At 37.9% G+C, this 144,179-nt stretch overlaps 1 protein-coding gene across 2 annotated transcripts; it reads right to left on the bottom strand.

Moving 5' to 3' along the window:
* Positions 1-68,342: 68,342 nt before the first annotated feature.
* On the bottom strand, positions 68,343-119,292 carry C11H14orf39 (chromosome 11 C14orf39 homolog). 2 transcript variants are annotated; one of them, XM_044924898.2, is made up of 18 exons: positions 119,165-119,292; positions 118,257-118,318; positions 118,102-118,158; positions 116,965-117,091; positions 108,373-108,462; positions 102,895-103,082; positions 102,728-102,770; positions 100,847-100,967; positions 98,187-98,278; positions 97,462-97,595; positions 96,585-96,661; positions 90,017-90,102; positions 89,872-89,930; positions 86,611-86,672; positions 85,277-85,473; positions 83,385-83,523; positions 79,122-79,179; positions 68,343-69,251 (listed from the first exon to the last, which is right to left on the bottom strand). In XM_044924898.2, exons 2-18 carry the CDS (start codon positions 118,303-118,305, stop codon positions 69,052-69,054), a joined length of 1,779 nt encoding a protein of 592 aa, XP_044780833.2. In that variant the 5' UTR covers positions 118,306-118,318; positions 119,165-119,292; the 3' UTR covers positions 68,343-69,051. The 2 variants fall into 2 exon arrangements, with proteins under 2 accessions (XP_044780833.2, XP_025151202.2); XM_025295417.3 differs by having other exon boundaries at positions 68,344-69,251; positions 85,277-85,449.
* Between the last annotated feature and the right edge of the window lie 24,887 nt (positions 119,293-144,179).

Raw genomic sequence — 144,179 nt, 5'->3', positions numbered from 1 at the left:
AGATATGCAGTCAGTCACTAAACTGTCAAATATTCACAAAAATTAATTCTTTACATTACATGTGGACAACATGTGATAAGTATTGCAGAGGATTCAACCACACACCACCTCTAATCTCCATGAGTTTATGTGTAGCCATGCTGGCGCTGGCTTCGGGATATAACCCATCTCAGTCTTCCCCAGCTAGTGAGAATGGATGAAAACCCATTTGTACCCACTCTGCAGTGGCTCCAAGTCCCTTTCTCCCTACTTGGCCATAGAAAAACCCTCCTTTACATGATACCCTCCTTTACATAATTCCCTCTAGGAATCTCCAAGGTCTTTACAGGGATCCCAAAGTAGTCCCATTAGTCCCTGCTGCTGCCAACGATCAAATCACAGCTCAGTCTTAGTTCAGTTCAGTTCAATTCAGTCGCTCAGTCGTGTCCAACTCTTTGCGACCCCATGAATCGCAGCATGCCAGGCCTCCCTGTCCATCACCATCTCCCGGAGTTCACTCAAACTCACATCCATCGAGTTGGTGATGCCATCCAGCCATCTCATCCTCCGTCATCCCCTTTTCCTCCTGCCCGCAATCCCTCCCAGCATCAGAGTCTTTTCCAATGAGTCAACTCTTCGCATGAGGTGGTCAAAGTACTGGAGTTTCAGCTTTAGCATCATTCCTTCCAGGGAACACCCAGAGCTGATCTCCTTTAGAATGGACTAGTTGGATCTCCTTGCAGTCCAAGGGACTCTCAAGAGTCTTCTCTAACACCACAGTTCAAAAGCATCAATTCTTCGGTGCTCAGCTTTCTTCACCGTCCAGCTCTCACATCCATACGCGACTACTGGAAAAACCACAGCCTTAGACTAGACGGACCTTTGTTGGCAAAGTAATGTCTCTGCTTTTCAATATGCTATCTAGGTTGGTCATAACTTTCCTTCCAAGGAGTAAGCGTCTTTTAATTTCATGGCTGCAATCACCATCTGCAGTGATTTTGGCCCAAAAAAATAAAGTCTGACACTGCTTCCACTCTTTCCCCATCTATTTCCTATGAAGTGATGGGACCAGATGCCATGATCTTCGTTTTCTGAATGTTGAGCTTTAAGCCAACTTTTTAACTCTTCTCTTTCACTTCTATCAAGAGGCTTTTTAGTTCCTCTTCACTTTCTGCCCTAAGGGTGGTGTCATCTGCATATCTGAGGTTACTGATATTACTCCTGGCAATCTTGATTCCAGCTTGTGCTTCATTCAGTCCAGCATTTCTCATGATGTACTCTGCATAGAAGTTAAATAAGCAGGGTGACAATATACAGCCTTGACGTACTCCTTTTCCTATTTGGAACCAGTCTGTTGTTCCATGTCCAGTTCTAACTGTTGCTTCCTGACCTGCATACAGGTTTCTCAAGAGGCAGGTCAGGTGGTCTGGTATTCCCATCTCTTTCAGAATTTTACACAGTTTATTGTGATCCACATAGTCAAAGGCTTTGGCATAGTCAATAAAGCAGAAATAGATGTTTTTCTGGAACTCTCTTGCTTTTTCCATGATCCAGCGGATGTTGGCAATTTGATCTCTGGTTCCTCTTCCTTTTCTAAAACCAGCTTGAACATCTGGAAGTTCACAGTTCATTTATTGCTGAAGCCTGGCTTGGAGAATTTTAAGCATCACTTTACTAGCGTGTGAGATGAGCGCAATTGTGCAGTAGTTTGAGCATTCTTTGGCATTGCCTTTCTTTGGGATTGGAATGAAAACTGACCTTTTCCAGTCCTGTGGCCACTGCTGACTTTTCCAAATTTGCTGTCATATTGAGTGCAGCACTTTCACAGCATCATCTTTCAGGATTTGAAAGAGCTCAACTGGAATTCCATCACCTCCACTAGCTTTGTTCATAGTGATGCTTTCTAAGGCCCACCTGACTTCACATTCCAGGATGTCTGGCTCTAGGTGAGAGATCATACCATTGTGATTATCTTGGTCATGAAGATCTTTGTTGTACAGTTCTTCTGTGTATTCTTGCCACCTCGTCTTAATATCTTCTGCTTCTGTTAGGTCCATACCATGTCTGTCCTTTATCGAGCCCATCACAGCTCAGTCTTAGGAGCCAGCAAATCCAGGGAGACTTCCCTTTAGGCTGGCATTGCCCATGGTGCCACTGCTAGCAGCCGGTGCCAGCAGGACTGAAGATGTGCTATGCCCCCATTCCATTGTTCTCGTAAAGAGAGGAGAATCTACTTTTACTTTTGCCCATGTGGGGCTGTCTGACAGCCAGCTGGCCTGAGCTCCTGGATACCATGAAGCGAGGGGTACCCTCTTTCTTTTGCCACCTAGCCAGGACTCTGCTGCCCCCAGCTTCTAGATTTCTACAGAGGTGCTGCCAGAGGCTCACCTTATTCTCACTCCAGTCACTGCTGTCAGTACTGTTTCAGATATGGGCAGAGCAGGAAACCCTCCTTGGCAGGCAGAAGGGGCCGTAGCCATCCTGAGACCGACAGAACCTTAAGGTGGGATCTGCTCCCTAAGGCCAGAGATCCAAGTCATCACTCAAGGAAAGTGAGAAGAATGCGTCTAAGTTGTGCTCAGCTTGAGGGGGAAGGGGAAGGCATTCATTCCACAGGCTGCTTGAGCCTTAAAGTGCCTTCCTGTGTGCAGAGCCACACGTCTCTTAGCACGAGCTACAAACAGAGTTGACTCCTACCACATTTCCTGCGAGCATTTCCTGTGACTTGGTTTTGATTACAGCTGTATATTTCCAAATGCAGTTGGACAAAGACACAATCTTCTTCACATAAATCTGAAAACAAATAGCTGATCTGTGGAGACTCCTGGTTCCATGGATGTTCTGTGCTCTCTCACACCTCAGAACCTTTCCCATGCTGGAGAGAACCATTCCCTCCAGCTGTCTTGCCCTTTTCTCTTTCCTTCCTCAGACCATTCACTCTGAGTAATTCTTGTGTGTGTGTGTGTGTGTGTGTGTGTGTGTTAGTTGCTCAGCCGTGTCTGACTCTTTGTGACCCCATGGACTGCAGCCCACCAGGCTTTTCTGTCCGTGGAATTCTCCAGGCAAGAATACTGGAGTGGGTAGCCATTCCCTTCTCTTATTCTTCTTTTTATTCTGAATTGGGTGCCCTTCTTCTGTTCTCACATAAACCCTTCAACTTTCCTTTCTTATGATTATGCTTTATAGTATTGCTGCTTTGCTTGTCTCTCTCCCCTGGAAGATTTCATTTTGTGAAAGTGGACATTATAACTATAAAAGCCCAGTACCTGCCTGATGCTCAACAGAGAGGTCATCAGCACTTGCTGACTGAACACAGGAATGAAGGGTGGTGTAGCTCCACGCTCCAGACACTCGCTGTGTCATGACATAAAGAGGAGAGAAACAGCTATTGGGCGCGATGTTTTCTTTTGGTCTAAGCCATGTTCAGATGAACAAAATGACTAAATTGTGGTCCAGCCAATCAGATGTTTTAGACCATTTTAGGCAATGATTTGACTCACTTCAATATCAAGGACAGAGAAACTGATGATGTAATCTTATTCCCCAAAATAGAAGATCTATCAGTCATTCAGACATGATGATGATCTGCTGTGATATCCAACGTCTGACATAGGGGACTTGAACTTGGGAAACTCCTAGTTTGCAGCTTTGAATTAACAGTAAAGCTCCCCTTCCATTGGGTTTCCCTGGGGGCTCCATTGGTAAGGAATCCGCCTGCAGTGTGGGAGACCTGGGTTTGATCCTTGGACTGGAAAGATCCCCTGGAGAAGAGCATGGCAACCCACTCCAGTATTCTGGCCTGAAGAATCTCATGGACTGTATAGTCCATGGAGTCGAAAAGAGTTGGACATGACTGAGTGACTTTCACTTCACTTTCCCTTCCAATAACTTTGCCAATAGCCAAGCTGTTCGAGCAGAGGCCAATAAAACCGGTACATTTGTAAAAAAGCAGGGTAGACCAAAGGGCGGCAGCGAGAAGAGCAGGAGGTGGAGCCACAGCTCCTTCATTCCACCTACCTGAGTCTCAAGTCTCTAGAAAGGTCTCTAGAAAAAGCAGATGGAGTGAGCTCTTCCTGCTCTGCCAGCACTGACATCCATCACCACTCTGTGCAAAGTCCACTCCAGGCCAGCATTTGGCAGCATTGGTCATTGTACCTGAGCTTTCTGGGACATGGGGCTGCACAGTGGTGAACAGTTTGTATCTCAGAGAACTGTGATCTGGGACCATTCTCTTGGATACATCTCAGTTTCCTCATTTGTAAAATGGACATGATGACAATAGTATCAACTTTATCAGGTTGCTATGATTAAATGAGAGAAGTGTTTACACATGAAGTACCCGGGCACATGGCGCGCTCTCAGTAAATGTTCCTCATTGTTGCTTAGTGACTGTGCATGGTTAAACACTTATGTATTCTTGCACTGTGAGTACTTGTGTGTTTAAGTTAAAGCAACAAATAGGGCTTCTATCATTAACAGATCATTGGGAATTCTTCTTCAGTAGGAAGTGTGATCAACTCCCATTATTTCTGTTTCAAGGGAGCATTTGTGGAGGTCATATAATTGCACTGCATTCTGAACTATCTCATAAGCTGTGGTGTTTGATGGTGGAAACTCAAATACCTATACATTATTTCTTTTAAAGAAAGGAAACCATGGTGATTATTTATTTGTAGCATTACAATGCCTTATAAAAGTAAGAAATCTTTTTGAAACTCATTTTTAAGAAGGAATGTTTTTCTTTGTCAATATACCTAGACATCTTATATGAGTGCAAACTTCCTGGCATATTTTCTAGCATTTACTGCTACTGCTGCTAAGTCACTTCAGTCATGTCCGACTCTGTGCAACCTCATAGATGGCAGCCCACTAGGCTCCCCCGTCCTTGGGATTCTCCAGGCAAGAACACTGGAGTGGGTTGCCATTTCCTTCTCCAATGCATGAAAGTGAAAAGTGAAAGCGAAGTCGTTCAGTCGTGTCCGACTCTTAGCGACCCCATGGACTGCAGGCTACCAGGCTCCTCCGTCCATAGGATTCTTCAGGCACTGGAGTGGGGTGCCACTGCCTTCTCCAAGCATGTACTGGTAGGTTACAAATATTTCTTTGCACATTCTCTGGGTAACACCCAGGAAATGGAAATAAGCAACATCTGTACTTAGCAAAACTCAGTCTTTCAGATTTTCAAAACAAATTTATTAGCAAAATTCAGTCTTTCAGATTTTCAAAACAAATCTATAGTTGAGTCAAATAAGCAGATTTACTTTTAGTAGTTCACAGAAGTAGAATGCAAGAAAACACTGGCTTTCTTATAGGAAGATTTACTCTCTTAGAATTAATTTATAAGTAGATTATATCATAGTGAACAATTCAATCATTTTCTAGGTTTATTGACTTGTGAATTCAGTGAGACTTAATCATCATCTTGAGAATTCTTCGGAGGAAAAGTCAGGTATTTAGAAAAGGGGAGAAAAGGTTTTTCATTTCTTAGTTATGAAAGAGAGAAATCTTCCTTCTTTGTTGTCCACATTCTTGCTTTGTTGTCTGTATCTGTTAGTCACAGAAGCTGCCACCCATCTCATCTAAACTCTAGAGGGCTCCATGTTAATTGCCAGGAAAATCACAAAGAGAACAAACTTCATAATATTTATTCCTAATTATGTTTATTTTTGGCAGGGTCACAAAGAGACTCAAAGGCCCAGAATAAACTATATGTAATGGGAAAAGATCCTTTTTCTACTTCTTCAGTTGATAAAGCTAAGAGGCTCTTTCAGAGGTTTTCTAGTCCAGCATAGGCACCAAAGTGGATTGGGCAAATATTACAGTTTTTAAAGACGTTGCAAAGACTATGAAGCAAGTCAATTTGCCTGTTTTCTGTTGTTGTTAGATGAAAACTGTGATTTTTTTATAGTTTAGGTTTGACAAACCTATTTGCCATATAATTTTAAAATAAAACCAAGAAAGCATTTTCTAAGTCAAAACAGCATGGCAAGTCCCGGTTTTAAGCTTCCCCCAGCCCCCTGCCTTCCTCCCAGGATACAGAAGATCAGGGAAATGCTAACCAGCTCTATCACTGATAGCACTGGGTCACTCTCACAGATTCCGACCTGATGAGATTTTCTAATATTAGTATTTGCTATTCAGTTTTAGCAATAAAAATTATTATCAACAACATTATTGGAAATTTTGACTACTAATGAAATTGCAGTTAAAGCTATCGAGTAGAAGTCTATGTCAATTTTTATTTATTTTTGTTTCCATAAAAGCAAAATATAAACATACTATTATTACAATTTCCAACGATTAATGGCATTATTATTTTTGTATTACAGCCAAAACAGTACAATTTTCAGTGGTTTTAATCAGTTACCCTGCTTCTACTCTCTTTCCATAGGGACATAGGGACTCCTTAGAGACAAGCACGGTCCAGTTGGCCACCCGAGGAAGCACACACTTAATTCAGATGCAGCCTTTGTCTCCAAGGCAGATCCAGCCACTCACCTTACCCTTCTCCTCTTGCCTCAACTCTGCGCTCCAGCACACTCGACTATTCAAGAGAGGCAACTTTTCCTGCCCACACCATCTCCGCGTGTTGAAATCCTAGCCATCTGCACTGTTAATAGGCACACAGTAAGCATTGGTTTCCCCCTGTGCCTGCTATGTGCCAGGCAGTGCCCTCAGCACGCCATCCTGCATCATCTGATGTAGTCCGCCCCACGACCCAGGAAGTGGGTGGGACCACTGTGCCTTTACAGATGGAAATCTAAAGCACAGAAAAGTAAAATGACTTGGCCCAGGTCACACCGCTGGTGTGTGGGATGGCACCAGGACCACGTCCAAACCGCTTGACCACCTGGCGCTTTACGCCTTTTTGGAGAGCAGCTTCAGCCACAAAGCTTTGCCTAATTTCCCAGGCATTTTGATAGCTTACTCTTTAGAACTGGCGACTGGGGACTATTTTATGTGCATCTCTGCACCCTTGCAGCACCTCCCACAGGCTCGATCACTTAAGGGGAGCTCACTCACTTAAGGGGAGCTCACTATGTATTGATACTTGCTGGAGGAAATTTACGTGGAGAAGGATGGATCACAAAACGTCACGTCCTGACAGTAAATTCAATGGAAGTTCAGAGAAGAAACGTGGAGCAGCTGCCCACAGCTTCCGGTAGGGGGCGGGCTCCGGCGGGGCTCGGGAGAGGAGGGTTGGTTTGGATTCATCTGTGACGTTGTGTTCCTGCCATTCATCTATATTGTTGTGTGTTGCTTCAGTCCATTCATTTTCAGTATTGTATAATATTCTGTGGTATGACTAGTATTGGGCTTCCCTGATAGCTCAGTTGGTAAAGTATCCACCTGCAATGCCGGAGACCTGGGTTCGATCTCTGGGTTGGGAACATCCCCTGCAGAAGGGAAAGGCTACCGACTCCAGTATTCTGGCCTGGAGAATCTCATGGACTGTATAATCCATGGGGTTGCAAAGAGTCGACACAACTGAGCAGCTTTCACTTTCATGACTACTATCACAGTTTGTTTTTCTATGGATTAACATTTGGTTGTTTCCAGGTTTGTTTGTTTGTTTTAACCATTATGGATTTTGCTGCTATGAATTTTCTCCTACATGTTTCCTGGTGCATATATATCATTTTCTTTTGTGCATATATCTAATGGCCAGGTGATATAGCATGAATATCTTAAATTTTTTAAGATAAGGCCAAATTATTTTCCCAATGGCCAGGTGATATAGCATGAATATCTTAAATTTTTTAAGATAAGGCCAAATTATTTTCCCAAATTATTTTCCATTATGAAAATCTACACTCCCACCAGCAGCGTATTGAAGTTCCATTCCTCCACATATTTGCAAACACTTGCTTTGATAGTACTTTTAAATTTTTTGCCAACTCGGGGAGTATAAAATATTACCTCCAGGTTTCTCCTTGTGGTGTTCTGACTTTTCCGCCCATCTTTGCCTTCACGGTTTGTGCAGTTAGTGAGTTGTTTAAAAAATCCATCTTCATCTTCTAAGAGCTTTCTACATTGGCCTTTCACCCTGAAGTCTCTAATCCAGCTGGAATTTCCATTTAGATATGTGTTTGGGCGTGTTCTCCCTCTCTCTCTTTTTTTATGCGCCTTTCATGTTTGCTAAACTGTTAGGAGTTGTGTTCAAACTCTGAGGAATTTTTTATTCAATTTCGTTTATGCTGGTAGAACCATTCAGGTTTTCCATTTTTTCTTGAGTCAGTTTTATGATTTATACTCCTTTTAAAGAATTCTTCCATTTCTCCTGTTTTCAAATGTATTTGCGACAGTTCCTATAGCCTCATAACTAAAAAAAATCTCTGCAGCCTCAGTAGCTGTGCTTCCTTTTCAGTTCTGGTTTTGCTTCTGTGAGCCCACTATCTTTCACTTGATCAGTCCTTACTGAAGTTCATAATGTACGTCTTTTCAAATAGCCGATTTAAGACTTTGTTGATTCTCCTTGTTTTCTATTTCAGTAATTTATACTCTTTATTATTATTTTCTTTCTCTTCTTTCTCAATTTATCTTGTTATTCTTTTTCTAACTTCTAACTTCATCCTTCCCTCATTTCTAATGTTGAGTACTAGAAACTATGCATATTTCTATAACTATCAATTTAACTTTATCCTGCAAGTTTTTATATGTAATATTTTTTTGTCATTCCATTCTCAATATTTTCCCATTTTCATTATAATTTGTGTTTGATTTACAAACTACTTGTTTCTTTGTCTAATTCTTTGATTAATATTTAATTAATTTAAATTTAAAAAATCAGATTCCTTTGGGACATACTAGGTCTTAAGGCAGAAGGTTATGATACAGATTAAATGAGAAATTTCAGAGGAAGCCCTATGTTGCAAAGAAGGGAAGCTTATGTGATTGGTTGTATCTTAGGTGAAGGGCAGGTATGTAAAGAGCTGGTGCATAACAAAATTTGAGCATAGGAAGATCATAAGAAAAAAGAGAACACTCCCAAACACATTACCTAAAGATCAAATTCCCCTAAAGTTTTATGCCACTGTATACAGTTATTCAAATTCCCTTTGCTTTTTCAAACTACAGTTATAACTTCAGCATATCTGATTCTCTTAAACCCTTCAAACATCTAAAATGCAGACTTATACATCACAGTCAACAAGAACTTTATAAACTTGTGAGTTAGACTTAGCAATTTTTTGGTTCACATTCCTTCAACTAGTTCAAATATCTGAAAAATGTAAGCCAAGCCACACAATGTTAGCAGAATACTTGCAAAAGTGCAATGAATATTTTAAAAAATCCTCCCCTAAGACTTTACGTTTTTTCATTCACTATTATTCAGTAGTATAGAACTGTCTTAAATAATCAGCTGAATTTACTGCATCTCTTTGCTACTCAAAGTAGGATCAACAGACCAGAAGCATCAACATCACCTAAGAATTGGTTAGAAATGCAGACTCTCAGGCCCAGCTGGAACATCCTACATCAGAATCTTTAATAAGATCCCCAGATGACTGATGTGTGTGTCTGAAGTTTAAGAAGCACTGCTGTTCAATACTTAGTATTATATATAATACAAGTGTGGGCAAAGGTAATTAGTGATCACTCTGTATTGTGGTAAGGACTATTGATCTGAGAAACTCAAAACACCTGGATGGACCTTCTAAGACTAACCCAGGAGCTGCTAGAATGAGCTCTCTCTATGCTCAAATTTTGTTATGCACCAACTTTCTCTATACCTGCCCTTCACCTGAGATATAACCAATCACACAAGCTTCCTTTCCTTGCAACATTGGGCTTCTTCTGAAATTCGTCATTTAATCTGTATCATAACCTCCTGCCTTAAGACCTAGTGTGTCCCAAAGGAATCTTGGACACGTTACTCAGGCTGCAATTGTGCAGCCATCCCTTTTCATGATTTTAAAATATCTTAACTGACCTCCATTCCAAGGCAACTTATTGTCATAAAGGAGACAGGGAACAGGCCGTAAGGAGGAAATGGTGGTGGAGCCAGGCCAAATGGAGAGCTGGGGTCTGCCAGGAGACAGAGGGAAGTTCCAGGTGGCCTCCAGTGGGGAATCCCCCCTTTCCTGTTTCCATACCTCCACAGCCTGAAAATACAGGTGAAAATGGGCAGGCAGAAAGGAAAGCGGAAGCAAGAACTAAGGCTCCTTTGTTTGAGGTCAGAATGTTTACTTGCCAGAGTCAGCCGGTGTTGACACCTGATTTTCTGTGTCAAGCGAGCACATTGAGCTGCTGCCTGATGAGAACCATTAAGTCAGTAACAGATTGTATTTCCATTCCAGTGCCCTTTTCAGCAGTACACAAGAAGTCAGTCACATGGCAAGGTCATTAAATTGTTGGTCCAATTGATTGGTCTAATTATGCTCACCTAAGGAAGAAAAATCGGTCACTGGGAATGAAAAGGCACTGGCTGTGAAACAGTATTTCTGGATTATAATCTTGCACTGGACTCTGACCCCACTGTGAAGGTTGGACCAAACTTCTCGTAATTTCTCTGGACCACAGATTACTTATTCATTGAGCAGGGGGATTCGTTCCAAAATGATTAGTTTTCCAAGTCAGAATTGCAATCAAGATTTCTTGGCTCCAAGGCCTGGTACATCCTGGAGTGCTGTGCTTCTTCTAGAATCTTTCCATATTATTTGTTAAAGAGTACTTATGTGTGACCCAGGGCTGTTCTCACAACTCTGGACTAGAAAACAGGACTCTTGGATCTTTTGGCTCAGCACTGAAGTTCTAATCCCTGTCTTACCACTACCACCCTTAGAAATCAACAGGAAGTGTTCCTGGAGAACCCACCATTCAATGTAGGGAGACTGACTTTTAGTGAATGAATGATAGGAATGGGAGCCATAGACCTTGCTGCCTGTGTAGGAATCTCTATTAACCACTGGCCTTGGAGAAATTAATTAGTCTCCTTATGCCTCAGCTTCTGCATCTCTAAAATGAGGCTCACAATAGAAAATATCTCACAGGGTTGGTGGTGAGGATTAAATGAGACAATATATATAAGGATTGCCTGGCACAAAGTAAGCACTCAATTATTATAAACTATAGGTGGCACTAGTGATAAAGACCTTGCCTGCCAATGCAGGAGACATGAGTCGCAGGTTAGATCCCTGGGTCAGAAAGATCCCCAGGAGGAGGGCATGGCAACCCACTCCAGGATCCTTGACTGGAGAATTCCATGGACAGAGGAGCCTTGTGGGCTACAGTCCGTAGGGTCGCAGAGTCAGACGACTGAAGGGACATGCACACGTGCATGTTTAAGGAGCTGAAAATAAAATTTCATGTGAAATATTCATTTTGGTACATAGGTTACCTTAACATCTTTTCAAAGCATGTTTTCTATGCATTCAGTTGAAGAAAAAAATTACTTTTTGGAATTGTGGTATATATGTCACACAACATGAAGACTTCCAAAATCATTGATCTGGGTTTTCTTTACCTGAACTCATTGGCGTGAGAAGAAAACAACTAGAACGTGGTTGACAACTGACTGCCTTTTTCTTTTAACAACAGTAGGAATTTGAATCCTGGCTTTCAGGGTAATACCTGCCAATCACCTTTTTCCTAATTAAATTTACCTGGACTTTACTTTAAAGAAAATAATTTGTTCAGCCAAAAGTGGTTGCATATTTATGCTACAATTAGTCAAGAACTCCACAAATGAATCCTTCCCCTGAGCCTCTGTAAAGAAAGGAGAACGCAGTTGAGACCCTACAAGATTTCAGAGCAATTAAGCCTAGAAATGCAGGTGTTTGAAACACCTGTTCCCCCTTCCGCCCACGTCGACTGCCCCGGCCAGCCCTCATCAGTAGGTTAAAATAATTAACTTACCCTATTGGGAGAAAAGCCCAAGAACTGCTAAGGGCATGAAGTCGCCTTTTCTCCCCTGTCTCAGTTTAAAAGAGAAAAACAAAAAAGTTCTTGGGTGGTCTGCAAGTAGGAGAGGAAAAAAACTTTCCTCTTCTAAAAAAGAAAAGGCAAAATCAAGTGACAAGGAAGACATTGTCTCCCTGAAGCTGACTTAGTGGCTTGCTTACATTCAGAATTCTGTGTTTGTTTTGTGAGAGTGACTGCAGAGCCACTCAGGAGCACAAAAAAGCCAATTTTAAGGGATATTTATGTGAAGAAATAAAGCAACTGGCGAGAATGTGATTTTGCCTAACCTGCCTTTTGTGAATACCTGCAAATTTATATTAAATTTCAACAAGAGTCCCTCACAAGGATAAATTGTGGAAATTTTACTGGGGTTTTTAAAACCAGAATAATAGTCCATAGCTAGGAAATCAAGAAATTGGTAGGAAAAAAGAAAAGAGTTCAATGTGGTAATTTTAATCATTTCCATTTTGGCCTTTATGCTTTGTATATTTCCATTTTTTCCCCTTGAGGGCCATGAAGACTAATTTTGAATAACTATAATTCAGCATAACTAGAAGAGATCGCGAAGGTAATTTTGTTGTTATGATTACTGGTACTTTCTCTGTTCAAAGCACAAATTTTGGAACTTTTCAGGATTTTATTGGAATAGGTTTTTTTGAAAGATGGAAGGATGATACAGGTTGGGGGGGTCTTCTGAAGTTGGAAACTGGATCAGTATACCTGCAAATATATTAAGGCATTTATATATTTACATTTTTCTTGAGATGACTTAAGGTGACTGCAGTTAGATTTTGGACTTTAAAAGCTTTGTGACGATGCCCACATGAAATACAGATTGCAGGCAGTATGATGTTATTTCAACCCCTAATTCTGACCAATATATTTCTTTATATAATTCCTTACAGTTTTAAAAGCATATTCCCATTTGAGATACGTAAAGCAGGTCTCATAACACCTGTCAGAGAGGAGGAAATTAACGGGTTGGATATAACCAACCGTTACATTGAAAGGAAAGGAGAGCTGCTCTGGTTACGGAGGGAACCTTAGGCAGCTGGCCAAGAAGAAACGATAAAACTGTGGCGGCTGCCTCAGGCTTTCTGACGGCAAATCCAACGCTGTTTCCACCACCACCCAGGCCTGGTGATTTCTTCTCCCTTATAGCAAGGTGCTTTCACCAACCAGGGCTGAGGCTGTTTTTTGTGGCGAGCTCCGGAGAGCAGCAGTATGTTCAAATGACCAGCAGGTGGCGGAGTATACCCTGTTCGAAACTATTCCAGTGATGTTTACGTTATTTGAAAATTAACGACTGAAAAAAATGATCAGTATCAGTTCAAATAACTTCAGTATTCAAGGTTTCATTCCAATAGCAGCAACAATTGTATTTAATATAAAGATTTGAGTCCACTGTCAAGCTAAATTCGGCTATGATGCGTGTTGGGTTTTTTTGTTTGTTTAAGAAAGCTGGATTCCAAACCTTTTTTATTTATTTGGTGGCACCGTGCAGCATGTGGGATGTTAGTGCCCCGACAGGGATAGAACCGGAGCTCCTTTGGCCTTTTTTTTTTTTTTTTTTCCACTTAGCAGTGTAACACAATTAATTGCAAAGCCACTTTTTAAAATTCCAATTCCCTCTTTTTCTCTCACTGTGCTACTGAATTGCAGAGAAGTGCAGGAAATCTTTGTAAAACCGCACAGCTCTGCCCAGGTCCACGAGTGTCTTCCTTTAGTGCTCCCTGTGGAGCCCTGGCTCCCCAGCTTCTAGCCTGGCGCCCTGGGAGGCTAGCCCAGGGCAGCCACTCACAGGGTTTACCTGACACTCCCGGCTGTATCCTGAGCTGCTCCACGGGGAGGTGACTGACGAAGCCTCTCCCCTCCCAAAGCCCTTTTCTCCTTCACAGTGTCTTACTTCATAATGCTATGATTTAAAGGATTTGTAAACCTCAAGTCCCCAGACTCCTTTATTAAATACTCTTCAGATGTTTTCACACATGCTTGACAGGTACCAATAATGATTAAAAGGCATTTCTACCCAAACATTCTCATCCATTTTTACTTAAACAAAGTCATGTGTAAGTATTGTACCCATACACATTTTCCTTTTCATACATACATGCATCTGTCTTTGCATCTGTGTATACATTTTTGCTAGAGAAGGAAATGGCAACCCACTCCAGTATTCTTACCTGGGAAATCCCGTGGACAGAGAAGCCTGGTGGGCTACAATCCATAGGGAGGCAAAAGAGTCAGGCAAGAAGACTTAGCAACTAAACAACAATAACAACATACATTTTTGCATACCTTTGTATAAGCATCAAATCTCATTACAGTGAGTTTCACTGGATTATCTAACTCCCCATATTGTCTTGGATTTTGATACTTCAAATATGTTTTAGCTAAACGAAAGAAATGAGGTTATAAATAATAGGAACTAAGTGATACCATCTAGTTCCTATCACTTATAACATAGAAATGTGATGATATTTTATCTGCAGTTTAATTTTTGATATGAGATTTCCCATATGTACATAGGTATCAATTAGTGAATTAATTAAAGGAAAACACTGAGGATATATGTATTAATATCTATTTATATGTTGTCTTTTTTCCAGAAAAAGATTTCAAAAGACAAGAGAGTTTGTATAGAATCACTAGGGGTTTTAAATATTTTATTTAAGGATGAAAAGACATGAGGCCAAGAATGGTTAAGGGCTTTGCTCAAAGGCATAAAGCTAACTGGAGATTGAATTGGGACTGAAACAGGAGGTGTTCACCAAATGTTTGTGAATTAAATAAGATGGAGAATAATTCAGTGAAACTTTTGTTGTTGTTCAGTCGCCCAGTCGTGTCTGACTCTTTGAGACCCCCATAGACTACAGCACACCAGGCTTCTCAGTCCTTCACAATCTCCTGGAGTTTGCTCAAACTCATGTCCATTGAGTCTGTAATACTATCTAACCATCTTATCCTCTGCTGCCCTCTTTTCCTTTTGCCATTAATCATGCCTAGCATCAGGGGCTTTTCCATAGAGTAGGCTCTTTGCATCAGGTGGCCAAAGTATTGGAACTCCAGCTTTAGTGCCAGTCCTTCCAATGAATATTCAAGGTTGATTTCCTTTAGGATTGACTGGTTTGATCTCTTTGCAGTCCAAGGGACTCTCAAGAGTCTTCTCTAGCACCACAGTTCCAAAGCATCTGTTATTTGGCATTCATCCTTCTTTGTGGCCCAACTCTCATATCCATACATGACTACTGGAAAAACCATAGTTTTGATTATAAGGATGCTTTTTTTTTGTCATAGCTTTCCTTCCAAGGTGCAAGAGACTTTTAATTTCATGGCTGCAGTCACCAACTGCAGTGATTTTGGAGCCCCCAAAAAGATAATTTGTCACTGCTTCCATTTTTTTCCCCTTCTATTTGCCACGAAGTAATGGGACCAGACGCCAAGATCTTCGTTTTTTAAATGTTGCGTTTCAAGCCACTTTTTCATTCTCCTCTTTCACTTTCATCAAGAGGTTTTTTAGTTGCTTTTCGTTTTCTGCCATTAGAGTGGTGTTGTCTACATAGCTGAGGTTGATATTTCTTCCAGCAATCTGGATTCCAGCTTGTGATTCGTCCATCCCAGCATTTTGCATGATGTACTCTGCATAGAAGTTAAATAAGCAGAGTGACACTATACAGCCTTATTGTACTATTTTGAACCAGTCCATTGTTCCATGTCTGATTCTAACTGTTGCATCTTGACCTGCATACAGGTTTGTCAGGAGATAGGTAGGGTGGTCTGTTATTCCCATCTCTTTAAGATTTTTTCCACGATTTGTTGTGGTCCATACAATCAAAAGCTTTAGTGGAGTCAATGAAGCAGAAACAGATTTTTTTTCTGAAATTTCCTTGTTCTCCATAATCCAATGAGTGTCGGCAATTTGATCTCTGTTTCCTCTGCTTTTTCTAAACCGAGCTTGTATATCTGGAAGTTTTCAGTTCATGTACTTTAACAAGCCTAGCTTGAAGTATTTTGAGCATAATCTTGCTAGTATGTGAAGTGAGCACAATTGTATGGTAATTTGAACACTTTTTGGCATTGCCCTTCTTTAGGATTGGAATGAAAACTCACCTTTTCCTGTCCTGTGGCCACTGCTGAATTTTCCAAATTTGCTAACATATTGAGTGCAGCACTTTAACAGCTCATCTTTTAAGATTTTAAATAGCTGATTGAATAATCTATTAAATGATAAAAATTAAATATATAATATAAATATTAAATATAAAATAATAATCATTAAATAATATGGATAATAATTCAGTGAAACGTTTAAGTTGTGTTAATGAATAGGCAGACAGCTGTTAAAGGGGTCAAGAAAGTAGAATGGTTATGGAGAATGGTGGAAATGTGTATGTTTATGGGACATGGCATTCTACAGCTGGCATGCATAGTCACTGAGGGTGGCAGTGGTTTCTGGATGTTTTAAAGCATTCTCCTTGGGAACCTGAGAGCAATGCCTTCTTCCCAAATCCAGGGCATTTAGAAGAGTGGAATAGGGAGGGTTCAATGAGAGCTGGGGAAAGAACCCCTGCATTTCATCTCCTTTGTGTACCAAAGAGACAATTCTAGAGGAGGACTAAAATCCAATAATTATTTCATTTCTAATACACATATTTTTAACACATTTAACTGCTAAGATTTAATAAAATGTATTAATAACTGACCCTTCTAGAATTAATACCTTTTGTGCATTGATACATATTTCAGCTGACCAAAAAAAGAGTAAATGCCCGTAGTGTGTATTAGATGTCTGTTTGCTCTCTAGTCATCCTAGTCTTTCATTCCCGAGTGAAGAATGAGACCAACTTAACATATCCCCAATCCTGTCATAACACTGTTTCTTTTTAAATGAATTCAAGGGAATCAGGCAGTACAAAAGAATCCACCAGGAATGGAACAAGTGTGTTGATGGTGATTTCAGAAGTCATTTTACTGTACCCTGAAATTGAAAATTCCATTTCATAGCCATGTTAAACTCCTCCTGAGCCCAGTTCCCCACTGACAAGTATATACATAAACACACATACGCGTGCACACACACACTCATTTTACAAGGACCCTGAGCTGTCCTCTCCAGGATTTTTAAAATTTCATAACAACATTAAACTTACATAAAATCTGCTTTAAGAAGTGCACTTTTTGTTTGCTTTTCCAACATGATGTGTTTCTTTATTTTATAGATTGGGTAGAGAGCTGGAAGATTTTTTCCCCCTGCCTCATCCTAAAAGCCTAAGGATCAATGCCAATTGCATACTTATATATCAAGGCAACTTTTCCAGCTGTGCTCCCACTGTTTTCTATTGTGCTCACTACCATGTCCTTGGTGTCATTTTTCTGATTTGAGTGAAACCTATGCAAGACATTAATTGTGTCTCATGACTGGTCTTTGCTCTTCTTTTCAATCCTGCTATGTATGAATGCTCCAAGAGAAATACAACTGATAAACAAAACAGCGGTGTATTGCTCTGTACACTGTTCAGAAGGCAAAGTATATGAAAAATTTCTATCTGCCAGTGTATTTCATGGCAGAAAGACACTCTTTTAAAAAGCCTATTGTGGGCTCTTTTTAAAAAGTCTATTGCTCTATTTCTACCACGATACACTTCAGGCCTGAATATTGGAATATTTTAGCCAGAAGGGTAATAATTATGATTTCTTTCCATTAAATTATTGCAGGATTTTGTGCAGCACTGTCCAATACTAACAATAAAAAGTACTGCTACTGCAGAACTGGGGAAAATGTAAAACAGAAACATACAAATGTTGCTAGGATTGTTTCTAAATAATTTACTAAACAATATTTTGGCCCATGTTACTTACAATCTGGATTCAAAATGATCAAAGGAGCAAGTAGTAGAATTTAAATTGCACTGAAAGTATTTTCTATCTCATGGCATTAAAATACTATTTTTGAAATTTGATAAGTGGCACTTTAATATGGAGATCATAAGAGAGAAACTACTAAATAATGTAAATATAATTTATTCAGAGAATCCTTATAATCTTCAGAGACAAACCATGAATATTAGGACCAAACCCTTCAATCATTCATTATATAGAAATACTTTAAAAGTTACTTTTTTTTGGTTCAGCCAGAGGATATCAAAGATTATTAGAAATAAGTCCATCAGCTATCAATGTCAGGTCTGACTAAATAAGAGCTAATATAATTAGAACACTTTTATCAGAGGGCTATTTTTGGGATAAAATACATATTATATAGCAGAGCAAAGTTTTAAGAATTACAGAAAACATTAAATCAAAGAGAAAATTTGGGGGTTTCAATATAACCTTTTAAAATGTACATGTTTCCATATGTCCACATGATTGCTAATCTCATGATATTGATTATTGAAAGTATAATACTTATTTTTGTGCACCAACATGAATTTATTTTGACAGTATATTTCTTGAGGTTTAAGCGTGTTTTCTGCAGTTTTGCTCACTGGGAAAATCAAAAATTTGGAGTGGAAATAAAAATTCATTCTCAAAGATTATGTCGTTAAGGGGGAAAAATATCTCTTGACAATTACTAATAATAAATTCTAGTAACACATTTATAGTACAAGAAAAAGTGAATATTTTGGGAGGCCAATGGCCTGAAATTATACTTTCTTGTATTGAAAAAGGTTAATTAGGAATTGAGCTCAAAGTTAATTTTTTGAAGGTCAGCTGCTATGCCATTGGGTCCTGTGACCTTGTCTCAAGTAATCACAGCATTAACATACAAGTTATAGCTTTCCTTTCACTTGGTGACATAATCTCTTTAATTGGTGTCGGGAAGCCTACATGTGAAAGAACCGTGGAAAACACCTAGAGACTATAATTTTACTCTTTCCATTCACAGGGCAAAGAAACAAGCCTTAAGAATGTACTGGAGACTCATTACAATCCCTCGGCTGTCAACACAAAGCCCTCACATTTCAACCAAAAGTTTTAGGAATGATCAATTCTGTTTAGTTCTAACTTCAGCTGGTGAACTATTAACCTTTTCAGAAAAACTGGTGAATGCTAAATGTCAGATAATCTTCTATGAGAAAGCTAAGAGAGAGGATAATGTGGTTTAACTGATTAGACACAAATGTGAGAAGGTAATATTTGCAAAGTTATTAAGCATACTCTCTGAAAGAAACTATTGGAGTAAGACTTCCTAATTCTTACATTTTCACAGACCCTGACATGATTGTATTTCATAAATTCTCTGTGGTTCATCATGTAGACTCGATATGGCCCATTTTCATTTGAGACTTTAAATTCACCTTTTATAGGGAACTGATGGGCATTGTTGTGATGCTATTTTCCCCAGTGGATTCTGCCTGGTAAAGAATAAAGCTACGGTGGAGTGGCCCTTGAAATGCCCACTAAGAAACTTTTGCAAGGATATGTTTTGGATAAAGGAAGAAGGGAATGCTGAAGTTTGCTAAGCCCATCAGCATTGGTTTGGCCACTGCTCACTGTAGCAAAGGGTAAAAATTAACTCTTTCCATTCAAGAAACTAGTCCTGGTTTGGATGAGTGAGGAGATATTCAAAACTACTTATTTCCACTGGAAAAATGGAACATAGTACCATGGGAAAGCTATTTAATCTTAGAAGCCTCTCTGCTGAAATGTCATGATGGAAGGGCTGATTCCAAAGCCTGAGCCAGTTCTACCACTGCTGCTGCTGCTGCTGCTAAGTCGCTTCAGTCGTGTCCGACTCTGTGCGACCCCATAGACGGCAGCCCACCAGGCTCCCCCGTCCCTGGGATTCTCCAGGCAAGAATACTGGAGTGGGTTGCCATTTCCTTCTCCAATGCATGAAAGTGAAAAGGGAAAGTGACGTCGCTCAGTTGTGTCCGACTCTTGGCGACCCCATGGACTGCAGCCTAGCAGGCTCCTCTGCCCATGGGATTTTCCAGGCAAGAGTACTGGAGTGGGGTGCCATTGCCTTCTCTAATTCTACCACAGAATATACCAAATACCCTATCAAGGAAAAGTTTCAACTTTGCTTATGGAGGGGTATGGGGTTTGCTGTTAATGTGACTTGTCCTTACAGCACTGTTTCAATTTTGTCACCCTTCATGATCTTTTTACCTCTCGAGTTCTCACATGCTTTTTAAAATTTAGTTAACCATCCAAGCAAGAAATGCTGTGCCTGGACTGATCTGTGCTCGGCTTTGGGTGTCATCAGCAACGTGGCATATACGGGGATGTGACATCCAGCAGAGATACGAAATCATTGTTTAGAATTGGTTCATCTTTGGTTTTGATACGGACACTGGATTTGCCCTCTTGTGCCTTGCTTAGATAAAACTGAATCCTGACAGTGTGGGAAGAGAAAATGGGGGGTGGCCGGGTAAAAAGTGCAGAGAGGTGCTCGTGTCTACAGGCACCACAGTACTGCCTTCCGACAACTCACCTCTAGACAGTCGCTATACTGTGCAGTCACGTGTCTTTAATCGTGTCTCTGTGCAGTTAATAAACTGGTCTCTTTGGATTCGTTTTGTGTTGTACATTATCTTCCATTTTTCAGCCCAGATGCACAGTGTACATACCCCATCAATTCAGTCCGTTTACTAAGGCAGTAAAAAAAATACCAGTGGGTTGTTTTTTTTTAATATATCATAGGGCACAGCAACTTTCACTTTCAAGGATGGAAAGTCGGAAAAATAACCTATTTTGTTACTCTGATCTAGTCACTGATGCAGTTGTATTAATCAGTATAATAATGATGCCCAAATGTCAAGTATTTTCTGCTTTGTGTTACTCTGTGCCAACCTGTGCAGCCTCAGTAGTATCAAGGACTCACAACCTCACTCTTCCCTGAAAACTGAACTATTATTTTTCTCCTTCAACCATTCAATAAAACCAACAATCCTCTTTTCCCATCAGAGTTTTCAGCAAAATTTGGACTCTGTCATCTAACTTAAATAGTAACTTAAAATTCCTTTATTACCCGAGAGCTTGCCTTAGGAAGAGGAAATAAAAATCATCTGTATAAAAATAAACTATACTGGAAAAGAATATATATATGTATATATATATTCATACACACATATCCAAATCACTTTGCGGTATACCTGAAACTAATACAATATTGTAAATCAATTATACGTCAAAAAAAAAGTTACCTGTGAGTGTCACTGAGAATCTAATTATCCCTGAGCAAGATCTAACAGTCTTTCCTCACTGCTCTCAAGAGAAGCCCTTAGCCTGGCACACAGGCTGCATGTGGTCTGGTCCTTGCATACTGTTCCACTTCCAGCCTCCTCCATAGTGAACTCCTTTCAGTCGCTCAGAGCACCATGCTCTTTTCACAGGTTTCTCTCTGCCAAGAACTTCTCTTTCACTTGGGCCGTACATCTAACCAAACATCCTCTGACATTTCACTTCCCTACGTTCTGGGCTGCATAACGCTCTAAGTGCTCCCTCACACCCTGTGCCAGACCTCATCCCATTGCCCTTCCCACCATGCTGTAGTTTTGTGATAGTCCATTTCTGTTGAGTGCTGGGATTCTGTAGGTTTCATCTTTGGATTCCCAGCATCTAGAACAGCGCCTAGCACAGGTAGGTGCCTGATAAATGTTTGTTAAATGCATTTTGCAGTACCAGAATTTTGTTAATGTGTAGGGAAATCATTTAATTGTTGTGAAAGTCATTTATTTTGTATCGGGTTGTCACTTTTTCCATATATTGGCCAACACGATATAATAAAAAGTCTTTGAATCCAGACATATTATATTAATGCTTGCTAATAATTTGAAAATAATTTCAGTATTATTTCAAAATTAATAAATTTAATGCTTGAGTTTTAAAACAATTGTGACTATGCTGGATCAGTCTTCACAAAGATCCCAACATAATCTTTTTATAGGAAATCAACTTAAACCACACACAGGTCACTTTAATGGTGTCCTCTAGATTAAGGAAATGAGCTGTTCTCTCCTCTCCTTGTCTCTGAGCCAAGTTAAGATTTTAATAGGTGTTTCAACCCACATATTTGAAATGGTGACCGAGTTTTGACCAGCAGTGTACGATCTTTTTCCAGAGGGCACAATCAAGAAATCAGAATCCTCTCTACCATTTTTGTCTAGTCGCGCAAACGAATGCACATGCAAAGCCTCTGTGCCTTCCGCAAAGGGAGCATTTGTGACAGCAACTCTGAATAGAAGTTTTCCTGTTTACCTTCTTATCACTTGTTTAAGTTCTAAGGAGGAGGACCTGGCCATTTTGTTATAGAATGGGTGTTTTCAATGCAAAGAAAAAGAAATCACAGTTTTGAGTTTTTACAATGTTTGCCCCTTTTCCCAGCAGGGATGTGTTTTGAGTGCCAGGAGACAAAAAGTGTGGCCTCAACAAGCAGAATTTTAAAAAGAACATCATTTTCATTATGTAGTCAATCTCAATTACAAGCAAATGTTTTCTCTGTGGAGACTCTTCTCCTTTCAGGGCATTATGTGAGCCTCTTTTGTGGATTGAGAGAAAGGATCAGTGGTCAATAGGGAGCAGAGTGCTGTGTACAGTGGATTTTTGTATCCCTCCGTCTCCTACATAATGCGTTTTGTCAGGAGAACAGCCTGCCATCCTGAGCAGATTTGCTGAATTAAAGAGCACAGCGGGGATAGGAAACTTGTTGCTAGGTGACTGACCGCCGCTGCTTGGCGGGTCTGGGCCGAAGGTGACTCTCTGCTTTTCTTCCACTACTTAATCTTGCCTTTTAATCTGCATCTATAATTAACTCTGTTAATGCCACACATCCATTTGTTTCTTTTTTTACTGCACTTCAGGCAACCAATTTATCATTATTTAGTCTTTACACTCAAACAACAAACTATTTTTTCTCCATTAGCGTCATATGAAGGGAAGCATAGTGCAAAGAAAGATGTAGACTCAGTAGATATTGCCTGTGATTACTCACTTCCTCTGAGGATTTTCAGAGATATTTTTTGCTAATCTGAATGGAAAATATATCCTTGAAGAAACACTCCTGTTTTCCATTATCTCTACAGCTTGATTGTGCCTAATTAATGGAGATGTTCTTGGTGACTTTAAGTTCCTCTCAGGGGTGACACATAATCAACCATCAAAAATTGCTTTCCTTCTCAGAGATTTACATGATTATTTCACCTGAAACAAACGTGCTGCCTGTAATGTCTTTGCAGGATGTGTTCTCTGTGCTCATTATCAGCCACAAAGGCTAGACTTGGATGCAGACTAGGCATGCAAAGAAGTAGGGACTTGGCAGACTCAATTCTGGTGAGGTGACGGCTATGTCCAGTGTCTTGGGGGGTGCCATAGTAGATTCTAGCAGCAGCATCCAGAACTCAGCTTGGCTGATGTCAGTAGTCCAAGAATGATGTTCTGTCCAGAGGGAGAACAAGGTGGCTTTAAGGAACCAGGTCTGTGGCATGATATTCAATGTTGTTCCAGACCAGATGGCCCCACGCCTGGTTCTTTGACCCTCATGAACGTTCTGTGGGCTAAGAAACAGTCTAAGAACACTCGCTCATACAATAGACCTTGACTTGCATTTCTACACCTGTAGAAACAGTTGGTATAGTAGTTAAAACATCTGACCTAGAGACAGACTGCTTCGATTCAAATCCCAGGTTTACCATTTACTTGTTATATGGCCTGAGACAACTTACTCAGTATGCTTTGGTTTCATCTCTAAAATAGTGATAATAATAGTACTTTCTGATTAGAGTTCTTATAGGATTAAACCAGTTAACTCAGGTAAAGCAGTTAGTGCTTATTGCCTATTTTTATTATTATACTGATGATATACTGAAACAACTATCTAATTTTTTCCATGTCTTAATAAGATAAAAATGCATGCCTACAGTGAATAAAAAATTAAGACATGAAATTAATAATATCTTTTACTTAGAGTTTTCATAGCAGTTTAATCATGTTTTCTCATTAATTTTCAAACTCCTCTAGTTTCACAAATTCTGATTTGTATACAGAGATAGGTTACCATACTAAAGACAGTTTAAATGCACATTTTCCATAAAAATATATATTTGTGTGTACTATAAGGTTACACTATAGTTCAGATTTTTAAGTGTTCAATCTAACCCATGAAAATTAAAGAAATGCAGGTTATGCAGGCTTTTATGCCAGACATATTTGGAGAGCATTAGGCTGTAATTAGACTAGCTGGGGCTAGTTGAAGGTCGTGCTGGCTGTACTTCAGTGGGGCATAAAAGCATCGCGTGCACAGAGAATTAGGAAGCCAGAATGAGGACCATTAGGCTGTCATTTACTACATTTTCATTTGATCAATTTATGCTCTTTAATGTGATGGCCTGGTTTGCATCCTTTATGCAGGTGTTAATTCTCTGCCTTTGACTCTTTCTAAAACCTGTCTATGAAACACAGCTGCCTGCATGTGTGATAATAGATATGTGATTCTATGGTTGGGGGAAGTGGGCTCAGATCAGTGCTCCCTATCACCACCATATACAATGGGGCAGCGAGAAAACTTTTATTTCTGATATTCTGTTGTTAAGTTGTTCAGTCATGTCTGACTCTTTGCAGCTGCACGGACTTCTGGGACTTTGCAGTCCCAGAAGCATGCCGGGCTTCTGACAAAGGCCTGTATAGTCAAAGCTATGGTTTTTTAGTAATCAAGTACGGATGTGACACCTGGACCAGAAAGAAGGCTGAGCACCAAAGAATTGATGCTTTTGAACTGTGGTGTGCTGGGGAAGACTCTTGAGAGCCCCTTGGATAGCAAGGAGATCAAACTAGTCAATCCTAATAGAAATCAACCATGAATATTCATTGGAAGGGCTGATGGTGAAGTTGAAGCTCCAATACTTTGGCCACCTGATGCAAAGAGCCAACTCTATGGAAAAGACCCTGATGCTGGGAAAGACTGAGGGCAGGAGGAAGAAGTGGGTAACAGAGGCTGGGACGGTTGGATAGCGTCATCAACTGAATGGACATGAGTTTGAGTGGGAGTGAGCTAAAAGTCTCAGTCTCTTATGAAGAACACCTGAACCTACATAACACATTGAACTTGACTTTATTTCAGGATATTGTTTCCTTATCTTTTCTATTGACCATCAATGATAAACTAATGTACAATAATAGTGTGAAGTAAGTGACTCCTCTGAGCACTCCTATTATGATCTCACATATCTTAAAATTCTTCATAGATAATCCCATTTTATAAGTGAGAAAATGTAAGCCTGGTTGTTGACTTAGCTGTTCAAGATGATTCAGTGAGTCTATAGCAGGAATGAAATGAAGCACAGACATATTTTCCTGTAGGCCCTGCTCCATGCTACCTGTCTGCTGGTTATTACTGATTCAAGTTTGGTGCAGATAGAACAATAAGTTGGTTTTCTTTTTGTTTTTCAGAAAGGCTAAGTGATGATCTTAATTGAACTTATTTCACATTTTGACACTGTTTTAAGATTATTCCTCTAAAAACAAATAATAAAATGCTCTTTAAAATTGCTATCAATTTGTGAGGCTCCATTGAAAAGCCAACTCATTAGAAAAGACCCTGATGCTGGAAAAGACGAGGGAAAGAGGAGAAGGGGACAACAGAGGATGAGATGGTTGGATGGCATCACCAACTCAATGGACAGGAGCTTGAGCAAACTCTGGGAGATAGTGAAGGACAGGGAAGTCTGGCATGCTGCCGTCCATGGGATCACAGAGTTGGAAACGACTTACCAACTGAACCAAAAATTGCATTTCTTAGTTTGCCAGATAAAGCATCCTTGGAGGCTAAAGCTCCATGAGGGCAGGGGTCATATCTTCTTGGTTCACCACTATATCCAGCATTTAGCACAGTGCTCAGTACACAGTATGTCTTCATATTGTATGTGTTGAACAATAGCTTGGTGAGCAAATGAATTAATAAAATAATATACTTAAAAGGAGAAGCTGATGTCTACCATTAGTTCCCTAGAAGTCATTCTTTCCTAGTAGTTTTCTTAAAGTGATTAAAATCTAACTCTTTAAAGTGAATTTGAAGGATTAACTTTAAACTTGCCTTTTAATTTTCCCATTTTCATCCCTTTTCTTCTCCTTTTAATAAATCCTTGGCTTTTCAGTGAACTGTGTAAAGATTTGATTGGTCCTTGGTTTATAATCATGGAGTAAAGTGAATCCAGCAATGATAACCTGTCCATTTTTCTGTATCCATAATGAGATGGAACAAAATAAAAATATTTTTAGAATCTTCCTATCCACTGCTTTTTCCTTAAGAGAACTGGCTAAAAGTTTGAAATGTTTAAAACAGAAAAATTTACTCTTGGACTTTCCTGGTGGTCCAGTAGTTAAGAATCCACCTGCCAATGCAGTGGACTCGAGTTCGATTCCTGGTTGGGGAAGATCCCACGTGCTGCAGAGCAACTAAACCTGTGGAACACAACTACTGATCTAGTGCTCTGGAGCCCTTAAGTCACAACTACTGAGCCTTCTTGCCACAACTATGGAAGCCCGGGCACCCTAGAATATGTGCTCTGCAACAAGAAGCCACTTCAAAAAAGAAGTTGGTGCAGCACAATGAAGACTAGCCCCCACTCACTGCAATAGAGAAAGCCTGTGCAAAATGAGGAAAATCCAGCACGGCCACATATAGATAAATAAATTTTAAAAAAGTATTCAGTCTTACTCTTTAATATTTAGGTGGCTGTGACAATTAAAAATGGATAAAAAGCTCAAATTTAAAATTTTTAAATGTAATAAACATTACTATTTATGTATGGGGAGCCATTATTAAATTAGTTTTTTGTGCTTATATAATTAGAGAAAATTATCAACAAATGAAGTTCATTCATAAACTCTGATATTTGGTGGCTGATTATCTGATTTTTCAGCAGAGAGTCTGCTTTTCATTTGGTTCCAAAAATTTGCCTTTCAGTTAATAAGTTCTGCTAATTGATATAAGTATGCATAATGAAAGCATGCACTAAAATAGGATCATATTAATATTCCCTTTGCATCTGTTAAAAACCTAACACTAAATATTAATCATTTTTATGCAATAATCCTCTGCAGTTTCCCCCCCAGAAATTTGTAGATATTTATTTAATAAAATATCCCTATTTTGAAATTTTCTCCATATTTTGTGTCTGATCTGATTTAATAAAATATCCCTATTTTGATATTTTCTCCATATTTTGTGTCTGTTTTGTGTTAACTTTATTACATTCAGTATGAATCCATGTCTAACAGGTAAGGATTATTTAGATACAAAAACTGGAAACAACAGGGAAGATGTTTTATCATTGTTTTCACTTCAGAAAGGAATACATCTTACAATTTGATTCATCTCATCTTATAGTATGAACTTCAGTTATTAGGATCTTGGTAAAAATCAATATAATTCTCAAATTACTTGGAAATTATGTTTATCACTGAACAAATTGGATTAAGCAAGTGGTATACCAACTCAAAAGAATATCTGCAGCATTAAGGGGCCTCATGCAGCTTTATCACAAACAGAATGATATTCCTATTTGTTCTACAGCCTTTAGGCATCTAATTAAATTAAAAGTTCAATTACTCTTGCTACATATGTCTCCTTGGGAAAGCATTTTTTGTCTTGTTTTGTTTGGGGTGGTAGTGGGCCCCACACCATGTGGCATGAGGAATCTTAGTTTCCCAACCGGGGTTTGAACCTGTGCCCGCTGCAGTGGAAACATGGAGACTTAACCGTGGACCACCAGGGAAGTCAGGAAAAGTTATTTTTAAGAGAGATAATTCTACTTGCTTTCATTATGTTTGTGTGATGCTGTATGATAGCTAAGAGACTATACTAACTTTTAAAAAATTACTTCTAAGTCTTAGAAAACCCTGCATGTTGATCATTAGAGTCAAATAAAGTTGTACCTTTTAAATTTAAGTTTCTATTTTTTAATTATTCCTCAGAGTGCTGTGTTAAATGTTTTAGACAAAGTATAGTTCTAATGAGACATCTATCATAATGTAGAGCAGATTGTGGTCCTGTGTAGACTCTGTATCATTCATTCATCCCTTCCCTACCTCTCTCACAAATATTTACTGAGACTCTTCTATGTACTAGGCATACTAAATGCTGAGATCTGCAATCTCACTATATATAGAAAAAGGGCCTCTTTAGTCATATTTTCCCCTGAGCATCTTATTTATCTTTTTTAATAACATATCTTCCAAAACATTTAAAACACTTAAAAAGTGATAATTCCATTATTGAACATAATACATTGAGTAATGAAATTTCTTGGGAGAGTGTCAAGTTTCAGGGTTTTTTTTTTAAGTTAGAAAATGAATATTTATTTAAAATGAGGAAATAAGTAACAGTAACATATAAGATACAGACATATACTACAAACATCACTAAGTCTAGAAAATGTAAATTTTTGATTAATTGTCTGAAATATCTCTGGAATACATTTCCCCTGTATTTTTATAGGAAAATTGTAGGAAACTCCCATCAAATTTCTCCAATATCAGCTATAAAAGATGTTTTTGCTGTTTGTAAGTTTCTTATAGGTTGATGGTTACAAATAGAAATCTGATTAATTCTATTTCAAGTGGTTACTCTTAATAAATGTTCCTTTCCACTTGTGCCTCTACACTAAGCATCTCGCAACATGGCAGCTGCCTTTGTGCAGGAGGAAGTGTGTGCAAGCAAGAATATGAGAGGGAAAGCAGCTAGAGAGAATGCGCTCACAAGAGGAAGCCACAGTCTCTTTTGCAACTTAATCACAGAAGTGACATCCCATCACTATTCAGTTGGAAGGAGTCCCTAGGCTCTGCCTACACTCAGGGGAAAGCAATTACACAGGACATGAATACCAGGAGGCAGCATCCTTGCAAGCTGCCGGTTACAGTGCCCAGGATGCCTTCATTTGGTGCTGTAGACTCTGGACTTACACTTGGCTGTCACATTGCTGGCTGAGCAGGCACAGTGGGCCATGGGAGCATATTGAAAGCCTTTCTAACACCATTCTGACATCTAGCAACGCCTTGCTTGCTACTGCTGCTAAGTCGCTTCAGTCGTGTCCGACTCTGTGCGACCCCATAGACGGCAGCCCACCACACTCCCCTGTCCCTGGGATTCTCCAGGCAAGAACACTGGAGTGGGTTGCCATTGCCTTCTCCGAACAATGCCTTAGATAGACACATAAGTAACTGCAAGCTACGTAAATATATGCCATTAAACTCAAAGAAAATGTGCCCCCAACTCACTTTTCCCTTTTCTGGGTCTAAAATGTGCTACCAGCTACTCCAAAGTACCTCACAAAAGTGGCCTTAGCTGATTACAGTCAACATGCCTCAGTTTTACAAATTTCACAAAAGCGTAACTGTGTGGCCACTGTGTGAGCACCAGAGGTACAGTCTTTAGCAGGCATCCTTTCCTGAGCATGGAATGTCCTCAGAGTGTCTAGCAGAGGACCAACCTTGCAGAGTTAGTATAAATACTTGTAAATGAGTGAACTACATGAGTCAGTAAGAAACAAATTTTAATCTTCAAATATTTCACCATGTCAGTCATTAAGAACTTGGAAACCTAAATATTTCTTTAGATGTATCTCAAAGAAGTTACAACTTTGCTTTCTAAATTTCAGAATTTACCTATCTAGTTCAAATGTGAGACTTGAAAATTATATAGTGGCCTGTGGTCATCATCAAAAGCATGCACTACAGAGGCTGCACTACTGAACCCTTACATTTTGTCTTACACAAGCAGACTAACTTTTTCAAAACATTAATCAGTTTACGTCACTCTGATAATCGCCATTCCAGTCCCTCAGTTCAAAAGTCTAATGACATAGTATTGTATTCTCAGAAAAATCCAAACACCTTCCCTAGGCCTCTGAGGGTCTACATGATACAGTCTTGGCTTACTTTACTGACTTCATTGCCTATCTTTTCTTTCTTACTCATCCTTCTTGCTGTTCCTTGAACGCACCAAACACTTTTCTGATTCAGACCTTTGCCTTCTCTAGCTTCTTCCTCTAATTCCTCAGTTTTCTTCATACAACTTCTTACTTCCTGACATATTTTTACTGACTTTTTCTCGCCCGCTGAACGTAAGATGTATAGCAGAGGAGCACTGCTTTGTTATCTCCAATATTTCATGTCTAGAACTCAGGCATAGGGAATGCTCAAAAAGTTTTCTTGAAACAATAGAATATGACACTTTCCAATGTCAATACTAAATGAGTGAAATATAAGTAGCTTGTAGCTTTTTAACTTTATCCCTTACAACACTAATGGACATTCAATGATATATTTGTTTATTTTGTTGTGCTGTGTTGTGCTTAGTCACTCAGTCACTTCCGACTCTTTTCAAGCTCATGGACTGTAGCTCGCCAGGCTTCTCTGTACATGGGGATTCTCCAGGCAAGAATACTGGAGTGGATTGCCATGCCCACCTCCAGGGATCTTCCTAACCCTAGGGATCAAACTCAGGTGTCCCGCATTGCAGGCAGATTTTTTTTTAATTAATTAATTTATTTTAATTGGAGGCTAATTACTTTACAGTATTGTAGTGGTTTTTGCCATACATTGACATGAATCAGCCATGGGTGTACATGTGTTCCCCATCCTGAACCCCCTTCCCACCTCCCTCCCCATCCCATCCCCCAGGGTCATCCAAGTGCACCAACCCTGAGCATCCTGTCTCATGCATCAAACCTGGACTGGCGATCTATTTCACATATGGTAATATACATGTTTCAATGCTGTTCTCTCAAATCATCCCATCCTTGCCTTCTCCCATAGAGTCCAAAAGACTGTTCTTTACATCTGTGTCTCTTTTGCTGTCTCACATATAGGGTCATCATCACCATCTTTCTAAATTCCATATATATGTGTTAATATACTGTATTGGTGTTTTTCTTTCTGACTTACTTCACTCTGTATAATAGGCTCCAGTTTCAAACACCTCATTAGAACTGATTCAAATGCATTCTTTTTAATGGCTGAGTAATAGTCTATTGTGTATATGTACCAACAGCTTTCTTATCCATTCACCTGCCAGTGGGTGTCTAGGTTGCTTCCATGTCCTGGCTATTGTAAACAGTGCTGCAATGAACATTAGGGCACATGTGTCTCTTTCGATTCTGGTTTCCTCGGTGTGTATGCCCAGCAGTGGGATTGCTGGGCCGTATGGCAGTTCTATTTCCAATTTTTTAAGGAATCTCCACACTGTTCTCCATAATGGCTGTACTAGTTTGCATTCCCACCAACAATGTAAGAGGGTTCCCTTTTCTCCGAACCCTCTCCAACATTTATTGTTTGTAGACTCTTTGATAGCAGCCATTCTGACTGGCATGAGATGGTACCTCATTGTGGTTTTGATTTGCATTTCTTGGATAATGAGTGATGTTTAGCATCTTTTCATGTGTTTGTTAGCCATCTGTATGTCTTCTTTGGAGAAATGTCTGTTTAGTTCTTTGGCCCATTTTTTGATTGGATCGTTTATTTTTCTGAAATTGAGCTGCATGAGCTGCTTGTATATTTTTGAGATTAATTCTTTGTCAGTTGCTTCGTCTGCTATTATTTTCTCCCATTCTGAAGGCTGTCTTTTCACCTTGCTTATAGTTACCTTCATTGCGCAAAAGATTTTAAGTTTAATTAGGTCCCATTTGTTTATTTTTGCTTTTATTTCCATTATTCTGGGAGGTGGGTCATAGAGGATCCTGCAGGTAGATTCTTTACCATCTGAGTCACCAGGGAAGCCCAAGAATATTGGAGTGGGTAGCCTATCCTTTCTCCAGGGGATCTTCCCAACACAAGAATTGAACCAGGGTCTCCTACATTGCGGGTGGATTCTTTACCAGCTGAGCTACCAGGGAAGTCCTTATTTTGTTGGGGGGGGGATCTTATTTTTGTCACTAGTCAAAAGTCAGTCAACACGTAGAGAATGGACATGTGGACTCAGCAGGGGAAGGAGAGGGTAGGATGAATTGTGAGAGTAGCATTGGCATACATACATTATCATGTGTGAAATAGAGAACTAATGGGCGAGCAGCTACAGAACACAGGGAGCCCAGCCTGGCGCCCTGTGACAACCTAGAGGGGTTGGATGGTAGGAGGGGGAGGTCTAAAGGGAGGGGAGATATATATATATATATATATATATATAATTATGACTGATTCACATTGTTGTATGGCAGAAACCAACACAACATTGTAAAGCAATTATCCTCCAATTAAAAAATAAAGTCAGTCAACAAATATTTATTGAAAACCTACTGAGTCAGCCACTATTCCAGTAACCATGCTTAAGAAAAAATTATGGCTTAGGAAAAAAATCAGTGATTAACCTTAGAATCTGCATGCAATGCAGGATACCTGGGTTCAATCCCTGGGTTGGGAAGATCTCCTGGAGAAAGGAATGGCTACCCACTCCAGGATTCTTGGATGGAGAATTCCATGGACAGAGGAGCCTGGCACATGGGGTCACAAAGAGTCGGACACGACTGTATGACTAACACTTTCATTTTTAACCTTAGGATATGTGTTATAAATTGGATTAGATTTTAGGTATAACTCTACTCTGACAGTTTAAAAAATATACAAAAGATGACTGACAGGAGAGAATGATTAGTTTTCCATTCTTTTTTCATAATTCTTCAAAGTATAATAGGAATCTAACTAGCAAATAATGAACCGGAAACAATATTTAAGTGGTTATTGGTCCTGAAGTGAAAGTGAAAAGAAAGTGAAGAGTCACTCAGTAGTGTCCAATTCTTTGTGACCCTATGGTATGTAGCCTGCCAGGGATAAAATACCATCCATGGGATGGTATTTTTCTAGGCAAGAATACTGGAGTGAGTTGCCATTTCCTTCTCCAGGAGATCTTCCCGACCCAGGGATCAAACCAGGGTAAGGAAATATTAATTAGTTAATTATATTATGAAGAAATTAAAAAAAACACCTATTTCTCCAATTCTTTTATGTTGTTGGTCCTTCTGGATTAAAAATCATTTTTGTGGCCTTCCTTGGTGGCTCAGTGATGAAGAATCTGTCCACCAATGCAAAAAACATGAGTCCAATCTCTCATCTGGGAAGATCCCACATTCCAGGGAACAACTACGCCATGTACCACAACTATTGAGCTTGTGTTCTAGAGACCAGGAACTGCAATGACTGAGCCCACGTGCGCTCTAAAGCCCATGCTCCGAAACAAGAGAAGTCAAGCAATGAGAAGCCCATGTGCCGAAACTAGACAGTAGGCCCTGCTCTCTTCAACTAGAGAAAAGCCCGCACAGCAATGAAGATCCAGCACAGCCAAAAATAAAGAAATAAAATTGTTTTTTATAGCAAGAAAAAAGATTGGGGTACAACAGTATGTGAACCATGAACTGCCAGATGTTCAAGCTGGATTTAGAAAAGGAAGAAGAACCAGAGATCAAATTGCCAACATCTGTTGGATCATAGAAAATGCAAGAGAGTTCCAGAAAAACATCTACTTCTGCTTTATTAACTATGCCAAAGCCTTTGACTGTGTGGATCACAACAAACTGGAAAATTCTTCAAGGTGGGAGAGATGGGAATACCAGACCACCTTACCTGCCTCTTGAGAAATTTGTATGCAGGTCAATAAGCAACAGTTAGAACTGGACATGGAACAACAGACTGGTTCTAAATCAGGAAAGGGGTATGTCAAGGCTATATATTGTCACCCTGCTTATTTAACTTATATGCAGAGTACATCATGCTAAATGCTGGGCTGGATGAAGCACAGCTGGAATCAAGATTGCTGAGAGAAGTATCAATAACTTCAGATATGCAGATGACACAACCCTTATGGTAGAAAGTGAAGAGGAACTAAAGAGCCTCTTGATGAAAGTGAAAGAGGAGAGTGAAAAAGCTGGCTTAAAGCTCAACATTCAGAAAACTAAGATCATGGCATCTGGTCCCATCACTCCATGGCAAATAGATGGGGAAACAATGAAAACAGTGACAGACTTTATTTAGGGGGGCTCCCAAATCACTGCAGATGGTGACTGCAGCCATGATATTAAAAGATGCTTGCTGCTTGGAAGAAAAGCTATGACCAACCTAGACAGCATATCAAAAAGCAGAGACATTACTTTACCAACAAAGGTCTGTCTAGTCAAAGCTATGGTTTTTCCAGTAGTCATGTATGGATGTGAGAGTTGGACTATAAAGAAAGCTGAGTGCTGAAGAATTAATGCTTTTGAACTATGGTGTTGGAGAAGATTCTTGAGAGGCCCTTGGACTGCAAGGAGGTCAAACCAATTAATACTGACTCATTTGAAAAGACCCTGATGCTGGGAAAGATTGAAGGCAGGAGGAGAAGGAGATGACAGAGAATTAGATGCTTGGATGGCATCACTGACTCGATGGACATGAGTTTGGGCAAGCTCCAGGAGTTGGTGATGGATAGGGAAGCCTGGCATGCTGTGGTCCATAGGGTTGAAAAGAGTCAGACATGACTAAGCAACTGAACTGAACTGATATAGTGAAACGGGCTTCCCTGGTGGCTCAGACAGTAAAAGAATTGCCTGCAATGTGCGAGACTGGGGTTTGATCCCTGGGTTGGGAAGATCCCCTGGAGAAGTGAATAGCAACCCACTCCAGTATTCTTGCCTGGAGAATCCCCATAGACAGAGGACCCAGGCAAGCTACAGTCAATAGCATCACGACTGAGTGACTAACACACACATACAGTGAAAGGCACCAATCCTAAAGTTAATTTTGTAAACTAATAAATGTATACATCCAGGTAACCACCACCCTAATCTAGATAAAGAACATTTTCATTACTTCACAGAGTTCCCTTATGTTCCTTTCCCAGTTAATTCCCACCCACCATATAAACACTTAACTTTTATCCTCATAGATTGAATTTCTTTGTTCTTAAGCATTATATAAACAGAATTATACAGTATATACTCTTTTGTGTAAGGCTTCTTTCACTAAAATAACGTTTTTGAGATTTGTCATGTTGTTGAGTTCATTCTTTTGCATTGCTGAGTAGTGGTCAACTATATGGCACATTATAATTTGTTTATCCATTCACATTTGAGTTCCTTCTAGTTTGGGGCTTTTATGAATAACACTGCTATGAACATTAATGTTCAAATCTTTCTTTAGAGATGTTTTTGTCTCCCTTGGACAAATAGCTATGAGTGGAACTGAGTGGAACTGTTGAGTCATAGAGTAGACATATGCTTAATTAACATTATGGGAAGCCGCTAAACTGTTTTCCAAAGTGACTCATCATTTTGCACTCCTACCATCAATGTATGAGAACTCTTGTTTCTCTACATTCTCACCAACATTTGGTGTTGTCAATCCAATAAATCTTTGTCTCTCATAAGCTCTCAATGATGTTCTCATATGGTTCTCCTAGAAGTTTATTGCTTAAGTTTTTATATTTAGGTTTCTATAATTAATTTTGTGAAGTGGGGGTTGAGGTTCATTTTTTTCATGTATTTACCCCCTTGCTGTAGTACCATTTGTTGAAAAGACTTTTCCCTGTTGCAAGCCTTGCCGTCATTGAAAAACCAAGAGACTTACACGTGAGGGTCTATTTCTGGACCTTCTGTTCTGGTCTATTGAAATCCCATGGACAGAGAGCCTGGAAGGCTACAGTCCGTAGCATCACAAAGCGTCAGACATGACTGAAGCAACTAGCATGCACACATTATATATCTCTCTCTACTTATTCTGGTCTTTTAAAATTTCCCTGTAAAACATTTCTTAGTTTTCACTGTTTAGGTCTTATAGTAAATACTATAGTAATTTTTATTGAATTAAAGTCTCATCTTTCATTTACTACCAAAATGTGTTCTAAACTCTTTGAGCATTCCTCAGCACCTAGCCATAATCTTGTAATTCCACCTCCATTACCCTGTTGAAGCCACATATCCACAGCCATCAGTGGTCTCCTTACTATTTCTAAGTCCTTATTTTCTCTCAATAGATGTTGAAGCCATCTACAACCACCCCTTTGAAACTCCCTATGCACGTGACTTTTATTCTGCTTTAACATCTCTTACTACCTAGTCTGACTCCTCTTTGCTTGTTTACTCCCTAACCATGAGTATGCCATAAGAGTCAGCACTCAACTCTGACTTCTGCTTGCAGCTACTACCTCATAGAACCAGTGATTTATAATCTAAATATAAATTGAACCATCTTCCCAGTATAGGATATATATATATATATATCCTATTCATGAGTGAGAAATTTTAAAATATTCTCAGCCCTATCCCTTTCTCTAAGCATAAGTCATATATCTCCAAATGCCTTCTCCACTCATGAGTCATCGATCACCATCTCAAGGTTAATATATGAAAATCTAAACTTACTATCTTTTCTCCTCTCTGTTATCTTCAGCTCCTCCTCCTAAACTGACCATTCTTTTTGGTAAAACTGATTTAAAACCTAGAAATCATAATTGAGGCCTCTCAACTCTATTAGAGTCAATTAGTGAGAAGGTTTTTTCCAGTGCTTTCCTTTTAATAGTCTTCATCTGTCCTTTTTTCCCATCTCCAGTCATCCCATTGGACTTCGCATAGAAACACATCAAAAATTACCTCAGACATCTTTTCTGACCATGACAGCATGAAACTAGGAATCAACCAGAGAAAAAGAAATGAGAAAAAGAACTATTACATGAAGACTAAACAACATGCTACTAAAAAAAATTTAAAAACCAGTGGGTCAATGAGAAAATCAAAAAGGAAAATACCCTGAGACAAATGACAATGAAAACACAGTCAGACTTAATCTATGGGATTAGTAAAAGTAGTCCTTAGAGGGACGTTCACAGTGATATAAACCTTCCTCAAAAAAATAAGAAAATTTCAAAATAAACAACCTACAACCTAAAAGCTCAACATTCGGAAAACAAAGATCATGGCATCCGGTCCCATCACTTCATGGGAAATAGATAGGGAAACAGTGTTAGACTTTATTTTTGGGGGCTCCAAAATCACTGCAGATGGTGACTGCAGCCATGAAATTAAAAGACGCTTACTCCTTGGAAGGAAAGTTATGACCAACCTAGATAGCATATTCAAAAGCAGAGACATTACTTTGCCAACAAAGGTTCGTCTAGTCAAGGCTATGGTTTTTCCAGTGGTCATGTATGGATGTGAGAGTTGGACTGTGAAGAAAGCTGAGCGCCAAAGAATTGATGCTTTTGAACTGTGGTGTTGGAGAAGACTCTTGAGAGTCCCTTGGACTGCAAGGAGATCCAACCAGTCCATTCTAAAGGAGATCATCCCTGGGATTTCTTTGGAAGGAATGATGCTAAAGCTGAAACTCCAGTACTTTGGCCACCTCATGCAAAGAGTTGACTCCTTGGAAAAGACTCTGATGCTGGGGGGATTGGGGGCAGGAGGAGAAGGGGACGACAGAGGATGAGATGGCTGGATGGCATCACTGACTCGATGGACGTGAGTCTGAGTGAACTCCAGGAGATGGTGATGGACAGGGAGGCCTGGAGTGCTGCGATTCATGGGGTCACAAAAAGTTGGACACGACTGAGCGACTGAACTGAACTGAACAACCTAAAAGAATTTTAAAAAGAAGAACAAACAAAACTTAAAGTCAACAGAGGGAAGGGAATAATAAAGATCAGAGAGGAAATAAATAAAATAGAGATTAAAAAGCACTAGAGAAAAATCAATAAAAACAAGAGCTGGTTCTTTGAAAGGGTAAATAAAATTGACAAACCTCTGGCCAGATTTACTAAGAAGAAAAGAGAGAACCCAAATAAAATAAGAAATATAAAAGGAGAAATACCAACCAGTAATGCAGAAAAAAACTAAAAGAAAATACTGTGAACAATTATATGTCAACAAATCCAACAACCTAGAAGAAATGGATAAATTTCTGGAAATAATACAGCCCACCAAAATTGAATCAAGAATAAATAGATAATTTGAACAGACCAATCATTAGAAGTGAAGTAGAATCTGTTAAAAAAAAAAAATTCCCAACAAGCAAATGTCCAGGGTCTTCACAGGAGAGGGCTTCACAGGAGAATTCTACCAAACAGAAAAAGAAGAATTTTTACTGATCCTTCTCAAATTCTTCCAAAAGATTGAAGAGGAAGGGACACTCACAATGACATTCTATGAAGCTACCATCATGCTGATACCAAAACCAGACAAAGACATCATCAAAAAAGAAAATTACAGGCCAATATCTTTGATGAATATAGATACAAATATTCTCAACAAAATAGCAAACCAAATCTGCAACACATAAAAAAGATCATACACCATGACTAAGTTAGATTCATCCCAGAGGGTGGTTCAACATATGCAAATCAGTGTGATATACCACATCAACAAAAGAAAAGACAAAAACCACATGATCAGCTCAATAGATGCAGAAAAAGCATTTGACAAAATGCAACATCCATTCATGATAAAAACTCTTACCAAAATGAGAGAGAACGTATGTGAACATAATAAAAACTATTATGACCAATCCACCAAAGGCATCCCTCTCTGCTCTAGGTGGGGATGGAGACAGACTCTCCACAAAGCTATCCATCCTTGGTCAGTCTTAGTCTGTCCCTTAACAACGCAGGTGCCTTCAGCCTTCCTCACTCCACCATTAAGGCAGGGTGGAGATGCACCAGGGGCAGACCTGATAGCATCCCAAATTGATTTAGTTCCATACCACCAAGACCTTTGTTTGATTTGTCCTTTCCTCTGACACCATCCAGAGTGTAACAGAGTAGCTTTCTGGAACGTTTCCCGAGCTAGGACTACTAGCGGACGCATCCATGTTGCATGTGCCTGAGCACATTTCTGAGTAAAGTCCTGACTGCAGTAGAAGCGGTGAGTTATAAAGGGAGGAACAAAAAACCCAAGATGTCCCTTCTGAGTGTCACCATGCCAATATATGTAATAGCAAAAGAGGCAGTGGAAGATTGGCCAGTGAGGAAAAAGTGATTTTTGTTCTCGAGCTATGAGGGCCATCTTCCAGTTCATTCCCTCAGATTCCACAGAAAGAATATCTAAGGAGTTGAGACAGAAGCCACTGGAGAGCTTTCTCCGTCTGCTAAGAGCTAGCACTACCAAAGGAAGAAGCCCATCGTACTTCCAATCTAGGATTCCCACCTATATTCTTAGAAACCTCATGCTCGCTAGCAGCACTTCCATGCATATTGTTTGGAGGCACAGCTAGGACACAGACTCACTTTTAAAACTCTAGCCCCATATGGAAGCAGTCACCTCATATGGAAGCAGCCACCTCATATGGAAGCAGCCAAGAGAAAGACACTGCTGGAAATAGAGTTCCACCTTGTTCCTGAACATGCTGCTGGAGCTAGAGTTTCACCTCGTTCCCGAATGTGCTCCTAGCAAGGATGGGTGTTTGATGACTATTCCAAGTTTGGAGTCTAAGTAAAAGTACACAATAATGGCATGGATCACAAGTACCTTGATAGTCTATGATCTGAGAGATTAGGTTAGTAGTTCTAATTCTCCACAAAGTTACGAAATGGCCAAAGAAATCAACCCTTGAGAGTCTCTTGGACTGCAAGGAGATCAAACCAGTCACTCCTAAAGGAAATGAGTCCTGAATATTCATTGGAGGGACTTATGCTGAGACTGAAGCTCCAATACTTTGGCCACCTGATGCAAAGAACCGACTCATTAGAAAAGATGCTGATGCTGGGAAAGATTGAAGGCAGGAGGAAAAGGGGATGACAGAGGATGAGGTGGTTGGATGGCATCACTGACTCGATGGACATGAGTTTGAGCAAGCTCCAGGAGTTGGTGATGGACAAGGAAGCCTGGCATGCTGCAGTCCATAGGGTTGCAAGGAGTCAAATACAACTTAGCAGCTGAACAACAATAGATCATTTATTAGTCAGACATGACTGAGTGACTGAACTGAATGACAAACCCACAGCAATACAATGCTCAACAGTGAAAAGCTGAAAGCCTTTCTGCTAAAACATGGAACAAGACAAGAATGCCCATTTTCACCACTTCTATTCAACATAGTATTGGAAGTACTGGCCACAGAAACCAGAAAAGAAAAAGAAATAAAATGTATCCAATTGGAAGAGAAGAGGTAAAATTTAATTATATGCAGATGACACAATACTCTACGTAGAAAACATTAAAGACTCCACACAAAAACTACTAGAACTGATAAATGAATTCAGCAAGGTAACAGGATATAAGATTAACATAAAGAAATTGGTTGCATTTCTTTACACTAACAATTAAATATCAGAAAGAAAATATTTTTAAAAACCTGTTAAAATCACACCAAAAAAATACTTAGGAATAAGCTTGACCAAAGAAATGAAAAACATAAATTGAGAACTATAAAACAGGAAAGAGATGGAAATACCAGACCACCTTACTTGTCTCCTGAGAAACCTGTATGCAAGTCAAGAAGTATCAGTTAGAATTGGACATGGAACAACAGACTGGTTCAAAATTGGAAAAGTTCATCAGGCTGTATATTGTCACCCTGCTTATTTAACATTTAAATAGAGTACATCATGTGAGATACCATCCTGGATGAATCACAAGCTGGAATCAAGACTGCCAAGAGAAATATCAACCTCAGCTATACAGATGACATCACTCTAATGGCAGAAAGTGAAAAGGAACTAAATAGTCTCTTGATGAGGGTGAAAGAGGAGAGTGAAAAAACTCGCTTGAAACTCAACATTCAAAAAACTAAAATCACAGCATCCTGTCCCATCAAATAGATGGGGGAAAAGTGGAAACAGTAACAGATTTTCTTTTTTCGGGCTGCAAAATCACTGCAGATGATGACTGCAACCGTGAAATTAAAAGATGCTTGCTCCTTGAAAGAAAGGCTATGACAAACCTAAACAAGATATTAAAAAGCAGAGACATTACTTTGCCAACAAAAGTCCAAAGAGTCAAAGCTATGGTTTTTCCAGTAGTCATGTATGGGTGTGAGAGTTGGACAATAAAGAAGGCAGTGGGCCAAAGAATTGATGCTTTTGAATTGTGGTGCTGGAGAAAACGCTTAAGAGTCCCTTAGACAGCAAAGAGATCAAACCAGTCAATCCTCAAAGAAATCAACCCTGAAATTTATTGGAAGGACTGATGGCTGAAGCTGAAGCTCCAATACTTTGGCCATCTGATGCAAAGAGCTGACTCTATGGAAACGACCATGATGCTGGGAAAGACTGAGGGCCGGAGGAGAAGGAGGGGACAGAAGATGAGCTGGCTGGATGACATCATCAACTCAATGGGTATGAGTTTGAACAAACTCTGGGAGATGGTGAAGGACAAGGAAGCCTAGTGTGCTGCAGTCCATAAGGTCGCAAAGAATCAGACATAATTTAGTGACTTAACAACAATAAAACAGGAAATTAAAGATGATTCAAAGAAATGAAAGGATATCCCATGCTCTTGGATTAGAAGAATTGATATTGTTAAAATGGCCATACTACCCAAAGCAATTTACAGATTTAATGCTATCCTTATCAAATTACCCATGACATTTTTCACAGAACTAGGACAAATAATTCTAAAATTTATATGGAACCATAAAAGACCCAGAATTGCCAAGACAATCCTGAAGAAAAAGAATGAAGCAGGAGGCATAACCTTTCCAGACTTCAAAAAACACTCAAAGCTACAGTAATCACAACAGTGTAGTTTTGGCACAAAAATAGATCAACAGAACAGAATAGAGAGCCCAGAAAAATACCCACACACCTACGGTCAATTAATCTTTGTCAAAGAAAGCAAGAATATACAATAGGAAAAAGACAGTCTTTTTAGCAAGTGGTGCTGGGAAAGATAGACAACTGCATGTAAATCAATAAGGTTAGACCACAAAAATAAACCCAAAATGGCTTAAAGATAAGACATGACACCATAAAACTCCCAGAAGAGATTGTAGGCAAAATATTCTCTAACATAAATCATACCAATTTTTTTTTAGGTCAGTTTCCCAAAGCAATAGAAGTAAAAGCAAAAATAAACAAATTGGAGCTAATCAAACTTACAAGCTTTTGCACAGCAAAGAAAACCCTAAACAAAATGAAAACACAGTCTACAGGCTGGGAGAAAATATCTGCAAATATGTGACCAAGAAGGGTTTAATTTCCAAAACATACAAACAGCTCATACAACTCAAAAACAAAACCACCCCAAACAAAAAATGTACAGAAGACATAAATAGACATTTCTCCAGAGAAGAAATACAGACGGCCAAAAGGAACATGAAAAGATGTTCAACATCACTAATTATTAGAGAAATGCAAATCAAAACTACAATGAGGCATCACCTCATACCAGCCAGAATGGCCATGATTAAAATGTCTATAAATAATAAATGCTGGAGACGGTGTGGAGAAAAAGGAACACTCCTACAATGTTGGTGGGAATGTTAAGTTGGTGTAGCTACTATGGAAAACAGTATGGAGGTTCCTCAAAACACTAAAAATAGAATTGCCATACGATCCAACAATGCCACTCCTGGACATATATCTGGACAAAACTTTAATTCAAATAGATACATGCATCCCTATGTTCACAGCAGCACTATTCACAATAGCCAAGACATGGAAACAATCTAAATGTCCATTGACAGACGAATGGATAAAGAAGATGTGGTACATATATACAATGGAATACTGCTACTGCTGCTGCTAAGTCGCTTCAGTCGTGTCCTACTCTGTGCGACGCCATAGACAGCAGCCCACCAGGCTCCCCCGTCCCTGGGATTCTCCAGGCAAGAACACTGGAGTGGGCTGCCATTTCCTTCTCCAATGCATGAAAGTGGAAAGTGAAAGTGAAGTTGCTTAGTCGTGTCCGACACTTCACAACCCCATGGACTGTATGTAGCCTACCAGGCTCCTCCGTCCATGGGGTTTTCCAGGCAAGAGTACTGGAGTGGGTTGCCATTTCCTTCTCCAACAATGGGATACTACTCAGTCATAAAAAAGAATGAAATAATGACATTTGCAGCCACATGGATGCAACTAGAGATTATCATACTAAGTGAAATAAGTCAGAAAGAGAAAAAACAAATACCTTATATCATTTACATGTGGAATCTAAAATATGAAACAAATGAACCTATCTATGAAATAGAAATGGAATCAGTGACATGGAGAATAAACTGGTTGTTGCTAAGAGGAAAAGGAGTGAGAGAAGTTTGAATTGGGAATTTGGGATTAGCAGATGAAAACTGGTATATATAGAATAGATGAACAAGGTCCCACTATATAGCACATGGAACTATATTCAATATCCTGTGATAAACCAGAATGGAAAAGAATATGAAAAAGAATACAGATATATATATATATATATATATATACACACACACATACATACACATGTACATATAGCCTATATACATATATATATATAGGCTTCCCAGGTGGAGCTAGTGGTAAAGGACCTGCATGCCAATGCAGGAGACATAAGAGACACGGGTTCAATATCTGGAATGGGAAGATTCCCTGGAAAAGGGCATGGCAACCCACTCCAGTGTCCTTGCCTGGAGAATCTCATGGACAGAGGAGCCTGGTAGGCTACAGTTCAAGGTGCTGCAAAGAGTTGGACATGACTGAAGCAACTTAGCACAGCATGCATGCATATATATATATATATATATATATAAAATAAACTGAATAACTGAATCACTTTGTTGTACAGCAGAAATTAACAAAATGTTGTAAGTTAACTATACTTCAATTAAAAAGAAGAAATATCAATTATTGCAGTAGTTTCCTAACTTACTTTCCTATTTCTCATCTTTAATATCACTTTAAATTCAACCTTTACACCACTGATTAATCTTTTAAGATCATTGACATTATCACATCACTTGCCTACTCAAATAGGAATCTTCAGTGATCACTTGCTTTTGAATTTAACACTTTCCTTCCACCTATATCAAAACCTTTGCCCAGGGATTTTTAGGTGTATTATTTTAATGATAATTCTACTATGTCTCCCAGATTTATTTCCATAACACTACAAAATTATTTTAACTCTATTCTTTTAGTAAGTTTTCTCCTTTTTTTCAGAAGCATCTATTTTCTCACCCATTAATTTTTTCAAATTAGCTTTAAAATGTTCAGTTCAGTTCAGTTCAGTCGCTCAGTCACGTCCAGCTCTTTGCGACCCCATGAATCGCAGCATGCCAGACCTCCCTGTCCATCACCATCTCCCGGAGTTCACTCAGACTCACGTCCATCGAGTCAGTTATGCCATCCAGCCATCTCATCCTCTGTCGTCCCCTTCTCCTCCTGCCCCCAATCCCTCCCAGCATCAGAGTCTTTTCCAATGAGTCAACTCTTCGCATGAGGTGGCCAAAGTACTGGAGTTTCAGCTTTAGCATCATTCCTTCCAAAGAAATTCCAGGGCTGATCTCCTTCAGAATGGACTGGTTGGATCTCCTTGCAGTCCAAGGGACTCTCAAGAATCTTCTCCAACACCACAGTTCAAAACCATCAATTCTTCAGCGCTCAGCCTTCTTCACAGTCCAACTCTCACATCCATACATGACCACAGGAAAAACCATAGCCTTCACTAGACGGACCTTTGTTGGCAAAGTAATGTCTCTGTTTTTCAATACGCTATCTAGGTTGGTCATAACTTTCCTTCCAAGGAGTAAGCGTCTTTTAATTTCATGGCTGCAGTCACCATCTGCAGTGATTTTGGAGTCCCCAAAAATAAAGTCTGACACTGTTTCCACTGTTTCCCCATCTATTTCCCATGAAGTGATGGGACCAGATGCCATGATCTTCGTTTTCTGAATGTTGAGCTTTAAGCCAACTTTTTCACTCTCCTTTTTCACTTTCATCAAGAGGCTTTTTAGTTCCTCTTCACTTTCTGCCATAAGGGTGGTATAATCTGCATATCTGAGGTTATTGATATTTCTCCCGGCAATCTTGATTCCAGCTTGTGTTTGTTCCAGTCCAGCGTTTCTCATGATGTACTCTGCATATAAGTTAAATAAGCAGGGTGACAATATACAGCCTTGACGTACTCCTTTTCCTATTTGGAACCAGTCTGTTGTTCCATGTCCAGTTCTAACTGTTGCTTCCTGACCTGCATACAGATTTCTCAAGAGGCAGGTCACGTGGTCTGGTATTCCCATCTCTTGAAGAATTTTACACAGTTTATTGTGATCCACACAGTCAAAAGCTTTGGCATAGACAATAAAGCAGAAATAGATGTTTTTCTGGAACTCTCTTGCTTTTTCCATGATCCAGCGGATGTTGGCAATTTGATCTCTGGTTCCTCTTGCCTTTTCTAAAACCAGCTTGAACACCAGGAAGTTCACAGTTCACATATTGCTGAAGCCTGGCTTGGAAAATTTTGAGCATTACTTTACTAGCATGTGAGATGAGTGCAATTGTGCAGTAGTTTGAGCAATCTTTGGCATTGCCTTTCTTTGGGATCAGAATGAAAACTGACCTTTTCCAGTCCTGTGGCCACTGCTGAGTTTTCCAAATTTGCTGGCATATTGAGTGCAGCACTTTCACAGCATCATCTTTCAGGATTTGAAATAGCTCCACTGGAATTCCATCACCTCCACTAGCTTTGTTCGTAGTGATGCTTTCTAAGGCCCACTTGACTTCACATTCCAGGATGTCTGGCTCTAGGTCAGTGATCACACCATTGTGATTATCTGGATCGTGAAGATCTTTTTTGTACAGTTCTTCTGTGTATTCTTGCCACCTCTTCTTGATATCTTCTGCTTCTGTTAGGTCCATATCATTTCTGTCCTTTATCGAGCCCATCTTTGCATGAAATGTTTCCTTGGTATCTCTGATTTTCTTGAAGAGATCCCTAGTCATTCCCATTCTGTTGTTTTCCTCTGTTTCTTTGCATTGATTGCTGAGGAAGGCTTTCTTATCTCTTCTTGCTATTCTTTGGAACTCTGCATTCAGATGCTTATATCTTTCCTTTTCTCCTTTGCTTTTCACTTCTCTTCTTTTCACAGCTATTTGTAAGGCCTCCCTAGACAGCCATTTTGCTTTTTTGCATTTCTTTTCCATGGGGATGGTCTTGATCCCTGTCTCCTGTACAATGTCACGAACCTCATTCCATAGTTCATCAGGCACTCTATCTATCAGATCTAGGCCCTTAAACCTATTTCTCACTTCCACTGTATAATCATAAGGGATTTGATTTAGGTCATACCTGAATGGTCTAGTGGTTTTCCCTACTTTCTTCAATTTAAGTCTGAATTTGGTAATAAGGAGTTCATGATCTGAGCCACAGTCAGCTCCTGGTCTTGTTTTTGTTGACTGTATAGAGCTTCTCCATCTTTGGCTGCAAAGAATATAATCAGTCTGATTTTGGTGTTGACCATCTGGTGATGTCCATGTGTAGAGTCTTCTCTTGTGTTGTTGGAAGAGGGTGTTTGCTATGACCAGTGCATTTTCTTGGCAAAACTCTATTAGTCTTTGCCCTGCTTCATTCCATATTCCAAGGCCAAATTTGCCTGTTACTCCAGGTGTTTCTTGACTTCCTACTTTTGCATTCCAGTCCCCTATAACGAAAAGGACATCTTTTTTGGGTGTTAGTTCTAAAAGGTCTTGTAGGTCTTCATAGAACCATTCAACTTCAGCTTCTTCAGTGTTACTGGTTGGGGCATAGACTTGGATTACTGTGATATTGAGCGTTTGCCTTGCAAACGAACAGAGATCATTCTGTCGTTTTTGAGATTGCATCCAAGTACTGCATTTCGGACTCTTTTGTTGACCATGATGGCTACTCCATTTCTTTGAGGGATTCCTACCCGCAGTAATAGATGTAATGGTCATCTGAGTTAAATTCACCCGTTCCAGTCCATTTCAGTTTGCTGATTCCTAGAATGTCGACATTCACTCTTGCCATCTCTTGTTTGACCACTTCCAATTTGCCTTGATTCATGGACCTGACATTCTAGGTTCCTATGCAATATTGCTCTTTACAGCATCGGACCTTGCTTCTATCACCAGTCACATCCACAGCTGGGTATTGTTTTTGCTTTGGCTCCATCCCTTCATTCTTTCTGGAGTTATTTCTCCACTGATCTCCAGTAGCATATCGGGCACCTACTGACCTGGGGAGTTCCTCTTTCAGTATCCTATCATTTTGCCTTTTCATACTGTTCATGAGGTTCTCAAGGCAAGAATACTGAAGTGGTTTGCCATTCCCTTCTCCAGTGGACCACATTCTGTCAGACCTCTCCACCATGACCCGCCTGTCTTGGGTTACCCCACGGGCATGGCTTAGTTTCATTGAGTTAGACAAGGCTGTGGTCCTAGTGTGATTAGATTGACTAGTTTTCTGTGAGTATGGTTTCAGTGTGTATGCCCTCTGATGCCCTCTTGCAACACCTACCGTCTTACTTGGGTTTCTCTTACCTTAGGCGTGGGGTATCTCTTCAAGGCTGCTCCAGCAAAGCGCAGCCGTTGCTCCTTACCTTGGATGAGGGGTATCTCTTCACCGCCGCCCTTCCTGACCTTCAACGTGGGATAGCTCCTCAAGGCCCTCCTGAGCCTGCGCAACCACCACTCCTTGGACGTGGTGTTGGTCCTCCTGGCCGCACCCCTGGCCTCGGGCATGGGGGCGTGGGGTAGCTCCTCCTGGCCTTTTAACATTAAAATATTAGTTTGAAGAAAAATTTGTTGGAATTTTAGAATTCCATCCATTTATAGATTTATTAGGGTGAATTGAGATCTTTATAGTATTTATTATTCTAGATTTCTATGTCTCTATTAAGTTTTATGCTTTTCTTCATGTTAGCCCACACATTTTTTGCTTCTATTCCTAAATATTTAATGGATTTTGTAATCATTATGATCAAATTATTTCTTTCTTCCTCCCTCCCTCCTCTTTCTCTCTTTCTCTATTCTTCTTCTTCTTCCTTCTTTCCTTTCTCTTCCTATATTTCCTTTTTAACTTATTTAATTCAACTTACTGGATTTAATTATAGATAGATATAGAAACAAAGATATATAGATATGTGTATGCAGTTTGTTTTATTTCTCAAAATGAGTGGAAATTCACAAAAAGTAAAGGTGTGATTTATAAAATTCAAGTGCTCCTTTCTTCCATATATAACCTAATCACATTTCACATAAAACTACCACTAATATGATATTCATATATCAAATAGATGATTATATGACAGATATTAATAAATTTATATTACATATAACATTGATATAATTATGAAATTATATATTAAAATAAATATTGTTGTTGTTGCCTAGTCGTTAAATTGTGTCTGACTCTTTTGGGAGTCGGACTGTAGCCCACCAGTCTCCTCTGTCCATGGGATTTTCCAGGCATTTTCCAGTATTCCAAGAATACTGGAGTGAGTTGCCATTTCCTTCTCCAGAGGATATTCCTGACTCAGGGATCAAACCTGTGTCTCCTGCATTGGCAGGTGGATTCTTTACCACTGAGCCACCTTGGGAGCCCCTAATAAATATTGAAAGTGAAAGTGAAGTCGCTCAGTCATGTCCAACTGTTTGCGACCCCATGGACTGTAGCTACTAGGCTCCTCCCTCCATGGGATTCTCCAGGCAAGAGTACTGGAGTGGGTTGCCATTTCCTTCTCCAGGGGATCTTCCTGACCCAGGGATCAAACCAGGCTCTCCCAGATTCAAGGCAGATGCTTTAACCTCTGTGCCACCAGATTAAATTTAGCAACTATGTATATCTCAATAGAATAGTGAGATGTGATATAGCAAAGGATACAACATTGTCTATTTTTTCATGAAAAAAGTTAAATAGCTCATTTTGGTAAACAATGATCAGACAGTTCTCAAGTTGCTAGGTTAATATTTACCAAATTTAATATTTATTAAATATATACTGTGTTAATATGAAAAAAGCATTATAAAAAATTTTATCTCTACTTTCTTGGTAATAGCTGATCCACTATTTTATAAAATAACCTACTCTGCAGCAGCTCTCATAGTTGACTCATAATAGAAAAAATTAACACATTTAAACTAAAATACTTGCTTATAAGAATAAGTGTAAGCACATTTTGCATTATTTTTCTTATGTGTTTATGGTATAGAATGTCTTATTAGTTTTTTATAAATCCATACTTATTAGCATTATTATAAAAATACATGCATTTGATCCAGTTTCATATCTTAACTTACAAAGATGTGGTAAGCATTGACCATCAGATGTCATCTCTCATATATTGATAGCCTAGAGAAAAGGTAACTCTATTTGAAATCCTGGAAAAAATTGCTAAGCCTTCAGCATTCTCTTGTCAAAGTAATCATCATGACTAACAAGAAGCAATAAATGATAAACTAGGAATACAAATAGTGGTTTTGCATTATGGCAGTACTTACAATTGATCTAGCTGCTCTGCTTATTCTTTGATCTTAATTCTAAAGTATCTATCATGAAACAATATAATTTCCTTTAAGAACTAAAGCAAAATATATATAAAGTCGTATGAAATCCCGAACAGTTGGCTTGGTCCTGGTTTGACAATCAGGAAGAAACTGAGCACGAAGCATGTTCAGTTATGTAAATTAAAGAATTGTTTCTCTTGTACAGCTTTTTTTTTTTTTTTTTGGGTATTCCTCCTTATTCTTTAAACCAAAGAATACTCAGCTATGTTTATGGACAGGTGAAAATTCTTAAGAAGTAAAATAGCATTAGTGTATATCAAGAGAGCTAGCGCATCGGGGTAAAATTTTGTAATTGTTTCAGGCCACCTGTGCCTTCCAGAAATATCTTTTCTCCTAATATAAAGAAAAGACTTGTTGCATAATCACAGTTTTTTGTTTTTATTTGGGGCAGAAGAGGCTGGTTCATTAATCAATAAAAAATATAATGACAATGTCTGGGGTTTATTTCCCCAGGTTTTATGGACCAATAAATTTTGGTTGTTTTCAAAAAGAATTTTAATTATTTAATCAAAACAAAAACTCATGGAGTATTATGTAAAAAGTCCTGTCCTGGAGACAGCATGTAACAAGACAGACTTCATCCATCGCCTTTTGGAACCTATAGTCTAGTGGCACATATTGACCAAATATTGAACATTATATAAAGTATATAATTCTTTATATAATTAAAATTGTGATATTATATGAAGGATGTATGCAAGATGTTATGAGAGGTATCCTAATAGTTTACAGGAAGGAGAGAAAGCATCTTTGAGGAGGAGACATGAATCAATGAGAATACTAGTAAGAAAGTCTGCTGTTCTAATCAAATCTGAAGCCAAATCTATGGTTTATTTTGTGTTTAAGTTAGTGTGACTTGGGTGTCTGTTGCTTACATCTGAGAATTCCAAGATGCTGTTTAAATACCAAATAAGATGTAAAATCAGTTTTGTTCAAGATACTTAGAGAAAAGGCCATAGCTATTAGAGTTTAGGCTGCTATTCTAAGTTAATTTCAGATTGCAATTCATTTCTCTCAGGTAATTTGTTTCAAGTTCATTCCCTAAAGAAAATGTAATAATTCAATGGTGATATATATCAGAGCTACACATTTTTTTGCTTAAAAAACAAAACAGAAAAAGTGAAAAAGTATACTTAAGATATAGCTAATTATCCATTGACATAAATACTTCAATTTTAAGTATTTATAAATAGCTTTAAAGAACACCTAGGAATACTTGTCAAATTATCATCTTCATGTACAGTTACCAAATGTATATACTACATGCTACAAAGCAATTTAGTAAACATTTATAGATTATAATCAATCCTAAAGGAAATCAACCCTGAAAATTCACCAGAAGGACTGATGCTGACGCTCCAATACTTTGGCCACCTGATGTGAAGAGTCAACTCATTGTAAAAGACTCTGATGCTGGGAAAGACTGAGGGCAGCAGGAGAAGGAGGCAACAGAGGATGAGATGGTTGGATGGCATCACCAACTCAGTGGACATGTGTGTGTTAAGTTGCTTCAGGCATGTCTGACTCTTTGCAACCCTATAGACTGTAGCTTGCCAGGCTTCTCTGTCCATGGGGTCCTCCAGACAAGAATACAGAAGTGGATTGCCAGGCTCTCCTCTTGAGGATCTTCTCAACCCAAGGATCGAACCTGTGCCTCCTATGTCTCCTGCATTGGCTGGTAGAGGAGTTCGAGCAAACTCCAGAAGATAGTGAAGGACAGGGAAGCCTAGCATGCTGCAGTCCATGGGGTTACAAGGAGTCAAACACAACTTAGCAACTGAACAACAATAGATCATTTATTAAGAACCAGGCCTTAGGGCTATAAAGATTAAAGACCAAGTCCTGCTCTCAAGGAGCTCATATCTAGGATTATGAGAAAAGTTCTTAGGAAAAATTAAATTCTATAAAACAGTAGTGCTAGACACTGGTGATTGACTAGCATACTGGCAGAGTTGGCTTATGCCATTCACCTTTCTGCAACAAATATTTATTGAGCACCTACAAGGGAAACAAACCATGCTAGATTATATCTGAGGTAGCAGTGGCAAACAAATTAGATATAGTCAAGTGAGGGGAATAGGAAGCACTCAAGAATTACAAAAATAATTAAAGCATTACTGTGTTTAGGGATTCTTGCTGCTGCTGCTAAGTCGCGTCAGTCGTGTCCGACTCTGTGCGACCCCATAGACAGCAGCCCACCAGGTTCCCCCGTCCCTGGGATTCTCCAGGCAAGAACACCGGAGTGGGTTGCCATTTCCTTCTCCAATGCATGAAAGTGAAAGGTGAAAGTGAAGTCGCTCAGTCGTGTCTGACTCTTAGCGACCCCATGGACTGCAGCCTACCAGGCTCCTCCGTCCATGGGATTTTCCAGGCAAGAGTACTGGAGTGGGGTGCCACTGCCTTAGATACCCAAATAATCCTTGTCCTTGTGGAACATAGAGCATAATCCTTGTCCTTGTGGAACTCAAGTCCTAAATTTACAAATAAATAAATGATAAGTGAATATTTTAATAGTTATTTTAACAGTATGAACAAAATATTTTTGGAGCCTACAAGCTGAGATATGCATACTGAAATTAGAGAATGTTTTGCAGAGATGTCTTTGAGCTAAGTTGTAGAGAATAAGTAGGAGTAAGTAGCATGCGTTGGTGCTAAGTTGCTTCAGTCATGCCTGACTCTTTGTGACCCTATGGACTGTAGCCTGCCAGGCTCCTCTGTCCATGGGATTCTCCAGGCAACAATACTGGAGTGGGTTGCCATGCCCTCTTCCAGGGGATCTTCCTGACCCTGGGGTTGAACCCATGTCTCCTGCAGCTCCTGCATTGCAGGTGGATGCTTTACTGCTGAGTCATCGTGGAAGTCCAAGTAGCATTCAGGTGCTATTTTAATCGATGGAAACAAATAAGAAAATTTCCCCCATAAATTTCTGATCAAAAAGAAGAAGATATACACTATTGTATTGATTTTGTTTTTGTAGACATGGAATATTAATTACATTTCTGTTTTAAGCTATCACTTAGTAATGACTTGTGTAATGTTGAAATAAAAGAACATTCGTATTACAGTCTTAACTATGCTTTTAATATGAGGTTGGTTTTGTGTACTCAGGTTCTTAAAGAGGTGCTACTATAGCTGTGGAGGATAATTTTTTGTTTCACTTGGATATAATACACTACTCTTTTCCCTCTCTTCTCTTCCTCTCATTCACCTAGCTCTGGCCAGACTGAATTCTACCTCCTAGAAATGCCAAGTCTCTACCTCAGGACCTATGCCCTATAAGTCATTACCTAGAATATTTAGAATATTTATGCAAGTTTTGTGTACTGGCTATCACTCCCACTCAGTTCAGTTCAGTTCAGTTCAGTCGCTCAGTCATGTCCGATTCTTTGCAACCCCATGAATCGCAGCACGCCAGGCCTCCCTGTCCATCACCAACTCCCAGAGTTCACTCAAACTCATGTCCATTGAGTCGGTGATGCCATCCAACCATCTCATCCTCTGTCATCCCCTTTTCCTCCTGCCCCCAATCCCTCCCAGGATCAGAGTCTTTTCCAATGTGTCAGCTCTTCACATGAGGTGGCCAAAGTACTGGAGTTTCAGCTTTAGCATCATTCTTTCCAAGGAACACCCAGGGCTGATCTCCTTTAGAATGGACTGGTTGGATCTCCTTGCAGTCCAAGGGACTCTCAAGAGTCTTCTCCAACACCACAGTTCAAAACCATCAATTCTTTGGCGCTCAGCTTTCTTCACAGTCCAACTCTCACATCATACGTGACCACTGGAAAAACCATAGCTTTGACTAGAGGAACCTTTGTTGGCAAAGTAATGTCTCTGCTTTTCAATATGCTATCTAGGTTGGTCATAACATTCCTTCCAAGGAGTAAGCGTCTTTTAATTTCACGGCTGCAATCACCATCTGCAGTGATTTTGGAGCCCAAAAAAATAAAGTGTGACACTGTTTCCACTGTTTCCCCATCTATTTGCCATGAAGTGATGGGACCAGATGCCATGATCTTCATTTTCCGAATGTTGAGCTTTAAGCCAACTTTTTCACTCTCCTCTTTCATTTCATCAAGAGGCTTTTTAGTTCCTCTTCACTTTCTGCCATAAGGATGGTGTCATCTGCATATCTGAGGTTATTGATATCCCACTGCATATCTGAGGTTATTGATATCCCACTCAGTAGACCATAACAAACATTTCTTCAATTAATTATTATTAGGTTTTCACATTTTCACTATTGAAATCTTTTTATTTTCTACCCAGCAAGTACATAGATTAAGCAAGAGACAAATTCAAAAGATGTATACTATTATTAATTATAAAAAGCCAATATATAATTCAAATATTTTAAAATTAGAATTATTTATGAAGGGCAAAAGAATACAATGAGATTAGGGAGTAAATGTTTTAATGTCACCCTTTTATTACATGTTAGAGGACAGAATTATCACTTCCTTGGCAGGAAAAACATGTATGACTTTTGCAAGTTGTTATTTTTCACATCCACTTGGACCATGTTATAACTGAACTAATATGAATACTTGCCTTACTTAGACAGACTCTAAAACACAGACTGGTTCCAAATAGGAAAAGGCTGTATATTGTCACCCTGCTTATTTAACTTATATGCAGAGTACATCATCAGAAATGCTGGGCTGGAAGAAACACAAGCTGGAATCAAGATTGCCGGGAGAAATATCAATAACCTCAGATATGCAGATGACACCATCCTTATGGCAGAAAGTGAGGAGGAACTAAAAAGCCTCTTGATGAAAGTGAAAGAGGAGAGTGAAAAAGTTGGCTTAAAGCTCAACATTCAGAAAACGAAGATCATGGCATCTGGTCCCATCACTTCATGGCAAATAGATGGGGAAACAGTGGAAACAGTGTCACACTTTATTTTTCTGGGCTCCAAAATCACTGCAGATGGTGATTGCAGCCGTGAAATTAAAAGACGCTTACTCCTTGGAAGAAAAGTTATGACCAACCTAGATAGCATATTCAAAAGCAGAGACATTACTTTGCCAACAAAGGTCCATCTAGTCAAGGCTATGGTTTTTCCAGTGGTCATGTATGGATGTGAGAGTTGGACTGTGAAGAAAGCTGAGCGCCAAAGAATTGATGCTTTTGAACTGTGGTGTTGGAGAAGATTCTTGAGAGTCCGTTGGACTGCAAGGAGATCCAACCAGTCCATTCTAAAGGAGATCAGCCCTGGGTGTTCCTTGGAAAGAATGATGCTAAAGCTGAAACTCCAGTACTTTGGCCACCTCATGTGAAGAGTTGACTCATTGGAAAAGACTCTGATGCTGGGAGGGATTGGGGGCAGGAGGAGAAGGGGACGACAGAGGGTGAGACGGCTGGATGACATCACCGACTCGATGGATGTGAGTTTGAGTGAATTCCGGAGTTGGTGATGGACAGGGAGGCCTGGCGTGCTACGATTCATGTGTTCGCAAAGAATTGGACATGACTGAGTGACTGAACTGAACTGAAAAGTTAATTTAAAATATCTCTTGTCTCTATCATTTTATGTGTTTAGCATTTCTTAGTACATGTTTTTAAAACCTGAACATCAAATTTTCTTATCACATTTTGCATGAAAATCTCTTATCTTCTACATCTAAACAAATTAGACCACCATTCTTCAAGCACTTACCATGAGCTAAGCGCCAACCCAAACACTTTAATATTCCCAACTCTATTTGAGTAGGATCATCAGCCCCATTTTAAAAATGAGGAAACTGAAGCAAACATGACAAATGGTTGCTCTGAGTCACACTTTGGCATGAATCTTTCAGTGTTTAAATCCAGAGAGGAACTCCAGGGTCCACACTCTCAGCCATAATGCAATACTGCATCCATAATTCCTCTGCAATACTCTCTGTGATTCATCAATCTGGAGCTACAAATACATTGTGAGAAAACACTTTGCAAAACACCCCCCCCCAAAAAAACTTAAAACATGAACTGATACTTTGGCAAAATAACCAAAGTAGTTTAAAGTTCTAAAAAGAGTATCATATTCATATTAAGTCAAAAAGGTACACTATTAAATAATGTTTTAAGAGACAAATTCTCAGAAGGATATTAACATCAGAATACAAAGTAATGTATCTAGAAGAACTGCTGAGCTGCAAACAACCTGGGTGTGAGTCAGAGAATATTAGGACAGGCCTGTCCACCAGGGATATAGATTTGATTGCATGTGACTTGTGTCAGCTTTGGAGAAATCAAGAGTAAAATATAAAAGCAAGGCAATGGGAATGTTTCTAAATGAGCCATTCAGCCTCTAAGGCAAGTTATATGGCAGCAGTTGCAATTCAAAGGGAAAGCATCAACATGCAAGCCAGGTTTATACATTGCTTGTTCATTCATTCCTTCAAATATCAGAAAAAAAAATTTTTAAACAGTAATAATACCACTTCAAAATTATTAACAATCTCTTCTCAGCTAGCAGTTATTAAAGCTCTAGTCAGTGACCTATTTAGATTCCTGAAATTATAGTACCTATTCGGTCACAATGAATAAAAAATTAATATTTAAATTTTCCATTACCCCCAAAGGATTATATAATCCTGCAATCAGTAATAGAAAGCTTAAAGCTGTGTCTGTGTGCACATGCACATGTATATGTTGTTTAAATTTTCTATTGATTTTTTAAGACATTTTTAGAGCACTTTTAGGTTCATGGCAAAACTGAGCAGAAGGCAGAAAGATTTCCATACACTCCCTACCCCAACACATGCATGACCTCTCCCATTATCAACATCCACCACTACAGTGGCACATTTATTTTAATCAATGAACCTACATTAATACATCTTTATCACCCAAAGTCCATAACTTAGATTAGGGTTCGCTTTTTGTGTTGTACATTCTACTTATTTGAGCAAAGTCATAATGGCGTGTGTCCATCATTATATTATCATACAGAGTCTTTTCACTGTCCTAAAAATCCTGTGCTCTGCCTATTCATCCTTCCCTACCTCCAGACCCCACAGAACCACTAAGGTTACTATCTCCACAGTTTTGCTTTTTCCAGAATGTATTATAGTTGGAATTGTATAGTACATAGTCTTTTCAGACTGACTTCTTTCACTTAGTAATATGCATTTAAGTTTCCTCCATATCTTTTCATAGCTTTTTAACACTGAATGATCTTCCATTGTCCTGATATACCACAATTTACTTATCCATTCACCTACTCCTTAAAGGACATCTTGGTTGCTTCCAAGTTTTGGCAATTACAAATAATCCAAGAACAGGTTTTTGTGTGGACAGAATTTGTACTTTCTTGGGTAACTACCAAGAAACACTACTGCTGGATCATATGGTAAGCGTTTGCTTAGCTTTATAAGAAACTGCTAAACTAGCTTCCTAAATGGCTATCCGAGTTGGCATTCCCACCGCAATGAAAGAGCGCTCCTGTTGCTTCACATCTTGGTCAGTTGTCAATATTCTGGATTTTGGCAATTTTGATAGGTGTACAGTGATATCATATTGTTTTAACTTGCATTGCTCTGATGACATACATTGTGGAGCATTTTTTTATATGCTATTTGCCAGCTGTACATCTTCTTGGTTAGGTGTCTGTTCAGATATTTTCAACTGAGTGGTTTGTTCTCTTTTTGTGCAGTTTTAAGAGTTCTTTGTATGTTTTGGATAATAGTATATCTTTCACAAATATTTTCTTGCAGTTTGTGGCTTGTCTTATTCTCTTGACAGTGTCTTTTGCAAAGCAGGAAGTTTTTACTTTAATGAAGTTCAGCATATCAATTATTTCTTTCATGGATTTCTTTCATGTCTTCAGTATTGCATCTAAAAAGTCATCATCAAGAAATGGAGAAGATGGCAGAACAGGAAAGCCCTGAATACACTTTCTCTCACAAGCACAGGAAAATTGCAATTACTTACACAGAAATTATCGATAAAACAACCTGAAGACTAGGAGAAAAGATTTCCCACAACTAAAGATAAAAGAAGGAACCACATGATAAATGAAACTAAGTTAGATCTTTGAAAAGATAAACAAAATTGATAAAACTTTATCCAGATTCATCAAATAAAGAGAGAGAGCCCAAATAAAATCAGAAAAGAAAGAGAGGTTACAAACAACACCACAGAAATTGAAAGAATCATAGGAGATTACTACATATAATTAAAAGCCAAGAAAATAGACAACCAAGATGAAATGGTTAAGTTCCTAGAAATGTACAATTTTCTAAGACTAAGTCAGGAAAAAATAGAAAATATGAACAGACAAATTACCAGCAATGAAACTGAATCAATAACCAAAAATTCCCACCAAAGATCCAGGACCAGACAGCTTCAAAGGTAAATTTTACCAAACAGTAAAAGAATAGTTACCTCCTGTCCTTCTCATGCAATTTAAAAAAACTGAAGAGGAAGGAACTTATTCTATAAGGCCAGCATCAAACTGACACCAAAATCAGACAGAGACACCACAAAAAGAGAAAACTGCAGGCAAACATTACTTATGAACATTGATACAAAATTACTCACAAAATATTAGCAAATTAAATTAAATAATACATTAAAGATTATATACCATGATGAAGCAGGATTTATCCCCAAAATCATATAATCATCTCAGTAGATACAGAAAAAAATTTTAATCAGAATTCAACATCCATTTACAATTTTTAAAAACTCTCAAGAAAATGGGTATACAGGGAATCATACCTCAACATTAAAGCCATACATGACAAGCTTACAGCCAACATCATCAGTTCGGTTCAGTCAGTTCAGTCGCTCAGTCGTGTCCAACTCTTTGAGACCCCATGAATCGCAGCACACCAGGCCTCCCTGTCCATCACCAACTCCTGGAGTTCACCCAAACTCATGTCCATCGAGTCAGTGATGCCATCCAGCCATCTCATCCTCTGTCGTCCCCTTCTCCTCCTGCCCCCAATCCCTCCCAGCATCAGAGTTTTTTCCAATGAGTCAACTCTTCGCATGAGGTGGCCAAAGTATTGGAGTTTCAGCTTTAGCATCATTCCTTCCAAAGAAATCCCAGGGCTGATCTCCTTCAGAATGGACTGGTTGGATCTCCTTGTAGTCCAAGGGACTCTCAAGAGTCTTCTCCAACACCACAGTTCAAAAGCATCAATTCTTTGGTGCTCAGCTTTCTTCACAGTCCCAACTTTCACATCCATACATGCATGATCACTGGAAAAACCATAGCCTTGACTAGATGGACCTTTGTTGGCAAAGTAATGTCTCTGTTTTTGAATATGCTATCTAGGTTGGTCATAACATTCCTTCCAAGGAGTAAGCGTCTTTTAATTGCATGCTGCAATCACCATCTACAGTGATTTTGGAGCCCAGAAAATAAAGTCTGACACTGTTTCCCCACCTATTTCCCATGAAGTAATGGGACCAGGTGCCATGATCTTCGTTTTCTGAATGTTGAGCTTTAAGCCAACTTTTTCACTCTCCTCTTTCATTTTCATCAAGAGGCTTTTTAGTTCCTCTTCACTTTCTGCCATAAGGGTGGTGTCATCTGCATATCTGAGGTTATTGATATTTCTCCTGGCAATCTTGATTCCAGCTTCTGCTTCTTCCAGCCCAGCATTTCTCATGATGTACTCTGCATGTAAGTTAAATAAGCATGGTGACAATATACAGCCTTGATGTACTCCTTTTCCTATTTGGAACCAGTCTGTTGTTCCATGTCCAGTTCTAGCTGTTGCTTCCTGACCTGCATACAGATTTCTCAAGAGGCAGGTCAGATGGTCTAGTATTCCCATCTCTTGAAGAATTTTCCACAGTTTATTGTGATCCACACAGTCAAAGGCTTTGGCATAGTCAATAAAGCAGAAATAGATGTTTTTCTGGAACTCTCTTACTTTTTCTATGATCCAGCTGATATTGGCCAACATCATACTCAATGGTAAAAAGCTGAAAGCATTTCCTCTAAGATCAGAAACAAAACAAAATGTCCCCTTTCACCACTTTTATTCAACATAGCATTGGAAGTTCTAGCCACAGAATTAGACAAGAAAAATAGTGATGAAAATTGGAAAAGAAGAAGTAAAGCTGTTACTATGTGTGATGACATGATACCGTACATAGAATATCCTAAATACACCACCAAAAAACTCAAAGAACTCATCAATGAAGTCAGTAAAGTTGAAGGATACAAAATTAATATATAGAAATCTGTTGCTCAATATCACCAAAATCATTTCTATACACTAACAACAAACTATCAGAAAGAGAAATTAAGAAAATAATTCTATTTGGAAGAATAGAATTGGAAGAAACATGGATTGGAAGAAACCATACTGTAATGACCATACTTTCCAAGGCAATCCACAAAATCAGTGCAATATCTATAAAAATTCCACTGGCATTTTTCACAGAACTAGAATAAATAATTTCAAAATTTGCATGGAAACACAAAAAACCCCAAATAGCCAAAATAATCTTGAGAAAGAACAAAGCTATAGGTATCATGTTCCCTGTTTCAAACTATACTACAGAGTTGCAGTAATAAAGACAATTCAATACTGGCACAAAAACAGTCACATAAATAAATGGAACTTAATAGAGAGGCCAGGAATAAACACATACTGGTCAAATTAATCTACAACAAAGGAGGCAAGAAGACACAATAGGAGAAAATATATTCAATACCATTCAATAAATGGTATTGGGAAGACAGGACAGCTACATGTAAAAGAATCAGCTTATACATTACATCATACACAAAAATAAACTCATAATGAATTAAAGACTTAAATATGAGACCTGAAACCATAAAACTTCCAGAAAAAAAACATAGGCAGAACTCTTTTTGATACCAGACTAGCAATACTTAGGATCTCTCAGGCAAGATAAACAAAAGCAATAATAAACAAATGGAACTACTAAAGAACTTTGCACAATGAAGAAAACCATAAACAAAGCAAAAAAGGCAACCTATAAAATTGATATTTGCAATGATACATCAGTAAGCTTCCACAAGCTTCTTATCCTTATCCATCAGAGGATAGACAGAATGAAAATCATAATCACAGAAAACTAACCAAGATCACATGGATCACAGCCTTGTCTAACTCAATGAAACTATGAGCCATGCCATGTAGAGCCACTGAAGACCGACGGGTCATGGTGGCGAGTTCTGACAAAACGTGGTCCACTGGAGAGGGGAAAGGCAAACCACTTCAGTATTCTTGCCTTGAGAATACCATGAACACTATAAAAAGGCAAAAAGATATGACACTGAAAGTGAACTCCCCAGGTTGGTAGGTGCCCAATACACTACTGGAGAAGAATGGGGATATAGCTCCAGAAAGAAGAGGCTAAGCCAAAGCAAAAGTTGTGCATGTGACTGGTGATGGAAATAAAGTTCAAAGCTGTAAAGAACAACATTGCAAAGGAACCTGGAATGTTAGGGCCATGAATCAAGGTAAATTGGAAATAGTCAAACAGGTGATGGCAAGAGTGAACATCGACATTTTAGGAATCAGTGAATTAAAATGGACAGGAATGGGCAAATTTAATTCAGATGACCATTACATCTACTACTGTGGGCAAGAATCCATTAAAAGAAATGGAGTAGCCCTCATGGTCAACAAAAGAGTCCAAAGCACTGTACTTGGGTGCAGTCTCAAAAATGACAGAATTATTTCTGTTCATTTCCAAGGCAAACTATTCAGGATCACAGTAATCCAAGTCTATGCCCCAACCACTAATGCCGAAGAACTGAAGTTGAACAATTCTATGATGACTTACAAGACCTTCTAGAACTAACACCTAAAAAAGATGTCCTTTTCATTATACAGGACTGGAATGCAAAAGTAGGAAGTCAAGAGATACCTACAGTAACAGGCAAGTTTGGCCTTGGAGTACAAAATGAAGCAGAGCAAAGGCTAACAGTTTTGCCAAGAGAACACACTGGTCATAGCAAACACCCTCTTTGAACAACATAAGAGACAACTCCATACATGAACATCACCAGATGGTCAATACCAAAATCAGATTGATTATATTCTTTGTGGCTGAAGATGGAGCAGCTCTATACAGTTAGCAAAAACAAGACTGGGAGCTGACTGTGGCTCAGATCATGAACTTATTGCCAATTCAGACTTAAATTGAAGAAAGTAGGGAAAATCACTAGACCATTTAGGTATGATCTAAGTTGAATCCCTTACGATTATACAGTGAATGTGACAAATAGATTCAAGGGATTAGATCTGATAGATAGAGTGCCTGAAAAACTATGGACAGAGGTTCATAATATTGTACAGGAGGCCATGATCAAAATTATCCCCAAGAAAAAGAAATGCAAAAAGGTAAAATAGTTGTCTGAGGAGGCTTTACAAATAGCTGAGAAAAGAAGAGACGTGAAAGGCAAATGAGAAAGGAAAAGATATATCCATCTGAATGCAGAGTTCCAAAGAATAGCAAGGAGAGATAAGAAAGTTTTCCTAAGTGATCAATGCAAAGAAATAGAGGAAAACGATAGAATGGGAAAGACCAGAGATCTCTTCAAGAAAATTATACCAAGGAAACACTTCATGCAAAGATGGGCACAATAAAGGACAGAAATGGTATGGACCTAACAGAAGCAGAAAATATTAAGAAGAGGTGGCAAGAATACACAGAAGAACTATTCAAAAAAGATCTTCATGACCCCGATAACCACGATGGTGTGATCACTCACCTAGAGCCAGACATCCTGGAGTATGAAGTCAAATAGGCCTTAGGAAGTATCACTACAAAGGAAGTTAATGGAGGTGATGGAATTCCAGCTGAGTTATCCCAAGTCCTAAAAGATAATGCTGTGAATGTGCTGCACTTAATATGCCAGCAAATTGGGAAAACCCAGCAGTGATCACAAGACTGGACAAGATGTTTTCATTCCAATCCCAAAGTAAGGCAATGACAAAGAATGTTCAAACTATCGTACAATTGCACCATTTGGATGCTAAGAGAGTAACGCTCAAAATTCTCCAAGCTACACTTCAACAGTATGTGAACCGAGAACTTCCAGATGTTCAAGTTAGATTTAGAAAAGACAGAGGAGCCAGAGATCAAATTGCCAACATTCATTGGAAAATGGAAAAAACAAGAGAATTCCAGAAAAACATCTATTTCTGCTTCATTGACTACGCTAAAGCCCTTGACTGTGTGGTTCACAACAAACTGGGGAAAATTCTTCAAGAAATGGGAATATCACAATAACCCTGTGTATGAGACAGCAAAAGAGACACTGATGTATAGAACAGTCTTATGGACTCTGCTGGAGAGGGAGAGGGTGGGAAGATTTGGGAGAATGGCATTGAAACATGTATAATAACATGTATGAAACGAGTTGCCAGTCCAGGTTCGATGCACGATACTGGATGCTTGGGGCTAGTGCACTGGGACGACCCAGAAGGATGGTATGGGGAGGGAGGAGGGAGGAGGGTTCAGGATAGGGAACACATGTATACCTGTGGAGGATTCATTTTGATATTTGGCAAAACTAATACAATTTTGTAAAGTTTAAAAATAAAATAAAATTTAAAATAAAATTAAAAAAATTAAAAAAAAAGAAATGGGAATACCAAACCACTGTACCCGCCTCTTGAGAAATTTGTATGCAGGTCAAGAAGCAACATTTAAAACTGGCCATGGAACAACAGACTGGTTCCAAATTGGGAAAGGAAAACATCAAGGCTGTATACTGTCACTCTGCTTATTTAACTTTTAAGCAGATTACATCATGTGAAATGCCAGGCTGGATGAAGCACAAGCTGGAATCAAGATTGCCAGGAGAAATATCAATAAGATATGCAGATGACACCACCCTTATGGCAGAAAACAAAGAGGAACTACAGAACCTCTTGATGAACGTGAAAGAGGAGAGTGAAAAAGTTGGCTTAAAATGCAACATTCATAAAACTAAGACCATGGCATCTGGTCCCATCACTTCATGGCAAATAGATGGAGAAACAATGGAAACAGTGACAGATTTTATTTTCTTGGGCTCCAAAATCACTGTGGACAATTACTGCAGCCATGAAATTAAAAGACACTTGCTCTTTTTAAGAAAAGCTATGACCAACCTGAGTTGAGTTAGTTGCACAGTCTCCTAACTGTGCAATTCCTAACAGTCCAATTCTTTGCAATCCCATGGACTGTAGCTTGTCTGTCCATGGGATTCCCCAGGCAAGAATACTGGAGTGGGTTGCCATTTCCTTTTCCAGGAGATCTTCCTGTTCCAGGAATTGAACCTGGGCCTCCTGCGTTACGGGCAGATTCTTTACCTGAGCTACAAGGGAAGCCCAACCTAGACAGCATATTAAAAGGTGGAGACACTACTCTGTGGACAAAGGTCCATCTAGTCAAAGCTATGGCTTTTCCAGTAGTCATGTATGGATGTGAGAGTTGGACCATAAAGAAAGCTGAGTGCTGAAGAATTGATGCTTTTGAACTGTGGTGTTGGAGAAGACTCTTGAGAGTCCCTTGGACTGCAAGGAGATTAAACCAGTCAGTCCTAAAGGAAATCAACACTGAATATTTATTGGAAGGACTGATGCTGAAGCTCCAATACTTTGGCCACCTGATGCAATGAACTGATTCATTGGAAAAGACCCTGATGCTGGGAAAGATTGAAGGCTAGAGGAGAACAGGATGACAGAGGACGAGATGGTTGAATGGCATCACCAACATGATGGATAAGAGTTCGAGCAAGCTCCAGAAGTTCGTAATGGACAGGGAAGCCTGATGTGCTGCAGTCCATGGGGTCACAAAGAGTCAGACACAACTGAGCGATTGAACTGAACTGAACAGAATGATACATCTGACCTGGGGTTAGTATCAAATATATATAAAGAACTCATACATCTCAATATAAAAAAATCCGATTTAAAAATGGACTACTACTACTACTACTACTAAGTCGCTTCAGTCATGTCCGACTCGGTGCAACCCCATAGATGGCAGCCCACCAGGCTCCGCCATCCCTGGGATTCTCCAGGCAAGAACACTGGAGTGGGTTGCCATTTCCTTCTCCAATGCATGAAAGTGGAAAGTGAAAGTGAAGTTGCTCAGTCCTGTCCGACTCTTTGTGACCCCGTGGACTGCAGCCTACCAGGCTCCTCTGTCCATGGGATTTTCCAGGCAAGAGTACTGGAGTGGGGTGCTACTGCCTTCTCCATTAAAATGGACAGAGGATCTTTTTTCCCCAAGGAAGATATAAAGATTGTCAAGAGACACATGAAAATATGCTCAATATCATTAAAGTCATCACAGAAATGCAAATCAAAACCACAATGAGACAATACATTACAAACTTTGCAATGGGTATTATCAGAAAGACAAGAAATAACAAGTGTTAGCAAGGATGTGGAGAGAAAGGAACTCTTGTGTATTGTTGGTGAAACTGCACATTCGTATAGCCTCCATGGAAAACAAGAAGGTTACTGAAAAGATTAAAATAGAACTACCATATAATCCAGCAATTCCACCTTTAGGTATACATCCAAAGATAATGAAAACACCCCAATATTCATTGCAGCACCATTTGTAATAGTTAAGATATGGAAGCAACCTAAGGTACCCCTGATAAACAGATAAGAAAGATGTGGAACACACAATGTTCCCTTGTGTGTGTGTGTGTGTATACATACACAATGGAACATAACTCCAGAGAATTAAATCTCGCCCTTTGCAACAACATGAGTGAACCTAGGGGGCAATATGTTAAGTGAAAGAAGTCAAACATAGAATGACAATACTGTATGATTTCACTTGTATGTGGAATCTAAAAAACAAAACAATATAGAAACAGATATAGATAAAGAAAACAAACTGGTGATTGCCAGAAAGGAGAATGAGTGGGCAAAATGGGTGAGGGGGATCAAAGGGTACAAATTTACAGTTATAAAATAAGTCACAGAGATGAGATATAATATACAACATAGGAATATAGTTAATAATACTGTAAAATAACTTTGTATGATGACTAGTGGTTACTAGACTTATCATGGTGATCAATTCATAATGTACATAGACATCAAAACTATGTTGTATACTTGATATGCATATAATATTGTAGGTCAATTATACTTCAATTTTTTTAATTGAGTTTTAAAAATTAATAAAAGAGAAAAATAAAGATGTTCCCAGACATAAAAGGCCTCAGAGGGTTTACTATTCAAGAATCATCTTAGGAAACACTCTTGGAAGACATACTTGAAAATAAAAATAAACGTACCCAGGAATATACTATGAATATGGTAAGGAGAATACATGTCATCAAGTCCTAAAATTTGCTACTATATAAATAAAGAAGCAAAACAAAAACCATATAATATGGGACTAATTACTTCTCAATATCTAGTTTCCTCTTCTTTCTTAGTAATAAAACCCCAGGTAATGTGCTCACCTGAAAGCACACATTTCTCAACTTCATTCTGGCCAAAGAGACAAAAGTCACAATATCATATGAGACTATTAGAGGGAGTATGTGCAGAGATTGAATTTGTTACAACATTGCTTCTGTTTTATGTTTTGGATTTTTATGGCCACGAGGCATGTGAGATCTTCGTTCCCAACCAGGGATTGAACTCTCACCCCTTGCACTGGAAGACGAAGTCTTAACAACTGGACTTCCAGGGCAGACCCAGTCATAGTTTTTACTAGCCTTTTCTTAGCAATTAAGAGCAAATATAAAGATGATCTGAACAACACCAGAACACCTTGACCTAACTAATAAGACTACTACATTACACCCAACAACTGCCAAATATACACTTTTTTCAAATACACATAATTTGTTTACAAAGAAACTATATGATGGCTTAGATGGTAAAGAATCCACCTGCAATGCAGGAGACCTGAGTTTGATCCCTGAGTTGGGGAGATCCCCTGGAGGAGGGCATGGCAACTCACACCATTATTCTTGCCTGGAGAATCCCCATGGATAGAGGAGCCTGGCGGGCTACAGTCCATGGGGCTGCAAAGAGTCAGACAGTCTGAGCAACTAAGCACATATACATGGGGCTACAGAAGACTCAGATTTAAAAGAATAGAAATCATATGTTAAATAATCCCAATGCAATCATATTAAGTACCAGTAAAAATAAAATATTTACATAACTTTAAATATTTTGAAATTAAATGCACTTCTTAATAATTCATAGGTCAAAGAAGTTGAAAGATATATTTAACAAATAGTTTGGAAAAATGATTATACTACCCACAGCAATCTACAGATTCGATGCAATCCCTATCAAATTACCAATGGCATTTTTCACATAACCAAATTTTTACAATTTGTATACACTTACTCTTTAATTTCCTCCACACAATTTAATTTATGATTGCATTTTTCTTTTGTTTTTAGACTCCAAGAAATTTTTTATTCTTATTTTTTTAAGGGTTTGAACATTTTATTTTTATTTTTTTATGCATCTGGATTTTAAAAAGTGATTACAGGTTTTTCTATTAAGTGGTAGTTTTATTTTTTTGCTTTGTTTTTAATTTATTTAATTGGAGGCTAATTACTTTACAATATTGTATTGGTTTTGCCATACATCGACATGAATCCACCACAAGTGTACACATGTTCCCCATCCTGAACCCCGCTCCCACCTCCCTCCCTATGCCATCCCTCTGGATAGAAAGTCCTCACTGCCTCCTTTACAAATTCAGATCAATCCTATAAATCCAACAAGCCTTTAATGAAATTGTACTAAACACTAGTCAGTAAAATTATGCAATAAAAAATGTAAAACTAAAAATAGGCAACCTTCTATGAAAGAATTTTATAATCTACATACCTTTAAAATCCTAATTCACGTCCTACCTCTTCAGTGAATTCTTCCCAGGCTTTCCAGTCCATGATGACAGAATTAGAAAAGAAAGGTTTCTCAATCTCTTCCCTTGCAGAGACCAAGTTATAAGCTATAGAATATGATTATTAACTATTTTATTTTAATATGCTATATTGATTCCTACACTTGTCTCCTCAACTAAATTTTAAGTTCCTTAAGTATAAAGACTTAGGAACTTCCCTGGTGGTCCAGTGGTTAAGAATCTGCTTTCCAATGCAGGGGACACAGTTCGATCCCTGGTCAGGGAACTACGATCCCACATACAGCAGGGAGACAGCCTGTGCACTCTGGAGTCCGAGCAGCAGAACTAGAGTGAAGTACAAGAGCTGTAACAAAGATCCCACATGCTCAACTAAGCCAAATAAATAAATATTTTTAAAAATTTAAATACTATATCCCTAGCAATTTTATGTGTCCTCAAAATGTCACACACAGTGTAGATACTTTAAAAACATTTATTTTACCTTTGCATGGTAAATCTAACCATACTTGTTTGCTAGACATTTCTCTATTTAAGAGTAAAAATAAACCATGCCATCAGTGTGTTGCTCAAAGCTAAAACCAGTTTTGAACCTCTAAGTAACAAGGCAGTTACAACATTTTTATCCTTCCTCATATATAGTTAGTGTCCTTATTATGTCAAAACCACCAATTAATTAAATCATACACAATAAAATAGTTGATATAAAAAGAAAAATTCCAGCTTTTTAACTGAAACTGTCATCATTCAACCAGCTGTTGAAGATTTTTAAAACAGTCCAAAGTTTCCTTAAATTCTTTCTACCCTTAGTAATACCATCCTTTTGACTTCTAAAAAGATTGGGAAGGTTTAGTTACTACAATTGTGATATATATAGACATCCTGAAGAAGTGAGATTGATTTTCACCCAAAATTTGGTTTGGATATTGAGACTGGTGACACCACACACTCCAAAAAGGTATGACAAGGCTTATTACTTACAGAATAACATTTTATGGGGAGAACAGACCCGATCTGAAAACCTAGTCTGAAAATGGCAGAGAAAGGAGATACTAGCTTTGGGTTTTTACAGCAGTTAGGGATAGGCCATGACAAAAGTTCCTGTACATGGTTTTGAACATTCCAATGATGCCAAAGGAGGAAACTCCTGGGCTTTCTTACCAGTTTGACCAGATGTGGGGCAGGAGGGGAAGAAAACAGGTGAGGCTCAAAATCTTTCAGCAGTCACAGATCAAATTATGAAGTCAGACTCTTTATTACTTCATAACTCAATACAATTAATTTTAAAAAGCACAGGTACAAAGATATTGAGTAATTATATTTATACAATTTCATAAAAATTTAATTATTAATTTAAGCTGTATAAATGATTGACAAGCAAATACTATTAATATATATAAAACATAAAGGTGAATTTTTTGTTTGAAAACAGGAATCGAGGTTCTAAATGTTCTTCGAAAAGGTTTAAGCAAAAATAAACATTAACAGTATCACCATTAATGCAACCATTCAACTTTCATAAATTAGCCATTCATATTTAATTTTCTTCTATTAAAGATACCATCTTAAAATAATGAGTAATATTTAAATTTTTGTTGTATTATAAAAAATAACATTTTATTCAATATCAATAGTATAAATTCTTCAAGATCATTATAAAGTATCACTCTCTTTACTGTAGCAGTGAAGCATAGGTTCTCAAAGAATATAGCTTGCAAAATCAAAACCAAAATAAATAATGATAGCTAATGCTGCAAATAAAAATAAATGTAGATGACCCAGGCTTAATTTCCTTCAATATTAAATCAATATAATCAAATAATGTTACTATGGTAACCCATTATTTCTTTAATCAACAAAAGAAAGTGGTCTTCATAGTTTAAGTAACAACATAAATTTATGCCCTAGATAATTACAGAGCAGTAAAATAATTCAATAAATCAGTAACTAGTTCAAAAAAAAGTAAATTGTGTGGTATTTTGTGAGGAAGATGAAAACCCTTTTACAGAAGAAAGTGCTGAGTTTTGATCCTGTTCAAATGAAAACGGAAAACTAAAAGCATCTCTTTCAGCTCCAAATGTATGAGTTGAAGAGTCTGATGGAAAAGAAAAAGTAAAGGCATCTTCTCTTTCTGGTTTCCCAAATAAGTTTCCTGAGGAAGATAAATATTACAATGTCATGCAATTTATGTTACATAACTGCACAACCTACCAAATTACAGTGCACAGCATACAATAAATAGGGTAACATTAAATCAGATATTTAATTGTTTTCCTCTTATGTGCAAAGCTTTGTCTTTTGTACTATGGAAGGTTAAACAGCTTCAAACTTAAACCCTACTTTGATGTAATTTTAATTCAAGTATATAAAGAGTGTTGTGTTAGTCACTCAGTTGTGTCTGACTCTTTGCGACCCCATGGACTGCAGGCCACCAGGTTCCTCTGTCCCTGGGATTCTCCAGGCAAGAATACTGGAGTGGGTTGCCATTTCCTTCTCTAGGGGAATCTTCCCAATCCAAGGATTGAACTTGGGTCTCCTGAATTAAATTCTTTCCCATCTGAGTCACCATGAAAGCTAGTGTATAAGGTAGAAAAAGGAATAAAAAATCTCAGATGGAGAGAATAGCACGGAGGAACAGAAACAGATGTGCATAAGAAATATAAGGGAAACAGAAATCAATTCAACTTATCAGAAGCATTGAGAAATAACAGAGAGTTATTAAAGTGGAATTAACAAAGATGAGCTTGAAAATGAATGAATATCCAACTACAGAATCTGTACTTTATTTGGTAGATAAGATGAAACATTAAAAGTTTTCAAGCAAAGATATGAAACAATTTGAACTGCTTTATAAGAATTTCTCAAGAGATAATAAGAAAGACTGGAATAGGAAAATGTTTAGAAATGGGGCTAAACAGGAAAGAGATGATAAATGCTTGGCATTACCTAAAATCATAGAAAAAGAATGGAGGAAGATCCAGTGATCTGAAACATACTATATAAGTCAGGTTTATTCAACTATTATTTATTGAGTAACTACAATATACTTTTCATGGCATTGTTTAAGGAAATTGACAGAACAATGAAAAGAGTTTTATAGTTTTAAAAGGAACTTTTGAAATCAACTTCATAAAGAATTATTTAGTTAATGATTCCAAGAACTGCCATTAAAGAAAAATATTGTTTTTAATTCATTATATTAAGACTATAATTGTAAAATAAAATTTCAATACCTTAATTATAATTTTAATTACTATTTAACAATTTAAAATGTATAGCAATCCAAAGACTCATTTGAAATAAGTCTTTTAAAGGATCTTTATTTTTTCCACAGAGAACCAATTCAATTAATACATTAAGCAAAACAATTCACTTTGTGCCATTTTGAAATTTCATATATTTTCAAATATCTTGGTTACTTTACCCTGAGTAAAGCTGATCTAACCAGCAATAGGTTGGGTGGGTGGATGGATGAACAGAGGGATGGACAGATGGATAGACTGATCTTGAGTTCTTCCTCTTTCCCTTTCTTCATTTTTCCACTGACTTTAGTATACATATGTAAGACTTAAACAAAAGAAAATAGATATAACATAGCTAAAGATCCAGGAAGAACTAAAAATCTTAAATCTCCCTTTGAAAAAAATGAGTCTGACATTATTTTAATTTCAGAAGAAAAGAAGTTCATATGAAGTATTCATAAAACTATGATCACTATAAATAAAATAATGGATTACTATTCAAGATTACTGTGTAGTCCAGGTGCTGGGGAGAATTCAAAGGTGAATAAAACAGAGTCCTGTCCTCAAAGAACCTATGATTAGAAAAGATTTTGTATATATTCATAAGTAATTACAGCATAATAATAGTACAGGTACGAAAATGTATTTAAAAAAGAGAATCAGAAAAGTAAAGGGGAGAGCTTTTTCAAAATAGAAAATAACTTTTATTTCTATATAACAACTAAAAATTGAGAAAATGTCTTAAATATTTATAATTTGTAATAGGATGCACAGCAGTCTCATATCTAGAAATAATCTAATTAAATATGGCTACTTTGCTTTTCTCTGAAGAAGGAAATGGCAACCCACTCCAGTATTCTTGCCTGAGAAATCTCATGGGCAGAGGCACCTGGCGGGCAACAGTCCATGGGTTGCAAAAAAGTTGGACATGACTTGGCAACTAACAACAAAACTCTGCTTTTACCATGTTTTAAAAATGACTAATGGAAAGTCAATTCCAACTGCTGCCCGTCTTGTCGATCTGGGAAGTTTTCATAAACTAAGTAACTCAGTCTTCAGATTATATCTTCTTTACTTACTGTTAGACAACCAGGGGAGAAAGCAATGGCATCCCACTCCAGTACTCTTGCCTGGAAAATCCCATGGATGGAGGAGCCTGATAGGCTGCAGTCCATGGGGTCGCTAAGAGTCGGAGAGGACTGAGCGACTTCACTTTCACTTTTCACTTTCATGCATTTGAGAAGGAAATGGCAACCCACTCCAGTGTTCTTGCCTGGAGAATCCCAGGGACAGGGGAGCCTGGTGGGCTGCCATCTATGGGGTCACACAGAGTCGGACACGACTGAAGCGACTTAGCAGCAGCGGCAGCAGCAGCAGCCAACCAGGGCCCCAAATTTTATAGTTTAGAGAATATTCTTCATCTAGTTCCTTTCAGGGAGACACTTTTTTTGGAATGGAATGTCAAAAGGGAAAATAAAAGGTTTTATGGAAGAGCCTTGGTCTTGAAAAGATGGTTAGAAAGAGATGGAAGTTGAGGATTTCAGGAAGAAAAAGTAGGTAAGAAAGTGTGGGCAGATTAGGGATGCAGTGAGTTCTTCAGTATAGCCAAAGCATAAATTATTTTAATAGGAGAAAAGGCTTAGGTTAGAAAACTGGGAGCATAATTTTCTACTCTAGGGGATACATTAAAGGTATTTAACCAGGGCAATGAGATGGTCAATACTGTGCATAAGGAAGAGTAACTGGGGTATGATCTATAAGTAACTTAAAAGGATAAAAAGACCAATTACAATGTTACTGAAATAGCCCAAGTGAATGATAATAAGAGTCCTAAATTTAATTATTTCCATATAATGAAAATAGAAAAGAAAAGTATTTCAAAGAGAGAACTGACACAACTTGATGACTTGTTGAATGTAGTCACAGGCACAGAAAAAAGTTACAATTATGACTGATGTTCTGAGTCTTAGCAACTAGAAAATGGAGATACCATCAGGTACATCAGAAAGAGAACCAGTTTGATTTCAGATATGCTGAGTTTTAAATGTCAACAGACGTTTTAGATATAAAGAGATATCGATTATATTACAAATAAAGTCCTATCAGATAACTTCACTTGTGAATTTTACCAAATACTTAAAGAAGTATTTATCAATCTTTATCAAGCTCTTCAAAAAAAAAATCAGAGAAGATGGAACATTTCAAACACATTTTACGAAGCTAGCTTACCTTCATACCGAAGCCAGAAAAGGATACTACCATAAAAAAAAAACTTCAGACTAATACCTCTGATGAATACAGATGCAAAAATTCTCACCAAAATACTTGCAAATCAAATTAACCAAATACTTGCAAAACAAAGGATCACTCATCATGCTCAAGTGGGATTTATACCTAGGATGCAAGGATGGTTTGATGTATGCAAATCAATCATTGTGATATATCACATTAATAGAATGAAAGGAAAAATTAAATGATCATCTCAGTAGTTGCACAGATAACATTTGACAAATTCAACCTATTCATGATAAAATTCTTAAAACATTAGGTATAGAAGAAATGCACCTTAACATAATAAACATAATAAAGGACATTATACAATAAATCCACTGCTAACATCATACACAATAATAAAAGATTGAAAGCTTTTCCTCTACAATCAGGAACAAGACAAGGGTGTTTACTCTCAACACTCCCATTCAACATGTATTAAGAGTCCTTGTCAGAGCATTCAGGCAAGAAAAAGAAATAAAGGCCTCGAAACTGGAAATGAAGAGACAAAACTGTCTCAATGGAACAGAACTGAGAGCCCAGAAATAAACCTAAGCATATAAAACTAATATTTGATAAAGAAGCCAGGAATACTCAATGGAGAAAAGATAGCCTCTTCAATAAGCAGTGCTGGGAAAATAGGATATTCATATGAAAAAGAATTAAAGTAGACCTCTTATACTACTCACAAATATTAACTCAAAACATAGTAAAGACTTAAAATTTAAAACTGGATTCTATGAAACTCCTAGAAGAAAACATGAAAAAAGATCCCTGACTTGAGTCTTGGCAATAATATTTTGGATATAACACCTAAAAGCACAAGCAAAAGAAAAAACTTCTGCACAACAAAAGAAACAATCAACAATGTCAAGAGACAACTTACAAAATTGTAAAATATATTTGTAAACTACATAGCCAATAAAGGGTTAACATCCAAAATATATAAAGAACTCATACAACTCAACAGCAAACAAACAAGTAATTCAATTAAAAATGGACAAACAGTCTGAATGGGTATTTTTCCTAAGAAGATATACAAATGGCCAGCAAGAACATGAAAAGATGTTCAATGTCACTAGTCACTAGGAAAATGCAAGTTAAAAATGCAATGAAATATCATCTCATACCTGTTAGAATGGCCAAGAAATAACAAATGTTGGTGAGGATGTACAGAAAAGGGAACCCTTGTGCACTGTTGTTGGGTTTATATACTGCTAAAGCTACTATGGAAAACAGTACAGAAGTTCCTAAAAAAAAATTAAAAATAGAACTACTATATGATCCAGCAATTCTACTTCTGGGAATATATCCAAAAGAAATAAGCACTAACTTGGAAAAATTTCTGCACCTCCATGTTCATAGCAGCATTATTTACAATAGCTAGGACATGGAAATAACCTAAGTGTACACTGATGAATGAATGGATAAAGAAGTCGTCAGATATCTAAAAATGCATATAGACATATCAGCCATAAAAAAGGAAAAAATCCTGTTATTTACAACAACATGGATGGACCTTGAGGGCATTTTGCTAAGTGAAATAAGTCAGACACTATATAATTTCATTTATAAGTGGAATCTAAAAAATCGGAAAAGAAAGAAAACCAGACTCACAGAAAAAGAGATCAGATTACCAGAGGTGATGATGTCAAAAAGTACAAACTTCCAGTTATAAGATAAATAAGTACTAGGGATAGAATGACGTGATGCCATAGTTAACATTATCGTGCTATATATATGAAAATGCTTAAGGGATTAAATCCTAAAAGTTCTCATGATGAAGAAAAAAATTTTATTTTTATTGTATCTAATTTGATGATGGATGCTAACTAAACTTACTGTGGGATACCATTTCATAATATACGTACATCAAATCATTATGTCACACATCTTAAATTTTTATTTAAGTGGTATATGACAATTTTATCTCAATAAAACTTAGGGAGAGGCTAAAAAAGTAAGGTATGGGAGTTAAAGAGAATTGGAAGAAGTCAGGAGGGAAGATATGAATTTGGTCATCACCTGTATTAAAATATTTGAAAATGCTAAAGTGAATGAGTGTCAAATGAATGAAAAAGTCAAAGGGGAGAATGTAAATAGATTTAATATTTTAGATAGTAGGCATTTAAAGCATGTCTACAATTGGTAGATTCATTCTGGTATTGTGGTATTTAATAACTATTTATGACAATTCCAAAACATACGTCTCACCTCACTGAATTTCAGATTCAAATATAAAATTTCCCATTTACTTTCACTTAATATCTACTATAGACTTTTCAATGATAACACTTCTAAAATTAAACTCCTGTCAATCTCAAGGGCTTCCCTAGTGGCTCAGACAGTAAAGAGTCTGCCTGCAACGCCGGAGACCTGGGTTTGATCCCTCCGTTGGGAAGATCCCCTGGAGAAGAAAACGGCAACCCACTCCAGTATTCTTACCTGGAGAATTCCATGAATGGAGGAGCCTGGGGGGCTATAGTCCACAGGGTCACAAAGAGTTGGACATGACTGAGCACCTAACACTGTATAAGACAGTGGCAATCTCAAATTAACTTTTATAGCCTTCCATATTTCAATAGATGTTAATTCTATTCTTATAATTATTCATATCAAAATCTTGGCATCATCCATCTTCCTCTTAATTTTTACATCCAGTCCATAAGTAAATCCTTAACAACTCTTATCTTCAGAAAACTATATAACTAAAATCACTATAACTATATAACTAAACTAAAACTAAACTAAAAACTAAATAACTATAAAATTTTAATAACTAAAATCTGTCCTCTTCTCATCACTTCCACTGACTTCAATCTTACCATTATCAGCTTTCACCTGTATTATTTCAATAGCTTCCTAATAAATCTCCCTGATTTCCCCCAAGCTTCCATAAGGTCTGTTTCTCCATAAAGCAGCCAAGTAATTATTTAAGACCTAATTAAACTTAAAAGCTTTTGCACAGTGAAGGAAACTATAAGCAAGGTGAGAGACAGCCTTCAGAATGAGAGAAAATAATAGCAAACAAAGCAACTGACAAAGAATTAATCTCAAAATATACAAGCAACTCTTGCAACTCAATTCCAGAAAAAGAAGCGACCCAATCAAAAAATGGGCCAAAGAACTAAACCGACATTTCTCCAAAGAAGACATACAGATGGCTAACAAACACATGAAAAGATGCTTAACGTCACTCATTATCAGAGAAATGCAAATCAAAGCCACAATGAGGTAACATCTCACGCCGGTCAGAATGGTTGCTGTCAAAATGTCTACAAACAATAAATGCTGGAGAGAGTATGGAGAAAAAGGAACCCTCTTACACTGTTGGTGGGAATGCAAACTAGTATAGCCACTATGGAGAACAGTGTGGAGATTCCTTAAAAAACTGGAAATAGAACTGCCATACGCCCCAGCAATCCCACTGCTGGGCATATACATCGAAAGAGACACAAGTAACCCAATTTCACTGCAGCACTGTTTACAATAGCCGGGACATGGAAGCAATCTAGATGTCCATTGGCAGACGAATGGATAAGAAAGCTGTGGTACATATACACAATGGAATATCACTCAGCTCTTAAAAAGAATGCATTTGAATCAGTTCTAAAGAGGTGGATGAAACTGGAGCCTATTATACAGAGCGAAGTAAGTCAGAAAGAAAAACACCAATACAGTATATTAACGCATATATATGGAATTTAGAAACATGGTAACGATGACCCTATATGTGAGACAGCAAAAGAGACAAAGATGTAAAGAACAGACTTTTGGACTCTATGGGAGAAGGAGAGGGTGGGATGATTTGAGAGAACAGTATTGAAACATGTATATTATCATATGTAAAAATGAAACCTGCCAGTCCAGGTTTGATGCATGAGACAGGGTGCTCAGGGCTGGTGTACTGGGATGTCCCTGGGGGATGGGATGGGGAGGGAAGTGGGAGGGAGGGTCAGGATGGGGAACACCTGTACACCTATGGCTGATTCATGGGTGAATGGCAAAAACCACCACAATATTGTAAAGTAATTAGCCTCCAATTAAAAGAAAAAAAAACCTGTCAGATCATTTTAGTCCTTGCTGAACTCTTTAATAGCTTCCCATCTCAAACAGAAACCCCACCCCCCAAAGTCCTTAAATGGTCTAAGGGGCTAGTATGGTGTGTTCTCCCTCCAACCTCTCTGATTCAATTTCCTACTGGTTTTTCCTTATTTTATCCTAACCATATAAATTTAGCTGCTGTTCAATGAACATGCTGAGCACAGTCCTATCGCAAGATCTCTGCACCCTGTGCCTAGAACCTGCACCTCCTTCAAGTCTCTGCTCAAATGTTGCCTTTTATGATGCCTTCTCTGATTCTCTCATAACACAGCAACTATCTTCCCAATCCAAATTCTCCCTATTTCCCTTACTCTGCTTAACTTTTCTTCATAATACTTATCCCTACAAGTGATTAGAGTTAACATCAAGCTCATGCTGATCTAGGCCCACCTGGAAGAATGAATTTGGAGTCTGACTCCTCATAGCACTGTTTTGTTAGAAAATACAGAATTATGGTAAATGTAGAATGATGTGTCTGCCTAGTCTACTGGATAGGATGATACTTGAATTAGAGGAGCTGTGAGTTGATACAAAGTCTTTGGGCCTCATGACTGCTGCTGCTGCTGCTAAGTCACTTCAGTCATGTTCAACTCTGTGCAACCCCACAGACGGCAGCCTACCAGGCTCCCCCGTCCCTGGGATTCTTCAGGCAAGAACACTGGAGTGGGTTGCCATTTCCTTCTCCAATGCATGAAAGTGAAAAGTGAAAATGAAGTCGCTCAGTCGTGACTGACTCTTAATGACCCCGTGGACTGTAGCCTACCAGGCTCCGCCGTCCATGGGATTTTCCAGGCAAGAGTACTGGAGTGGGGTGCCATTGCCTTCTCGGGGTCTCATGACTAGAATAGTATTAAAAGACCAGTGGGAAACTGAGCCTGCTGCTTCTGTGTGTCAAGATGACTTACCTGTGCCATTCCTCTTATTCATAGTGGCTTTACATGTCCCTTGGGGATGAGGTAGCAAAAGAAAGTTTATTATTATTTTGGTAGCTAGTGAGTCTCTTAATGAGACAAAGGTGCTGTACATGCTGTTATCATCTATCCCATATCTTTCTATAAAGCTAATTAAACCTAAGACTAAAATTTGTGACACATGAGTCTGGCTGCCAATTTAAACCCATATCAACTGTTTTTAGTGCATTACATGACATATAAAGGTTGTCTATTTTCAGCTTCTCCCACTAGAACATAAATAAACCCTATGAGAACTTTGCATTTTTGTCCACTATTCTATACAACCAGAAGCAGTATCTTATATCAAGTATGCTGCTGTGCTGTGCTATGCTTAGTCACTCAGTCATGTCCAACTCCTTGGACTGTATGGACTGTAGCCCTCCAGGCTCCTTTGTCCATGGGAACTCTCCAGGCAATAATACTGGAGTGGGTTGCCATGCTCTCTTCCAGGGATATCAACTATACTATATATGTAATATACATATATATTTATATGTTGAATAAATGAATTAATAAAGAGATAAAAGAAGAAAGAAAATGCAATAAAAAGTAAGCTCCAGCAAGATAAGAAGAAATCCATGGACTTCCCCAGCAATCCAGTGGTTAAGACTCTGTCTTCCAATGCAGGGAGCTTGGGTTTGATCTCTGCTGGGGGAACTAAGGTCCCACATGCTTCAGGCTATAGCCAAAAGTGTTTTTAAAAAGAAGAAATACAGAAACTCCAGAAGGAAGACAAGAATATTCAACTATATCAAATGCTGTGAAGAGACTCAAATGATAATAAATATAAAATACTCATAATGTTTGATAATTGGTAGGTTATTAATACCTTAATTAATGTGAGAGTTGGACCATAAAGAAAGCTGAGCACCAAAGAATTGATGCTTTTACATGTGGTGTTAGAGAAGATGCTTGAGAGGCCCCTGGACTGCAAGGAGATCAACCCAGTCACTCCTAAAGGAAATCAGTCCTGAATATTCATTGGAAGGACTAATGCTAAAGCTGAAGCTCCAATACTTTGGCCACCTGATGTGAAGAACTGACTCATTGGAAAAGACCCTGATGCTGGGAAAGATTGAAGGCAGGAGAAGGAGGAGACGACGGAGGATGAGATGGTTGGATGGCATCACCAACTCGATGGACATGAGTTTGAGCAAGCTCTGGGAGTTGGTGATGGACAGGGAAGCCTGGTGTGCTGCAGTCCATGGGGTCACAAAGAGTTGGACATGACTGAGCGACTGAGCTGACTAAACTGAAGTTATTAATAAATATTGGAAAAAGCAAGTTTGGGTAGGTGAGAGAAGAAGATAAATTGCTAAAAATAATAATTAGTGAATGGTGCAGAAGTACCATTAGTTTTTAAAGAATATTAACTAAGTGCCTAAGAAAATCAGAGACAAGCTAAACACAAATGGTTAAAGTTTTATATATAGCAAACTTCAAATCACTTACCAATTTCTTGTTGGGATGAGGGAGGATTTAAATTTCCTGAAGAATAATGTTCACCAAACTGAAAAATAATTTCCATTAATATTACTCATGAAATCAGTAGAACAGTAGGCATAGCATTTATATTAGACTCTGAAGCCTAGTTCTTCTTATAAGCATAATTAGAGTAGACAAAATGGCAACATTCTATATAGAATATGATTGCAATTAAAAAGAGGTCTATCTTTAAAACTATCATTGACATATTAAAATAAGGCTTATTGATTTGACTCTGGCAATATATAAAATATTAATAGGCAATACATATTGTACCAAGGATAGTTCCTACTTTGGAATGTTAATATAACCTAAAATTCTAATTAACTTTGTTTTATTCTAAAGGCCTTTTACAAATCAGGTTGTATTATATAATAAAATAATACAGTTTGATAGCTTCATGTCAGTTCAAATAAACTTTTGCTGCCAAAAGAATCTGTTTTCTTTATAAAATGGGCTTTTCAAAAACTATGATCATTAAATATAGTTTTCTGTTCTCTTTTTTCCCCTCTTAACATTACATTATGAGCATTTTTCCATGTAACTATTCTTATAAAACTTTATTCCTTTTATGTCATTTTAATATTCCTCTATATGGACATAACATATAGTTTCAATCATTCTTCTGTTTAAACATTTAGATTGTTCCTATTTCTTTTTCTAATATAAATAACACTTGAATAAATATTATTATGCACAATTTATATACTTTGACAATTAATAAGGAAAGCAGTTTTTCCCAGAGATTTTTTTTTAAGTCACTTGAATTTCTTTGTCAGTGAATTACCTAGTCACCAAATGGACTTTGTCCATATCTCTATTGAAGCAGTAATTTTCTTGCTGGTACATATAAGCTCTTTACATAATAAAGATCTTAATTCTTTGTCATATTATTGCAAATATTTTATATCACATTATTGCTTTGCTTTTAAAACTTTTTGACATATAAAAATTTTGTATGTAACCAAACCAAAACCATTTTTATTTTCTTTTGCCTCTTCTACTGTTTCATGTTTAGAGAATCCTTCTTCTTCCTAAGCTCTGATAAATATTCACCTATATTTCTTCTGAAATATTTTATAGTTAACATTTTAAAATGTAATGCATCTATAGCATCTTGGAGAAGGAAATGGCAACCCACTCCAGTATTCTTGCCTGGAGAATCCCATGGACAGAGGAGCCTTGAGGGCTACAGTCCATGGGGTTGCCAAGAGTCGGACACGACTGAGTGACTAAGCACATAGAATCTACTTGTGCACGTGTACAACAAACACCTAATTTATCCCTCCTAATTTGTGGCCCTATTCATACCACAGTCAAAATTCTTTTGTTTCAAGACACTGTCCATGCCATGGATCAATCAATCAATCAATCCTTGTACCATTATCACACTATTTTGATTGCTCAAAGGTTTATGGGATATTTTAATATGTAGAAACTGAAGTTTCCCCTTACCAATCTTCTATTTCAGAATACTGTCTTATCATTAAAATAAGTAGGAGCTATAATAATATTCTCTCTTTCATTCCTCCTGCTGCTGCTGCTGCTGCTGCGTCGCTTCAGTTGTGTCCGACTCTGTGCGACCCCACAGACGGAAGCCCACCAGTCTCCCCCGTCCATGGGATTCTCCAGGCAAGAACACTGGAGTGGGTTGCCATTTCCTTCTCAAATGCATGAAAGTGAAAAGTGAAAGGGAAGTTGCTCAGTCATGTCCGACTTTTAGCGACCCCATGGACTATAGCCTACCAGGCTCCTCCATCCATGGGATTTTCCAGGCAAGAGTACTGGAGTGGGGTGCCATTGCTTTTATTCCTAATATAGGTAAATTGTCTAATCTTTTTCTTTATCAATCTAGGAAGTTTATAAATTCTGTTAGTGTTTTTCAAAGAACCAACTTTAGCTTTGCTAATATTCTCTATTGTTTTCTATTTCAGTGACTTCTTATCTTTCTTATTTTAATTGTACTTACTTTGGGTTTACCTTCTTTTTTTAGCTTTTCAAGGTAGAACTTTAGGTCATTGATGACAGACCTTTCTTCTTTTCTATTAATTATTTAAAGTTATTTTGTTCTGGTTTTGGCAGGAACCCACAGATTTTTATATGCTGAATGTTCATAATTCATTTAAAAATCTTTTCTAATTTATTCTTCGATCCATGGCATAAATATTCAGGAATTTCCTAATATCTTATTGATTTCTAATTTAATTTCACTGAGATCAGAGAAAATATTCTACATGATTTATACCCTTTTCAATTTATTAAGAACCATTTAATAGCCCAGAATATGATCCATCTATCATGGTGAATGTACCATCACCACTTGAAAAGAATAAATATGTTGCAGTTGTTGGATGTAGAGTTCTACAAATGTCAATTAGGTCAAGGGGGCTGATGGGGTTGTTTGGATTTTATGTAAGATATTTCTTGATTGTGTCGTCTAATTCTATCGATTGCTTAGAAAGGGGTGTTAAAAATCTCTAACTAAACTTGTTTTCATCTATTTCTTTAATTCTGTCAGTTTTTGTTTCTACATACACATGGAGAGGAAAAGACCAACTAATTACCTGAAAATTTTTCCACATTGAGAATATGTGAAGCTTGTTTAGAGCTATAAAGTCAAACTAATTTTTAAACTGCCTTTAACTGCACTTCAAATCCTGAGATTCTGTTTTTACAAATAGAATCAATGTGAGACACTTGAAGTTAAAAGCATAAAGACAATGGGGGAACTTTTTTAAACTACCAATACTCAGAATCTTTTAAAAACCACCTCTGCAAGTGGTGGTGGAAAAGTTGGACAGCTGCAAAGATCAACAAACTTAGAACACATCTTCACACCATACACAAAAATAAACTCAAAATGACTTAAAGACTTAAATATAAAACAAAACATCATAAAACTCCCAGAAGAGAACACAGGCAAAACAGTCTCTGACATAAATTGCACCTATGTTTTCTTGTCTCCCAAGGCAAAGGAAATAAAAACAAAAATAAACAAATGGGAGCTAATCAAACTTACAAGGTTTTGCACAGCAAAGAAAACCATAAACAAAATGAAAAGACAGCCTACATACTGGGAGAAAATATGTGCAAATGATACAACCAACAAAGCTTTACTTCTAAAACATACAGCTCACATAGCTCAACAACAAAAAAACAAACAACCCAACCAAAAAAATGGGCAGAAGACCTAAACAGACATTTCTCCTAAGAAGACACACAGTTGGCCAACAGGCACATGCAAAAAGATGCTTAATATCATTAATTATTAGGGAAATGCAAGTCAAAACCATAACGAGCAATTATCTCACACCAGTCAGAAGGGTCATCATTAAAAAGTCTACAAATAACAAATGCTAGAGAGGCTGTGGAGAAAAGGGAACCTCTTACACTGCTGGTGGGACTGTAAACTGATGTAGCCACAATGGAAAACAGTACAAAGGTTTCACAAAAAACTAAATATAAAGTTGCCATACAATCTAGCAGTCTCACTCCTGGGCATATACCCAGACAAAACTGTAATTCAAAAATATATATATGCCCCTGTGTTCATAGTAGCACAACTTCCAATAGTCAAGATATGAAAATAGCCTAAATTTCCATTCACAGATGAATTGATAAAGGTGTGTTATATATTATATATACAATGGAATATTACTCAGCCATTAAAAAGAATGAAACGATGCCATCTGCAGCAACATGAATGGACCTAGAGATTATCATACTAAGTGAAATAAGTCAGAAAGAGAAATATAAATACCATATGGTATCACTTATATGTGGAATCTAAAAATACAATATAAATCAATATATCTACAAAATAAAAACAGACACAGATATAGAGAACAGACTTGCAGTTGCCAAGGGTAGACTGGAAGGGGAGGGAAGGATTGGGAGTTTGGGATTAGCAGAGGCAAACTTTTATATATAGTATGGATAAACAAGGTCTGACTGTATAGCATAGGGAACTATATTCAATATCCTGGGACAAAACATAATGGAAAAGAATATGAAAAAGAATATATATGTATAACTGAATCACTTCGTATAGCAAAAATTAACAGCAGAAATTATATAACACTGTAAATCAGTTATACTTCAATAAAATTTTTTAAAAATAAATTGTCTCTGTTTTGTACTCTGCTTCAAGAAAGTTTGATATTAAAGAATTAAACTTTTTGAGGTCCTAGTGAACAATTTTTTAGAAATAAAATGAGCTTCTCATATTACCTGATGTGATGAGATTTCTGAATCAAATACAGAAGAATCAAATAAATTCAATCCAGGGGATCGAGAAGTATAACTCATTAAAAAAGAAAATCCAGGGGAGTCCTTTTGTGTTTGACTCTCAGTAGCTGTATTTCTATTTCTGATACAGAGAAATAAGAAAATCATCAAATTGCTAAATACATATTATCAAATATTGCAGACTGGTAAGCACCATAGGCACTATGTCATAAAGGGAAGAATTAGCATAGCAGGAAAAAGGAGGAAGTAGTTATTGAAGTGTCAAACCTATGGAGAAGAAAACCTATGGTTTGGGTGGTGAATAATATTAAATAAAGTATAATAATCAATTATGAAATGATAATAAAGAATTCTTTCTAAGCATATACTGTCAGGCTCTATTCTATGTATTTCCATCATCATTAATTTACTTATTCCTTAAACAACCCTTTGAGATAGCTACCATCACTATCACCTCCATTTCATAGAAGAGGATTTTGCAGCATAGAAAGATTAAATGATTTGCTTGAAAGAATGTAAGTGCCAGAGTAGGGATCTGAATGTAGCAACACAGATTCAAAGTCCAAGTTCTTAAACTTGATGCTAAACTGTCTCCAAGATCTTGAAAGCAGTCACAAAATTTTAGTCTTAATGAAAAGCCAGCCATGACAGATTGTTTCATAAGGGAGTTAAGTTATAAAATGATTTTGGGAAAAAAGTTAGACAAGTCAGTATACAACACAGTGGTTAAAACCATGAATTCTGGAGGCAGAACTGCCTGGGTTTAAATCTCAACTCTATCACTGATGAGTTGCAGCATCTGTGATTCTGTTTCTTCATCTATAAAATAAGAATAATAATGTACTTACATCTCACAAAGCTGTTGTGAATATGAAAGGAGCAATACTTATAAAATGCTTACACTCAAATTCACTTAATAGTGCTGCTGCTTCTGCTGCTAAGCCACTTCAATTGTGTCCGACTCGGTGCGACCCCATAGACAGCAGCCCACCAGTGCTATTAAGTGTTAAATAATAGAGGTCTGAAGATACCTCCATAACTATCTCCATGACTGTTAATGAGTCATTTTACAGATTGGTTTTCTCATCCATAAAGAGAGGTTTTAGTATACGATCGCAACACCCTTTAACAGTTCCCAGATTTGAAGATAAATTCCATTTTGAACATCCTGTTTTTGAGTCAACAGCATGACATTTATACATAAAAATCTTACTAGCAATTTAAAATACAGAGTAGAACACAAGAGAGAGATTCCTGATGAAGTGAAATCTATTTGACACATATTTTAGAAGAATCCCAGGATTCAGCAGCAAAGAAAAGACTGAACTAAACAAAAAGCTTAAATATAGCATTAGTTTTTTGGCTGTAAACTACAAATCTGTGGTTTCCAAAGTTAAATAATGATGTTAGAGATATTTATGTCAACCAAAGTTACTTAAATAATGGCAGTTTTTGTTTAAGACACTACAACATTAAGGCAAAATGACTGCTGGAATATTATTCAGTGGTGTCCACAATCTACCAAATGTGATAGTAACTTTTTAGCTTGACAATTTAATATTTTCCATACATCTTTATTCTTCTGAAAATCGTAAATATTATAATATTAAACTTGATAGGTACTCAGGATCCATGTTACCTTCAGCTAAACATTTCAGGGAAAAATGGGGAAAAGTGTCTATGAAATGAGATGGCAGAGTGGTAGGTATATGAGAGTTCATTATACTAATCTCGCTCCTTTGTATATTTGAAATATTCCATAATAGAAAACTTTTTAAAGTTACAGGCATTAAGCATTTTACTATTCCTATCAATTATTTACATAATTCAAAATATATAGATTCTTTCATTATAATAATTAATTAAAATCTTACATTTCAATTGAGGGGGTTTTAGGTAATTTCTCCACAGAATCAGGTGCTTTCACATCTTCAGGAGTGCTTAAAAATAAAGGAATTTCAGGAGTTCGTGGAAAAATCCCAGCCCTTTCTTCTACTTCATCACTATTACTTTCTATTGGCTTCCCAAAATGTTCTGCATATGTAATCTGCAAATTCAAAGTAACAGAAAGCTATAAAAAGGAATATTATTGCATTAATAAACTCACATATGTAAAAATATGTGGTTAAAAACATCAGTATTAACATATGATGTTATCAATTCATAAACAAAATAAGTGAAATAAGAATAATTAGTGAAAGTGATACCAAAATATATCTGTCAGCAAACAGGAGAATAATTATTTTCAATTTTCTAATTTTTTTCTTCCCAGCTCTATCTCACCTATCTCTACCTGAAAAATTAACTCACAACCAGGATATACTCAGATTGATGAAGAAAAATGGTTAGAAATAATTTTCCTTTCAAAATTTCCACATTGTGCTCTGGGTCAAGATTTGTATACCCCTTTGAAAGAAAATGGCAGTCTTTTTTCTCATTGGTTATGTTCTTTACATTTTTTGCCCTTATAAATTCATTATACTAGCTTCCCTACAAAATTGAGAACTTGAATACTAACTCCCCTTTATATCATTTGGTAAGCTAGGAATATGATTTCTCAAATGTTTGTTACCAAATCCCATTTGGAAACAATTTATTTGGGTCCCTCCAGCAAAAAAATATAAGTGTGCTTTTTACCTGTATTTCTTTATAGTAGAATACTACTGTTGTTTCTCTTGTTTTATCCCTTAATGGCAAGCCACTCCAGTGTTCTTGTCTGGAGAATCCCAGGGACGGGGGAGCCTGGTGGGCTGCCGTCTCTGGGGTCGCACAGAGTCGGACACGACTGAAGTGACTTAGCAGCAGCAGCAGCTATAGTACATTGCCTACACCTATAATCACTAAAGCTATCTACTATTAAAAAATACTTTGAAGATATTTTTGTGGCAGCCTTGACTAATAATTCAATCTTACCAAACAAAATTTCTTTATTCAGCTATAATTTAGTTGTGGTGGTATCAATGGATATAGTCAATTATTAATGACAATTTTTAAAATATTTCATGTAAACTTTTTGTGGTTTCACTTTTAAATCTATAACTCCTCCAAGGAATAGAATCTGTAACATCACAGCAACTTGATTTCTAAGTTAATAACATCCAGACCTCACATAAATAAACTTTGTTAGCCCAAATCTGAAATTAAAATGAAAACAATATTTAAATTAGAATATTCTACTTAGAAATTAAAAACAAAACATTTGACTTACTTGTGAAGCACATTTTGATTCTGGCAATTGTCTTATTGTCCCTTTATCTCCACACTCAGCATCTGTTTGTTATATGAGAACAAACTACTTTTTCTTTTTGAAATTTAATTGTAAATAAAACAAATTAAACCATATGAAACTGCCAATATTTAACTGTTCTTGGTCAATAAAAATGGAAATTTTAGATACTTCAATCTAATACATAAAAATAATAGAATAAAACCTACACGACCAGTTTAACAAACAAAATTATAAAGAGAACACCCCATGTAACTGCCACCTTGATAAAGAAATAGAACATTATGAGTTCTCCAAAAGGCCCCATATTCCCCATAGCCTCCTTCTCAGTGGTAAATACTATTCTGACTTCTGTGATAATCATTACCCTGATTTTCTTTATCAGTTTATCACTTAAGCAATATACTTTTTCCTGTTTTAAATGTTATATGATGAAATAATAATGTATGTGCTCTTTGTCATGCTTTTTTGGTTTAGTACACTCTCATGAGATTCATCTATATTGTTGCATATAGACATAGTTTGCTTACTTTTATAGGTGTAAAGTATTCTAATATACAAACACAAAACAATGTAACACAGTACTATCCATTCAACTACAGATGGACATTTGGGGAGTTTCTGTTTTGAGGCTATTACAAACAATGATTTTAACACTCTTCTACATTTATACTTGTATGTATGTACTTGTATTTCTCTAGGTACATACCTAGGAGTGGAATTACAAAATACAGGGTATGTGTATCTTCCATTTTACCAGATGTTAAAGTATTCTCCAATTTTAGTTTTGAAACTATTCACCAATTTTTGTTGTGGCAACTGGCCATCCTGAGCTACCCTAGGGAATTATTCAATTTCACAGGAAAAAATTATGACCTCCAATTATAACTTTGTTATATGTCAATAAGTTATTTATAAATGACATATTAAAAGTTTCTACCAATAATTATGAGTTTTAATTGTCCTACATTCTCATCAATATTGAACATTGTCAGATCTTCCAAATTTTGCTAATCTGATGGGGGTATAATGATATCTCATTGTGGGTTTATTTTTCAGTTTCCTGATTTGCTGAACATTTTTTTTAATATGTTTATCTGCCACAAAAGTTTTTCTATTTGAAGTGTCTATTCGTAATTATTTTGCACGTTTCTAACTGGGTTGTCTGTAGTTTTCTTCTTGGTTTGTAGAAGGTTTTACACATTTTTGGAAACTAGTCCTTTGACAGTTTTATTAAAAATATATTCTCGTCTCCCATTCTTTTTACAGTGTTTTTTGATGAATGGAAATTCTTAATTTTAATATAACCAAATTTATCAATACTTCTTTTATGATTGGGTTTTTTCATTTTTTTAAGGAAATTCTTTCCTATCTTGAACAGAAGTTTCCCTATTTGGTCATCTGAAAGCTTTATAGGTTTGCCTCTTGCATTAATCATACTACTACTTTCACCATATATTAACTTCTTCAAAAGATAGGCTTGGAGATTGTTGAAGAGAATCTTTCTTCTTCTTACCTTCTTGAGTGTGGAGCCTCACCATATAGGCTCAATGGCAGCTAGGACTATGCCAGATACATACATTTCCCCATGTATCTGTATTAGGGGGTATATTGTTCCTAGAGATTATCCATTCTTCCCAGTCTAACACTGTCAGCTTAGCACATACAGAGGATTATGCTGCTGTTGCTGCTAAGTCGCTTCAGTCGTGTCCAACTCTGTGCAACCCCATAGACAGCAGCCCACCAGGCTCCCCCGTCCCTGGGATTTCCAGGCAAGAACACTGGAATGGGTTGCCATTTCCTTCTCCAATGCATGAAAGTGAAAAGTGAAGTCGCTCAGTCGTGTCCAACTCTTAGCGACCTCATGGACTGTAGCCCACCAGGCTCCTCCATCCATGGGATTTTCCAGGAAAGAGTACTGGAGTGGGGTGCCATTGCCTTCTCTGACAGAGGATTATAAACAGGTGAAATATATCACCTGGATAGATAAGTCATAATCCTTTTTTCCAGAAGAAAGTATAAGGAATACCCATCTAAGTATATTGTCTTGGTTGAATCCTATCTTGAGAGTGAGAGGAACAGGCTTATAGCATATTATATGACCATTCAGAATATGCATATATTTACCATCCAAATGAGTCATTTTTTAAAATTTCAAAATAAGTCAAGAAGAGAGAAAGACTTTTATATAACCTAATTGCTACTTATTACTGGGCAACTATCAGTCAGTCAGTTCAGTTGCTAAGTTGTGTCTGACTCTTTACGACTCCATGGACTGCAGCATGCCAGGCTTCCCTGTCCATCACCAACTCCCGAAGCTTGCTCAGACTCATGTCCGTCAAGTTGGTGATGCCATCCAACCAGCTAATCCTCTGTTGTCTCCTTCTTCTCCTGCCTTCAATCTTTCCCAGAATCAGGGTCTTTTCCAATGAGTCAGTTCTTCGCATCAGGGGCAACTATATATATATTTGTATGTGTGTGTCTCTATGATATATTATATATTTTATATATACATATATATGTATGCATACAGTATATATATATAGACAGATAGATAATAGATAGATAGATACACACACATAGAGAATGAGTCTGTGTCAAAGGTGCATCAAAGTTCTAACAGCTACTTGATTCTAGGATAATAAATTTATACATATATATCCTGTGACCTTTCTATGATTTATTCAAAGAAAATAATCTAAGATAGCAAAATATTTATATAAAAGAATATAGTAGCATCATTTATAACAGCAAAAAAATCTGGAAATAACATAATATTCAGTGTGAGCTAAATAAACTAAATAAATTAAAGCATACCCATGCAAAGACATATTATAAGTCATCTCAAAATATATTTAATGGCATGGAAAAATACCTTCAAGGGCATATCAAGTGGAAAGAAAAAGACCCAAAGTAATATACATAGTATGCTTCAAATTTGAAGGAACAAACAAAAAGAAATAAAAACACATATGCATAGAGGAAAAAAAATACAATAGTGTATGTAGTATCAGTTATATCTGGGTGGTTGGTATTTTTGCTTCTTTTATATTTTTCTCCATTTTCCAAATTTTCTACAATAAGTGTATTTGTTTTATATTTAATAAAAACATATTTTAAAACCAGGCATGCACAGTGAGTTAGCCAGAAATGCAAATAATCCAAATAATTTATTTGACTAGTATAAAAATCTGATATAACTTGTTACTCCTATTTCTTAGGAATAATATAAATGGCAAATACCTGTATCTCTCTTTTCCAACCATTGATTGCAATTTGATTGTTTCTGTGGGGTTACTAATCTAAAATACAATAAACAACATTTTTATATTATTTACTGAGTTGAGCATTTCAGAAAATAAGTCAATTTCTTATTTTTAAAGGTTACCTGAACTGCATAACATTTTGTGAATTTTTAAAAGCCGTAACATGTGTACATTTTGGATGGTTATTCACAGCAGAGTCATTCAATACCTGAACAAAAGAAATTAAGCATTAGAATTGACTATACAAAACAATAAAATGTTTTGCTTGCCATGGCTACTCAGGGCTCTCAGAGAACATTGTCATCCACCTCATCATCACTATTATTATCAACACTGACGAGTACAAACATTAAATGAAACCACTGCATACAAAACACTAAGTCAAACACTGGGAAACAGAAAGGCTTAAGAGTCTCAAGGAATTCGATATTTTTGAAAAGTATAATTACTATGCCTGATAGTATACACACATTTAAGGTAAACTTAAAATTTTGTCTTCCTTATTCTTGATTAATAAAGGGAATCTTAATTCTTAATCTAATTAATTTATGTTCAGTTCAGTTCAGTCGCTTAGTCGTGTCTGACTCCTTGCAACCCCATGGACTGCAGCACACCAGGCCTCAATGTCCATAATCAACTCCTGGAGTTTACTCAAACTCATGTCCATTGAGTCGGTGATGCCATCCAACCATCTCATCCTCTGTCGTCCCCTTCTACTCCTGCCTTCAATCTTTCCCAGCATCAGGGTCTTTTCCAATGAGTCAGTTCTTCGCATCAGGTGGTCAAAGTATTGGAGTTTCAGCTTCAGCATCAGTCCGTCCAATGAATATTCAGGACTGATCTCCTTTAGGATGGACTGGTTTGATCTCTTTGCAGTCCAAGAGATTCTCAAGAGTCTTCTCCAACACCACAGTTCAAAAGCATCAATTCTTCTGCACTCAGCCCTCTTTATAGTCCAACTCTCACATCCATACACGACTACTGGAAAAACCATAGCTTTGACTAGATGGACCTTTGTTGGCTAAGTAATATCTCTGCTTTTTAATATGCTGGCTAGATTGGTCATAAATTTTCTTCCAAGGAGCAAGCGTCCTTTAATTTCACAGCTGCAGTCACCATCTGCAGTGATTTTGGAGCCCCCCAAAATAAAGTCTGTCACTGTTTCCACTGTTTCCCCATCTATTTCCTATGAAGTGATGGGACCAGATGCCATGATCTTAGTTTTCTGAATGTTGAGTTGTAAGCCAACTTTTTCACTTTCCTCTTTCACTTTCATCATGAGGTTCTTTAGTTCTTCTTCACTTTCTGTCATAAGGGTGGCGTCTTCTGTATATCTGAGGTTATTGATATTTCTCCCAGTAATCTTGATTCCAGCTTGTGCTTCATCCAGCCCATCGTTTCTCATGATGTATTCTACATAGAAGTTAAATAAGCAGGGTGACAATATACAGCCTTGATGTACTCCTTTCCCTATTTGGAACCAGTCTGTTGTTCCATGTCCAGCTCTAACTGTTGCTTCCTGACCTGCATATAGATGTCTCAAGAGGCAGGTCAGGTGGTCTAGTATTCCCATCTCTTTAAGAATTTTCCACCATTTGTGGTGATCCACATAGTCAAAGGCTTTGGCATAGTCAATAAAGAGAATATTTTTCTGGAACTCTCTTGCTTTTTCAATAATCCAATGGATGTTGGCAATTTGATCTCTGGTTCCTCTGCCTTTTCTAAATCCAGCTTGAGCATCTGGAAGTTCATGGTTCACGTGCTATTGAAGCATGGCTTGGAGAATTTTGAGCATTACTTCACTAGCGTGTGAGGTGAGTGCAATTGTGCGGTAGTTTGAGCATTCTTTGGCATTGCCTTTCTTTGGGATTGGAATGAAAACTGACCTTTTCCAGTCCTGTGGCCACTGCTGAGTTTTCCCAATTCGATGGCATATTGAGTGCAGCACTTTCACAGCATCATCTTTCAGGATTTGAAATAGCTCAACTAGAATTCCATCACTTCCACTAGCTTTGTTTGTAGTGATGCTTCCTAAGGCCCATTTGACTTCGCATTCCAGGATGTCTGGCTCTAGGTGAGTGATCATACCATCACGATTATCTGGGTCGTGAAGATCTTTTCTGAATAGTTTCTGTGTATTCTTGGCAAGCCTTCTTAATACCTTCTGCTTCTGTTAGGTCCATACCATTTCTATCCTTTATTGTGCCCATCTTTGCATGAAATGTTCCTTTGGTATCTCTAATTTTCTTGAAGAGATCTCTAGTCTTTCCCAGTCTATTGTTTTCCTCTATTTCTTTGCACTGATCACTGAGGAAGGCTTTCTTATCTCTCCTTGCTATTCTTTGGAACTCTGCATTCAAATGGGTATAGTTCTAGAAGGTCTTGTAAGTCTTCATAGAACTGTTCAACTTCAGCTTCTTCAGTGTTACTGATCGGGGCTTAGGCTTGGATTACCATGATATTGAATGGTTTGCCTTGTAAATGAAGAGAGATCATTCTGTCATTTTTTTAGATTGCATCTAAGTACTGTTGTAGTACTTGGATGCAGTATTTGGATGCAGTTAATTGATGCTTTTGAACTGTGGTGTTTGAGAAGACTCTTGAGTCCCTTGGACTGCAAGGAGATCCAACCAGTCCATTCTAAAGGAGATCAGTCCCGGGTGTTCTTTGGAAGGACTGATGCTAAAGCTGAAACTCCAATACTTTGGCCACCTCATGCGAAGAGTTGCCTCACTGGAAAAGACTCTGATACTGGGAGGGATTGGGGGCAGGAGGAGAAGGGGACAACAGAAGATGAGATGGCTGGATGGCATAACCAACTTGATGGACATGAGTTTGGGTGAACTCCGTGAGTTGGTGATGGACAGGGAGACCTGGCGTGCTGCAATTCATGGGGTCACAAAGAGTCGGACACGACTGAGCAACTGAACTGAACTGAACTGATGTCTGTGTCTCTAAATCCCCTATACCCTCTAAAATTGAATACAGGAAAGGAAAACAAGTTAAAAGAGTAAATCCTGAACCCTTCTTTTAAAACATGTATGACACATATGGCAGAACTAATATATTGTTTTTAACTTTAAATTTTATGTAATGCTTAAATCACTGCTTTACTAATGTTTATACTGTTTGTTTCAAGTCTTTCAGTCTCCCCGAGTCACTCATTTTGAAGAGTTACTGATTTTTCTTATTTTACCTGTAATTACAATATCTTTAATAGAAAAGTTTATCCATTTATTTTTGTTATAACAGCCATTGGTCTTAATTCTGTCATTTTTATTTTGCTTTTGTTGTTGTTGTTCAGTTGCTCAGTCATGTCCAACTCTTTGCGACTCCATGAACTGCAGCAGGCCAGGCTTCTCTGTCCTTCACCATCTCCCAGAGCTTGCTCAGACTCATGCCCATTGAGTCAGTGATGTCATCCAACCATCTCATCTTCTGTCATCCCCTTCTCCTCCTGCCTTCTATCTTTCCCAGGATCAGGGTCTGATTTACAATGAGTTGGCTCTTCATATCAGGTAGTCAAAGTATTGGAGCTTCAGCTTCAGCATCAGTCCTTCTGATGAATATTCAGAGTTGATACCCTGTAGGACTGACTGGTTTGATCTCCTTACTGTTCAAGGGACTCTCAAAGAGTCTTCTCCAACACCACAGTTCAAAAGCACCAATTCTTTGGCGTTCAGCCTTCTTTATGGTCCAACTCTCACATCCATGACTACTGGAAAAACCATAGCTTTGACTACACGGACCTCTGTAGGCAAAGTAATGTCTCTGCTTTTTAATACACTGTCTAGGTTTGTCATAGCTTTTATTCTAAGAAGCAAGTGTCTTTTAATTTTGTGCATGCAGTCACCATCTGCAGTGATTTTGGAGCCCAAGAAAATAAAGTCTGTCACTGTTTCCACTGTTTCCCCAACTATTTGCCATGAATTGATGGGACCAGATGCCATGATCTTTGTTTGCCTCTCAGACGACATTTGACAATATCTGGAGATACTTTTGATTGTCATAAATTGCAGATGAGGTGCTATTGGACTCTAGTGGATCACTAGAGTAATTAATTTTTCCTGTGGACAACCCCACAATAAAGAACTAATTATCTGATCTAAATGTCAACAGTGTCACTACTGAGAAACTCTGATCTAATGTTTGACAGAATTCACCTGAAAAATTGAGTCTGAAGTGTTCTGAAGGGCATGTGTGGTAGAGGGAAAAGGGAGGGAAATAAGGGAGAAAAGAAGCAAATAGGCATTTATTTACATTTCAGTTTCATTTACATTTCTGTTTCTTATAAGTTATTGATCTATTCATGTTTTTCTTTTTCAGTCTAGCAATTTATTTTGTCCAAAAAATTTTCCATCTCACCTAAATTTTCAAGTTTGTTGGTATATAATTTTACATAGTATCATCTTAGGACTTTGAAAAGATTTCTTTCATAAGTGTATTGATACACACTTTTCTCCCACTTTATACTTTTTTTTTTGACGGGGGACTTCTTTTTTCTGTACACTTGCTGAAACTTATTAGCATTTGGCTATATTAATTAACCTAATTTTTAAATTCCATAAATTTCTGCTTTTCTCTGTTAATTCCTACTTTTTTGCATTTATTATTTTATTTTTATATTTTAAGTTAAGTTTTTCATACTTTAAGTTCAACATTTCAGATTAATACTTAATGTTTGGCTGATTTTAATCTTCCTTATTTTCTAATATGCTTGTTTTCAAACATAAACTTCTCTCTGATTTCACAGGTTTGGGATTATAGTATGCTTTTAAATAGTTTTTAAATTCTATTTTGATTTCTTCTATAACCCAAAAGTAATTTGAAAGCATGTGAATTATGGCAGAATAATTCACATGTGAAGAAGAACTAAAGAGTCTCTTGATGAAAGTGAAAAGAGGAGAGTGAAAAAGTTGGCTTAAAACTCAACATTCAGAAAACTAAGACCATGGCATCTGGTCCCATCACTTCATGGCAAATAGATGGGGAAACAGTGGAAACAGTGGCTGATTTTATTTTGGGGGGCTCCAAAATCACTGCAGATGGTGATTGCAGCCATGAAACTGAAAGATGCTTACTCCTTGGAAGGAAAGTTATGACCAACCTAGATAGCATATTGAAAAGCAGAGACATTACTTTGTCAACAAAGGTCCATCTAGTCAAGGCTATGGTTTTTCCAGTGGTCATGTATGGATATGAGAGTTGGACTATAAAGAAGGCTGAGTGCAGAAGAATTGATGCTTTTGAACTGTGGTGTTGGAGAAGACTCTTGAGAGTCCCTTGGACTGCAAGGAGATCCAACCAGTCCATCCTAAAGGAGATCAGTCCTGGGTGTTCATTGTAAGGAATGATGCTGAAGCTGAAACTCCAATACTTTGGCCACCTGATGCAAAGAGCTGACTCACTGGAAAAGACCCTGATGCTGGGAGAGATTGAGGGCAGGAGGAGAAGGGGACGACAGAGGATGAGATGGTTGGATGGTTTGGGTGGATTTCGGGAGTTGGTGATGGACACAAAGAGTCGGACATGACTGAGCGACTGAACTGAATTTCTTTTTACTCAACCAAATAGTTTTTTTAGGAGAATGCTATGTTTTTGTTTAACTTGTTTAACTTTTTTGATGTTGTGGTTAGTAAAGATAGCAGCTTTTTAGAATGGAGGACATATCCTTTTTGTTTTTAAAAATAGTCAATTTTGGTGAATACTGCAAACAAAATTTAACTGAATTATGTGTATGTTGGGCACAAAGCTTACTATTTGTGTTAGATCCTCTACATCCTTACTTATTTTTCATCTACTTGATTCATTCTTGTTGGCAGAAACTGCTAGTTTTTCTATCTTCTTCAAAATCGACATTTCCTTTATGTTCTGATTTAAAAAGTAAACAAACAAAAAGCCCATCATGTTTGTCAACCTCTCTGCAGATAGAGGTAACCATGTTATAAAGTTCTTGTCAATGAAACATTAACATAAATTGTTTAAGGAGCTTCCATGAAATATCCTTAAAAATGAGGCTGACTCAACAAGACTTTTTTCCCCTTTTTCTTTCCTCCCTAGAAGGAAGATATGATAGCAAGTTGTAATGGTTATTCTGACCATGAAATAACCTTGAGGTAAAAGCTTAGCATAAAGATAGCAGGAAAAGAAAACACCAGTGGAACTCAAGAAATGATGACATTATGGAGATGGTGCCACAATTTCCCTCTTCAATCTAATTCCTTGAGAAATGTCTTTTAGATTTTGGTCTATTGGGTACAGTGATTGATATTTTCAAATGGTTCGATGCACGATACTGGATGCTTGGGGCTGGTGCACTGGGACTACCCAGAGGGATGGAATGGGGAGGGAGGAGGGAGGAGGGTTCAGGATGGGGAACACATGTATACCTGTGGTGGATTCATTTTGATATTTGGCAAAACTAATACAATTATGTAAAGTTTAAAAATAAAATAAAATTGAAGAACAAAAAAAAAAAAAAAGAAGAAGTAAAGGAGATGGCTACAGTATATGCTCAGGCTACCATACAAAACTCTTTAAGTTTTTCATATCCTGAGATTGTACTAATGGCTAGTTTAATATATTTACAACACACACACACACACAAACACACACATCCTAAATGCAGTATATTCACTATATCATTTAATGCAAGCATTTAATTTATACTATTAAAAAAGAAATACCTACATGTGCATCATTTTCTTTTTGCTTGAAGTCAATATTGGCAAGCTTTGACTGACTCACAGAACTGTCTTCTTTTTTATCTAGATTATTAAATTGTACAACTTCAAATAAATTCCAGAAATAGAATCAAATGTCATGTCCAACATTTAACCTTACCTTGTAATTTAAAAAATCAAGTTACAAAATATTTAATTTAAAGTAAAGAATTATGAAATTATTATATAATCTTAATTCTTCAATATATAGTAGCTATTATAATAACCATGTATATAAAATGAAAAACAGCTGATTAAAAAGAAATAAGTAAATTTTTAAAATTAAATTTTAAAAAGTAGCTGACAAAACTACATCTTTATAATGTGGAACCAAAGAACAAAGAGTGGTGATGTAAATGACTGGGGAATAAAACAGCTAGTGTAGTTAACCTAGCACAATGTAGTTAATCTATCCATCAAATAAAACATGATTTAAATGTCTCAGTGACTAAGTCACAGTATCATTACCACAAGTCTCACCACCATGGGGTCGCAAAGAGTCAGACACAACTGAGTGACTTTAATCATACATACTGATAATACAACTTCTCAAATGAAAAATATACAATTATTCATCCTCTTCTGATAGCTGGAAACCAGACTAAAACTCTTTTTAAAAAAAAAATCATGAGTAATTTCTCTCTCAAAAAGAAAAATATTATGTATAGAAGGCATATCTTGCTTGCTCTCAGAAAGAACCAAAGTGGCACTTTATGAGTCTACAAGTCTCCAGTATTGTTAGCTCTTGCTTACACTAAGTGATAACTAAAATTGCTCCTTTCTATTTCTTCTTTTATATGTTCTCAAACAAAACTAAGTTTTTGAATAATAAACAGATACTGTACCTATAATTCTTGGTTCTGAAGAATGCATCTTTATTGGTTTTACTAATTTCTGAGATTCATATGGAAGAAATAGTTGACTGTTTTGAAGAGTTTTGTTCAACATAAGTACAGGTTGTGGATCTTTTTCAAAAATTCTAAAGATAAGAGTGAATGATATTAAATATTAGCTAAGTAAAAATTAGCATATTTTAAAGTTAGAAGAGATATTTTGATATTATATAGCTAAAACTCCTCAAATTGTATAGAATATGTCATCAATTTTAAATGTAGAATATCTGTTCATATAAAGAAAGGGAGGGATTGGGGGTAAGAGGAGAAGGGGACGACAGAGGATGAGATGGCTGGATGGCATCACTGACTCAATGGACGTGAGTCTGAGTGAACTCCGGGAGTTGGTGATGGACAGGGAGGCCTGGTGTGCTGTGATTCATGGAGTTGCAAAGAGTCGGACACGACTGAGCAACTGATCTGATCTGATCTGAAAGAAAGTCCCATTTTAAAGTTTACCTATACCATTCTCTCGGGGCATCCCTGGTGGCTAAAATGGTAAAGAATCTGCCTGCAATGCAGGACACCCTGCTTGGGAAGATTCACTGGAGAAAGGAATGGCTACTCTCTCCAGTATTCTTGCCTAGAGAATCCCATAGACAAAAGAGCCTGGCGGGCTCCAGTCCATGGTGTCACAAAGAGTCCGACATAACTTAGTGGCTAAACCCCCACCATACCTTTCTTTCGATTCCTTTCTCTTTTCTACATTTTTACTTTTTTCTTCTAGAGTTTCTGGAAGATTCTTCATTTCATAATGTCTTGCAATCTGCTAAAAAGAAAAATGACAAAGTAAAACAAAATAAATACCTGCAAAGCATTAAGAAGCATTTGGTTATCTTAACTAATGAATATGATTTTTTTCTACATAATCACAAGATTTATATTTTTGGTAGTACTAACAATCTTTTAGTGAAAGTTACTAAAACAGTCAAAATTAACAATAAATCATACTCCTTTTATTTTTCCTTACAACTCCATTAGGAAACCTAGATTTCAATCAACTTTCATTCTTTTTATTTTTTTTTAATTTTATTTTTAAACTTTACATAATTGTATTAGTTTTGCCAAATATCAAAATGAATACGCCACAGGTATACATGTGTTCCCCATCCTGAACCCTCCTCCCTCCTCCCTCCCCATTCCATCCCTCTGGGTAGTCCCAGTGCACCAGCCCCAAGCATCCAGTATCGTGCATTGAACCTGGACTGGCAACTCGTTTCATACATGATATTTTACATGTTTCAATGCCATTCTCCCAAATCTTCCCACCCTCTCCCTCTCTCTCAGAGTCCAAAAGACTGTTCCATACATCAGTGTCTCTTTTGCTGTCTCGTACGCAGGGTTATTGTTACCATCTTTCTAAATTCCATATATATGCGTTAGTATACTGTATTGGTGTTTTTCTTTCTGGCTTACTTCACTCTGTATAATAGGCTCCAGTTTCATCCACCTCATTAGAACTGATTCAAATGTATTCTTTTTAATGGCTGAGTAATACTCCATTGTGTATATGTACCACAGCTTTCTTATCCATTCATCTGCTGATGGACATCTAGGTTGCTTCCATGTCCTGGCTATTATAAACAGTGCTGCGATGAACATTGGGGTACACGTGTCTCTTTCCCTTCTGGTTTCCTCAGTGTGTATGCCCAGCAGTGGGATTGCTGGATCATAAGGCAGTTCTATTTCTAGTTTTTTAAGGAATCTCCACACTGTTCTCCATAGTGGCTGTACTAGTTTGCATTCCCACCAACAGTGTAAGAGGGTTCCCTTTTCTCCACACCCTCTCCAGCATTTATTACTTGTAGACTTTTGGATCGCAGCCATTCTGACTGGTGTGAAATGGTACCTCATAGTGGTTTTGATTTGCATTTCTCTGATAATGAGTGATGTTGAGCATCTTTTCATGTTTGTTAGCCATCTGTATGTCTTCTTTGGAGAAATGTCTATTTAGTTCTTTGGCCCATTTTTTGATTGGGTCATTTATTTTTCTGGAGTTGAGCTGTAGGAGTTGCTTGTATATTCTCGAGATTAGTTGTTTGTCAGTTGCTTCATTTGCTATTATCTTCTCCCATTCTGAAGGCTGTCTTTTCACCTTGCTAATAGTTTCCTTTGATGTGCAGAAGCTTTTAAGGTTAATTAGGTCCCATTTGTTTATTTTTGCTTTTATTTCCAATATTCTGGGAGGTGGAACAAAATAGAAAGCCCAGAGATAAATCCACGCACATATGGACACCTTATCTTTGACAAAGGAGGCAAGAATATACAATGGATTAAAGACAATCTCTTTAACAAGTGGTGCTGGGAAATCTGGTCAACCACTTGTAAAAGAATGAAACTAGAACACTTTCTAACACCACACACAAAAATAAACTCAAAATGGATTAAAGATCTAAACATAAGGCCAGAAACTATAAAACTCCTAGAGGAGAACATAGGCAAAACACTCTCTGACATACATCACAGCAGGATCCTCTATGACCCACCTCCCAGAATATTGGAAATAAAAGCAAAAATAAACAAATGGGACCTAATTAACCTTAAAAGGACAATCAGAAGCAATGTAAACATTGATTCCCTACATAGAGACGTCCAATAGTTACTATATATTTTAAAGAAAGTGACACCCACTTTCTTCTTACTAAAATGATATTACTGTTATGTGGACCTCATGCTTACAGATGATAAATATATCATCTTTAACATAATTTTCATAAAATATAAAAATTAGCCATTCAACTTTTTCTCAAAATTTGGAAGTGACTTTGGTAGCTCTCATACTCATCAATTAAAGCCACATTTCAATAGATAACACTAAAAATATATTCAAGAAAATATCATGTATCATCAGTCTTAAAGGCTAAAAACTAGTTCTGGCCTAGCTTTATAAAGACTTTAGTCATAAATTTTCTAGGTTAAGTTTTTTAAATCATTTAATAACTTGTTTTCCTTTATGACAGCACTGCTGTAAGCTCTGTTAATGCCTTTAAATACCTATTATTAAGCTCCAACTTGCTCTTTATCTTCTTTCCTTAGCACTCAAAGAAAGTTAAACTATTTCCCAAAACTCAGAGTTGAATATCAGTTCAGTTCAGTTCAGTTGCTGAGTTGGTGATGCCATCCAGCCATCTCATCCTCTGTCGTCCCCTTTTCCTCCTGCCCCCTATCCGTCCCAGCAAATATACTCAATACCTAAAAACATTTTGGCTCCAAAGGTAATCTGAGGCAAATAAATTATTGAGTTGCTTTAGAAATAGCTCTTCTTAGGCTGTCATCTAACATACCATTACACTTATACATTAACACACATATTAGAAACATATAACAAAATTAATACCTGGTTTAAATAATTAATTTCTATTTCCATGTCATCTACTTCTTTCTTCAAGTCACATGATCTTTTGGAAAACTGGTTAGCATGTTTAAGAATATCTTGTGTTTTATATCTCAAATTAACCCTTTTATGTTAAGGAACTATGTAATATAAATAACTTTCACATTTATAATATAAGTACTATATAAAAATAATTAGTATTATGTAAAATTAATTATATATGTATCATATACACAATATGAATAACAGTATCTGAAAACAGCAGAAAGACTAGTACAAATATCTGGCAAACTGTCAATTTACTGTTTGTCTACATTATATACTTAGCTTAAAAATAACATTTCATCAAAATACATGTTAGGATTTTTTCTTTCAGTTAAATTTTTTCACAGGGCAATTTTTTACTTTTATTTTTAACCCAAGTTTATCATGTCATTTGGCATGATGAACATAATCAAGTCCAAACTTAACTGCTTCAGTTTCTGTAATTTATTTGTTCCAAGATCAACATTATAAATCCACTCAATCTTCCTTTTCTTGCTCTTTATGGTCCATCTGTGCACCAAGAGAACTCAAAAGAGAGCTATATCTTCTGTTTGAACTTTCTGCTTGAAGTAGATTTACACTCAATTTGAAGTAGAGAATCTCTCAACTGCTAACAAACATTCTGCATAAGTACTAGTTTCTACAATTTCCTAAGTTACTCTGTAATCCATTAGGAAAAATTTTAAATGTTTAATGCTAATGAACAAGAACTCCAGAGAAAATCTTTGCCAGACCTTTCCTATTTCACTAAAATTTAGGATTTATATGCTAGAGTATAAAATTTCAAATGAACATTATTTATAACACTATGCTATTATCATAATATCAATTTAAATTTTTTAGATACAGACATTTAACTCCTAATCTTCAACTCTCCCCACCTTCATCACCTCTTCATGTCTATCAAACAATATCTCATTCATTTCTACAGTCCAAGTCCCTATACCCCTGCTGTGCCTTCTGCATCTACCACCAACCTCTGCCTCTTCCCACTGAAAGTTAAAACACTCACAGTTTAGTAGAGGAAATGGACATGCAAACAAGGAATTCTAATGCAGTGGCAATGTATTAGATCAGCAGCAAATGAACAACTAAGTACAGAATAAGCTAAAACCCAAACATGAAGACAGCAAACAGCAAACAGCAAAGGAGTTACAAGGATGATTTAGGATGAAGCAGAATGAAGCAAGGTAGAATGCAGGGATAAAGAAGACTTAGTACAAACAGTGGAGTTATAATCTGATAGGAAAGCATATGAAGGATTGTGGAGGTTGGAAGAGGATTAAAGTTCCAAGTTCATCATGGGAGATCTCCTTGACAAAGAGATGAGACTTAGACCAATTAAAAATTACTTAAGCATCTAATACAATGCCACTGCATTAGAATTACTTGTTTACATGTTTGTTTCCTTACCAAACTGTGAGCTCATTATAAGAAAGCTCTGTATATTCTTGAGTACTTCCTGGCACAAAGTAGATACCCAATGAATTGTGACTCACCTCCTTACCACCTTCCATCCTAATAGAAATAATCAACTAATTTAATTGAAACTCTTTGGTAAAACAAAGCAAAATAACTTTTTCATTGGTTTGGTTGCTAAGTTAAGCCACTTAAAGACAAGTACATATACCACTTCATTTGCATTAAAATTTCTTGCTTCTGATGACATGCACATATATGAAAACTAATTCCAGATGACCTTTAAAGTAATCTCTTAATTTTTTAATTAAACAAAAAACCAAATCAATGTAATAGTCACAGGGAAACACAGTAACAGCTAGAATACAGAAATAATACTTATCAAATAAAAATTCTAAGTAGAAATACTACTGTGGATACATATGTAATGTCCAACTGGTAAGTGATGGAAAGGGAGCAGGCACTGCAAAACAAAACCATATTTTAGATTGATTTATTATATTATTTTCACTACAAGGGTAATGTTATTAAAACAGTATGTATCAAAAATATGTATGTATCAAATAGTATGTATAAAAAATTAATACCTAAAAATTCCATAAAAATAGTTTCATTCACTTTCAGTTGTTCAGTACTTGCCAACACTCTGTTTTGAATTTCTTCATATTCTCTTTTCTTCTCATAATATTCATGTGAGAGGGGTGTTTCTGAGTATTTTAGTTGGTATTGCTTTAAAACATCTTTATACTGACATATATAACCATGGTACATTTTTCTGTTAAAATTAAAAGAAATGATATCAATATAACAAAAGTGCATCTAAAAACTTTCTAAAATCACTTGTTAAAAACTACTAAATTAAGCATAAAAGACAAGTTAAAAATCTACTTATTTTTGCTTCACTCAATACTGTCTGCCCTTTAAACTTTTCTTAACTCTATTAAACTTTACAATTCTCTACTCTTTTTCTTCACTACCTGAGTTACTCACTCCTTAATCCTCTTCAATTAAAATTCTACTTCCACCATTCTAATGAATCCACCCTTCCCAAGGTTACCAATGATCTAATTTGTCCAACTTATTGATCTCTTTTCACTTCTCATCCTACATGACAATGCAGAACCTGGTTCTTTTGATTACTTCTTGAATCTCTATCCTCCCTGAGTTCTAAATCTCTATTATTCCCAGTTCAGCTACCTTTATAACCATGCCTTTAAATATCCTTAAGTTTTCTAAGCTAAAATTATCACTTTCTATGTGACAGAACTTTGGGTTCACAATCATTCTTGCATACTCCACAACTGTATTATAAGAAAATTTCAGCACTGTTTGGAGGAACTCCTCCAGTACAGTTCAGGTAGAGGTGAATGATCATCTCTTCAAGAACCAGTCTTGAGTGAGACGGTCAATTCTTGCAAAAAAGGTATTAACTCTTCCTTCTTACCTGAACTTTGCTTCATCTACAAGACAAGTCAATTACTATGATCTATGGGCCAAATCTAACCTGCTACCTGTTTTTGTACAGTTTATGAGCTAAGAACAATTTTTACATTTTAAAATTTTTAAAAATCAAAATACTAATAATAATACTTCATGAAAGTTAAAGTGAAGTCACTCAGTTGTGTCCGACTCTTTGTGACCCCATGGACTGTAGCCTACCAGGCTCCTCTGTCCATGGGATTTTCCAGGCAATAGTACTGGAGTGGGCTGCCATTTCCTTCTCCAAAATACTTCATGACAGATCAAAATTAATGAAAATCAAGCTGCAAATGTCCATAAATAAAGTTTTATTAGAACACAATACTTACATATTGCCTAAAGTTGCTCTTATACCAAAATACCAGACTGGAGTAGCTGTGACAAAGGCTTTAACATTTAAAAAGCCTAGAACATTTACTATCGGGAGCTTTACCAAAAAAAGTTTGCCAGTCCTCACTTACAACATTGAACATGTTCAATCCAGGTTCACTGCAAAACCATATTCTTGAGAGAAGAAAAAGATGGCAGAGTAGAGGGACAGGGAGCTCATCTTTTCCCACAAACACAACAGAACTACATCTACAGGTAGAATGATTCTTATAGAATACCTACTTAAAGCTTGCAGAAGATCTCAATTAAAGCTACAAGGAAGACTACCATGTAACCACTGCTCCTGAAGGAGGACTGAAATCTGAGCCAATTATCTGCACTCCCACTTTGGCATGGGGATGAGGCTTGGGCAGGTTCTCATGCAGGTGGATTTGTGAGCACACTTACATGCCTCATCCCTTCATAGATCATAGCCTTGTTGTGGCAAAGGGCTGGCATAACTCAATGGAGCTATCAGCCATGCTGTTCAGGGCCACCCAAGATAGACACATCACAGTGAAGACTTCTGACAAAATGTGGTCCACAGGAAATGGCAAACCACTCCAGTATTCCTCCTGTGAGAACCCCATGAACAGTATGAAGAGACAAAAAGATATGACATCAGAAGCTGAGTCCCCCAGGTTGAAAGATGTCCAATATGCAACTGGGGAAGAACAATGAACCATTACTAATAGCTCCAGAAATAATGAAGTGGTTGGGCCAAAGCAGAATCAGCACTCAGTTGTGGATGTGACTGATGGGGAAAGTAAACCTCGACACTGTAAAGAACAATATTGCACAGGAACCTGGAATGTTAGCTCCACAAATTAAGGTAAATAGGCTGTGGTCAAACAGGAGATAGCAGGAGTGAACATCACAGTTTAGGAGTCAGCAAACCAAAAAGGACTGGAATGGGTGAATTTAATTCAGATGAAACGATCTCCTTTAGGATGGACTGGTTGAATCTCCTTGCAGTCCAAGGGATTCTCAAGAGTCTTCTCCAACACCACAGTTCAAAAGCATCAATTCTTCTGTGCTCAGCCCTCTTTATAGTCCAACTCTCACATCCATACATGACTACTGGAAAAACCATAGCTTTGACTAGATGGACCTTTGTTGGCTAAGTAATGTCTCTGCTTTTTAATATGTTGGCTAGATTGGTCATAAATTTTCTTCCAAGGAGCAAGCGTCCTTTAATTTCACGGCTGCAGTCACTATCTGCAGTGATTTTGGAGCCCCCCAAAATAAAGTCTGTCACTGCTTCCACTGTTTCCCCATCTATTTGCCATGAAGTGATAGGACCAGATGCCATGATCTTAGTTTTCTGAATGTTGAGTTGTAAGCCAACTTTTTCACTCTCCACTTTCACTTTCATCAAGAGGCTTTTTATTTCCTCTTCACTTTCTCTGCCATAAGGGTGGTGTCATTTGCATATCTGAGGTTATTGATATTTCTCCCAGCAATCTTGATTCCAGCTTGTGCTTCTTCCAGCCCAGCATTTCTCATGATGTACTCTGCATAGAAGTTAAATAAGCAGGGTGACAATATACAGCCTTGATGTACTCCTTTCCCTATTTGGAACCAGTCTGTTGTTCCATGTCCAGCTCTAACTGTTGCTTCCTGACCTGCATACAGATGCCTCAAGAGGCAGGTCAGGTGGTCTAGTATTCCCATCTCTTGAAGAATTTTCCACCGTTTGTGGTGATCCACATAGTCAAAGGCTTTGGCATAGTCAATAAAGCAGAAGTAGATGTTTTTCTGGAACTCTCTTGCTTTTTCAATAATCTAACGGATGTTGGCAATTTGATCTCTGGTTCCTCTGCCTTTTCTAAATCCAGCTTGAGCATCTGGAAGTTCATGGTTCACATATTGCTCAAGCCTGGCCTGGAGAATTTTGAGCATTACTTTACTAGCGTGTGAGGTGAGTGCAATTGTGCGGTAGTTTGAGCATTCTTTGGCATTGCCTTTCTTTGGGATTGGAATGAAAACTGACCTTTTCCAGTCCTGTGGCCACTGCTGAGTTTTCCCAATTCGATGGCATATTGAGTGCAGCACTTTCACAGCATCATCTTTCAGGATTTGAAATAGCTCAACTGGAATTCCATCACCTCCACTAGCTTTGTTTGTAGTGATGCTTCCTAAGGCCCATTTGACTTCGCATTCCAGGATGTCTGGCTCTAGGTGAGTGATCATACCATCACGATTATCTGGGTCGTGAAGATCTTTTCTGAATAGTTTCTGTGTATTCTTGGCAAGCCTTCTTAATACCTTCTGCTTCTGTTAGGTCCATACCATTTCTGTCCTTTATTGTGCCCATCTTTGCATGAAATGTTCCCTTGGTATCTCTAATTTTCTTGAAGAGATCTCTAGTCTTTTCCTTTCTATTGTTTTCCTCTATATCTTTGCACTGATCACTGAGGAAGGCTTTCTTATCTCTCCTTGCTATTCTTTGGAACTCTGCATTCAAATGGGTATATCCTGCCTTTTCTCCTTTGCTTTTCACAGCTATTTGTAAGGCCTCCTCAGACAGCCATTTTGCTTTCTGCATTTCTTTTTCTCAGAAATGGTCTTGATCCCTGTCTCCTGTACAATGTTATGAACCTCCATCCATAGTTCTTCAGGCACTCTATCAGATCTAATCCCTTGAATCTATTTCTCACTTCTACTATACAATTGTAAGGGATTTGATTTAGGTCATACCTAAATGGTCTAGTGATTTTTCCCTACTTTCTTCAATTTAAGTCTGAATTTGGCAATAAGGAGTTCGTAATCTGAGCCACAGTCAGCTCCCAGTCTTGTTTTTGCTGACTGTATTGAGCTTCTCCATCTTTGGCTTCAAAGAATATAATCAATCTGATTTCAGTATTGACCATCTGGTGATGTCCACGTGTAGAATCTTCTCGTGTTCTTGGGAGAGGGTGTTTGCTATGACCAGTGCATTCTCTTGGTAAAACTGGAAGGTGTTATATGTCTTCACAGAACCAGTCAACTTCAGCTTCTTCAGCATTAGTGGTTGGGGCAGTACTTGGGCCAGTACTTAAGTACTGAAATGCAGTACCTGGGTGTAATCTCAAACACAACAGAATGATCTCCATTCATTTCCATGGCAAACCATTCAACATCACAGTAATCCAAGTCTATGCCCCAACCACTAAGGCTGAAGAAGCTGAAGTTGACCAGTTCTGTAAAGACATACAACATCTTCTAAAACTAACACCAAAAATAGATGTCCTTTTCATCATAGAGGATTGGAATGCACAATTAGGAAGTCAAGAGATACCTGTAGTAACAGGCAAGTTTGGCCCTGGAATACAAAATGAAGTAGGGCAAAGGCTAACAGAGTTTTGTCAAGAGAACACACTAGTCATAGCAAACACTCTCTTCCAACAACACAACAGACAATTCTTCAGGTGGATATCACCAAATGGTCAATGCCAAAATTGATTCCATTCTTTGCAGTCCAAGATGGAGAAACTCTATACCGTCAGCAAAAAGAAGACCTGGAGTTGACTGTGGCTCAGATCATGAGCTCCTTACTGAAAAATTCAGACTTAAATTGAAGAAAATAAGGAAAACCACTAGGTCATACATCAATTATACCTCAATAAAGCTGGGGTTGAAAATAGTAAGAAAAAAATAAAAATTAAAAATAAAATTGATACTGTTCTTATCCAATTATGTTAAAAATAAAAACATTTCATTTTTTTAAATTAAGTGAAATTATTATATAATGTGTTCCAAGTTCCTCACTTTGTTTCATTATATTCACTAACTACATTTAATTCCCCAAACCAAGTGATTTAACACATAATAAACCCATACAAATATTAATATTTCTCCATCAGAATATAATATCCCACTAAACAACTGAAAAACACAAATTTTATATAAAAATACCCTTTTAAAGCCAATATTCCAATTTTCTTATAAGCTAACTTTATAAGAGGCTACTCCTTAAGGTGTTTGACCATAGCAACTCAGTCATAAAAAACATTAATTGAAGCACTCTGCTTTATATTGCTACTAATAGTTACTATGTTAAGGACAAGAGCTTTATAACAAATAGGTAGGCCAACAATGACAACCAAAGAGTCCAAAACACTGGATTTACTTTAAAAAAATTTTGTGTACATTTTTCAATTAATATTTTTACAAATAATGTCTTATTAAAACTAACTTATAGAATTGATAAGCTTAAATTAATATTTATACTGTACTTGTCTTTTTCAATAGTTTCTTGATAAATAATAAATTGCTCCTGCATGTAGTCTTCATGTTTATGAAATACATCACATGTTGGCTTCCAGCTATGGAAAAAAATACTGTAATTAGCATCTAAGAATAATAAATTGAAGAAATAATAAAAACGAATGTAACCACTTAAACAATCTTTCCTTTCTTGGAGAAAATAAGCTTACATCAAGAAAAACATTCCCATCTCCCATCATCACCACTATGACCATACATGCAATTGTATACATGTTTGAATATCAACATCCAGTAATTTTCACATAAAGTTTGTTTGGGAACCACAACTAGGGAAGGAACAAATTTGACATGCCTGGATTGTGTATTGCAATGACATCTCTGGAATATACTCTGCAACACTCTATGTTGTATAGAGTGTTGGCATCAGGCTATCTTTCTCATCATACTTATAAGATCTTAGTTAAGAAATTCTATTGGAGTAAATATTTATAGAGTTGTTGCTGTTCAGTTGCTAAATCATAACCAACTCTTTGTGACCCCATGAACTGCAGCATTCCAGGCTCCCCTTATTTTATTATCTCCCAGAGTTTGCTCAAATTCATGCCCACTGAGTCAGTGATGCTATCTAACCATCTCATCCTATGCCACTCCCTTCTCCTTTTGCTTTCAATCTTTCCCAGCAACAGGGTCTTTTCCATGAGTTGGCTCTTTGCATCAGGTGGTCAAAGTACTGGATCTTCAGCTCCAGCATCAGTCCCTCTGATGAATATTCAGGGTCCATTTCCTTTGGGATTGATGGGTTTGATCTCCTTGCAATCCATGCAACTTTCAAGAGCCTTCTCCAGCACAATTCGAAAGCATCAATTCTTTGGTGCTCAGTCTTCTTTACAGACCAACTCACATCCGTACATGGCTACTGAAAAACGGACTCTACAGATCTTTGTAGATAAAGTGATGTCTCTGTTTTTTAATATACTATTTCTGTTTGTTATAGCTTTCCTTTCAATGAGCAAGTGTCTTTTAATTTCATGGCAGCACCTGTCACAGTCTTCAGTGACTTTGGAGCCCAAGAAAAGAAAATCTGTCACTGCTTCTACTTTTTCCCCTTGTATTTGCCATGAAGAGATGGGACCAGGTGCCCTGATCTTAGATTTTTGAATGCTGAGTTTCAAGCCAACTTTTTCACTCTCCTCTTTCACCCTCATCAAGAGAGTCTTTCAGTTAAGTTCAGTTCAGTCGCTCAGTCATGTCCGACTCTTTGCGACCCCATGAATCGCAGCACGCCAGACCTCCCTGTCCATAACCAACTCCCAGAGTTCACTCAAACTCATGTCCATCAGGTCGGTGATACCAGCCAGCCATCTCATCCTCTGTCGTTCCCTTCTCCTCCCGCCCTCAATCCCTCCCAGCATCAGAGTCTTTTCCAATGAGTCAACTCTTCGTATGAGGTGGCCAAAGTATTGGAGTTTCAGCTTTAGCATCAGTCCTCCCAATGAACACCCAGGACTGATCTCCTTTAGAATGGACTGGTTGGATCTCCTTGCAGTCCAAGGGACTCTCAAGAGTCTTCTCCAACACCACAGTTCAAAAGCATCAATTCTTTGGCGCTCAGCTTTCTTCACAGTCCAACTCTCACATCCATACATGACTACTGGAAAAACCATAGCCTTGACTAGACAGACCTTTGTTGGCAAAGTAATGTCTCTGCTTTTGAATATGATATCTAGGTTGGTCATAACTTTGTTTCCAAGGAGTAAAGTGAAAGAAAGTGAAGTTGCTCAGTTGTGTCCGACTCTTTGCGACCCCATGGACTGTAGCCTATCAGGCTCCTCTGTCCATGGGATTTTCCAGGCAAGAGTGCTGGAGTAGATTGCCATTTCCTTCTCCAGGGGATCTTCCCGACCCAGGAATCAAACCCGGGTCTCCCGCATTGCAGGCAGACGTTTTACCATCTGAGCCACCAGGGAAGCCCCAAGGAGTAAGAGTCTTTTAATTTCATGGCTATATTACCCCTACCATAGTTTGCCCTCAGGCCAAACTACAGGGAGGGAACACAGCCCCACCCATCAGCAAATGCCCATCAGAGCAAGACCTGTTTGCCCCAGAGCCAGTAACTCTAATCAAGGAGCTTCTACAATGGCACCCCACTCCAGTACTCTTGCCTGGAAAATCCCATGGATGGAGGAGCCTGGTGGGCTGCAGTCCATGGGGTCGCTAAGAGTCAGACACGACTGAGCGACTTCACTTTCACTTTTCACTTTCATGCATTGGAGAAGGCAATGGCAACCCGCTCCAGTGTTCTTGCCTGGAGAATCCCAGGGACAGGGGAGCCTGGTGGGCTTCCGTCTATGGGGTCGCACAGTCTGACACTACTGAAGTGACGTAGCAGCAGCACAAGCCTTTTATCCTTATCTACCAGAGGGCAGATAGAATGAAAACCACAATCACAGAAAACTAATCCAACTGATCACATGGATCACAGCCTTGTCTAACTCAATGAAACTATGAGCCATGCCATGTAGGGCCACCCAAGACAGACTGGTCATGGTGGAGAGTTCAGTCCACTGGAGAAGGAAATGGCAAACCACTTCAGCATTCTTACCTTGAGAACCCTATGAACAGTATGAAAAGGCATAAAATATGACACTGAAAGATGAACTTCCCAGGTCAGTAGGTGCCCAATATGCTACTGGAGAAGAGTGAAGAAATAGCTCCAAAAGGAATGAAGAGACTGAGCCAAAGTGGAAACAACGCCCAGTTGTGGATGTGTCTGGTGGTGAAAATAAAGTCTGAAGCTATAAAGAATAATACTGCATAGGAACCTGGAATGTTAGGACCATGAATCAAGTTAAATTGGAAGTGATCAAGCAAGAGATGGCAAGAATGAATGTCAACATTTTAGGAATTGATGAACTAAAATGTACTGGAATGGGTGAATTTAATTCAGATGACCATTACATCTACTACTGTAGGCAAGAATCCCCTAGGAGGAATGGAGTAGCCCTCATAGTTAACAAGAGAGTCCAAAATGCAGTACTTGGGTGCAATCTCAAAAACGACAGAATGATCTCTGTTCATTTCCAAGGCAAACCATTTAATATCACGGTAATCCTAATCTATGCCCCGACCAGTAACGCTGAAGAAGCTGAAGTTGAACAGTTCTATGATGGCCTACAAGAACTTCTAGAACTAACATCCAAAAAAATATGTCCTTTTCATTATAGGGGACTGGAATGCAAAAGTAGGAAGTCAAGAAGTAACAGGCAAATTTGGCCTTGGAGTACAAAATTAAGCAGAGCAAAGGCTAACAGAGTTTTGCCAAGAGAATGCTCTGGTCATAGCAAACACCCTCTTCCAACAACCTAAGAGATGACTACACCTGACAAGAGATGACATCACCAGATGATCGATACTGAAATCAGATTGATTATGTTCTTTGCAGCCAAAGATGGAGAAGCTCTATACAGTTAGCAAAAACAAGACGAGGAGTTGACTATGGCTCAGATCATGAACTTCTTATTGCCGAATTCAGACTTAAATTGAAGAAAGTGGGAAAAACCACTAGCCATAATTCAGGTATGGCCTATTTCAAATCCCTTACAATTATACAGTGGAAGTGAAAGATAGATTCACTTTCTATCTTTGTAGGGATTAGATTTGATAGAGAGAATGCCTGAAGAACTATGGATGGCAGTTCAGAACATTGTACAGGAGGTAGTGATCAAGACCATCCCCAAGAAAAAGAAATGCAAAAAGGCAAAATGGTTGTCTGAGGAGGCCCTACATATAGCTGAGAAAAGAAGAGAAGTGAAAGGCAAAGGAGAAAGGCAAAGATATATCCATCTGAATGCAGAGTTCTGAGGAAAAGCAAGGAGAGTTAAGAAAGCTGTCCTAAGTGATCAATGCAAAGAAAGAGGAAAACGATAGAATGGGAAAGACTAGAGATCTCTTCAAGAAAATTAGAGATACCAAGGGAATACTTCATGCAAAGAGGGGCACAATAAAGGACAGAAATGGTATGGACCTAACAGAAGCAGAAGACATTAAGAAGACTTGGCAAGAATACACAGAAGAACTATTCAAAAAAGATCTTAATGACCCAGATAACCACAATGGTGTGATCACTCACCTACAGCCAGACATCCTGGAATGTGAAGTCAAGTGGGCCTTAGGAAGCATCACTACAAACAAACCTAATGGAGGTGTTGGAAATTCCAGTTGAATTCCTCAAAGATGATCCTTAAAGATGATGCTGTGAATGTTGCACTCAATATGCCAGCAAACTTGGAAAACTCGGCAGTGGCCACAGGACTGGAAACAGTCAGTTTTCATTCCAATCCCAAAGAAAGGCAATGACAAAAATGTTCAAACTACTGCATAATTGCACTCATCTCACATACTAGCAAAGTAATGCTCAAAATTCTCCAAGCGAGGCTTCAGTAGTATGTGAACTAGGAACTTCCTGATTCAGAAAAGGCAGAGGAACCAGAAATCAAACTGCCAACATCCATTGGATTATCTAAAAAGCAAGAGAGTTCCAGAAAAACATCTGCTTCATTGACTATGCTAAAATCCTTTGCTGTGTATATCACAACAAACTGTGGAAAATTCTTAAAGAGATGGGAATACCAGATCTCCTTACCTGCCTCCTGCAAAACCTGTATGCAAGTCAAGAAGCAACAGTTAGAACCTGACATGGAACAATGGACTGGTTTAAAATTGGGAATGTAGTACATCAAGGCTGTATATTATCACCATGTTTATTTAACTTATATGCAGATTACCTCACTGGGATGCCGAGCTGGATGAAACACAAGTTGGAATCAAGATTGCAGGGAGAAATATCAATAACCTCAGATATGTAGATAACACCACCCTTATGACAGAAAGCAAAGAACTAAAGAGCCTCTTGAAAGTGAAAGAGGAGAGTGAAAAAGCTGGCTTAAAACTCAACATCCAAAAAATGAAGATCATGGCATCTGGTCCTATTACTTCATGGCAAATAGATGGGGAAACAATGAAAACAGTGACTGACTTTATTTTCTTGGGCTCCAAAATCACTGCAGATGGTGACTGCAGCCATGAAATTAAAAGACACTTGCTCCTTGGAAGAAAAACTATGACTAACCTAGACAGCATATTAAAAAGCAGAGACAGTACTTTGCCAACAAAGGTCCGTCTAGTCAAGGCTATGGTTTTTCAAGTAGTCATGTATGGATGTGAGAGTTGGACCATAAAGAAGGCTGAGCATTGAAGAATTGATGCCTCAACTGTGGTGTTGGCGAAGACTCTTGAAAGTCCCTTGGACAGAAAGGAGATCAACCAGTCAATCCTAAAAACAAATCAATCCAGAATATTCACTGGAAGAACTGAGGCTGAAGCTCCAACACTTTGGCCACCTGATGTGAAGAGTTGACTCTTGGGATGCTGGGAAAGACTGAAGGCAGGAGGAGAAGGAGATAACAAAGGACAAGATGGTTGACGGCATCACTAACTCAATGGACATCAGTTTGAACAAGCTCCAGGAGATGGTGAAGGACAGGGAAGCCTGGAGTGCTACAGTCCATGAGGTTGCAAAGAGTCGGACACGACTGAGTGACTGAACAACAACAACAACATATTCCTACATTGTGTGAGCAAGGTGATTTTCTTATTTCCTGGCCAATACCAGGTATTAACCTTCCTTAAATTTCTGTAAAACTTAAAGGCAAAATAATGTACAATAATATATAATATTATTGCTTTAATTTGTATGTCTGATCATTAGTAAGATTGAGCATTTGTTCACATGTTCATTAGACATACATTTCTTCACTTTGGCATTTACTTATTTACTGTCTTTGCCCATTTTTTCTAATGGGGCTTTGGCTCTTTATTACTAATTTCTACAAGCACTTTATATTTTTAAAATTAACCCTTCTTTGATGTTTTTCTACTTTATCTTTTTGCTTTTTGTATCAATTTGAGGTGTTTTTCTTTTTAATTTCTATGTATATTTACCATTTTTTCCCAGTGTGATTTCTACCTTTGATGACATAGAAAGATCTTCTCTCAAAGATTATAGTCACCTATATTGTCTTCTCATACTTTCATGAATTCATATTTCACATTTAAATCACTTAGCCACAAGCTGAAATCATGAACTAGAGGTATTTGCGCATTAAAATCAACAGATCCTACTAACTGTCCTCAGAACCCAGCAGAGAATAATCTTGTATAAAGTACATCTTAAACACAGTAGGTTCTAAGGAGAAACTACCAGTAATTTTCCAGAACCCACTGCAACTAACTGAGGGAAACCACAGGCGGGTCATAGTGGAGAGGTCTGACAGAATGTGGTCCACTGGAGAAGGGCATGGCAAACCACTTCAGTATTCTTGCCTTGAGAACCCCATGAACAGTATGAAAAGGCAAAATGATAGGATACTGAAAGAGGAACTCCCCAGGTCAGTAGGTGCCCAGTATGCTACTGGAGATCAGTGGAGAAGTAACTCCAGAAAGAATGAAGGGATGGAGCCAAAGCAAAAACAATACCTAGATGTGAGGGATTGGGGGCAGGAGGAGAAGGGGACGACAGAGGATGAGATGGCTGGGTGGCATCACCGACTCGATGGAAGTGAGTTTGAGTGAACTCCAGGAGTTGGTGATGGACAGGGAGGCCTGGCGTGCTGCAATTCATGGGGTCGCAAAGAGTCGGACACGACTGAGCGACTGAAGTGAACTGAACTGGTAAAACCTACTGCAGTATACCTCAAAGAAAAAGTTGAACAGTACATAGTGTTTTGTTAATGATACTGCCAAAAAAACATTTAAACATTGATAATTTCAGTGTTGGCAAGGTTGTGAGGAATAGAAACTCTCATATATTGTTGGTGAAAGTATAAGTTAGTATAATTTTTTTGGAGAGAACTTTAGAATTACTTATCAAATATTTAAACATGCATACTCTCTGATCTAGAAATGCCATTTCCAGGAGTTCATTCTATAGCAGCAGTTCTAGAAATATGGAAGGAGACCTGTATATATTGCTTATAATAGGAAATAACTGTAAATAACCAAAATGTGTATTAATAGGAGAATGATTAAGTAACTTAGGATGCATCAATACTATAAAATATTACGGAGCTGTTAAAAAAAGAATGAAATCTATACACAATCATCACATGTATAGTACCATTTACATTACATATTGTTAAATTTTAAAAACAAGTTGAAAAATCAGAACGGTATGATTGCATTTTTGAGACAAGCAAAGTCAGAAATACAGGTAGATATATAAATAAGCATATGTAGTAATGGTGTTGAATGAATGTATATTTTAAAAGGTCTGAAAGGGTGCTCACTGTTAAGAGTGATTACCTATAAGAAAGAGGACAGGGTGGGGGTGGGGACTGCAGACAGGGAGAGACTTTTTACTCCATATATTTGTATACTCTTTGAATTTTAAAATAACAAAACATTTTAAAACAGGTATGATTCTTTAGTACTTAATACAAAGACAGTGGCTCACATAAAATTAAATACAGAAAGCTAACACACTTTATTTTTGTAAGTGCCTGATCATACAATTAGGTTCCATTAACAAGTCTTTGTAAAAAAAAAAAAAAGTCTTTGCTTCAAAATGTTTGTCTTAAATAATATTAATAGATATAAATATTAGAATAGGATGTGAGACTATACTGAAAGAATTAAGATACTAAATAATTTTATTTTGAAAAGCTACTAATTTTAGGCTAGTTCGCTTAGACAAAAAGATCTTGAAAATTCAAAGATGAAAATTATTTTAGATCTATTTATCCAATAGGAATTTTCTATACTGAGTCTAGATTATTCAAAATATTATATTTATACTAACTGGATTTGAACTAGAGAGATCTTAGGGCTTTCCTGATAGCTCAGTTGGTAAAGAATCCGCCTGCATAGCAAGAGACCCCGGTTCAATTGCTAGGTGAGAAAGATCCCCTGGAAAAGAGATAAGCTACCCACTCCAGTATTCTTGGGCTTCCTTTGTGGCTCAGCTGGTAAAGAATCTACCTGCAATGCAGGAAACCTGAGTTCAATCTCTGGGCTGGGAAGATCCCCTGGAGAAGGGAATGGCTACCCACTCCAGTATTCTGGTCTGGAGAATTCCATGGACTGTATACTCCATGAAGTCACAAACGGTCAGACATGATTGAGTGACTTTCACCTCACTTAGAACACTTACTTCTTTCTTTTGAACCTTCTGTTATCCCTTTTACATTGTCTTGTAACAAGGAAATTGAAGACCTGATTCATCATTTTCCTAATATTGGTGAAGTAAAGTCGCTCAGTCGTGTCCGACTCTTTGCGACCCCATGGACACCAGGCTCCTCTGTCCATGGGATTTTCTAGGCAAGAGTACTGGAGTGAGTTGCCATTTCCTTCCCCAGGGAATCTTCCAGACCCGGAGATGGAACCCAGGTTTCCCGCATTGTAGACAGACGCTTTACCGTCTGAGCTACCAGGGAAGTCCAATATAAAATACCTCTTTCAAGCAACAGTGTCTTCAACTATAAACTCAATACTCCTGAATAAGAGAATCTAATGACAATTATTGAAAGTTTCTTTAAAATACTCACTTACTACAGTTGTCTTTGATCTCTTTACTATGTTTACAGTAATGACCAATTTCCTCATCTGTCGTATTTATAGTTTCATGTATCTTACAAACAGTAGCTTTGTATTCTTTAATATCTTCAAAGCATTCTAGAAAACAGAAATATTTATTTTCTTAAGGAGAAATTATAAATTCAAAATAAACAAATACAGTAGGAAAAAAGATATGGCAACTAACCTAAAAAAGGAGAACCAAAGAATGGACAGGAAGTGAAGCTTGAGATGGGAAGGGCCCTAAAGAGCACAGGACCAGTCAGGCTTGGTCCTAGACCCAGAAGCTAAGAAGTCCTGTTTGAGATTGAAGAGAAATGTCCCCTGTTCCATCTCTAATGTAAGAGGGCTAGATTAAGAAATGTCTAAGATCAATGGTATCTTATGATGTTATGAGTCATGTAAACATTTATTCACATGATACTAATGTAAGAGTTTTGTTTTTGACAAATATGAAATTTCTATTAATCAATTCCAAGTCATTATTTAATACATCTTCAATTCACTTATTTCTTTGTCACTAGTGAGTAAACACAAGATAAAAATAATATCTAATTTCTTTAAAAAAAAACAAATTCTTAATTCCCTATTCTCTTTTGTTGCAGAAAAGATAAATTTATTAAACCTTTCAGAACTATTAGAAATAATGATTGTAGCTTCTTTTGATAGTTTTTATGTAGGATCTTAAAAGACTACATTTATATAATTTGCTTTATCATTCTACTCATAATATTAATTTTAATAATTAGCAATCCTGAAAATGTGGCATCCATTAATCCTGGCCACTGACTTTTGATGATTTCTAAAAATATTTAAAATTTTTTACTCAAATGTTTGAAACAACCTGTGTTGAAGAAAAAATATTTTCAATTTTATGTAATTATGAGTGATTTCTACTTAAAATTCCTAAACACAAAATAATTAAATGCTGAATACAGAATACCGACATGTACTATTGAAAAACTAGCTAGGGTAAATAGCTTATTATTATTCACTAGATAGAAGGGGGAGCTCTAATGACAACTATAAATTACCCTAAACCAAGCAACTGCATAACATCTTATATTCTATAAAAAATTAAAACATCTTTGTCATGCAAAACTACTTACTGTTAATTCGCTGAACTATATCTTCTTTAGTACTTATATCTTGTTCATACTGGAAAACTAAAATAAATAATTTTTTTGTAACTTCATTTCATTGTTCAAATATCAAATGATAATACAAATAGTTACCTACTTCTTTATTTTCATTTTATACCTACCAAATTCTAGCAGAAGTCTGTCCAGACTGACAAATAGGCTGTCATTCATCTTGGACACTTTGCTAAAAAGAAAAATAATAATAATAAGGAAGGATTTTCTAAAAACCTTTTGACACGGTATTATTACAGAAAAAATGTGGATGGAAGAAGAGACACCTTCATCCCGGTACTGGGCAGGTACTTAAAAAATGAATGTCGTTATATATATTAAAATATATACAATTATACATAGTAAATTGAATGTCGTTGCATTACTAAAACTTAACAATTGTTTATACATGGTAGTGCCATAAGTCACTGAAGAATCTGGAGTCCACAGACACCCAGATTTCTCCAAAGGACATGCTCTTTACAATAAACTGTTATCTCTGAATGTTCTTTCTCGGCGTGAGTACTACGTGTAGCAAAATTCTGAAATTCCTTCACCAACAGCTAGGTAAAACCTACAGGAACTGTGCAATTTGACACTTGCGAATTTACCACCAAGAATCTAAAAGTGGAGCTCTTTACTGGACTACCAAGTCGCGTTAAAAAAAAAAAAAACAACGCCTGAGGCGGGGTTTGGACCTCTCTTCACCACAGAGTCGAAGAGCTACTACTCTTCCCGCGCGTTCTTAAGCGGGGAGTTTGCTCGCCGACTCCCTTCAGAGACGACTCGCTTCTTTTCACCCGAGACCGTCCTCGACACTCCAGCCTCGCGGCGACCCCCAAAGCCTCGGGCTGCAGTGCGGCCGAAAGCGAGGCCACGGGCCGGGAAAGCCCTCAGAACGCAACTTCCAGTCATACTCCGGGGACAGGGCCCTCCAGCCCCGCAAACCCTTCATGGCCGCCGGCCCTCGGAATAACCGCCATCCCCAGTTCTTCCCCATCCACCTCACAGTGACCCCCTCTGGGACCCGAACGCCCACCCTTCCTTCCCGGATCCCACACTCTACTCTGGGCGGCGAGAGCCGAGGACAGGACAGCAGATCGCCACACAGACCGAGCACCGCCTCTACCTCGCTCGGCCCCACCCAGCCGCGCGAAGCCCACCGCGGAGCTCCAGATCGCGCTGAAAAGCGAGGTCCGACTCCCCGCGAGACCGGCGCGGCTGCGCTCACGCCTCCCTCCCCCGCGAAGCGAGAATCAAGCATCGCGCCGCCCGAGACCTGCTGGGATCAGAAGCCCTAGACCCAGGCTAGGGAACCTGTCGGGAGCTGTTGTTTTCTTTCCCTAAGACTAGCCATTCCTTTTGTGAAATAACAGTTTAAAATGCATTTCGGAGAAGAGCAATAAAATTGACATTAACTTTAACATGACAACAAAAACCACTCGAATCAATCGTCAAAATTCAATTTCGCATTCAGCATTCAAAACTCGCTGAAAAGCAAGTCTAAGAATTCAAATACATTTTCATTTAACAAACATTTTGAGAGTGGTATTTGTTTAGTTTCAAATAAAATGTACATTAATATTTTCTTTCCAAAATGCTGTCTTTGTAATTTATATTCTTAGACCTTGCATATCTAAGGTGAAATAAAGAATTCACTTTATAACTTATAACTTATTTATGGTTTATAACTTGTTCACAATGATTTAGACAAATAGTCCCCCCAAACTGCCTTCATTATTTGTATTGTTGTTGTTTAGCCACTAAGTACTCCTTTGCGATCCCATAGACTGTAGCCTGCCAGGCTCCTTAGCCCACGGGATTATTCCCGGTGAAAATGATGTAAATAATTGCCTCAATTCCCTACACCTAAATTGTTTCACAGATTATTAAAATGAAAAAGATACTTTCAGAGATTTTTCTTAAGTACTTCAGATCATATATGCAATAACCAGTTTTATTATCATGTGGTATAATGCTGTGCTTATTAGTATCAATGATAGTGAGTCATCAAGGCTAATTTAATGTAAATTTGATGACATAAGAGATTTAGAAGCTTTGTTCTTATACTTGTTTATATTTATTAGTTATCCCTTTTTAGGAAGGTATGAGACAATGGACATAAAGGCTAAATTATCATTAGTCTTGCTGGTACTGCATTGCTATGACTGCTAAGAAAACTTGACAGATAAAAAAAGCTGATCCACTTCAACTTAATAGATTTTCTTATGTAAAATTGTGGAGACCTAGAAAAACCACCTTATTGAGATCTGGAAATCAATTTACTTACACTCACATCTATGTATATCCTTATAAAATATACTCTCATAAAAATATACCTGAGTTCTACCAACTCCACTACCCCTTATTCCATTCCAGAAATTCCTTCTGGAAAAACATTAAAGATGAAGATATTCCATCTACTGAAGAGTTTTAAATAATAAATTTTATTCTCCCCTCTATATTTCATCTCAATGAAATATAATGTTCTGTTTGAAAATTTATAGAATGTTGATGCACATAAACATTTTCCCTGACAAATCATTAAAATTCTCCCTATTATTAGCACCTTCCCCTCTTGCTCCACAAATGCAAATCAAAATCTAAAGAAATTCTTAATTTAAAACTGCTGCCTCTTAAAATTACACTGTACTACTCTTACTTTGACTGCTAAATTTATCAATTAAAAACATGTCTCTTGCTTACAATTCCTTTCCACTCCTTTCCTCATTGATTTTCAACCCAACCGCTATACCCTAACACATTTAACTGCTTTTTCAGATAATAAAAAAATTTTAGTCCAAATATAATGGTATGTTCTCAGTCTTACCCTTCCCTTCTTTTTTCCTCTTTCCTGTACTTGGTCCCATTAACATTTTCTGTAACCCTAACTCTGACTTCTAAGACACTACTTTCTTAAAAGAACTACTTTCCCATTTCTCTTAGCTGCCCCTCTGATTTTGGCTTCTACTTCTTTCCCTCTCACCATCACTTCCCAACTACAGACTCTTATCTTAGCTTTTTCTTTAACTCTACCCCTCTTCTAAATGTTTGTTGGATTATTCATTCAAAATGTGCTTAAAACACCCAAATCTGTATTTCCAGCTGTATCCTATTATCTGTGCATGTGTGCATGCCTGTGAAGTCAATTCAGTCATGTCTGACTCTTTGCGATCCCATGGACTGTAGCCCACCAGGCTCCTCTGTCCATGGAATTCTCCAGGCAAGAATCCGAGAGTGGGTTGTCATGCCCTTCTCCAGGGGGATCTTCCCAACCCAGGGATCCAACCTGCATCTCTTACATCTCCTGCATTGGCAGAAGGGTTCTTTATCACTAGCCCACTTCTTGTACACATCCAATCAACTCTGTCTTTGTAGTTAGAGATTCAACTTCTGGTTCTATCATTTGTGAAGTCAAACCTTTGGCAAGTTTCTAACCAAAGCTTCAGCTTCCTCAAATGTAAAGTAAGAATTAATAATTCTACATCTTGGCTTCTAGAATACAGTATTTACTTTCTTTTTTCTCCTACGTCTAATAATTTCTCTGTCTCCTCTTTCAGATTCATCCTCTTCTACTCAGTCACTAAATGTTATAAATTCTTGAGGCTCAATCCTAGCCCTTTTCTCTCATCCTGTTCTCTTATGTTTAAATACTCTCATCTCCGTCTATAGTTTGTTGTTTAGTCACTAAGTCGTGTCCAACTTTTCTGCGACCCCATGTACTATATAGCCCGCTAGGCCCCTCTGTCCATGGGACTTCCCAGGCAAGAATATTGGAGTGGGTTGCCATTTCCTTCTCCAGAGGATCTTCCTGACCCAGGAATCGAACCCACACCTCCTGAATACAGGCAGATTCTTTACCATCAGAGCCACCAGAGAAGCTGTCTATAGCTTACCACTATATATATGACTCACAAACATGTATCTCTGGCATAGACTTCTAGTATTAATTCACGTATTTAGTGGCCAAAAAAAAAAAAAAAAAAGACCAGAAGTTGATTCTGGCTGATTTAAGTAAAAATCAAATTTGTTATAAAGGATATTGTGTAACACAAAATCCCCATAATAGCTAAAGAACCAAGCTCTAGCAAGGAAACAGCATAGCAAGGAACAATGCCCAAATTCACACTTCAGAATGAGTGGTCCAGAAACCACAACCACAAACATCAAGGTCTGCAACTGACATCATTACTACCAGCACAAGATGGTTTAGTACCACAGCCATCCTATAAATTTTATCTTATTTCAACTGCCACCATTTCCAGGAGGGGATTCTTCCTAGGGCATAATTCTTTGTGTCACTTTTTCCCAATCCAGAATTTTGGATGAGTACATTGGATGAGAAAAACCTAGGTTCATGCTTCACTTTTTGTCCTTTCAGACTGTTAAGGTAAGAACTTCTCCAAGCATAAGAAATGGATTTAAATGCTGGGAAATCAAAAATAATAGAAACTTTCCATAATACTTAACCTCTAAGTTCCAGATCCATCAATCTAACTGCCTATGTAAGTCAAAACACAACTCATGTTTCCCCCAACTAATCCTGAACCTTTAAAATTATCTCTCTTTTCATGAATGGGGCCAGTATCCAGCAGTACATACCAGAAACCTAGACATTATCCTAGACAATCTTCCTCTCCTATCATTTCCCATATCTCAGTTCAGTTCAGTTCAGTCGCTCAGTCATGTCCGACTCTTTGCGACCCCATGAATCGCAGCACGCCAGGCCTCCCTGTCCATTACCAACTCCCAGAGTTCACCCAAACTCATGTGCATCAAGTCGGTGATGCCATCCAGCCATCTCATCCTTTGTCATCTCCTTCTCCTCCTGCCCCCAATCCCTTCCAGCATCAGGGTCTTTTCCAATGAGTCAACTCTTCGCATGAGGTGGCCAAAGTATTGGAGTTTCAGCTTCAACATCAGTCCTTCCAATGAACATCCAGGACTGGTCTCCTTTAGAATGGTCTGGTTGGATCTCCTTGCAGTCCAAGGGACTCTCAAGAGTCTTCTCCAACACCACAGTTCAAAAGCATCAATTCTTTGGCGCTCAGCTTTCTTCACAGTCCAACTCTCACATCCATACACGACCACTGGAAATACCATAGCCTTGACTAGAGGAACCTTTGTTGGCAAAGTAATGTCTCTACTTTTGAATATGCTGTCTAGGTTGGACATAACTTTCCTTCCAAGGAGTAAGCGTCTTTTAATTTCATGGCTGCAGTCACCATCTGCAGTGGTAATCCACCACAAATCCTTTTAAATATCTTTCAAATCCATCCATTTGTCTCCATCTCAACTGTTACCCTGTTAGGCTGAGTCACCATCATTCTCTCATTTAGATTATTGCAATAGCTTCCAAACTGGTTTTGCTGCATATCTACTCTAGCTTTCTTGTCCATTAATCATACATCCTTCAACAGAGTAATTCTTGAGTGCAAATTTTATATTCTCTCTGACTCTGTCTCTGTCTCTCATACACACACCTTAAAACATATCAATGGCTTTCTATTCTAATAATAAAGGGCAAGATTCTTCTCATGGCTTACAAGGCCCTTTATGATCCTGTCCCTATCTCTGCTTCTTCATATAATACCAACTTTATCTTCCTCCTGAAATCCAGCCTTCACACCCTTTTTTCAGTTCTTAACATGCTCCTTTCCATCACAAGGACAATGCACTAGCTGGCTCCTAACCTCCTACTCATTTTTCAAATTTTAGCTAAAGCATCACAGCCTCAGCAACACCAATTATCGACTGTCAAAGTTCATATATTTATCCTTAATAGCCTTTAATATGCTTATAATTCTAAATTATTTGTGTAATTATTGTATAAATATCTATCTCACCCACCATACTGTAGACTCCATGAAAATAGGCCCCCCTTTTCCCCTCCCCTAAACACAAACACCTTGGCAGCCACAATGAATAGGTTACAGCAGTGTTTTGTTATAATGGCTATAATCCCAATTCAATTCACAAGCAATTCCAAGGGAATAAAGCCACTTTATTCTAAGAACAGTTCTTATAGGGAAAATAGTCATAAAAAAGGGAGTGAAACAATGTGAATCTGCTAACACAAATTCATTTACATGAATGGCAGTCAGGTCAGTGGAGAAAACAACAGGATTAAAGTGTGCCAGGATTTTCAAATATGTATGATTAAATTTATATTTTAATATTAAAACATCTCCTTTGTAACATAAAAATGTCTCTGATACATAAAAATATCTTCTTTGTTTTCTCGGTTGATTCCCTGTGTTGAAATTAGTTGACTTTCCTGACCAAGTTAGATCTATACTTTCATCAACTCCTCGATTTATCAAGTCAATAAAATGCAGGTATTTGTTTGACAACTCTGCTGACCTTTATTGATAGTTATTCTAATGCTAGTGGGTTTCCAAATATGTGCAAACCATATTAGGCAAATGAAAAAAAAATCAGCCTTTTTTGTTCTTGTATATGCCATTTAATGTTAATCTGACTAGGGACTTCCCTGGTGGTCCAGGGGTTAAGAATCTGCCTTCCAGTGCAGGGGACACAGGTACAATTCCTGATCTGGAAACTAAATCCCACATTCTGTAGGGCAACTAACTCCATGTGCCACAACTACATACCAGGTGCCACAACTACTGAAACCTGCGTTCCCTACAGCCTGTGTTTCACAACAAAAGTCACTACAAGGAGAAGCCTGTGCACCCAACTAGAGAGTAGCCCCCACTGGCTGCAACTAAAGAAAGCCCTTGCGCCACAACAAAGACCCAGTGCAGCCAAAAATAAATAAATATTAATCTGACTCATTCCTTGTTGTACTGTTCATGTACCTTTGATTTTATTTTTGGTGCAAGCCTATTTCCCTCAAATATATCTACTTCTAAAATCTTATTAAGTGGGATTTTAATTTACTCTTTAATATTCTATCATTTATGTCACATAATTCTTTAATTGTATTTCTTTTTTGCTCACTATTTTATCCCCAGCAATTGGCATAGTGCATGATACTTGATGGAAACTCAACAGATACTTAATGAATAAATGAATGAATGTTAAATGCTCAAAAAATGGTTACATCATTTCACATCTGGATTACTGTAACATGTTGGGGACCATCTTTCCACTTTGATTTACTGCGTACTCTTCCTATTCTATCCTATAACAATACTGATTTTCTTACATTTATTTCATCATGATTCTCATGTAATTTAAAAGAAAAGAATGACTATATATTCCTCTGCTTCAAATTGGAATGCCTTTGCACTATTTGAAAATCTTCTATAATTTGACCTCAACTTTATTTCTCAACAAAATCGCTATTTTAAGTAGTTCCCTCACTGATTCATGAAGAAGTGAAATGAAGTGAAAGTCGCTCAGTTGTGTCCGACTATTTGCGACTCCATGGACTATACAGGCCTTGGAGTTCTCCAGGCCAGAATACTGGAGTGGGCAGCCTTTGGCTTCTCCAGGGGATCTTCCCAGCCCAGGGACTGAACCCAGGTCTCCTGCATTGCAGGCAGATTCTTTACCAGCTGAGCTATGAGGGAAGCCCACATAAAGACACTATGTCTATTTAAGTCTCCAAGTGTTTGTAGTCAATGTTCCTCCCAACTGGAAAGTTTCTTCTCTATGATCCAATCAAGATCTACCCATTCTTCAGAGTTCAAGTTCCAAGAAAGCCTTCCCTGACTATTATAGATACTCCTCTTCTCTGAAGTCTATGGCATTTTCTCTAAACTATATGGCACTTTGTGTACTACTTAATTGCACAGTATGCTAAACACTGGCTTTATAAAGATGAAGAAAATCCTGGCTCTCAGAAAGCTCACCACTTGACAATGGAAACAGATAATGATAGCTATGACTACTATCATAGAGATACACATATGTGATTGGATAATAGTTTAAGGATATTAAATCAGTGGTTTCAATGAACTAATTCAAACTCAGTCAGCAACTCTGTACCAGTCAGAATACAGTTAGAACAAAATCACCCCAGATGATTCATGTGATAAGACTTTAGTGAAGAGACTATTTATAGATATATGGGCAGAGGGCAAAGTGTATGATCTTTCACTTACGAAGGTAAACGTCTAGAAGCCCAGATTCTAGCAACAGGTGGCTGCCCAACATTCCAAAAAGCCATATGGGGGCCAATCCATACTGTAAAACCATCCATTCCAAAGCAGAGACTAGAAAGGATCCAAAGGAAACCACATGTATCCGAAGCCCCACCTACCCCAAAACGAAGTCATATTTACTCCATTACCCATATATTAAAATGTCATTTTAGAGAGGAAGACAGAGGAACTCTAAAAGATTTAGCATATGTCTGAAACAGACTGAATTATCGAAGAGAAACTTTTAAACTGGCAGTAACTAAGATATTTGTCAGAAGTTTAAAGTTGTCCCCCTGACTGCCCCTGGTATCCAGCAGGGCAGAAGCTCGCAAGAAAGATTTGCTTCTCAGGATATCCAAGACTCCGTCCTCAGACAACAGAACTCCTCGTTTATAACAGGAATCAGTAACATTATGTATCTCGCTTCCACAGGGCTCTGATCTCAGGAATGGACATGTGACAAGGCCAGGAATTGCCTGGCCCATCACAGCACTCCATCTCTGAGGCCAGTCATTCCTTAACTGGTACGTGTAGAATAACAGAAGGAAATTGTCTCTCTCGGCTGGTGAACTCCAGAAGCCTTGTAAGGGTGGAGCAGCTGATAACTTTCTTTCTTACCATATGGAAAAACCTGCCGTAAATGAAGGCAACACAGGTGAACACAGAAACAAGATAGAGAAGAGTGAGCTAATCAGTTTGTAAGTCAAGAAATTCTCTTTTAATTCAAGACAGCCTAAGTTGGGTTTATATCACCTGCACCTATTCACTTTTTTTAAAGAAAGCAGAGAAGTGGAGATGATGAAATTTTGTGTCACTACACATGCTATTTAAAAATTTACTTGCATCAAATTTCCAAGCATCGAAATCAATTAAATTTTTTGTTTAGTCTTCAACAATTGATTATAATCATACCATATTTAGTTTGTTTCACATTTGATCCACGATTTCTTATATAGATTTTGTTTTCCCCAGTTTCTAAGTGTACTTTTTATCCCCTGTACACAGAAGAATCATATGTCTTCTTTACCATATCACTAAATCCCTCAGGCTCCTTACTAATTTTTTTTAATGTACTAGCATAATTTCTAAGACCTGAGTAAGCATAAATTCTCCTCTTTGAAAGATCTATACCTTCCCAGGCTAATTACTCAATTTCATTAAAGACTGTTTCTTAGACTTTAGTCTGGGTGCATTCACAGGAGTAGGGGGAAGATAGGAAAGGCCAATTATCATGACCCTGTCCTAGACAATTCCTCAAGGTCTAACCTCATTTTCTGCTCCTCTTCCCCTTCCAATTATCTATATCTACCAATTCAGAGGGACTCAACGGAAAAACTTTTTCATTCATTTTAAACAATAGTAAATGTTAACTATTGTACTATGCTGTAGTACAATGATGCCTTTTAAATCTATATAGAGTTCTATAGGACCTAAGACCTTTATAATAATAACTTCAAGCCACGATGCTCTTTCAATTCTCATGTCTGTTTTTCTGACATGAGGGAAGTATAAAATTTTATTGAAGGACACAAGAGAACAATTGAATAAATGAGAGCCAGTCTGTGTACTTGAATGGGAACACTGAACACTGTAAAGATGCAATTTATCCCAAATTAATCTATTCATGTAAGGCAACTTGTTGGAGAAGGTCATCAAGAGGACATGACTGCCAGTTGACCCATGAGCTAGACCCAGGCAAATGAAGCTCCTCACTCCTCCTATGTCCTTGGAATGGAAACTCTGCTTCCCAGTCCCAGAGTGGGAGTCATTTTCAAGGATGTAGCCTTAAGAGAGTTAGGTGTTGTTGAGATCATCTGGACTATATATGTAACTAAACCCAGTTAAGGCCTCTATTATAAACTCTTAAGATTTGGTCAGTTGGTTCAGAGATCTACTCAACTTGCAGTCACCCCAGACAAGACTTATAACCAAGTTCCATTGCTTATTAAACCTACCAGCTCCCAATCTGGAGTAGTCTACCTCTTTCTTTGTTCTCTCTTTGCTTTCTGTGTTCAGAGAAGCAGTTTGCAAACCAACAACTGGTGAGCCAGCCAGGAGATGGAATAAACGGGCCTTGAGAAAGAATCATCTGGGACAGAAATCCCGAGTTGGCCATGACCTCCATGTGAGAAGAGGTGGCCCATGTGTCAGATGCATGTGGACCACTCCATGAGTATGAGAACACCCCCAGAACATGGCTGCTTTAATGAGCTTGTTTGAGAAAGTACACATAAAGAACTTAAGAGAAACCAATGGTTGCCATAGCAGGCTGGCCTCTATGGTGGGCAGTTCAGCTGACCACCAATACCCAACTAGAGATTTAACTTGAGTTAGAAAGCTCGATGAAGAGCTGAAGTTAGAATAACTGTCTACTACTCTGCTAGTTTCAGGGGTGGCAGACAATTTTGGAAGAGCAGAATAGTAAGTTGGAGACCTTAGAACGCTATTTTGGAAAGCTAGGAGATCACAAACTGCCATGGATGAAGGTCCATGCACTTGTGATAAAGCCTGATTAGGACACTATGAGGTAGAATCTCTGGGAAAGTGAGGAGAGTAAAGAGGAGGATGTTGTAGTAATTGACAATGAAATGGGCAGAATAGACCTATGGCATCCAAACTTTAATACAATGGAATATTTTTAATAGTAATTACACTAGACTTTGAAAATAGAAAAAATATACCCCAAAACTCCTAGGGGAAAATGTGCATTCGTTTTCTGTCCCTTGAAGTTGTAAATTTTATCTAAAATGTAAACACCTCAGGAGATAACTATAATATTAATAAAATACTGCCCATAATTGCCTGAGACCAAAATCACTGCAGATGGTGATTGCAGCCATGAAATTAAAAGATGCTTACTCCTTGGAAGGAAAGTTATGACCAACCTAGATAGTACATTAAAAAGCAGAGACATTACTTTGCCAACAAAGGTTCCTCTAGTCAAGGCTATGGTTTTTCCAGTAGTCATGTATGGATGTGAGAGTTGGACTGTGAAGAAAGCTGAGCACTGAAGAATTGATGCTTTTGAACTGTGGTATTGGAGAAGACTCTTGAGAGTCCCTTGGACTGCAAGGAGATCCAACCAGTCCATTCTAAAGGAGATCAGTCCTGGGTGTTCATTGGAAGGACTGATGCTGAGGCTGAAACTCCAATATTTTGGCCACCTCATGCGAAGAGTTGACTCATTGGAAAAGACCCTGATGCTGGGAGGGATTGGGGGCAGGAGGACAAGGGGACGATAGAGGATGAGATGGCTGGATGGCATCACCGACTCAATGGACATGAGTTTGAGTGAACTCCGGGAGTTGGTGATGGACAGGGAGGCCTGGTGTGCTGCAATTCATGGGGTTGCAAAGAGTCGGATATGACTGAGCAACTGAACTGAACTGAACAGAAAAAAATGAGGGCAAGTGACTATTTAAAATACAGATGACCATGGATGCTCCCTTGCTCAAAATCTAGCCCACAGCTTCCATAAGAATACAAATTATAAAAGTCCTCTCCACAAATATTAATAAAAAGCTTTAACACTTAACTTGTTCTATCTACCAGAAATACATTTGGATTCAACTGCTTATAAATTAGTGAGTTTTATATTGTGGTTCCTGATTCTTGGCTAAAGTTTTGGAATGAAAGTTATAGGGTCTCTGTGTCTGTCTGTATGTTGATATATGTCTATGTATATATGTTATGTATGTGTGACATTTTTCTACCTCTAGAGTGTTTTGCCAAAATAAATCTGTAAAAGAGCTCTATTTAATTGGTTTCAAGAAAAATAAGCTTTACTATCAATAGTGTACTTATGTAAAAATGAAACCATTTTTTTCATCTGCTAAAAGGACAAAGTTGTTTTGGACTCTTGGTCTGTTCTTAGTGGGACTATGAAAAGATTTCTTTACCTTTTAAATAATCTGCCTAGAAAAAGAGATTCTGTGTTTTATCAGAACAATTTCCTGTGCTTCATATTGTTTTTATCAGGCTTTACTTACTTAGGAAAATTAGTCTTCTCTATTAAAAGAGCTATTTTGTATTTTTTTTTTACAGCTATGTAACTTTATGTATTTGCCTTTGAGGTCTTTAATTATCATTTGGTTAACCAGATAAGTAAGTATTGTTTTGTGGTGACCTATGGTCCTACTCAATCAAGTGTTTTAAAACTTCTGATACTCTGGACAAACTTACCCAAATCAATTCTAAACAAAGTCCTGCTGACCTTGAACTAACTGGAATTTTCTAGAGGGCCCTGGAACATCTCAAAGATATGTTATCTCATCTTAAAGAGAATTAAATTAATTGGGATTATTGGATACATCAAATTACATGGGAAACACTGCCAAAGAAGAAGTGATGCTAAACTTTTTGTATTTTTTTATATATTTTTAATAAATATATGTTATTGGTCCCTGCAAAAGTGCTTCATCTTCAAACAGTTTTAAGGAAAAGACTGACAAGTACAGGTTTCTGATAATTAAGATCAATTTGTGTTCAGAAGGAAGGGATAAAAATAGACCTTCCAAATGCTTCCTTAAGGCTACCTACTCAGCCCCACAATATGTTACAGGATGCCAGCCCAAGATATGTCTCTGTTCTCCTTCTCCACTACAGTAAAATGTGCCCGTTACATTGGTGATATTATGTTAATGTGTGAAGAGTTGCCACTGCTGCAGGAGACTTTGTAGACTTTGCTAGAACATCTGTGAGGTAGAGGATGGGTGGTGAACCCATAGAAAATTCAAGGCCCAGGCACTGCCATAACATTTGGGGGAGTCATTTGGTTGGGTAAGATGTGCATTATCCTAGTAGCTGTGATTGATAAAGTGAAAGCCTATCCAACCCCTAAGAACATGAAAGGTGCAAGCTTTTATAGAAATTTGGAGGTCTGGGTTTTATTCCTTACCTGGCAAAGTGCCTCCATCCTTTGTACTGTCTGGTAATAAAGGGCATGTATGGGATTGGGAATGAGAGCAACAATCTATCTTTGAAAAGACAAAAATACTAGTGAAGCAGATTAAAGCTCTGGGCATCTCCGATGCAGAGTTGCCATTTGAGTTAGATGTATCTGCGACCCCGGAAGCTTTGGGTTGGGTGCTGCAGCAGACACAACAGAATGAGAAAGTATTCCTAGGATTTTGGCCCCAGCTCTGAAAGTGGGCAGAAACCCAATATACCCACCCCACCCCCAACACACACATAAAGCAACAGCTCCTGATAGTGTATACAGTTATCCTCAGGGTAGAGTCTTCCATGAAAGAATAGCATATCGTGATGAGAACTTCCTCCCTATCAAAGGGTAGAAGGAGAGTATGTTCCATCAACCACCTTCTGTTATGGCTCAGACTCCCACTTTGACTAAGCGGCATGCCTATATGTAGCAGAAGAGCACCCTGTCTGCCAGCCCACTGTCTCTAGACATACAGGTGCTACAAAGTCCTGTAGAATATGCAGATGCTCTGAATGCCTCCATTCCTATTCCTGTGGTAGTCCCTGCAGTCTGTAGAGAGGGAGTGGAGGAAATTCCTGACGATATCTGAAATACAGATGGCTGGAAACAAAAACAAACCATAGCAGCCAGTGAGACAAACTCAGAGCAGTTTGGCTGGTGATCACTCATAAACTCTGATCACTAATCCTTTGCACTGACAGTTGGGCTGTTATAAAAACATTAATCCCTATGACTTGGACAATGGAAAGCTAAGGAGTGGATGATCGTGTAAAAGTCCTTGTAGGGTCAGGATACGTGGAAAGACTTTTGGGTTAACCTGGAAAAGCTCCAGGCTATCATTTCTGTCTTCCATATGCTGGTTCACAAGACACTGACACATCCGGGCAACCAGGAAGATGATGCCCTAGCTCAGGTACAAGCCCTAGCAACTGACCCTTAAATATATATGGCAGATTGGTTGCATAGAAAGAGTGACCACCTTCCATAGCATATAGGTGGCATGGCATACTGTCAAGGTGTGCTGGATAGCCCTTGAAATACAGTGACTTGGTTAATGCAGTAACATGTCTTTTGTGTTCTAAACACCACCCAAGGCAGTTACCAAAGGACTCTAGGGCCATGTACTGAAGTTCCCAACCAGTGAGGAATTGGCAATTGATTATATTTGCCCCCTCCCTCCAAGTGAGGGTTCTAAATATGACTTGGTTTGTGTGAACACTGCATCTGGCCTAACTGAAGGTTTCCCCTGCTATGGCTCAAACCAGGCTGCTACCATTAGGGGATTAGAGAAGCTGAGTGCCATGTACAGATACCTTCATTAAATAGACAGTAATTGGAGGTCACATTTCAAAGGTTATGATATACAAGACTGGGTAAAAGAACATGACATCGAATGGAAGATTAATCTTCCCTATGATCAGCAAACAGCTGGGTTCATAGAAAGGAAAGATGGATATCAAAGAAGCAAATTAAAACGGTATCAGGTAAAACCACCTTGACTTTAACACTTTTGAATGATCAACCAATAGGGTCTGTTGTCCCAGGCACTCCTGCAGAGATACTCAATATTATAAAGATATGGAAGTTTCAGGAAACAGACATTGCCTGACTTTCACCATGGATCAATCTACTGTGCTGCTGAAAACACTGAAGCCCCTATCTTGCCTGGGAAAAGCATCATCTACTATAATTTGCAATGGTATGTCTCACCTGGATGGCCAGATAGTTACCAAACAAGCCACCTCCATGCTAGTGAAACCCCTTGCTGGCCACTCAGGGAACTCTTTCTTTGGAAAAGAGTGGCTGTGTAAGATCATATGAGCCAGTCACAAGGGGTGGCGTGTTGGAGGAGGTCATTGAGAGGACATGACTACCAGCTGACCCAGGAGCTAAACCCAGGCAATCAGAGGCTCCTCACCTCCTTTGTGTCTTTGGAATGAATGCTCTGCCCACCATTTCCACAGTGGGAGCTGTTTTCATGGATGTAGCCTTAAGAGAGTAAAGTGTTGTTGAGACCATCTGGACTGAATACATGACTGAACCCAGTTAAGACCTCTATATAAACTTTAAGATTTGGCAGGCAGATGCAGAGATCTACCCGTCCTGTGGTTAACCAAGCCAAGTCTTACATAAGTAAGTTCCCTTGCTTATTAAACCTGCCACCTACCAGTTTACAGTGGTCTACCTCTTTCTTCAGTCTCCCTGCCTCCAAATATGGGGCCAGTTAGCAAAACAACACAATTCCATGAAAACTCCACTGGAAGTTGAGGTTGTGATAAAGACTTGACAAAACTGATCTTATATTCACAAATGGCCTAAGAATTTTTCTTTAAAAATACTGAAGAATAACTTACCTTATCAAATATTAAAATGTATCTAAACTATAGTAGTGGAACCACAGGAATAAATAGACATATCAATGAAAGAGAACAGAAAGCCCAAAAGAATACTTCTGTATATATAGAAATTTAATACATGATAAAAGTGGCATTTCAAGTCTGTGGGAAAAGAATTATCAATTGATAAATAACAGCAGGATTCAGAGGTGGTAAAACGAAACTCGGGGAAATATACAACAGAGGCACTTTTCAATCCAAGAACTCTCTTAGAGCCCTGGTTTTAATCTCTAGACAGTCTCCAGATCACTTCATTATCTCCAACTCAACTCTCTACTCATTTTTAAAGGCCCAAGTCAAGAGCCTTCCTTTCCTGTATGGTGATATATTCATTCCTAACTTCTTCCAGTCTTGCAAATCTTCTTGGTACCTTAGGCAACCCCACCTGTAATATTCTGAAAACAAGCATAGTCTAGATACACCCAGGCCAAGCTAGACTGCCAGAGAAAGAAGAGAACCCCAGCTATCAAAAGACAAACTCAGGTCTGGAATGGAAGGAGGTTACCAGGACATTCTGAGGCCTGAGATGAATTAGCTGAGAAGCAAGAGAAGGAGGAAGAAAAGTCACAGAGAAAAATGTATACTCTTATTGAAGAAAGAAAAGGCTAGAAAGATAATGGGGGTGGGTATAAAAGGGGTTGCATTTCTACTTTTTTTGGTCTAGGGAAGGAAGGAAGGGAGAATGGATGGATGGAAAAAAGGGAGGAAAGGAGGGAAAAAGGAAGGGAGGGAAGGAGGAAGAAGGAAGAATTAGAAAATTATTTGAAAGGGGGAGGGAAAACCCTGTTAGAGTCCAGATTGACTTGAGACCACAAAACAAATCCAGATGGATTAAATTTTTTTAATTTTTTAATCTAGAAAGAATAGGAGAAGAAAATACAGGTTATTTCTATAACTTGGAAGGGAGACTGTACTAAGTATAACACCCGAGACAGAACCAGATTTGATAGATGTGACTATGTGAAAATTATAAAAACTATAGGGCAAACAACATCATAAAGTTAAAAAATAAGTGAAAAAGCAGGAAGAAATATTTATATGTAATATATGACAGGAAAAAAATGTATCCTTAATGTTGGAAGAAATATACAAATGAGTAAAAAGAACAAACATCCCAAATCAAGGATATAATTGGGAAATTCTCAAAAGAAGAAATATAAATGACCAATAAATATGTAAAACTGCATAATCGTATTAATAATAAAAGAAACAGCTATTTTGAAAAAGTGAGAAACCATTTTTCACCTATCAATCTGCCAAAGATTTAAAAGATTAATGGCCAGAGTGTAGGGGAAAATGGCACTCACACCATATGGATAGAAAAAAAAAATGATAAAAATCCTTTTGGATGACAATTTGGAAACAACAGTTTTTAAATATATAAAACCTTCAATTCATTCATCTTACTTCTAAGAATTTGAAGGAAAAAATGGACAATACATAAAGATGGTCATTGCTTCACTGTTTATAAGGTGAAAAACTGGAATCAATTTAAACAAATATCAATAGGGACTGGTTAAATAAGTTATGGTATGTATGCTGTGGAATACAATACAGCCATTCAAAATGATAACATATATTTATTATCAGGAAAAATGTTCATAAAATGTTATCATGAAAAGAAGGCTATAAAACAGTATGAATAATATGACAGCATTTCTATCAAAAGAAAAAAAATCTGTATCTCTGTATATAGGAAAAAAGTCTATAAGGATATGCACTGAGCACTAATAGTGATTTATCTATGGAATAAAGATATTACAAAAATCTTTCACTTTTTATTGTATAAGTATATGGATATTTATTGCAATGAGTATATAATGATTTATAAAGAGAAAAAAAACACAAAGGGTACTTCTAGTAGAGGAAAAAATTAGCACTCCAGATGCGGAAAATACATGAGAAAAACATCTAAATATCAACAAATGAACCATAACAGAGGGATAGAATGGAGAGGAATACATGTGTCTGTATGTATGTGTAATAATTGCTAAATAAGTATTCTTAAAAAATAACAGACACACTACAAGGAAAACTCTTAAGTACTACACCATTTCAAAAAAACTTCCAGGTTGGGGTAACAGAGAAAGAAGAAAGTGAGGAAGTTAAAATACTCTCAAAATCTAATCCTATCTGGATGGTGAGAACAATGGGGAAAGTAATGCCATGGTAGGAAGAACAGAGCATCTTGATGCGGAAGATATTGTGTCCTGTTTATAGGCAATAATAGAGTCATACGTAACAATTAAGAGAGCAAGAAAAAGGAAAGATAACAATTGATGAACCAGAAAATACTGTAGAACTTCTAAATTATTATTTCAACTCACTGAAATGAAGAAAAATAAACTGCAAATTTATTCTTAAATCTATGAATAATACTTCAGTGTAGTACCATAACATGTTTTCACGCTATACTAAACACATGCAGAGAGGGTTGGAATCTTCTCTTTTATCTTATCCCATGAGATAAATCTACTATTTTTGTTGTTCATTTCAATTAATGGCTTAAGGGAAGGTTTAACAGCAAAGTTCAATATGAAAATGAAATTAATAAAAATTCGCTGCTTAGTATTTTGTCAATCTTGACACTGTATAATGTTGAGGTGAAAGTCTAAAATTTTTTTTTTTAAAGGCAAAAAAGGGTTATTTTTCTACTTGCAGATTCACTACTTAAAACTTGTTCTCGTCTCTTAATTTAGTTTCAAGAAACATTTGAGATTAGCATATTGGTCATATAAGGGGATGTGGTGGGCTGAAAAAAAAAACCCTCAAAGATATATTTATCTCCTAATGCCTAGAATATGTGAATATCACCTTTTATGGCAAAATATGTGATTAAGTTGAGAATCTTCAGAGGAGTTTATAATCCTGGATTATAAGGTAGGCCTTAAATGCAGCCACATGCACATATAAAATATAAGCAGAGGGCATTTTTACAGAGAGAGCAAGGGCAAGAGGAGAGGTAAGGGAAGGGATGGGAAGAGAAGAGGAAGTGCAGAGGGAGGCAGAGATCAAAGAGATGCAGCCACAAGCCGAGGAATGCCAGAAGCCACCAGAAGCTGAAAGAGGCAAGACATGGATTCTCCCCTAGAGTCTCTGAAATAAGCACTGTACTTGATTTAGACTTGTGGCCTCCAGAACTGCAAGAGTTAAAGTTCTGTTGTTTTAAGCCACTCAGTTTGTGGTAACTTGTTATGGCATCCACAGGAAACTATTAAGGTTAATATCAGGGTAATTTCATGTAAGCTATCTATTGACTTCTTTAGACTAATTTACTGCAAGAAACAGTGAGTGATCTACAGGAAGGTATATTTCAAAGGAATCTATTGTTTGGAAAGTTTCAAGAGACCTAAGCAGAACACCAAAGGATGACCAAAGCAGAGACCAAAGACAAGATGGAAAGTGAGACATCCCCAATATAGAGGGTCAAACTAATAGATTAAATGGATGTTTTTCCACAAGTGGGAAACATGTAGAAATTTACTATGAGCCAAGCACTATGCAAGGAATGGCTATTCATAATCTCATTTAATCCCTACAATTATTCTATATGATAAGTATTATACAGTTTATCCAATAAGGAAACTGGGACCTAAAACCATGTGGTTAGTACAATGATTTAAAATTTCAAGAGTCCTTGTTGTTTCTACTATTTTATCTTTCATAAAGTTTAGCTTAAGAAGCATCACTTCCCTAAAACATCATTATAGTAACACTATGCCCCTTTTTTTCAACATTCAGAAAACGAAGATCATGGCATCTGGTCCCATCACTTCATGGGAAATAGATGGGGAAACAGTGTCAGACTTTATTTTTTTGGGCTCCAAAATCACTGCAGATGGTGACTGCAGCCATGAAATTAAAAGATGCTTACTCCTTGGAAGGCAAGTTATGACCAACCTAGATAGCATATTCAAAAGCAGAGACATTACTTTGCCAACAAAGGTTCCTCTAGTCAAGGCTATGGTTTTTCCAGTGGTCATGTATGGATGTGAGAGTTGGACTGTGAAGAAAGCTGAGTGCTGAAGAATTGATGTTTTTGAACTGTGGTGTTGGAGAAGACTCTTGAGAGTCCCTTGGACTGCAAGGAGATCTAACCAGTCCATTTTAAAGGAGATCAGTCCTGGGTGTTCTTTGGAAGGAATGGCGCTAAAGCTGAAACTCCAATACTTTGGCCACCCTCATGCGAAGAGTTGACTCATTGGAAAAGACTCTGATGCTGGGAGGGATTGGGGGCAGGAGGAGAAGGGGACGACAGAGGATGAGATGGCTGAATGGCATCACCGACTCGATGGACGTGAGTTTGAGTGAACTCCGGGAGATGGTGATGGACAGGGAGGCCTGGCGTGCTGCAATTCATGGGGTCACAAAGAGTCAGACACAACTGAGCGACTGAACTGAACTGAACTGAACTGATGCCCCTTTTGTCTTAGAAAACCACTCCTATCCCCTATCAACTTTTAGAAATGAACACTGTCTTTGTCAACCTCACAATTTAACAAGGCTTAGTTTAGTGAAAAGGTATTTGGCAATGAAGACTTGGGGAGCAGAATGAAGGAGTTATGGAGTCAGAACAAACAGAAAAAGAGAAAGTAAACATGAATTATTAAATGCAGAGAATGATAATCATTGGGAAATATGAAACTTCTGAGTCCATAAAAGGACAGACAAGGATAAAAAGATGGTCAAGCAGAAAGGAGATGAGAGGGGTAGAAAGAAAATTTAACTAAACAAAGATTAAAATTAAATATTAAAATTCAAAAAAATCAGTTCGGCCTCAAATTTTAATTGCTATAAAGACAGATTCTCTTACATTAATTTCACAAAAACCTAGGAATAATAGGGAAAGTAAAAACAGATAAAATACAAAACAAAAAAAAGAGAAGACTAAAATTCCATAGTTTGAAGGAACTAAATCTACTGTTAAAGGACATATGCACACATTTCTCTGTCTCTTAATTTTTTCCAAATCTACTCTCACTATCTGCCTATATAATTCCCTGCCAGAGCTTTGCAGCTGGTCCCCACTGGGGCTTAAGCAGACTCCTCTCTGTGTTTCCATTTAAAAATCTTTATTTCAATAGGTGGGCCTAGAGCATCTGCACTTCCAAAATTACCACACAACTGATCCAAAATGATTGAAACAAAATTGGTTTCAAAAATTGCCTTAGGCTGAAAAGAAGATGAAGGCTAACATTTCAGACCTAAAGAAACATTTATCACAATTCTGTGGTCTGTAATAGACTTCTGTGGTCGTAATAGAAATGTTGACAGCTTGTTAATTATAGAAATGCTAGTGCGCATCACTGTTATTCTTTTGAAAGACCTGACAAAAGAGTTTGGAGGGTTTTTTTTTTTTTTTACTTAAACCAAGCCTTATAGCACCTCAAGTCCAATCTCTACTCCCCAAGAGGCAGGATTCAGTTCCATTTTCCTGCTAGTATACAGTGTGATGACTCAGAGAAAGGTCTTCAATAAACCCAGACTCCAACATTCCTGTCCCACAAGGAAGATAACTGAAATCCCAGAACCACATTTGAGATTCAAGGCCTTTTTTGGGTTTGCAAGGGTACACTATTTGACAAGACCCAGAACTGTTTCAATCTCTCTGAGATCCATGAACTAGAGTGCATCAAACTTTGAGAGTCACAGCACCAGGAAATAGCATAGAACTGTACACATGGCAGCCACCAATAAATACTCACATGATTCAGGTCCTCATTCTCAAACTCAACAGGAATTAGCCCACCTTCCTTGGGTAGGGAGAGCAAAGTATGTGATAAATAGAGGATTAAATCTGTGTTTTAAACACACCTCTGTCACTATCTAGCTGTATAATGAAAGTAATCATTTAAACTCTTTGGTCTTCATATTTTATTCACTTGTAAAATGCAGAGGGACTGAGCAAAAGCTTTAATCATTGCTGTCTGTCCCACCAATTACTAAAAGAACACAGATTCCAACATGATAGAAACCAAACCCCACTTTCTCCAGAAATATTTCTAAATTTATAAGTATTCAGTCACCATAAGTATCATTTATTATAAATGTTTAAAAGAAACAAAATTACAGTAAGTCTTTAGGAATAGATTTTATTGGTGCGGCCTAGACTTAAGGTGAAATAAAAAGGGCACTAACACCTTTAAAAGTGCTTCAACTCCAGAATAAACAGAATTTTAGCAGGTTTTGTTTGTCAGTGCCCTGATTATTTTGAGTTTCTTTGAAGCAGTGTTTCTTAACAGTGACACTGTTTTTTTGTTGGTGGGAGAGGGCCATGCTATTCACTGTAAGATGTTTAGCAATATCTCTGGCCTCCACACATTAGATTCCACTTGTGACAACCTAAAATGTCTTCAGACATTGCCAAATGTCCCCTGGAAGGAGGGAGTATAATTGCCCTCCTGAGATTTGCTACAGTGAAGGGTAGCAAAATATGCAAGTTGTATGCCATAAAAATTATATTTTTAATGTAATTCTTTCAAAGTATTTTCTGCTAATGAACTGGATTAACTCAGAGAATTCAAAGTATTTATTGGAGGCTAATGCTCCTATTTGATTTTACACTGCTTGGAAGGGAAATTATTATTTATTACACATATAATACATGTAATTAATACATATACATGACATATAATACACACAATTTAATGTGTATAATGTTTGACTCATGCCAGAAGACATAAACTGATTTACACTCTTTCACTTCATTGAACTGTAAAGTATCTATGTGTATTTTAAAAAGATACTTTGATCTTGGATTAGAAAATGGTCAAAAATAACCTGCTGGTAAAAAAAATAAAATAAAATAGAAAGATCTAGTAGAGAATTACAAATTAATTAATTATTCTTTTAGTCATTCAACTAATGTTCCATTACTGATAATAAAGTGTTTATAAATGACACGCTAGTTACATTTTTAAGAATAAATCTTTCACATAAGAATCCATTGATACATAGCCCTAAGTAAGCTAATGCTGTGGTGTGGTTAACACCAAGATTAGACTTACCCTCACAGAAGCAGAAAAGTGAGAAAAGTTAATTTAAAACCATAGCTTAAATAAGTGGTCTAACTTCTAATATACTCTCTGGCTTAGATACAAATTATCATCCAAACACCTAGGAGCAATCACAAACTGGAGGTCAACACAGAGTTGCATTGTCAGCTTAACATTTTAAAAAACCATTACTGATAATTAATCAATACTTTTAAATGGTACATTTTCCCACATTTAAACTTATAAATATTTCCTTCACTTAACAACACAAGAAATTATGCATCATTTAAAAACTAGATGGGGAATAATTATGGAAATAATAACAAAATAGCCCAATCTCTTAAAATTAGATAAACATTTTTTATTGTAATATTTTTTTGTCAGTTAATTTTACAGCACCAGGAAATCGACAAAACATTTCTCAAATGGTGTTTTTTCTTAGGAATAAAAAGAGGCATCTCTGTTCTTTGTTACAGGTGTAAACAGGAAGGACAGGAATGCATGAAAGATAGATTTCCTAACTTATTAGGATAGTTGGTACTTTAGAACTAGGATACTAAATTAATTTCATAATCTGGAGATCTGGACCACCAAATACATAAACAAACATATATCTATATGTATATGGTATCATCTGAAAATCAGAATACTAAGTGCATGAATAGATGAGTGTGAAATTTTAATACTGTAACTTCGAAGACAGTAAACTGCCTTTTTAATCTTAGATTTTTTTTTTTTTTTTTTACATTATTCTCATCTATCTGCAACACATGGCTTTGAGGCTCAGGAAAGGGAAACAAAGACCTCTCCCCCCAAAGTCAAAATGGACATACACAAAAGGCTGGGACCTCATTGTCAGCCAGCCTGTGACTCTCACATGCAGCACAAAAGTCTTTATCAAGGAATTCAGATGCATTCAGTTACTATATCTGTAAAATCCCTGACTATGTGAATTGTATAGGAAAGAAAACAAAGACGTCATTTATTTTATAGCTTGATTTATGAAAAGTCAAAAATAAAAAAAGGAAGACAAAACAAGACAAGAGAGTAGAAACTAGACATAAGAATGTATTGATCTCTACACACTGGTCTCCACTGGTAAATCTTTCAGCAGTGTAACCTGGGCTCCAAATGTCCCTCTCCTCTAGAGAGCAAAATCATAGAAGGGGCAAAACAAGGGGAGACGGGTAAGTGCAAGAAGTCCCAGACTGAATTCTGGAGATTTCTGGTATGAACCTCACAGCTCCCTGGAGGCACTTTGCCCTGTTGCCTCGGAACTGAACAATTAGACACAGAATTTTCCCCGGGGGTGGGAGCAGGGCATTGTCTTCTACATGCTTTTTCCAAATTTTTCTCTATAAAGTAAATCTTGAGTTTGCAGAAAGAATAGCCATCTAGGGATTTCCGGCGAGAATCCAAGGCCTCTCGAATCTACTACTAACTGCAAACCAACCACAGAAAGTTGCAAACCTGCCCAGATGGGCCCAAAGGCTGCTGCTACTCCTTCCAAGTTTCCCGGTCAAGCACATAATAAAAATGGGTAGTGAGTTGCCTGCAAGGTTGGCGCTAAGTCCCCAAATTGGTAAAACTCTTTCCCTCCGCAAAATTAAGAAAAGATCCAGTCTTCACCTAGCAAACCCGGGAAAGTGCGCTTCAATCGTGGAGTGGGGTCATCCTCCTCACAGCGGAGTTATTTCTAAGGGAATCCTCGCAGCTTCTCTCATTTTCAGGATGAGAGCTCACAAATTCCTTCCGTTTGTCCCTTCCCAGAATGTAGCTGATGCACGAATACGCGATCGCAGTGTGCCCTAAAGAAGTTTATTTCCCTTGAGTTAATAAAATTAAGCGAAGTCCCCTGCGCTGGTGAAGATAGGATGTCCAGACCGTAGACCCGGACCTCCAAACTCTTCTGAGAACTCGCGCGCCCTGGCGCCCAGACGTCGCGGCAGGCGGGGTTCGGACTCCGCGGCTGCAGCCAGCGCCCTTTTCCCGACCCTCCACCGTGGCCAACCTAGGCTTTCGGTCCCATTCGCTCGAGAGCCCCAGATGCGCAGAAGCCAGAGGGGACATCTGGAAATAAACGTTCCCATTTTCTGGATAGGGCACCCAGGCTCCGAAAATTACAAGACTTGCTCACAAAGACTTAGGGTAAGAAGCCGGAATTCATCACTTTCAATTTTTGCAGCAAAAATGCTTGCGGAGGCGCGGTCCTCTGGGGCACCCACAACTTCTGCTAGCCTTCAGCGGCTAGGTATAGAGGTTGAGGCTCCCCTCTGGGCTCCAGAGCTGCAAGGTCCCGCGCACCTTCCGCTTCTTCTGCACGCGGAGGGCGATCTAAAAGCGATCGGCTAAGAATAGCCCAGAGGCGAGACTCCCCGAGAGCGAAAATTAGGAAACCTCTGCAAATCGGAGCGAGGGAGAGTGCTTTTCTTTGCAGTCCAGGAGTGCCGGGAAATAGCCCTCCTGGGGTTCCGCTTCACCCCTACCCCGCCTGCCGGGTTTTCTACACGGCGCACTGTTGGCCCTTGTTTACAATATTTCTCACTAAAAGCTGTACTTGCGGCGGATTCGGAAGTCTCCTCAAGCTAGAGAAGATTTGTGCTTTGACATTATCCTCATCACCCTCTCTATTTTGCCCCTGCCCTGTCGGATTCCATGAAAATAAGCTCTTAGAAAAGAAAGTCTTTCCATTGAGGCGGCTGGCAATCTCACAGAAATGATGTAAATGGTTGCAGGGCTTTTTTTCTTCCCCTTTGCAATTTTTTTTTTTTTTTTTTGAGTGAACTGTGAAGATCTGTGAAAATAATATCAGGGTTTTCCGTCAGAACGAGCTTTGCCCTGCACTCAGGCGTAGCATGATCTGACCCGACACCTCCAACCATCTGTGCTATCTATCTGCCTTCTGATTTACCAAAGCTGTACAAGCCGCATACAAATTGTACTTGATACTAAATAAAAGACAGCCGGGCCCAGTCCAGTTCGGCAGTGAACATTCCCATCTGATTCCTTTCTAAGGATGGCCCTCCAAAGATGGTTTTTCCAGGCATTTTGTCGGATTCCCCTCTCCCAATTATTTTCTTCAAATTAAACAAACCCTTATTAAAAGCCAGGTGAGATGGTAGTTACTTTTGACCTACTTCTCAGAAAACGGTATGATGAAGATGTCAACTGGGAATCAATAGTTATCAATTCAACTGCTGGCCCCAAGCCGCCAAGAAGGCCCTTCCTCTCTTGAGGAGGAATCAGTGCCCAGCGGCTTAATAAGCACTTTCTGCACCCCCTTCTCTATTAGTGTGGTTCCCTCTTCTCTATTTCACTTTTACTGAATTATGGGCCCAAAGGCCAAGTTTAGATTTTCTATCCCCAGCTCAAGAGTTAAATATTCTAACAGAGGGTATGGCAAAATTAGCCTGCAAGAAGAGCAAATCAATACTTTTTAAAAAGGTCTTTGAAATAAGCTTTTAAGTTGCTGTCCTGACCTACCAGTGACTTCTCACTCTAGATGTGGCTATGCTACACATTTGTTCAAGTCCATTAAACTGGGGAGAAAAACTGAAAAGTATAAACTTGGGGTGTGCAGCGCCCCTTTTGTTGCGAGTGCTTCACTTCA

The sequence above is a fragment of the Bubalus bubalis genome, chromosome 11, assembly GCF_019923935.1.
Source record: "Bubalus bubalis isolate 160015118507 breed Murrah chromosome 11, NDDB_SH_1, whole genome shotgun sequence".
Lineage (NCBI taxonomy): Eukaryota > Metazoa > Chordata > Mammalia > Artiodactyla > Bovidae > Bubalus > Bubalus bubalis.
The sequence above is the reverse complement of the archived record's forward strand: the minus strand, read 5'-3'. Positions and strand labels throughout refer to the sequence as shown.

Coding starts and splice junctions, on each gene's coding strand:
- C11H14orf39 (XM_044924898.2), bottom strand. CDS start 118,305: ATGAATGACAGCCTATTTGTCAGTCTGGACAGACTTCTGCTAGAATTT. Junction 108,463..116,964: donor ATCAAAGACAACTGTAGTAA/GTGAGTATTTTA, acceptor TTTTTTCCATAG/CTGGAAGCCAACATGTGATG. Junction 96,662..97,461: donor TTCAGAACCAAGAATTATAG/GTACAGTATCTG, acceptor TTAATAATCTAG/ATAAAAAAGAAGACAGTTCT.